The sequence below is a fragment of the Zalophus californianus genome, chromosome X (genome assembly GCF_009762305.2).
Source record: "Zalophus californianus isolate mZalCal1 chromosome X, mZalCal1.pri.v2, whole genome shotgun sequence".
Lineage (NCBI taxonomy): Eukaryota > Metazoa > Chordata > Mammalia > Carnivora > Otariidae > Zalophus > Zalophus californianus.
In genome coordinates, this window is record NC_045612.1 from 90072344 (window position 1) to 90216522 (window position 144179).

The 144179-nt window shown below is 42.1% G+C and overlaps 2 protein-coding genes across 13 annotated transcripts in view; one reads left to right on the forward strand and one right to left on the reverse strand.

Annotated features, from left to right (window-relative positions):
* Positions 1-46496: 46496 nt before the first annotated feature.
* On the forward strand, positions 46497-89863 carry DIPK2B (divergent protein kinase domain 2B). 2 transcript variants are annotated; one of them, XM_027609165.2, is made up of 5 exons: positions 46497-46885; positions 54386-54650; positions 80690-80863; positions 83609-83897; positions 85092-89863. In XM_027609165.2, exons 1-5 carry the CDS (start codon positions 46653-46655, stop codon positions 85430-85432), a joined length of 1302 nt encoding a protein of 433 aa, XP_027464966.1. In that variant the 5' UTR covers positions 46497-46652; the 3' UTR covers positions 85433-89863. The 2 variants fall into 2 exon arrangements, with proteins under 2 accessions (XP_027464966.1, XP_027464967.1); XM_027609166.2 differs by lacking the exon at positions 80690-80863.
* Positions 89864-121121: 31258 nt separating this feature from the next.
* Positions 121122-144179, reverse strand: part of KDM6A (lysine demethylase 6A) — a 211935-nt gene continuing 188877 nt past the window's right edge. For 10 of the 11 annotated variants that reach the window (XM_027607525.2, XM_027607533.2, XM_027607529.2 and 7 more), the window contains 3 exons: positions 128486-128612; positions 125924-126094; positions 121122-124771 (listed from right to left, as the gene is read on the reverse strand). In XM_027607525.2, the coding sequence (XP_027463326.1) occupies positions 124742-124771; positions 125924-126094; positions 128486-128612 (328 nt within the window). In that variant the 3' untranslated portion in view covers positions 121122-124741. Of the gene's footprint in view, positions 124772-125450; positions 125495-125923; positions 126095-128485; positions 128613-144179 lie in introns of all 11 variants that reach the window. The other variant, XM_027607526.2, reaches the window with a different exon arrangement.

Genomic DNA, 144179 nt, shown 5'->3' on the forward strand with positions numbered 1-144179 from the left:
ATGGGCTACTTACAACTGGGCACAGTTACCAGAAAAGGGAAAATGTCATTTGTCACCTACCTCATCATCTTCCCCCTTTGAAAACAGCCCCCACCCACTGCCTCATGGCTGACAGTCTCTCCTCTGCTGTCCTGCCCGTCCCTCCCTTGTGGTGTATTCAGTAAATTTCTGTCTCCTTTGTTGTGCCTCAGGTGAATTCTTTCCACCACCCACGCCACTGGCTCTCACCCCTTCATCGCCCCACATTTGGGGACCCTCTTCTGATCGGGATGGACACCTCATTTAGACACCACAAACATGACTCTCGGAGCTCTGACCAAGGCAATAATATGTAAAACAGAAATAAGAGCTATAATTACTGGAAAGGAAGACACCAGTTTATCACCATATGAAGGGTTACCTGGAAACCCTAAGAAAATCAATTAAAAAATACTGGCCAAACTAACCCACAAATTATGCAGGGAAGGTCATCACAAAATATCTAGTTATCAATTTGGTAATAGAACTGGAGCATCCCAACATAATAATTGTTAAAACTTAAAATAAACAGGAATGAGCTTAACATAAATCTAAGAAATTCCGCGAAAAATTCCCAAACATCGTTGAGATAACGATAACATCATTGAGAAGGACATACCATTTTCCTAGATGACGATACCTCTATGGTATATAGATGTCAATTCTTTCCCAATTAATTTAAAGGTCAAACAAAATTCCAATTAAAGTCCCAATGGGATTTGGTTTTGAATTTTTCAAAAAGATTTTTAAAGAACATCTAACATAACAACAGGGAAAAGATGAAAAAACTAGAGGGAAAATTTTTTTAAGCTAATAAAAAACAGAAGAGCAATGATGTATTAACCCTTTCAGCTTTAAAGCATCATAAAAGTATAACAATTAGAACACTGTGATACTGATGCAAGTGTAGACACACTCACCACCAAAAATAAATAACTAACCTGGAAACTTTCTAGTATAAGATCCATAATGAAGGGCCAGTCAATGAGGAAGGAAGCATTTATTGAAGAATCTGACAAATTATCTCATTATTTTGAAATAATAACAAGATTTGTTGCCACTTATTGAATACTTACAGCATGCTAGATACTCTGATGCATATTTCAGATACATTTCTGACTTCACCATCAAAAAACTTCATCAAATAGATATTACTAGTCTCATTTTACAGTCAATGAAACGGGGTACAGGATGGTTATCAGACTAAGTTATACCTTTGATTAACAGTCAAGCAAAATTTCAAATCCAGTTTGGCCTGACTCCAATGCAAAGCCAAATAAATTTCATATGTATGGAAGAGTTTTATTTCTTTTAAAATGATAGAGGCATTTGCATTTCCAGGAAAATGGAGTAGACACATTTTCCCCTATTCCCCTGCTAAGTATAACCATAAACCCTGGACATTATTCATATACATATATATTCACATATATGTAATTTTTTTAGAGACTGGAAGTTACAGAGAAGACAAACCAGCTAGTTACCTTGGGACACAAGGAACAACACAATGGTGAATTCCCTGAGTTTTCTTTTTGCCTTATATATCCCAGCCTTGATACTGGACAGACTTACAACACAGAAATGTCAATAGATGCAGACCAAAAAAAAAAAAGGCCTGCACTCTCTACCCAAAGAACTAGGAAAGGAACAACCGTGCAGGACAGAAAACTTTTAATTAGAGGATTACAGATCTACTCCAGGCAAATACTACAGAAAAAAAACTGCAGCTCCAGCCCCACCCCCACCAGTAAAAAAACCTAGTGGAGAGTCCAGACCTCCACCCCCACTAGACTATAAGGAAGCACCCCAATTCCTATGGCAGGTAGTGTCAGAGGAAGCCCAGTGGAGGGTCAAAGCTTTCACCACCACTTGAGCAGAATGTTGGTAGAAAATCTGGGTGTTAAAGTTGCTGCTGGTGAGGACTAAGAAGGAAATGAGGAAAATGTTACAGGAAACCGGGGAAAAGATGATCTTTGTTACATGGTAGCAGGAAACTTAGCTGAATGGTGTCCAACAGTTGTGTGGCAAGTAGAACTTGTAAGTGATATTACAAGAACTTTTAGGTGATAACAGAACTTCGACATTTAGCTGAGATTTCCAAACAAAATATTGAAGGTGTAGCCTGGTTTCTTCTTTTGTTTACAGTAAAATGTAAGAGGAAAAAACTGCTAAGCCAAAAGGAATCAGCACTTGATGATTTGGGAAATTCTCGGCCTATCCGGATTGCAAAGGATGTTAAAATTAGGAGATTTGCTGTCAGGAAGGCATGTTCTGGAGAGAAGGCCAAAGGTGTGGCCGGACAGCATTTTGCTAGTGCTAGTTACTTAAGAGGTTAGGTGTGTAACTCATGGATCCCCCCAACTATCTCAGCAGAAGCCAGGATAGAGATGGAATGACCCAGGAAATATCTGTGGATAACCTTCTTGTCTAATGGTGCGAATCCCTGTGACGTGCCCAAGAGACTCACAAACTTTTTGAGAATGTGACTGCAGCAGAAACACTACCAGGTTGGACTGAATGCAGTAAAGACAGGACAAAATGAAAGAAGGCCACTGGACTCTCAAAACTCTACCACTTAGCTGCAAAATGTACTATCCTTCAAGAAACAATGAAGAACAACTTCAAAGACAGACCCCTAAGTCCAGAGGGCAGAGCTTTGGGCCCAGACATCAGACCTACAAGTATAGAGAGACAAGAGCCACAGACCCAGGGGACAATGCCTCAAACCACTGAGGATTATTCCCACCCCTTAAAGCTTAATGAAATTTGTGCTGGTTGATTTTGAAATTCCTTGGGACCCGTGACCTCTTTCTTCCTTCCATCTCTCATCTTGGAATGGGACTATCTATAACGGTTGTACTGACCCTCCATTGTATTTGGGGATTAGACAATTTGTTCTGTACTTATACAGGTCCACAAATGGAGAGGAATTTTGCTCCAGGATGAATCATATCCAGATTCTCATCCATACATGATTTAGATTATTTAGATAGTGAGATTTGGGTCTTTTGAGCTGATGATATTTATATGAGATTTTTTTATTTCAAGTTAATGCTATAATAGCTTGAGGCTTTAGGGAATGTTGGTATAGGGTGAATGTATTTTGCACATGGGATGGATATGAACCTTTAAAGGGTAGAGGGCAGACTGTAGTGGGTTGAATGGTGGCTCCCAAAGATCTTATAAATATTAATCCCCAGAACTTATAAATGTTACCTTATATAAAACAAAGACTTTGCAAATGGGATTAAGTTAAGAATCCTGAGATGGGGAGATTATCCTAGATTATCTGGATGGGTCTAAATGCAATCACGTGTATCCTTATAAAAGGGAGGCAAAGAGAGATTTAATAAGACACACAGAAAAGAAGGTGATGTGATGATGGAACAGAGAGAGATCTGAAGATGCTGGCTTTAGAGATTGGACTTATATGGCCACAAGCCAAGGAATACCTACAGCCACCAGAAAAGAGAAGATTCTCGCCTAGGGCATCCAGAGAGAGCACAGCCTTGCCAACATCTTGATTGCAGCTCACTGAAACTGATCTCACACTTCTGGCCTTCCGAACTGTGGGAGAATAGATTTCTGGTGTTCTAAGCAACCAAGTTTGTGACAATTTTTCACAAATTTCCCAAGAAACCAATACACGCAGTGAGAATGTCTGTTCTCAGTACTCTTATTCAACATAGTGCTGGAAATCCAAACCAGCACAATAAGGCAAGAAAATTTAATAAAGCGCATATAGATTGGAAAGGAAGAAATAAAGCTCCCTATTTGCAGATGACATGATAATCTACATATAAAATAATAAGGAATCCACAAAAAATCTCTTAGAATAAGTCAGTTCAACAAGGTCGCAGGATACATGATCAACATACCAAACTCAATTGTATTTCCATATATTAGCAATGAACGCATAGACACAAAATTTAAAACACACCACCATTTACAATTGACAAAAAAAGTAAATAAATAGGTACAGAACTTAGATGCTGAAAACTACAAAATTTATTTAAATCAAAGATCTAAATAAATGGAGACACGCACTGTGTTTGTGAATTGAAAGATTCAGTATAGTAAAGAGGTCAATTCTCTCCAAATTGGTATGCAAGTTTAAAGCAATTTCCATCAAAAATCCAGCAAGAGTTTTTGTAGATATTGACAAGAATGGTCTAAAATTTATATGGAGGGGCGCCTGGGTGGCTCAGTTGGGTTAAGGGTCTGCCTTTGGCTCGGGTCATGATCTCAGGGTCCTGGGATTGAGCCCCATATCTGGCTCCCTGCTCAGTGGGGAGTCTGCTTCTCCCTCTGCTTCTCCCCCTTGCTCTCTCTCTTTTTCTCAAATAAATAAATAAAATCTTAAAAAAAATAAAATTTATATGAAAATACAAAAGATCTAGAATGACTAAAGTGACTTTGAAAAGGAAGAATAAAATGGGAGGAATCGCTCTAGCCAACTGCAAGACATTATAAAGCTACAGTAGTCAAGACTATGTGGTAGTGGCAGAGGGATAGACACATAGATCAATGGAACAAAAGAAAATCTAGCCACATACAAGTAGAGGGATCTCGTGCACCCTTCACTTGGTTTTATCTGGGTGACAAACAACTCATATCTAGAATAGATAAAGAACTCTCAAAACTCAACAGTTTAAAAAAATGTATTTAAAAGGGGACAAAGACATGAAGGGACATTTCATCAAAGAGGATATATAGATGTCAAATAGGCATATGGAATGATGTTCAATCACTAGCCTTTCAGGAAATGCAAATTCAGACCATGATGAGATATCACTGCAAACCTATTAGACACCTAAAATAAAAATAGTGAAATGCCAAATGCTGGCAAAGATGTAGAGAAACTGTATGTCTCACACATTGCTGATAAGAATATAAAATGGCATAGCCACTCTGGAAAACAGTTTGGAAGTTTCTTTAAAAAAAAAAAAAGGAAGATAAAACACAATTACCATGTAGTCCAGCAATTGCACTCCTGGACATTTATCCCAGAGAAATGGAAATTTATAGTCACACAAAAACCTGTGCACAAATGTTTATAAAGTTTTACTAATAATAAACAAAAATTGGAAACAACCCAAATATCCTTCAAAGGTGACTGTTTAAACTGTGGTGCATTCATATCATGGAGTACTACTCAGTAATGAAAAGGAACAAATTATTGATATATACAACAACTTGGATGGACTCCAGAGCATTATGCTAAGTGAAAAAAGCCAATCTCAAGAGGTCTCATACTGTACGGCGCCATTTATATAACATTCTCAAAATGACAAAATTATGGAGAAACAGATTAGTGGTTGCCAGGGGTCAGGGACAGAGATATAACTATAACTGTAGCAGGAGGGAGAGCTTTGTGGTGATGGAATAGTTCTGTATCTTGATTACAGTGGTGGTTACACAAATCTGCACATGTGATAAAATTACAGATCCATACACACATACATTGTACCAATGCCAATTTTCTGGTTTTGTATTGTACTATAGTTATGTAAAATGTAACTACTGGAGGAAACTGGGTGAAGGGGGCACAAGATCTCTCTATGCTATCTTTGCAATTTTTTGTGAATCAAGAATTAATTCAAAATAAAAAGATTCTAAAAAGGGAAAAAGCATAGAAACCAACGAATAAGCAATGTGATATTCCATACAATGGAATACTACTCAGTGATAAAATGAAATGAACCGGTATGCACAACAACATGTATGAATCTCAAAAACATCAGGCTGGATGAAATAAACTTTACGCAAAGAATATTTCTTGCTTGATTCTATGTAAATGAAGTTCTAGAACAAGAAAAACTAATTTATGGTGAAAAAAAATCAGAACAGTGGTATTTGGGGGAGGAGATCCACTGGAAAGGGACATGAAAAAGCTTTCTAGAGTTATAATAATAATATTCTGTATCTTGATAAGGGTTTGGTTTCCACAGGTGTATAAAGCAAGAATTCAATAAATGATACTGAGATAATCTGTGATTCTTATATAAAGATAAAAATAGATCCCAACACAAATATTAATTCTTGATGGATTAAATACCTAAATATTTTAACTTTTAGAAGATAATACAGGAGAATATATTTATAAATTTGGGGCAAGCAAGAAGTTCTAGATAATGATATAAAAAAGAGAAACAAGAAAGAAAAAACTTATGAAGTTTACAAAGTCACCATAAACACGGTGAAATATAAGCCACGGTTTGGTAGAAGTTATTTGCAGCACACATATCTAACAAAGGGTTAGTATCCAGAATACAGTTGACCCTTGAACAACATGGTGGTTGGGGCACCAGCCTCCATACAGTTGAAGAGCTGCGTTTAACTTTGACTCCCCCAAACTTAATGACTCATAGCCTACTGCCTTCCTGATAACATAAGCAGTCAATTAACACATTTTGTGTGTTCTATGTATTATATACTGTACTCTCACAATAAAGTAAGCTAGAGAAAAAACAATGTTTTTTAAGAAAATCATCAAGAAGAGAAAATACATTTACTGTACTGTACTGTATTTATGGGGGAAAAAACCCTGCATATAAATGCACCCACATAGTTCAAACCCATATTGTTCGAGGGATAACTGTATATATAAAGAACTCCTAAATCATCCAACCAGTCAAACAGAAAAATGGGCAGAGGATATAAATAGATCATTCAAAGAGGAAGAATCTGATATGGCTAACAAACATATGAGAAAATTCTTCAAACAATAGTATTGAGGACGATAAAAGTTAAAAAGAGGGAGACAGCATTTCATCATACCCATCAGGTTGGAAAAAAGAAATAATGTCTGATAACATCAAGGGTTGTGAGGATGTAGGGGAAGGAGAACACAATCTTGTGCTGCCAGTTAAAACAAGATGCTCATACCTCATGACCTGACAATTCGCCTTCCAGATGTCTACCCTAGAGAAACGCAGGTACACAAAAAGACAGAAATGAGAATGTTCTTTGCAGCAGTGCTTGAAGCAGCAAGAAATGAAAACCATCTGTTAGCAGCATTTGACGCCATCCATCATTCCCTCTTTCTAGAAATGTCTCTCATTTGACTTCCCAATGGCCCATCTCTTGGCTTTCCTATTTTCTCACTAGCTTCTCCTTTTCATTGCTGGATCCTCCTCTTCCTGACCTCTACAGTTTGGAGTGTCCTAAGGGCTATTCTACACCTGTCCCCTAGTTGATCTTATGGATAAATTTGGCTTCTTAAAAAAGATTTATTTATCTATTTATTTGAGGGGGGGCAGGGGCAAGAGGGAGAGAGAGACTTGAGCGGACTCTGCACTGAGCAGGGAGCCTGACGAGGGGCTCAAACTCACCACCCCAAGATTGGGACCTGAGCCAAAACCAAGAATTGGATGCTTAACCGACTGAGCCACCCAGGCACCCCGAGAACTTTGGCTTTTAAACACAATCCCCAATCACCAGTCTGGACCTCTCCCCTGACTCTGACTTGGATATCTCACTGCCAATACGACCTCACCAATTGGCTATCAGATTGACAGTGCAACACATTAACATATCTAGAACCAAAGTCATAATTTCCCTTCAACCTCCAATCCTCCCCCGGGCTTTCCCATCTTAGTAAATGACACCCCCATTCACCCAGCTGCTCAGGATAAAACCTTGGGGTCCAACTTGAGTCCTCTCTGTTGCACACATCCTTGATATCTTTCTTTCCTTCACATTCCCCATTGAGTCTTGATCCAAACCATAATTGCCTCTTATCTGGACTGCTGTGACTACTTCTTCCTGTCCCCTAATTTCTCCTCTAGCTCTCCTACAGTCTGCCTTCCCCTGGCAAGCAGAGTGAGCTCAGAAACATGTGGGCTCTCTGTGGCCAGAGAGGGCCTATGACTTCCCACATCTGGTACAAAATCCAAACTCCACTGACCACTGTTAACTCTCTGACTTCAGCTCCTATGTAATCCCCCACCCGGGGTCACAGTGTTCCAGCCACACTGGCTTTCTTGCCATTCCTTGAATACACTAAGATTTTTCCTACCTTAGGGACTTTGCATTTGATGTTCCATCTGCCATGGATATGGGTGATTGACTCCATAGTACCCTGCTGGATGACGTGGAAGAATTCCCATAAGCTTCTACAGACTGTGAGATCTCAATAGAGAAAGGGTTTAGAGTGACAAGAGCCCTCTATAATGTTCTGAATCTTGCATCTAGAACCCTCATCTTTGACTTAAAGTGTCCTTCGGGAGTTGCATGTCCTAGAGAACTCATGGTAAGGGCAGGGAATGAATCCAAAGTCAAGATCAAACCACAGGCATGGCCTCTGTACAGGGGATGGAAATTCACACAGCACAGCATTAAAGAAGTTTTTCTTTCTTTTTTTTTTTCAAATTTTTATTTAAATTCCAATTAGTTAACATACAGTGTAATATTAGTTTCAGGCGTAGAATTTAGTGATTCATCACTTATATACAACACCCAGTGCTCATCACAAGTGCCCTCCTTAATACCCATCACCCATCTAGACCTTCCCCCCATCCTCCCTTCCAGTATCCCTCAGTTTGTTCTCTATAGTTAAGAGTCTGTTTTCTGGTTTGCCTCTCATTTTTCCACCCTATGTTCATCTGTTTTGTTTCTTAAATTCCACATATAAGTGAAATCATATGGTATTTGTCTTTACTTTCGCTTAGCATAATATACTGTAACTCTATCCATGTCCTTGCAAATGGCAAGATTCATTCTTTCTCATGGCTGAGTAATATTCCATTGTATGTATATACCAAGTCTTCTTTATCCATTCATCAGCTGATGGACATTTGGGCTCTTTCCATAATTTAACTACTGTTGATAATGCTCCTATAAATATCGGGGTGCGGGGCGGAGCAAGATGGCGGAGGAGTAGGAGACCTAGATTTTGTCTGGTCTCAGGAATACAGCTGAATAGGGATCAAACCATTCTGAACACCTACGAACTCAACAGGAGATCGAACAGGAGAGTAGCAACAACTCTCTGAACAGAGAAGCGACCACTTACTGGAAGGTAGGACGTGCGGGGAAGTGAATCCGAGGCGATATTCGGGAGGATAGACGGCGGGGGAGGGGCCTCCGTCGGCCGCTTCTGGCGAGTGATAGAGCCGCGGAGCACAAAATCGGACCTTTTAAAAGTTGGCTCGGCGGAGGGACGTCGCTGCAGTGGCTAAGCGGGGGGTGGAATCCTCCCGGGACAGTGTGGTCTCAGGACCCTTGGGGTCACAGAGAGACCAGGGGTGCCTGAGTGCGGCAGAGCTCCCAGGTATCAGAGCAGGGAAGCCGGCTGCAGAGACGGAGCAGAGTCGCGGGCTCTCAGCTCGGGGTTGCCACAAACTGTGATCTGCGGCCCAGTCGGGGCACGGCTCCCCCAGCAGGGACCCAACAAGCAGCAGATCCGGGGAGACTCCCCTTCCTTCCCGGGGAGGAGCGGTGCGGGAACACACTGCAGGGATCTGCTGGGTTTGGAGACTCCGAGCGGGGTCGGGTGCCAGAGATAGAAACGCTCGGTCACAGGCCGGGTGAGCACGGAGTGCGGCCAGAGACCGGGGACACGGGAGTGACTGCTTTTCTCTGGGTGCGCACTGAGGAGTGGGGCCCCGAGTTCTCGGCTCCTCCGGGCAGAGACTGGGAGGCCGCCATTTTCGCCCTGGTCCTCCAAAGCTGTACCGAGAGCTTGCAGGGAACAAAAGCTCCTGAGAGCAAACTGGAGCAGCTTCCTTAGCCCGGACCGACAAGGGCGGGGCAATTCCGCCTCCGGCAAAGGCATTTGGAAACCACAGCAACAGGCCCCTCCCCCAGAAGATCAGCACAAACAGCCAGCAAGCCAAGACCAAGTTGATCGATCAAGGAGAATAGGAGAACTCCAGCGCTAGGGGAATACTGCACATAGATTCATGCCTTCTTTTTTTTTTTTTTTTTTTTTTTTTACCATGATTCATTATTTCATCAAAGTTAATTTTTGTTGACTTTTTTTATTTTTCTTTTTCCCTTTTTCAACCAACATCTTATAAATCCCTTTTTTTAAAAAAAAAAACATTTTTTATTTTTTTTTCATTTTTAGAGTCATATTTTATCCCTTCATAGTAGTTATCCTTGTTTTTGGCATATATATATAAGTTGTTCTCTCTTTAAAATTTTGAGGTACAGTTTCTTCTAACAGATCAAAATATACCCTAAACCACTAGTGTATGGCTTTGTTCTAGTCTCCTGCCTGATCACATTCTCTCCCTTTTTCCTTTTTTTTTTTTCCTTAAATCTTCTTTCTTTTTTCAAACAACTTATCTTACCAAGTCCTTTTATAAAATCTTTTATAATTTTCATCTTTACAGTCATCTTCCATCCCTTCATTGTATCAACCCTTATTTTGTACATATATGTCTTTCTTCCTTTAAAATTTTAGGAGGCACTTTTTCTAACAGACCAAAATATGCCCAAAATCTAGTGTGTGGCACTGATCTATGCACTAGCCTGATCATATTTGATCATATTCTGCCTTTTTTGAATTGTTTTGTTTTTGTTTTTATTTTTTTTTCTTTTTTTTTTTCTTTTTCTCTTTCTTTTTTCTTTCTTTCCCTTTCTTTTCCCCTGGTTTCAGGTCTTTTCTGATTTGCATACAGTATATTTGCTGGGGACGTTGTAAACCTGTTAGCCTTTTGTTCTCTCATTCATCTATTCTCCTCTGGACAAAATGACAAGACGAAAGAAATCACCTCAGCAAAAAGAACAAGAGGTAGTACCGTCAGCCAGGGACCTACTCAATACGGACATTAGTACGATGTCGGACCTAGAGTTCAGAATCATGACTTTAAAGATACTAGCTGGGCTTGAAAAAAGCGTGGAAGTTATTAGAGAAACCCTTTCTGGAGAAATAAAAGAACTAAAATCTAACCAAATCGAAATCAAAAAGGCTATTGATGAGGTGCAATCAAAAATGGGGGCACTAAATGCTAGGATAAATGAGGCAGAAGAGAGAATCAGCGATATAGAAGACCAAATGATGGAAAATAAAGAGGCTGAGAAAAAGAGAGAGAAACAACTACAGGATCACGAGGGCAGAATTCGAGAGATAAGTGATACGATAAGACGAAACAACATTAGAATAATTGGGATCCCAGAAGAAGAAGAGAGAGAGAGAGGGGCAGAAGGTATATTGGAGCAAATTATAGCAGAGAACTTCCCTAATGTGAGGAAGGAAACAGGCATTAAAATCCAGGAGGCACAGAGAACCCCTCTCAAAATCAATAAAAATAGGTCAACACCCCGACATCTAATAGTAAAACTTACGAGTCTCAGAGACAAAGAGAAAATCCTGAAAGCAGCTCGGGAGAAGAGATATGTAACCTACAATGGTAGAAACATTAGATTGGCAACAGACCTATCCACAGAGACCTGGCAGGCCAGAAAGGACTGGCAAGATATCTTCAGAGCACTAAACGAGAAAAATATGCAGCCAAGAATACTATATCCAGCTAGGCTATCATTGAAAATAGAAGGAGAGATAAAAAGCTTCCAGAACAAACAAAAACTAAAGGAATTTGCAAACACGAAACCAGCCCTCCAAGAAATATTGAGAGGGGTCCTCTAAGCAAAGAGAGAACCTAAAAGCAGCAAAGAGCAGAAACGAACACAGACAACAGACAGTTAACAGTCACCTTACAGGTAATACAATGGCACTAAATTCATACCTTTCAATAGTTACCCTGAATGTAAATGGGCTAAATGCCCCAATCAAAAGACACAGGCTATCAGATTGGATTAAAAAACAAGACCCATCAATATGCTGTCTACAAGAGACTCATTTTACACCCAAAGACACCCCCAGATTGAAAGTGAGGGGGTGGAAGACCATTTACCATGCTAATGGACACCAAAAGAAAGCTGGGGTGGCAATCCTTATATCAGACAAACTAGATTTTAAAACAAAGACTGTAATAAGAGATGAGGAAGGACACTATATCCTACTTAAAGGGTCTATCCAACAAGAAGATCTAACAATTGTAAATATCTATGCCCCGAACATGGGAGCGGCCAATTATATAAGGCAATTAATAACAAAAGCAAAGAAACACATTGACAACAATACAATAATAGTGGGGGACTTTAACACCCCCCTGACTGAAATGGACAGATCATCTAAGCAAAAGATCAACAAGGAAATAAAGACTTTAAATGACACACTGGACCAAATGGACTTCACAGACATATTCAGAACATTCCATCCCAAAGCAACGGAATACACATTCTTCTCTAGTGCCCATGGAACATTCTCCAGAATTGATCACATCCTAGGTCACAAATCAGGTCTCAATCGGTACCAAAAGATTGGGATCATTCCCTGCATATTTTCAGACCACAATGCTTTGAAACTAGAACTCAACCACAAGAGGAAAGTCGGAAAGAACTCAAATACATGGAGGCTAAAGAGCATCCTACTAAAGAATGAATGGGTCAACCAAGAAATTAAAGAAGAATTAAAAAAATTCATGGAAACCAATGAAAATGAAAACACAACTGTTCAAAATCTTTGGGATACAGCAAAAGCAGTCCTGAGAGGAAAGTATATAGCAATACAAGCCTTTCTCAAGAAACAAGAAAGGTCTCAAATACACAACCTAACCCTACACCTAAAGGAGCTGGAGAAAGAACAGCAAAGAAAGCCTAAACCCAGCAGGAGAAGAGAAATCATAAAGATCAGAGCAGAAATCAATGAACTAGAAAGCAAAAGAACAGTAGAACAGATCAACGAAACTAGGAGCTGGTTCTTTGAAAGAATTAACAAGATTGATAAACCCCTGGCCAGACTGATCAAAAAGAAAAGAGAAATGACCCAAATCAACAAAATCATGAATGAAAGAGGAGAGATCACAAGCAACACCAAAGAAATACAAACAATTATAAGAACATATTATGAGCAACTCTATGCCAGCAAATTAGATAACCTGGAAGAAATGGGTGCATTCCTAGAGATGTATCAACTACCAAAATTGAACCAGGAAGAAATAGAAAACCTGAACAGACCTATAACCACTAAGGAAATTGAAACAGTCATCAAAAATCTCCCAAGAAACAAAAGCCCAGGGCCAGATGGCTTCCCAGGGGAATTCTATCAGACATTTAAAGAAGAATTAATACCTATTCTTCTGAAATTGTTCCAAAAAATAGAAATGGAAGGGAAACTTCCAAACTCATTTTATGAGGCCAGCATTACCTTGATCCCAAAACCAGACAAAGACCCCATCAAAAAAGAGAATTACAGACCAATATCCTTGATGAACATGGATGCAAAAATTCTCACCAAAATACTAGCCAATAGGATCCAACAGTACATTAAAAGGATTATTCACCACGACCAAGTGGGATTTATTCCTGGGCTGCAAGGCTGGTTCAACATCCGCAAATCAATCAACGTGATACAATACATTAACAAAAGAAAGAACAAGAATCATATGATCCTCTCAATAGATGCAGAAAAAGCATTTGACAAAGTACAACATCCTTTCTTGATCAAAACTCTTCAGAGTATAGGGATAGAGGGTACATACCTCAATATCATAAAAGCCATCTATGAAAAACCTACAGCGAATATCATTCTCAATGGGGAAAGGCTGAGAGCTTTTCCCCTAAGGTCAGGAACGCGGCAGGGATGTCCACTATCACCACTGCTATTCAACATAGTGTTAGAAGTCCTAGCCACAGCAATCAGACAACAAAAAGAAATCAAAGGCATCCAAATCGGCAAAGAGGAAGTCAAACTCTCACTCTTTGCAGATGATATGATACTGTATGTGGAAAACCCAAAAGACTCCACCCCAAAACTGCTAGAACTCATACAGGAATTCAGTAAAGTAGCAGGATATAAAATCAATGCACAGAAATCAGTGGCATTCCTATACACCAACAACAAGACAGAAGAGAGACAAATCAAGGAGTCGATCCCATTTACAATTGCACCCAAAACCATTAGATACCTAGGAATAAATCTAACCAAAGAGGCAAAGGATCTGTACACAGAAAACTATAAAATACTCAGGAAAGAAATTGAAGAAGACACAAAGAAATGGAAAAACGTTCCATGCTCATGGATTGGGAGAATCAACATTGTGAAGATGTCAATGCTACCTAGAGCAATCTACACATTCAATGCAATCCCCATCAAAATACCATCCACTTTTTTCAAAGAAATGGAACAAATAATCCTAAAATTTGTATGGAACCAGAAGAGACCCAGAATAGCCAGAGGAATACTGAAAAAGAAAAGCAAAGCTGGCGGCATCACAATTCCGGACTTCCAGCTCTATTACAAAGCTGTCATCATCAAGACAGTATGGTACTGGCACAAAAACAGACACATAGATCAATGGAACAGAATCGAGAGCCCAGAAATGGACCCTCAACTCTATGGTCAACTTATTTTTGACAAAGCAGGAAAGAATGTCCAATGGCAAAAAGACAGTCTCTTCAACAAATGGTGTTGGGAAAATTGGACAGCCACATGCAGAAGAATGAAACTGGACCATTTCCTTACACCACACACAAAAATAGACTCCAAATGGTTGAAAGACCTAAACGTGAGACAGGAGTCCATCCAAATCCTAAAGGAGAACACAGGTAGCAACCTTTTCGACCTTAGCCGCAGCAACTTCTTCCTAGAAACATCGCCAAAGGCACGGGAAGCCAGGGCAAAAATGAACTATTGGGATTTCATCAAGATAAAAAGCTTCTGCACAGCAAAAGAAACAGTCCACAAAACCAAAAGACAACCGACAGAATGGGAGAAAATATTTGCAAATGACATATCAGATAAAGGGCTAGTATCCAAAATTTATAAAGAACTTATCAAACTCAACACCCAAAGAACAAATAATCCAATCAAGAAATGGGCAGAAGACATGAACAGACATTTCTCCAAAGAAGACATCCAAATGGCCAACAGGCACATGAAAAAGTGCTCAACATCGCTTGGCATCAGGGAAATCCAAATCAAAACCTCAATGAGATACCACCTCACACCCGTCAGAATGGCTAAAATTAACAAGTCAGGGAACGACAGATGTTGGCGGGGATGTGGAGAAAGGGGAACCCTCCTACACTGTTGGTGGGAATGCAAGCTGGTGCAACCCCTCTGGAAAACAGTATGGAGGTTCCTCAAACAGTTGAAATTAGAGCTACCGTTCGATCCAGCAATTGCACTACTGGGTATTTACCACAAAGATACAAATGTAGGGACCCGAAGGGGTACGTGTACCCCAATGTTTATAGCAGCAATGTCCACCATAGCCAAACTGTGGAAAGAGCCAAGATGCCCATCGACAGATGAATGGATAAAGAAGAAGTGGTATATATACACAATGGAATATTATGCAGCCATCAAAAGGAATGAGATCTTGCCATTTGCAACGACGTGGATGGAACTGGAGGGTGTTATGCTGAGTGAAATAAGTCAATCAGAGAAAGACATGTATCACATGACCTCACTGATATGAGGAATTCTTAATCTCAGGAAAGAAACTGAGTGTTACTGGAGTGGTTGGGGGTGGGAGGGATGGGGTGGCTGGGTGATAGACATTGGGGAGGGTATGTGCTACGGTGAGCGCTGTGAATTGTGCAAGACTGTTGAATCACAGATCTGTACTTCTGAAACAAATAACGCAACATATTTTAAGAAAAAAGAAAAAGAAGATAACAGGAGAGGAAGAAAAGGGGAGTATGTCAGAGGGGGAAACGAACCATGAGAGATGATGGACTCTGAAAAACAAACTGAGGGGTCTAGAGGGGAGGGGGGTGGGGGGATGGGTTAGCCTGGTGATGGGTATTGAGGAGGGCACGTTCTGCATGGAGCACTGGGTGTTATGAACAAACAATGAATCATGGAACACTGCACCAAAAACTAATGATGTAATATATGGTGATTAACATAACAATAAAAAATTAAAAAAAAAAAAAAAAAAGAAACAAGTACAAAAAAAAAAATAAAAAATAAATAAATAAATATCGGGGTGCATGTACCCATTCAAATCTGTATTTTTGTATCCTTTGTGTAAATACCTAGTAGTACAATAGCTGCATCATAGGGTAGTTCTATTTTTAACTTTTTGAGGAACCTCCATACTGTTTTCCCTAGTGGCTGCACCAGTTTGCATTCCCACCAATAGTGTAAGAGGGTTCCCCTTTCTCTGCATACTCGCCAACACCAGTTGTTTCCTGTGTTGTTAATTTTAGTCATTCTGACAGGTGTGAGGTGATATCTCATTGTAGTTTTGATTTCTATTTCCCTGATGATCAATGATGTTGAGCATCTTTTCATGTGTCTGTTGGCCATCTGGATGTCTTCTTCAGAAAAATGTCTATTCATGTCTTCTGCCCATTTTTAATTGGATTATTCATTTTTTGGGTGTTGAGTTTTATAAGTCCTTTATATATTTTAGATACTAACCCTTTATCAGATATGTCATTTGCAAATATCTTCTCCCATTCTGTAGGTTGCCTTTTAGTTTTGTTGATTGTTTCCTTTCCTGTGCAAAAGGCTTTTATCTTGATGACATCCCAATAGTTCATTTCTGCTTTCGTTTCCCTTGCCTCCAGAGACATGTCTAGTAAGAAGTTGCAGTGGCCGATGTCAAGGAGGTTACTGCCTGTGTTCTCCTCTAGGATTTTGATGGATTCCTGTCTCGCATTTGGGTCTTTCATCCATTTTGAATTTATTTTTGTGTATGGTGTAAGAAAGTTGTCCAATTTCATTCTTTTGCATGTTACTGTCCAGTTTTCCCAACACCATTTGTTGAAGAGACTGTCTTTTTTCCACTGGATGTTCTTTCCTGCTTTGTTGAAGATTACCTGACCATATAGTTGTGGGTTCATTTCTAGGTTCTCTGTTCTGTTCCCATGATCTATGTGTCTGTTTTTGTGCCAGTACCATCCTATCTTGTTCACTACAGCTTTGTAATAGAGCTGGAAGTCTGGAATTGTGACACCTCCAGCTTTGCTTTTCTTTTTCAAGATTGCTTTGGCTATTTGGGGTCTTTTGTGGTTCCATACAAATTTTAGGATTGTTTGTTCTAGCTCTGTGAAAAATGTTGGTGGTATTTTAATAGGGATTGTATTAAATGTGCAGATTGCTTTGGGTAATATAGACATTTTAATAATATTTGTTCTTCTAATCCCTGAGCATGGAGTGTTTTTCCATTTCTTTGTGTCATCTTCAATTTCCTTCATAAGTGTTTTTATGTTTTCAGAGTACAGATCTCTTGGTACTCTGTGGTTAGGCCTATTCCTAGATATCTTATGGTTTTTGGTGCAATTGTAAATGGGGTCAATTCCTTGATTTCTCTTTCTGAAGGAGCTTTTCTTTCAGAAGGGCAGACCTGGCCAGGAATTGGATTATGTCCCTGGGGGTACAAGGCCAAGAATCAGGATGTCTCCTGTTTAAAGGGTGTATCAGTTTGCTGGGGCTACCATAATAAAGTACTACAGACTGGCTAGCTTAAAGAGCAGAAATTTATTTTCACACAGTTCTGGAGGCTGGAAGTCCAAGATCAAGGTGTTGGCAGGATTGTTTCTTTTGTTTTCAGAGGCCTCTCCACTTGACGTGTAGATAACCATTTTCTCCTTGCGTTTTCGCATGTCTTCATTCCTCTGTGTTTGTGTCCTAACCTCCTCTTTATAACAACACCAGGCATATTGGATTAGGGCCCACCCTACTGACTTCATTTAACCTTAATTACCTCTTCAAAGGTCCTGTATATACATATAGTCACATTTTCAGGTACTGAGGGTTAGGACTTGAACATATAAATTTTGGGGAACCCAATTCAGCCAAAGGGCTTAACGTGTTTCCCTTTGGGCCACAGAGAATCTGAAATATTCTAATTCTTATTGTTCCTCTTTACCCCTGGGCCTTCAGGAAAGTCTGATCAACATTGCAACATTGCTTGGTAGTATTGAGAAAGGCAAAAGAAAGTGTGATCTTCCCCGCATTCCTGTTTTTGCTGACACCAGGAGGTAGGGAAATGATAAAGGGGACCATGTCCAGGAGCTCCTGCTAGGGGCCAGCATAACAGGGGATGGGGAAACTTGCTTGGAGGAGCTGGAAGCCATGAGCAAGGGCAGGAGCCTCGGAGCAGCACGGCTGTGTAAACTCAGCCATGTGAACCCCAGCCCCCCTCCCCACTATGTGCCAGAGCAAGGAGACCAGAAAGGAAGGGGGTCACATGATCCAGATTCATTTATTCTTTCAAAATTATTTATTGAACACCTATCAGTGTGTGTTCAATATCCATTCATCTGTCGATGGACATATAGGCTCTTGCCATAGTTTGGCTATTGTGGAAATTGCTGCTATAAACATTGGGGTGCATGACAGTGTAGTAGTTCCAGGATATTTAAAGAACAAAACAGACAAGATCCCTGCCTCGCCTAACTGTGTTGAAGAAGAGGGACGATGATGAAATAAATATCATTGTAGGTAGTGAAAGAACAATGTAGAGAAAACACACTTAAGTAAGGGAATAAAGAGTGAAGAAGGGGTGATATTTAAGACACATTGACAAGAGGAAGTCTCTCTGAGGGGGTCACTTTGGGAGAGATCTGAATGAAGGTGACAGAGCAAGCCACATAGGGCTCATAGGGAAGTATCCTCACGTAGGGAGAGAGAGACGGGAAGACAAAGATTTCCAAAAGATCTATGTTTGTACCTCAATGAGATACCACCTCACACCAGTCAGAATGGTTAAAATTAACAAGTCAGGAAACGACAGATGTTGAGGAGGATGCGGAGAAAGGGGAACCCTCCTACACTGTTGGTGGGAATGCAAGCTGGTGCAACCACTCTGGAAAACAGTATGGACGTTCCTCAGAAAGTTGAAAAGAGAGCTACCCTATGACCCAGCAATTGCACTACTGGGTATTTACCCCAAAGATACAAATGTATTGATCCGAAAGGGTACCCGCACCCCAATGTTTATAGCAGCAATGTCCACAATGGCCAAACTGTGGAAAGAGCCAAGATGTCCATCAACAGATGAATGGATAAAGAAGAGGTGGTACATACATACAATGGAATATTATGCCGCCATCAAAGAAATGAAATCTTGCCATTTGCAACGACGTGGATGGAACTAGAGGGTATTATGCTAAGCGAAATAAGTCAATCAGAGGAAGATAAGTATCATATGATCTCACTGATATGAGGATTTTGAGAAACAAGACAGAGGATCATAGGGGAAGGGAGGGAAAAGCAAAACAAGGTGAAACCAGAGAGGGAGACAAACCATAAGAGACTCTTAATCTCGGGAAACAAACTGAGGTTTGCTGGAGGGGAGGGGGGTGGGAGGGATGGGGTGGCTGGGTGATGGACAGTGGGGAGGCTATTTGCTATGGTGAGTGCTGTGAATTGTGTAGACTGATGAATCACGGACCTGTACCTCTAAAACAAATAATACATTATATGTTAATTCAAAAATTTTAAAAAAAGATCTATATTTGTTCTCAGAGTATATCGACTAGATTTTGTGTCAGACACGGAGATATGCTCCTAGACCCCCTTCAAGGAAGAACTTGCCGTCCACTTCTGAAAAGTGCAGTTAACCTACAGCTTCCACCAGTTTGCTTCATCGGGGTTCATCTCGGCTTTCAAGCTGTGGTCATACATTTCTCAGGGTATGATGGTCATTGCTCCCAGTGGAAGACTGAGTAAGGAGGTGGTAGCTGAAGGCACATTCTTTTTGGCCTGCTCCCAGCAACTGACTGCGCCAGGTGGTGGTAACAAGCCTTGCCATCTCCACCCAATGCAAGCCTCCCGGACCTGCAATCTTTGCTCCCAGAGCTCTCCACTGGGCTGAGAGAGGTCTTGTCACAGTTTGATGGCATCCTGTGCCCAGTTCGGCTTCCTCCTCTCCCTTGCACAGGAGCTACTCCCCAGGGCAACATCTACCCTCCTGACTCTGTCTCAGCATCTGCTTCTCAGGGACAGCAAACTGTGACCACTTTAAAGTAGAAAATGTGTCCCTAAATTCAAAGTAATCTCTGAGAGCAAGATGTTGACTGGAAACTTCATCCAAGACCATAAGGTAAGAGATACCACACTCAAAGCAAGTTGTGAGAACTTGTCAAATCACTATGTTGTACACTTGAAACTAATGTAACATTGTGTATCAACTATACCTCAATTTAAAAAAAAGCAAGTTGTGGGATTTCAAAATAGGTTCTGAAAACCAATTCAATGATTCACCTTCACCGAGGGCATGGGAGAGTTGAGTTGTTGGAGATTAAGAGAAGAAGCATTTTAGACAGAATTTTTCTAGAGATAACTGTGTTCTCGGTATTTCCCCAGAAGAAGTTGGGGGTGACTGTTCTTCACCTCAAGCCTATGAAAGGTTTCAGTGGGACCATGTGAAGTGTTTGAAATGTGTCCCTGGAACTTGGGGGAGACACAATGGCCTGGTGTCCAATTCATGACAAAAAAGCTCTCACAGAAGAGAGATGTGGTAGCTGGGAAAAGTTTGCTGTGTTGGGGGTAGCCCACACTCCCAGAGTTTGTGGACACAGAATGACATTGGAGAGACAGCTGATCTGGAACTATTTAAATCTTGCCCAAGAGAACCCCCAAGAGGGGCAATAAAACCTTCGCAGGGAGAATCTGACATCACTTGGTTGTGGAGTAGAAGGGAAAGCAGAGATAGGAAAATGTGTTACTCACTTATGGAAAGTACCGTTAAATGTCTTCACGGGGGCCTCTGAAGGGCCCACCCCCCACCACAGCCCAGAGAAGGAGTCAGATGTGAAAACCCACCAGCCAAGTTTGGAAGACCTTAGTTAAAAGCTCCAGTGATTTCGAGAGGGGCCAGCCTGGAGAGATTTTTACTTGCTTTTTCCTATTTGCTGCTATTCCCCCACCCCACTCTAGGTGGTATGCTTTTTATTAGGATCTCACCAACACAGGCCATGTGCATTTAATGCACTTATTAAAATAAAACCACATTTTCAAATGATGACTGGAGGTTGCCTAGGACTCATCCTGTCTCATAAACACCTAGAAGGCACATAGAGGAGGTAAAGGGACAGAAAACACAGACCCTCTCCAGACACCATTGACATCACTGCTTTCCATCTTCCCAAACCCAAAGCCTCATTGGTGGAGTCGGCAAATCTCTGGACAAGTGTAACTCTGAAAACTTGTTATGCCTCGATTAAACGTACCTGCATGTTTTATCACAGCTGGGGGTTTGAAGAAGGGTGAAGAGCATCTCATTTCTTCTCAAAGACACATATTCCCCTCTCTCTGACCACAGCTGCTTTGGGAAATGCTTTAAAAGCCTATTCATTCTTGGCTCAGAAAGCAGCACCCTTTCCAGACAACCACTTAGTTCCCCTTCTCCATCCCTCACTGATTTAACAAGCTAAGGATGTCTGAACTTGGCCTTATTACCAACAGGATCCGATGGTTTACATGAAGCTACAGCTGCCTTATGAAATGCCACATCTCCCTCTGTCATGTTGTGGAATATTTTTGCCAAGTTTATGGCCCATGGCTAATGGAAGGGCCACAGGGTGCAAAATTCTTTGCAATGACAAACTGTAGTTGGGCCAAACCTACAGGTGATAATAAGCCATGTTGGGAGCACATACGTGTAACCGTTAGCCAGGGGATCCCCACATAGTTTGTGTATCTGGTAGTTCAGGCCTGTGAAGAGCTGCTGAGGCAGCCTACCTCACTCCAACACTTTCTCTTCCAACATAGAGTCAAGGCACAGAATCCAGCTTTGCTCCTCCACAGCAGAAGCTGCCTCTTTTGACTGTGTCACAAGAAAGGAAAGGAAACAGCAGTTTGGGGAGTGAGAAAATTTCTGGGAAAAAAAAAAGTACCAAGGGCCTATCTGAGCCTGACAGTCTGCTGCTAAGGATCACATTGCCACCAACCTTAGCAACTTTGCAAGGAGTTGGCCTGTTGGCACTCCTCTCTTTGCCAAGCAAAGGGCCTTGCAAATAGATGACACTGATTGATCTAATGCAGACCACTGAAGCCTTTTCCAAGAGAAGATAGTTAGGAAACACAATTTAAAAGAAACCGGAAGGATTGTCCCCATTCCCAGGCTCTCAGGGGCTGTTGACATTTGTTTCACTGGTTGGAACATAACCTCTGTGGCTCATCTGATTTCACATTTTGCCTGGTGCAGGTCATCTGGTTTTGATCACAAGACAAGCAGGGTAAGCAGCTATAGCTGGATTGACACAAACCCTCAACCACTCCTGGAAAACTAAGCAAAATCATACTCTATGACAACATCAGTAATTACCGCATCCCACTGGGAAAGAAAACAGAGCTCAGGCCTCAATTCCCCCATTCAGAGCTTTTCTTATTACAAGGTGAATCAGGCAACCTAAGAGGTTCACAGGAAGACTGGGTAGGCAGAGACCATATTAGCATTTCCAAGGGGAGGGTGGGTGAGGAACACTAGCCTGTGAAAGTTTCTGCTACAAAGTGTCCCTTGTTCAAAAAATTGTAGGGAACAATGGAACAGAAATGAGAGCACCACAAACAAACCCACCCATATATTGTCAATTAATTTACAACAAAGGAGCCAAGAATATACAATAGGGAAAGGACAGTCTCTTCAATAAATGGTGCTGGGACAACTGGACAGGCACATGTAAAAGAATGGAACTGGACCACTCTCTTACATCGGGCACAAAAATAAACTCAAATTGGATTAAAGACTTAAATGTAAGACCTGAAACCATAAAACTCCTAGAAGAAAACATAAATGGTAAGCCCTGTGACATAGGTCTTGGAGATGATTTTTTTTAATCTGACACCAAAAGCAAAAATAAACAAATGGGACTATATCACACTAAACAAATTCTGTGCAGGAAAAAAAAAAAAAAAACAGAATGAAAAGGCAACCTACTGACTGGGAGAAGAGAATTGCAAATCATACATCTGATAAAGGGCCAATATCCAAAATATGTAAAGAACTCATACAACTCAATAGCAAAAAATCAAACAATTCCATTAAAAATGGGCAGAGGATCTGAATAGACATTTTCCCAAAGAAGACATCCTGATGGCCAACACGTACATGAAAGGATGCTCAACATCATTAATCATCAGGGAAATGCAAATCAAAACCCCAACGAGACACCACCTCACACCCATCAGAATGACTCTATCAAAAAGACAAGAAATAACAAGTGTTGGCAAGAATGTGGAGAAAAGGGAACCCTTGTGCACTGTTGGTGGGGACGTAAATTGGTGCAGTCAATAAGAAAAACAGTATGGTGATTCCTCAAAAAATTAAAAATAGAACTACCATATGATTCAGCAATTCCACTTCTGGGCATTTATCTGAAGAAAACAAAAACCCTAATGTGAAATGATATCTGCACCCTCATGTTCATTGCAGCATTATTTACAATAGCCAAGATATGGAAACAACCCAAGTGTCTGTCCACTGATGGATGAACGGATTAAGAAATTGTGATATATATATATATATAATCACAATATCTATATCTATCTATATATATACGAATATTATTCAGCCACAATAAAGAATGAGATCTTGCCAGTGGCAACAACATGCATGGACCTCAAGGACATTATGGTAAGTAAAATAAGTCAGACAAAGAAAGACAAATACTGTATGATTGCTCTTACATATGGAATCTTTAAAAATGAACAAACAAAACAACAAGAAACCAAGCTAATAGGTACAAAGAACAGATTGGTGGTTGCAGGGGGTAGAGGTGGGGAGTGGGAGAAGTGGATAAACTGGGGGTTTTTTTAGTTTAAATAAACTAAAAATTTTTGAAACTTTTTAAATTATAGGAAACACTTCATACTCTTTTCTTCTCTTGGAATTTCATAGAACGGTTTGACATCTCAAGAGCTCTAAAAAGCCTTGCAGTTAAACACAACAGAAACAAAAACCACCCTTATGCAACCATAAAAGCCTTCATTCTGTTTTTAAAATTTTTTTTATTTGAGTAGAGTTGACACACAATGCTACATGCATTTCAGGTGTATGACATAGCGGTTCAACATCTCTATATGTCATGCTATGCTAACCACAAGTGTAGCATCTGTCACCATGCAATACTATATATGTTATGCTTGTAAAATCTATGAGCATTCTTGCCGATTTGTTTTTCCAAAAAACACACTTCAAGAAACACTGAATCACATCCATATGTATCTTCCTACTCAACAGTGCAATTCTTGATGCTCATCGATTCACCTCTTTTGGCCTAGTTAAAATGGCATAAGAGATTAAACTAGTCTAGATAATTGCTAAGATTGCTTCCAGCTCCATAGTTCTGTGATTCCTTCTGCTGTATTGACTAGTCTTGGTCTTCAGTCTGACACTGGAGCCTTAAAACCTTTCCTGCAGCAATTCCTTAGGTGCAGCCCGTCCACCCTTGGCCCATCCTTCATTCCCATATTTGCTATTTAACTGATGGCTTCCAACTTCAAACACTGCAATGCTTTGCCTGTGGCCTTCCTTTGATGATCACAGTTCACTCAACCTGTGTGGGGCAGGCTGGAAGTACCACGGAGCTCATATTCCCCAGAGCCGCCCTTCATCAATTGCTGATAAGAGTATGCCATATGTGCCATGTGTCTGGAAATACCCCCAGCCCCTTGCCCTTCAGGTGGAATAACTTTGAAGTGTGTGCAGTCCACTGTCTTTCAGAATTCCCCAGTGGATTGAACCTCAGTTGTCCACAGTAGTAGCTGGCTTGATAAGGCACTCTTTATTGACTTCTTTCATCTCCCTATTTTTCCTGCTCCTTCCTCCCCTATCAGTATTTCGTGGGATCACCTCCCAAATAATCTACTTGCACTCAAATCCTTGTTTCAGAGTTTGTTTCTGGGGAACCCAAACCAGACTAGTTTCTGGAGAACCCAAACCAGACTAGTTCAAAGACACTAGTCAGCATTTATTGGCACCACGTTCTTCCTCCTCAATCACACCTTCTTTTGTTTACTGTCTACCCCGCAAGAAAATGTATTCCTAGACACAGCTCTAAAAATAGAGCCAAACCAATCATGGTAATCTCGGTCCTCTTCCCAGTGATGAGGTAGGATTTGATCCAATTCTAGCCAATGAGATCTGAAGGGAGAATTCTGGGAAATAGTTCTTTGCTCCAAAAAGAGAGACATTCCCGATTCTTCCACCAGAAGTTGACATGTCAGAATGTGATGCCCAGAATTGCAGCCACCAGTGTAGGACCAGAAAGCCAGCCTGAAGGGAAAACTGACTCACCTAATATGCAAAGCGGGGAGATGGCAAGATCCTGTCTCCTTAATGACATATTTGAGCAGCCGGAGCCCACTGAATCTCTGGACTTCTTACATGAGATAATAGATTTTGTAATATTTAGACCAATTTCAGTAGGAATATTCTGTCACTTGCAGTTAAAGATAATCCTATCTGATATACCTTCCCAGAGCTCTGAGGAACCAAAATAAAATGTTTCATTTTGAAACCTTGCCCCTTGAAAAATTAAATAGTGGATAATTTTTAGCAGATATCTTAATAATAGGGACTGGTTCAATAAATTATGGCACATACTATATATCCATGGAAAATCCTCCTTTAAGAAAATTGTGTAATGACACAGAAAATTATTTCAGTGTATTTTTAAGTGAAAAAGCAAGTATGGTATAAATGCACTGAAAAATATTAATGTTACTGCTCAGAACTGTTAACATTTATTTATTTATTTTTTGCATCTTCCAAGTTTTCTATTAAGAAGATACATTGTGTGTGGCGCCTGGGTTCAGTCGGTTAAGCAGCTGCCTTCGGCTCAGGTCATGATCCCAGGGTCCTGGGATCGAGACCCACGTCTGGCTCCCTGCTCACCCACGTCCGGCTCCCTGCTCAGTGGAGAGCCTGCTTCTCCCTCTCCCTTTGCCTGCCACTCTGCCTATTTGTGCTATCTCTCTGTCAAGTAAATAAATAAAAAAATTCTTTAAAAAAAGAAGAAGAAGACACATTGTGGGGTGCCTGGGTGGCTCGGACTCTTGATTTTGGCTCAGATCATGATCTCAGGGTCGTGAAGTCAAGTTCCGTGTCGAGCTCCACGCTGGGTTTGGAGCCTGCTTGGGATCCTCTCTCCCCCTCTGCACTTCCCAATCCCTCCCCACCCTGCTCTTTTCTAAAACAAACAAATAAATAAAAGAAGGTGAATGGCTTTTATATTTCTTTTTTTAATATTTTTTAAGATTTTATTTATTTATTTGACAGAGAGAGAGAGACAGCAAGAGAGGGAACACAAACAGGGGGAGTGGGAGAGGGAGAAACAGGCTTCCCGCTGAGCCGGGAGCCCGATGCAGGGCTCGATCCCAGGGCCCTGGGATCATGACCTGAGCTGAAGGCAGATGCTTACCCGACTGAGCCACCCAGGCGACCCCCCTTGATTTCTTTTTTTAATAAAGATTTTATTTATTTATTTGAGAGAGAGAGAGAGAGTACGAATGGGGAGAGGGGCAGAGGGAGAGGGAGAGGGAAAAGCAGACTCCCCACTGAGCAAGGAGCTCAATGCGGGGCTCAATCCTAGGACCCTGAGATCATGCCCTGAGCTGAAGGCAGATGCTTACCCGACTGAGCCGCCCAGGTGCCCCCATGTTTGTTTTTTTTTAAAGATGGTATTTGAAAAAAAAAATAACCTATGGTCCTTCCAGTGTTCTTTTTCTCTTTCTTCCTCTCAGGGAAAGGACCACATGTCCAGCATCAATGGACATACATAGGGACAGAAGGCGGCCAGGACTCTGCAGCAACCTATGTTTCAAAGAGGAAGCTTCATGAGCTGTTTGGAGCAGAGTTGTCAAGGAAGCCATGAAAGGTAACCATTTCTCTTGCTACACAAAGGTTATGGGCAATGTGAGAAGGCTTCCCCCAGCCCGATGGGCATATCCAGGTTTGCCTTCCTGCCTAAGTCACTCACCATTGGAAATGAGGCAGGTACAAACTGGTCTCCTGACTTCAGAAGAGCTGGCAGGGTTTGAGGAACATCTTCTAGAAGCTAACTTACTGGAGAGGAAGTAGGGGTTTTTTTGTAGGATGGGGAAAAAAATCCGAAAGGGAAGCCAGAATAAGAAAGCAGAAAGAAACCCAAACCAGCATCATGAGGAGATAAATAACACAAAATTAAGAGGCAAGAGAAATAGTACCAAGAAGCCTGGTTGCTGGGAAGCTCTCCTCGGGTGAGTCCTGGACATCTGAAGTTGCTGACATTTCATGTCAACATACAGGTCTTCAAAGGTATCCATAGGTCACGCAGCACTCCCTGCTGTGTAGAGTGGACAGGACACAGACTAGTCCCACATGGCCGATTCAGAAGTATACCATCCTGCCATGTGTGTGTTGCCAAAACACATGGAAAACCTTCTGAAAACCCAACACCTCTTATGTGCATCTGGGGATACAAGTTAAACTCACTGAAAACACCAGTACAAGTTCAAACCACATCTTGAGAGGTGGTGTGTTAGAGTGGATGCTGCACTGTGTTATGCTTCAGAAGAGCTGAGTCCAAGCCTCAGTTCTGGTAGTACCAGCTGGGTGACTGGCTGCCCATTAAATATCTCTAAACCCCAGTTTCCTCCATCTATAATTATTATTAACAACTTTGCAGCCTACTTCACAAGTTTGTTGTAAGAATCTAGTGGAATAATAAATGTGAACGTGCTTTATAAAAATACAGACATCTCTACAGTGTAAAGTATTATTAGTGATTTTGAAGTCCTGGTTAAGAAAATTAAAAAGTAGAGAACCAGGGAATATAAATATGCTCAGAGGCAATTTTTTAACCATGTTCTTCTAAAGAAGAACCACAAGAGAACAGATCTACCCCTGACAGAAAAAAAGCTGAACCCTATGGGGTTGCCATCTTTTATATCAAGGGGAACTATTTTCAAATATTAGAGAGTAGGGTTAATATTGTTGAGAAAGAACTAAAGCTCAAGCAATCTAAAGGAATTTGGAGATCTTTTCCTTGAGACTTCATGTTAAACAAATTATTTCTGACCCCCTGCCCCCAAAACTTAGATGTTCCATCCCAGCACCAATGTCAGGAGAGCATAGAAAAGTCATGTTTCTATCAGTGGGGTCCTCCAGGAGACAGACTCAGAGGTGCAGTTAGGAGCACAAGAGATTTATTGGTAGAAGATGCTTGGGAAAGATAAGGGGAAAGGAAGCAGTTTGGGGCAGGGAGAGCCTCAAACCATGAAGCAGACCTGACAAAACCTCAGCCAATGCAACAGGGAGCTCTGGAATGAAGATTCCCCATTAAAGGTATCCCTCAGTGGGCAGAGATGCCCAGACCTTACTGCCTCTGCCATTGGCTCCAGCTGTTGGCTGGGGCTGCCCAGGAAGAGCGTGGCCTCAGCTCAAAAGATGGATCCTGAGATGGATCTTGAAATGCACACATTTGGAAAACATTAACTAACTGTGCTCTTCATGGTTGATCCACATATGGAGTAGCCTCTTGGATCATGGAGCTGCCAGGAGACTGAAGATGTTCAGACACTGTGGATTCTTTTTTTTTTTTAAGATTTTATTTATTTATTTGTCAGAGAGAGAGCACAAGCAGGGGGAGTGGTAGGCAGAACAGGCAGAGGGAGAGGGAGAAGCAGGCTCCCCGCCGAGCAAGGAGCCCGAGGTGGGACTCGATTCCAGGACGCTGGGATCATGACCTGAGCCAAAGGCAGACGCTTAACCGACTGAGCCACCCAGGTGTCCCTGGACACTGTGGATTCTTAAGGTGGCCTCTGCAAAGTCTAGACTGGACTATGGATCGAGGCAATGGAGATCATTAGGGGCTAGTAGGGGTTCGCCAAGAAAATGCAATGATAGCTCACCTCACTTCCTATTTTTAGCATTACTAGTCTGGCACACCAGCAGAATGCTGATGATCTAGTATAACTGGATTTCAGTAAGATATTTATCAAAATCGTTCTTATAGCCTTATCTTTGAGATAGAAGTACGAGCAATAGTTTAGTTGGGCAAATTCTGATATTTTAAAGCAATCATATCCACCCAGATCAATTAATAAGACCTATGTTAGCAACTAATATTTTAAATACAAAGGTCCAAAACCAGGATTTTTTGTCTTCTTCCCACAGTAACTCTTCTTGCTCATTCCCAGTTTCTGTCAATAGAAGTCTATTTTCTTAGATATCCAGATTTAAAAGCTCTGAGTGTCCATGGATTCTTGCTGCTCCCTCATTCTTTTCACTGACTCAGTTTCCAAGTCAGGCAGACTATGCTTCTTATTATCTCTTACATTCATCCTTTTGTTTTCATTCCTACTGCCATGTCCCTGGCCCTGGGCACCATTTCTTCAAACCAACCCCATGTCGTGGCCTGCTAAGTGTTCTCCATATATTAATCCATCCCATACCACCTACCTTGACCTTCCCTGACACTCCAAACCATTCATTCACCTGCTAGCCAAGGCTCCTTCATCTATGCCCCTCCTCCTACCATTTGCCCATGTGTCTCACCCCTAAGATCAGACAAATCAAAGTACTGCCCTTACTGTGCCTCTTCCTGGTTGTCTGCTGCCTTGCAGATTTCTTCAGTGCTGAGCTACGCATTTTTTAAAATTGTCCAGTGTTTCTGAAATTAGGAAGCACCTTACATTCAAGATGAGAAGAAATTGTCAGCCTCAGAACTGAAAAAGAAGTTACGAAAGAGCAACTGAGAATTTTGCAACGTGTAGAAGGGATCAATTCATCTAATTGTTATTGCAACTGCACGTTAGCTTTGGATCCCTAATTTTTACTCAAAATGAGGTAGCCTATGCTAGAAACTGCTCTGGATGCTTGAGGCAAAACAGATAAAAATCTCTACCCTGGTGGAGCATACATCATGAAGAGCTGCTGCCAGATTCTGGAAAATCTGTCACTGGGTCTGTTTGAGTTTTAAGAGAAGCTCTTTAACTTCTAGTGACAAATAACTCAATTAGGGGGAAAAAAATGAAACTAAGATTCCAACCAAATAGTACATGGAGACCAAACCTGCTATACTTCACGTGACAGAAAAAAAACATTTGGAGACAGTAACCTGTGCTTTTTTACCCCTGTATTTTCCCCTTTCTGCCCCTTGCCCCTCAATTCAAGCAAAGAGTTAGTCCCTTTATTATTACCTCAGGAGGAGCATATGGCAGGTTAGAAAATAAACAAGGCCTAAGAGGGAAGGGATCTAGGCTCCTCCTCTGGGTAGTACAAGGAATCCAGGAGAAAGGGAGCAGCAAAACCCCAAAAAGGAAATGGCACTCAAGGTACATCTAAAGGTACATGGTGGGTAGCCTTACAGGCTGAAGCATGTGTCCCAAGTGAAGCTTGAAGGCATTGAGAGGCAACTGGAACTGGACACGACAGGCCACATGGAAAGGAAACACTGGCACCAAATATTCCCACCCAGTGGCTGCATGTTAAACAAATCTCCCAGAACGAAATTCCAGAAGAGAAAAGAAGAACTCAAGAAATAATCATGCTAAGGTTTCCCACCAATCCAGGATGGAGGGCTCAAAACAGAAATCAAGTTAAGTCATAAAATGTGAAGTTACATGTCTTACACATCTAAATGTACAGACTGAAAATCTTACCTACTATACTTGCCATGTCATGAAATTAAAGGTGCCAAAGAGACCAAGAATCATGAGAACATTATGAAAAGTAGCAGACCACTTGGAATGTTTGAGGAGAAGAACAATTCAGGAAAATCTTCAGACTCTGAATGTGAAAAACACATTCAGAATTTGGTAATGATTCTAAAAAGGAAAGTAGCATTTATTAAAAATTACAGAGATAATTTAGATCACTTTTTAATGAATACTTGATGTGATGTTTCTTATTTTTTTCCTTTAAAAGCAGCTATTTAAATTGATAGTGGCTCTTAAAATTCACGGCATTTTGGAAATGAGAAAAAAATTGTTTTTCATCATTTTCAGGATTTTCAGCTGTCAAAATCGTATCCATCAGCAACCAAAATGTCAAAAATAAGGGTTTTGTTAAATAAATTATGCTACATCTATATAGTGGAATGTAATACTTATAAATGGTCTCATAGAAGAATATTTAATGACAGGAGAAAATGTTAAAGTTAAGTTTTAAAAAAAAAGAAAACTGTGTGTGGGTGTGTGGGTGTGTGGGTGTGTGTGTGTGTAATCTACAGGTCTGCCTTAAGGTGTCTCTCATGTGCACTAACTCCAAAGGTTGTCCTCTAATCCAATAACCAAATGGCACACCTGAGATCCCATGTCATATACCTCATGTGGTAGGTCTACCAAGTGCTAGTGATCAACCGTCCAAGTTTTCCCAAGATTAAGGGGTTTCCTTGTATGCCAGGGCTAAACCAAATCCTAGGCATACCGAGACAGTTGGTATCCCTAATCAGTGCTCTTCCCAATGTCTCAGGAGCTGAGTCAAGTCCTCTCTGCAACAACCCTCTGCTGTACTGGCCATGAGCAATTTCCCCGGGCTCTTGGCTCCACCACTGCAGAGCCCACTTGCAGGACCTAAAATAAGGCCTTGAGGTAATGGTAAGTACCATAAATATTTTGCTAAATCACATTGAACCGGGAACACCATTCCCAACACTTTGCCCAGGGCTCTGTTGTTAGTTCTGTACCCTCTTCAGCATTTTTATACTTTTTATTAACACAGTGGATAAAGACATGCTTGCAAATATTGCAGATACAGAAACTGGTATTAACAAACTCTCAAATCCAAAATATCTCTAAGACTGAAACTGAAGCCAAGCCCAAGACACAGTGAGTGACATCAGCACCATGCCTGAATAAAAAGTTTCTTGTTCATGTCCCCCTCCTCAACAACAATTTGGTATTCATTCACAGATGAAAGTGCCTTTGTGGGAGCTATGGATTCCAGCACCATACACCAACAGACTCAGGAGAAGTGTCACCCACCCACAGAATGGGCAAGAGGCATACAGACCTCAGTCCTGGTTGTGGACCCTTCAGTGAGCTCTGGACTAGCTCCAGGCCCTCTTAGCCACATTCCAAGATCCCCTAGAAAATACTGTCTTAGACAATCACCCACAGATGACAGAGCTTTTGTGGAACTCCAGGTTTCTAGCTGAGATGTTCCAGCATACTGCTGGAGCAAAAAAAATACAAGTTTGGATGCACTGAAGAGAGTAAGAGGAACAGTTTGACTTAACCTGCATCATCCCTCTTCTGAGGCAAAACAACAAGGGCCAAAAAAGATCTCAGCCCATGATTTTTCCCACAGGGCAAAGTAAGAGCATGAGAGTGAACATCCAGATTGCCCAGTTGTGTGAGACAATGTCAAAGAGGCTCTTTTAACTCTTACCCCATCCAGAGTACTGAATAGTGCGCTGTAATTATTGAGGGGTGGGAAGAGACTGGGAAGGCAACAGATAGGACTCTTGGGGAGTATTAAAAGGATGCAAATCCTACTAACTGCATGATGGACTCCATCAAGAAGCCTGCCCATAAGCCACTAAGGGCACCTCAATCTCAAATATTTCCAACTGGCCACCAGCACTCCTTGAACCTCACCCCCACACACCTTCACCCTGTGGCAGGCTGCCTGTGCATGCTCCTGATAGTGACAAGAGCAAGGTTTGTCAGGTGACTAGAGAGTTGACCCAAATCTGTGGACCAGGAAGAGACCACAAACTTGAGCTTTAGTATTACCTTTGGGGGAAAAAAGTGAGGCTGTTAACACTCTCTTTGGTGCTTTGCAAGATGGAGAGAAGGCATACCAGTTTAAGAATTCTGCCACAAGAGGGAGCAAGGAGTGTGGAGAAGGTGTATCTGTACAAGCTTCAGAATCCCTAGCAAGACTGACAGAAGATATTTCTCTCCCAAAAGCAGTTATTAAAGACTGGAGAAGATGACTGCTACTCCAAATGTGAAGACAGTGATGCAAAACTTCAGGGAACATCAAAAATCAAGGAAGAATTACACCAACAAAGGATCACAAAATCTTCCAGTAATTCATCCCAAGGACATGGAGCTCTGCAATTTACCCAGTAAAGAATTCAAAATAGCTGTATGAAGGAAACTCACTAAGGTACAAGAAAACACAGAATGACAACTCAAACAAATAAGAAAAATAATACACGAACAAAACAAGAAGTTTAACAAAATGATAGAAATCATTAAAAAAAAATTCTAGAGCTGAAGAACGTAATAAATGAAATGGAGGGGGAATGCATTAGAGAGCATCAACAACAGAGTGAATCAAGCAGAAGAAAAAATCTTTAAGTTAGAATACAGGAACATTTAGGGGCACCTGGGTGGCTCAGTCAGTTAAGCACCTGACTCTTGATTTCGGCTCGGGTCATGATCTCAGGGTTGTGGGATCGAGCCCTGCATCAGATTCTGTGCTCAGCGAGGAGTCTGCTTGAGATTCTCTCCCTCTCCTTATGCCCCTCTGCCCATTCTCTCTCTCTCTTTCTCTAAAATAAATAAATAAGTCTTAAAAAAAGGCGGGGGGAGACAGGAACCTTGAAATTATCCAGTCAGAGAAGAACAAAGAAAAAAGAATGAAAAACAAGATCTGTGGGATACCATCAAAAGAAGCAATTTGCAAATGATTGCAGTTCCAGAGAAAAAGAAAGGGAGTGGGGGCCAAAAGCTTATTTAAAGAAATAATGGCCAAGAACTTCCCAAATCTGGGGAAGTAAATGAAGCTCATATGTCACCAAACAAATTCAAAAAAATCCTCTACAAGACATATTATAATAAAATTTTGAAAAATCAAAGAAAAAGAATTTTAAAACCAGAAAGAGAAAATAAGCTTGTAACCTAAAAGGAAACTCCCAAAAGGCTATTAGTGGGTTTTGCAGCTATGAAAATATACAAACACTGGTAAAGGTAAATATGCAGTCAAATTCAGAATACTCCAGTGCTGTAATATGATGGTGTATTAGCCACTTAACTTGAGTATAAAAGTTGAAGGACAGAGTACTAAAAATAACTGTAGCTAAGGCAAAGTGGGCCCCAGGACCTCAGGACTATGTGGGGTCTCATGGTGACCATCATTCAGGCTTTCTGGCCAGTGGCAGCATGCAGAAAGTTGTAGGCCTCAGGATGATGGCCTGGTGGGTGAGGACAGGTTCTGTTTGGCAGGCTGGGAGGGCTTGATGCCTGAGGGTAGGAGTGAGCTGTGCAAGTGAGTGCCGTGTGACTTGACATCCAGACTCCTTTGGATCAGTCCCTGAGTCAGGGCCATGTAGGGATAGACCAGGCTAAAATTTAAAATAAATAAATAAATAAATAAATAAATAAATAAATAAATAAATAAAATAAAGCCATAATAATTGTTAATGGATATATAACATAAAAAGAGATAAGTTATGACATCAAAAACATAAAAGGAGGGGCGCCAGGGTGGTTCAGTTGGTTAAGTGCCACACTCTTGACTTTGGCTCATCTTGTGATCTCAGGGTCTCGAGATCAAGCCCTGCGTAGGTTTCCACACTCAGCAGGGAGTCCGTTTGAGGATTCTCTTTCCCTCTCCTTCTGCCCCTCCCCCACTCTCACCCTCTTTCAAATAAATAAATAAATCTTTTTAAAAAACATAAAAGGAAGGAGTAAAAGTGTAGTTTTTGAATGTGATCAAAGGCAAATTGTTATTGGCATAACATAGACTGTTATATCAATAAGATGTTTTATGCAAGCCTCATGATAACCACAAAGCAAAAACCTACACACAGTAGATTCACAAAAGATAAAGAGAGGAGAATCAAAGCATACCACTATGGAAAATCATAAATTCACAAAGGATGGCAGCAAGAAGGGAAGAAAGGAACAAGGAAACTTCAAAGCATCCAAAAAACCATGAATAAAACAGAATTAGTAACTCCTAACCTATAAATAATTACTCTAAATATAAAGGGATTAAATTCTCTAATCAAAAGAAATAGAATGGCTGGATGGGGGAAAAAAACAACAAGAATCAACTATATGATGCCAACAGGAGACTCTTTAGCTTTAAGGACACACACGGGTACAAAGTGAAGGGATGGAAAAAGAAATTCCATGCATGAGGAAAAGACAGCAAGGTAGCTCTACCTACATCAGACAAAAGACTGTAAGTTGAAAATGGTAACGAAACTAAAGAAAGTTATTATATAATGATAGGGGGATTAATTCATCAAGAAGATATAATGATCATAAATATATATGCACCCAACATCCGAGTACCTAAATATATTAAGCAAATACTAACAGATCTGAAGGGAGAAATAGACAACAATACAATAATTGTAGGGGACTTCAATGCCCCACTTTTAGCAATGCTAGATTATACAGACAGAAAATCAACAAGAAAATGTTGGACTTGAACCATGCATCAGACCAAATGGACCTAACAGACATTTATAGAACATTCCATTCAACAGCAGCAGAATACACATTATTCTCAATTGCACATGGAACATTCTCTAAGATAAATCACATAATAGGACACAAAACAAGTCTTGGCAAATTTAAGAAGGTTGAAATCATACCAAGTATCTTCTTTAAGCACATGGTATAAAACTATAAATCAACAACAAAAGGAAAGCTGGAAAATATACAAGCATGTAGAAACTAAACAACACACTTCTGAAAAACCAATGGGTTCAAGAAGAAATCAAAAGGGAAATCAAAAAAATATTTCAAAATAAATAAAAATGGAAATACAACACCCCAAAACCTATGGGATACTGCAAAAGCAATTATGAGGGGGAATTTTATAGCAATAAATGCATATATTAAGAAAACAAAGATCTCAAATAAGTAACCTAACTTTGCACCTCAAAGAACTAGAAAAAAGAAGAACAAACTAAGTTCCAATTTAGCAAAGGAAGGAAACAACAAATATCAGAGCAGAAATAAATGAAATAGACACTAGACAATAACCAAGATCAGCAAAACTAAGAGCTGAGTTTTTGAAAAGATAAACAAAATTTACAAACCTTTAGCTAGAGTAAGAAAAAAGAGAGAAAACTTAAATAAAATCAGAAACAAAAGAGACATTTCATTGATACCACAGATATACAGAGGATCATGAGACTACCTTGAACAATTACACACCAACCCAGAAGAATTTGGACAACCTAGAAGAAATGGATAAATTCCTAGAAACAAAAAGAAAAAAGAGAGAGAGAGAAAGAGAGGGAAACAAACCATAAGAGATTCCTGGGGAGCATGGGTGGCTCAGTCAGTTAAGCATTTGCCTTCAGCTCAGGCCATAATCCTGGGGTCCTGGGATTGAGCCCCGTGTCAGGCTCCCTGCTCAGTGGGGAGCCTGCTTCTCCATCTCTCTCTGTCCCCACCCCCTGCTCGTGCTCTCTCTCACATGCACGCATGCTCTTATTTGTTTTCTCTCTCAAAAAAAATAAAATCTTAAAAGAAAAACATAAGAGATGGGGGTGCCTGGGTGGCTCAGTTGTTAAATGTTTGCCTTCAGCTCAGGTCATGATCCCGGGGTCCTAGGATCAAGCCCCACATCAGGCTCCCTGCTCAATGGGAAGCTTGCTTCTCCCTCTCCCACTCCCCCTGCTTGTGTTCCTGCTCTCGCTATCTTTCTCTCTGTTGAATAAATAAATAAAACCTTTAAAAAACAAAACAAAACAAAAACATAAGAGACTCTTAAAGAGAGAGAACAAACTAAGGGTTGATGGAGGGAGGTGGGTGGGGGATGGGCCAGATGGCTGATGGGTATTAAAGAGGGCACTTGTGATGAGCACTGGGTGTTGTATGTAAGCGATGAATCACTGAATTCTACTCCTGAAACCAATATTGCACTGTATGTTAACTAACTAAAATTTCAATAAAAATCTGAAAAGAAAAAAATTCCTAGAAATGTACAACCTACCAAAACTGGATCAGGAAGAAATAGAAAATCTGAACAGACCGATAACAAGTAAGGATATTGAATCAGTAATCAATAACCTCCCAACACAGGAAAACTCAGGAGCAGATGGTTTTGCTGGTGAATTCTGCCAGACATTTCAAGAAGAATTAATACCAATCCTTCTCATACTCTTCCAAAAAATCAAAGAGAAAGAAATGTTCCCAAACTAATTTCATGAGGTCCTCATGATTGATCCAAATTCAGATAAGGACACTACAAGAAAAGAAAACTACAGGCCAATATCCCTGATGAATATGGATGCAAAAACTCTCAGCAAAATATTAGCAAACCAAATTTAACAACACATTGAAGGGGTCATATACCATGATAAAGTGGGATTTATCCCTGGGATGCAAGCATGTTTCAACATACACAGATCAATAAATGTCATACACAACATTAAAAGATGAAAGATAAGAATCATGATCATCTCCATAGATGCAGAAAACCAGCATTTGACAAAATACAGCATCTTTTCATGATAAAAATGCTCAACAAATTGGATATAGAAGGAACATACTTCAATATAATAAAGGTCATATATGACAAGCTAACATCGTACTCAATAAGTGCGAAAGTTTGAAAGCTTTTCCTCTAAGATCAAGAAGAGCACAAGGGTACTCACTCTCACGACTCTTATTCAACATAATACTGGAAGTCCTAGCCAGAGCAATCAGGCAAGAAAAAGAAATAAAAGTATCCTAAGTGGAAAAAAAAGTAAAATTATCTTTGTTTGTAGATGATATGATCTTATGTATAGAAAATTCTAAAGACTCCAACAAAAAAACCATTAGAACTAATCAACAAACTCAGTAGTTACAAGATTCAAAATCAACATACATACAAAAACCAGTTGTATTTCTGTACACTAATAATGAAATATCTGAAAAAAATAAAGAAAACAATCCCATTCACAGTGGTATAAAAAATGAAATTAATACAGTATATGTTAATTAAATTGAATCTAAATAAAAAATTTTTTAAAAGAATAAATTTAACCAAGGAAATGAAAGATCTGTATCCTGAAAACTGTAAGACTTTCTCTGAAAAATACCAAAGGATACACAAATAAATGGAAGATATCCCATGTTTCAGGACTGGAAGAATTAATATTGTTCAAATATCCGGGCTACTCAAAGCCATCTATAGATTCAGTGTAATCCCTATCAAAATTCTCATGACAATTTTCATCAAACATTAAAAGAAAATCTTAGTATTAGTATGGAACCAAAAAAAAACAAAAACAAAAACAAAAACAAATAGGCTAAAGCAATCCTGAGGAAGAACAGAGCTGGAGGCATCACACGTCCTGATTTCAAACTATACTGCAAAGCTATGGTCATCAAAACAGTATGGTTCTGGCATAAAGGTAGACATATGGACCAATAGAACAGAATTAAGAGCCCAGAAATAAACCCCATGCATATAAGGTCAATTAATTTACAGCAAAGAGCCAAGAATATGCAATGAGGAAAGGACAGTCTCTTCAATATATGGTGTTGAGAAAACTGGACAGTCACATGCAAAAGCAAGAAGATGGACCACTCTCTTACACCATACACAAAAATCAACTTAAAATGGATTAAAGACGTGAGCATAAGACTGAAACCATAAAACTCCTAGAAGAAAACATAGGTGGTAAGCTCCTTTAGATCAGCTGGCAGTGATTTGTTGGATTGACACCAAAAGCCAAGGCAGCAAAAGCAAAAATAAACAAGTGGAACTACATCAAACTAAAAAGCTTCAGCACGGCATAGGAAACCACTAATAAAATAAAAAGACAGCCTATGGAATGGGAGAAAATATTTGCAAATCCTATATCTGATAAAGGGTCAATATCCAAAATATACAAAGAACTCATACAACTCAGTAGCAAAAAAACAAAATCTGATTAAAAAATGGGCAGAGTATCTGAATAGACACTTTTCCAAAAAGCCATAAAGATGGCAAGCAGCTGCACAAAAAGGTGCTCGACATCACTCATCATCAGGAAAATGCAAATCAAAACCACAATGAGATATCATCACACATCTGTTAGAATGGCCATCACCAAAAAGATAAGAGACAACAAGTGTTGGTGAGGATGTGGAAAAAAGGGAACCCTTGCTGGTGGGGGTGTAAACTGGTACAGCCACTCTGAAAAACAGTGTTGGGAGTTCCTCAAAAAATTAAAAATAAAACTACCCTATGATTCAGAAATTCCACTTTCTGGGCCTGTTTCCAAAGGAAATGAAATCAGTATCTCAAAGAAATAGCTACACTTCCATGGTCATTGCAGGATTATTCACTATAACCAAGATATGGAAACAACCTAAGTGTCTATCAACAGATGAATGGATGAAGAAGATGTGGTGTATACAATGGAATATTACTCATCCAAGAGGAAGAAGGAAGTCTTGTCATTTATGACAACATGGAAGAAACTTGAGTGCATTATGCTAAGTGAAATTAGTTAGAAAGATAAAGACAAACACTACGACATCACCTATACGTGGAATCTAAAAAGCCAAACTCAGAAACAGAGAGTAGAATGGTAGTTACCAGGGACTGGGGGGTGGGGAAAATGGGGAGATGTTGGTTAAAGAGTTCAAACTTTCAGTTATAAGATGGATGAGTTCTTGGGATTTAATGTACAGCATGGTGCTTATAGTTAACAATACTGTATTATATATTTTAAAGTTGCTAAGAAAGTAGATCTTACATGTCCTCACCACAAAAAAAGAAAAGATAATTTTGTGATGTTTTGGAGATGCTAACTAATGCTACTGTGGTGATCTTTTTTCAATGTATGTGTATCAAAATCAACGTGTTGTACACCTTAAATTTATGCAGTGTTATATATCAATTATATCTCAATAAAGCTGGGGAAGAAAAACTCAAGATGCAATTAAACAGGTAAAACTATCAAGAGCCCAAGTTAAAGCTTTTTTTTTTTTAATTCATATGCTAGTATAGACTCAGGGCACCTGACAAAACAGTTCATATGAAAAATAACTTGAGTATTTTAGTGTGCTGAAAGTTTGTATGAGCCAAGAGGATTAAATGCAGCTGCCAAAAAAAGAAAATATAATTTCTGATATATCAATAGATATATCATGCCCAGCATGAATGAAATCCAGATCACATCTACTCCTTAATATGGAGATCAATTAAGTATATCATTGGTTCTCAGCATGCATCAGAATCACCCAGAAGACTTGTTAAAGCACATATTACAGGCCCTACCACAGAGTTTCTGCTCAGTAGGTCTGGGGTGAGGCCCAAGAATTTGCATGTCTAGTAAGTTCCCAGATAAAGCTTGTTTTAGGGCCACACTTTGAGAGCCACTGAGCAAGAACATTGTCAGAGGGTACACCACACAATGGCAAATGGTCTAGGAGAATTATGATAGGAGAAAATGTGCAAAGAACTGGATATATTTAGCTTGATAGGAGTTACATGGTAACTTGCTACCCATTTTTGAAAGCTTATGTGGCAGAACAAGTGGAATTGTCAGTTGAAGTTCGAGAGGCAAAACTGAAGCAAAAACTAATTGGAAATTACAAAGAGGCAAATTTGAGCTCAACGCGAGGACATAATTACTGTTAGAGTCATTCAAAAATAGAATTGGTTAAGTTTCAAAAAATCAGGTTCTAGATTTATGGATGGATGGATGGATGTCTTTTTTTGCGACTATATGTATCTTTTTAAAAAATCTGGAATATTAATATATACCAAGTTTAGCAGTACTTATCTTTTGGTAAGGGTAAGACAGATTTTTTTCCTTTTGGTTATTTCTATTATCTAATTTGAACACAACGAGTATGGATTATTTATGTAATAAAATACTAGGAGCCAAAAAATAAAATGGGTTGTTTTGCAGGATAGATAGGTGGCTCTCTGTTACCTAAAGTGATCAAGCAGAAACCAGTGAAAAATCTTAGTAAATTACTTAGAGAAATGGTTCTCAAACTTTAGAATACATCAGAAGCTCCTGTAGGGCTTGTTAAAATACAGAGTGCTAGGTCCCACTCTCAGAGTTTCTGATTCAGTGGGTCTGGGTTTGAGCCAGAGAATTTGCATTTCTAACAAGTTTTCGGTCATGTTTTGCTGCTGGTCTGGAGGCCATAATTTGAGTAGCTCTGGTGTGGTAGGCATCCTTCTAAAATGGCTCCCAATGATTCCATCTCCTGATATCTATGCCCTCAAATAATCCTCTTATTTGTGGGCTGGACCTAATGACTTGCTTCTAACAAAGACAATGTAAAACAGTGATGGAACATCACTACTGAGATTAGGCTATAAAAGACTGTAAGGGACTTCTGCTTCCAGAAAGATGTACAGAAGTACATTTCCCTATCACTCCTACTAAGTACAACTAAAAACTCTAAGTATCATAAGAAAATCAAACTGAAAAATGGAAAGTAGAAGACCCACGAGCTAGGGAAGTTGAGACCTGAGGAATGACATGGTTGTGAGCTCCCCATGTTTTCTTATTGCCTCATACATTCAAGACTTGGTACTAGAAAAGCCAGCAACTTGGAAAGGCCAACTGACAGAGATTTTTTTTACAGCCCAAACAAAAACCATATCTCTCTAGCCAAAGGGCTAGGAAAGGGCAGCCTAGAAAGACAGAAAAAACTCTGACCTTACCCCCACCAGCAAGGCCAAGAGGAGAACCTACATTTCCACCCTCACCAGTCTATAACAAGGCACCCTAAATTCCCTCCTCCATTGGGGTGATGTAGAGAAGGCCAAGTGGGGAGTCAAGACTTTCATGCCCACCAGGCAGTAACAAGGCATACCCACTCTCTCCCCACCATGAGTGGAGACCATGTGGGGAATCTGGACTTCAATCCCCACCCAGTGGTAATGAAGTGCCCACTTTGTCTCCCTGACAGGGCTGTATCAGAGGGCCTAGTAGAGAGTCAAGACTTTTACCACCGTCCAGTGGTAACAAGGCCATCATCCCTGCAGTATCACCGGAGATCACAGTGGGGAGTAATAATGGGGCACTCATGATGTCCCAGCCAGGGTGAACTCAGCAGAGGCCTAGCGGAGATCAGGAGCTCCTCAGAAGTAAAAAGGAGATCCTCCTTTCCTGGGGGTAACAATAGCTGAGTGGGATCCTGAACTTCCCTCTGGAAGTAATGAGGTGGCTCTCTCCCCACTAGTCCCTTTCCAATGCTATGTCAGAAAGTTAGCTAAAACAGGATATTTAAATAAGATCTTGAATCTCCTAACATAATATCAAAAATGTCCAGATTTCAATTGAAAACCACTCGTCATACCAAAAACTAGGAAAAGCTCAACTTGAATGAAAAAAAAGACAATCAGTAGATGCCAACACCAATATGACAAAGATGTTGAAATTATCTAACAAAGATTTTAAAGCAGCCATCATAAAAATACTTCAGTGATCACTACTAAAACATCTGACACAAATTCAAAAAATAGAAAGACTGAGTAAAGAAATAGAAAGTCCCAGAAAAGAAATAAGATACAAAGAACAAGATGGAAACTTTAGAACTGAAAAATATACTAACGGAAATTAAGACTTAATGGAATGGAGGGAACAAAGAAAATAATTGGTAACCTTGAAGATACATCAATAAAAATGACCCAATCTGACGACAGGGAAAATATGCTGGAAAAAAATAATAAGCATGGCCTCAGTGACTTATGGAAATACAACAAAAGATCTAACATACATGTCATCAGATTGTCAGTAGAAGAATAGAAAGAAGGAGGGGTTGAAAAAGTATTTGAATAAATAATGGCTGAAAAGTTTTGAAATTTCACCAAAGACATAAACCTACACATTCAAGAAGTTGAGTAAATTGCAAACAGAATAAACTCAAAGAAATCCACTCTAGTAGACAAAAGTTCTCAAAACTAAACACAAAGAAAAAACATTGAAAGCAGCCAGAGACTAACCTATAGGCAAAGAACAATGAGTGAAAGTGGATTTCTCTATTAGAAACCATATGAGCCAAAAGGAAATGGAACATGTTTAAAGTGCTAAAAGAAAAGAATCATCAGCTCAGAATTCTATATCCACAGAAAATATCCTTCAAGAACAGAAGGCAAATAAAATATTTTCAGATGAAGGAAAACGAAGAAATTTGTCACTAGCAGACTTACTCTAAAAGAATAACTGAAGGAAATTCTCTAAGCAGAAAGGAAATGACAGAAGAAGAAATCTTGTATCATCAAGAAGGAAGAAAGAGCAATGGAAAGAGTAACAATATGGGTGAATACAGTATACTTTCCTTTTCCTCTTGAGTTGACTAAAATATGCTTGATTTTTTAAACAAAAATTATAACACCATCTAGTGTGGCCCTAAACGTATATAGAGGGAATATTTAAGACAATTATATTATAAGTGGGGGAGTTAAGATTTCTACACTTCACTTAAACTGGTAACCTGTTGACACCACTAGACTGTGATAAGTGGTGTATATATAATGTAATACCTGCAACAACCACTAATAAAGCTATGCAAAGAGATACACTTAAAAACACTATAGATAACTCAAATGGAATTCTAAAATGTTCAAGTGGTAGGACAAAGAAAACAGAGAGAACAAATAAAAGTAACATTAAATGGCATACTTAAGCCCTAACTTTTCAATATTTGCATTAAATGTTAATGATCTAAACATACCAATTAAAAGACAGGGATTGGCAGTGTGGATTAAAAATAAAACAAACAAAACTTGGCCCAACAATACTGTCTACAAGAAACACATTTCCAATATAACAGTACAATTAGGTTGGAAGTAAAAGATGGAAAAAGAGACACCATACAAACATTAATCAAAAGAAAGTTGGAATAGCTGTATTAAAATCATATGAAGTAGACTTGAGGGCAAGGAAAATTATCAAGGACAGAGAGGGACATTCCATAGTGATAAAAAGGTCAATCCATCATAAAGACATAGTAATCTTAAATGTGTACACCAAACAAGACAGCTATAAAATATGTGAAGCAAAAACTGATAAAATCGAAAGAGAAAATTCTTAAAATCCACAATTATAGTCAATCCACAACTGATAAGCAACTAGATAGAAAATCAGCAAAGATATAGAACCAACAACACTGTCAACCAGCCAGACCTAGTCAACATTTATACAACACTCTGCCCAGCAAGAGGAAAATGCACATTCTTTGCCAAGAGCTCACTGAAACATACACCAAGACAGACTATATCCTGGACCATAAACAAACCTGTACAAATTTGAAATAAAAAATTGAAACCAGGGATGCCCTGGTTTCATGCCCACATGATGGGTGGATCAGTTGGTTAAGCATCTGACTTCGGCTCAGGTCATGATCTCAGGGTCCTGGACACGAGCCCCGAGTGGGGCTCCCTGCTTAGCGGAAGTCTGCTTGTCCTTCTCCCATTTACAAATGCTCCTTCAAAAATAAAATACTTAAGTGTAAGTCTAAAAAAATGTACGGAACTTAGATGCTGAAAACTACCAAATGCTGACGAAAGAAGTAAAAGATCCAAATAAATAAAGAGACCTAACATGTTTATGCAATTGAAGACTCAACCTAATAAAGATGTCAATTCTCCCCAAATTGATATACAGATTTAATGCAACCCCTATCAAAATTTCAGCAAGATTTTTTTGTACATATAGACAAGATTATTTTAAAATTTATATAGAAAAGCAAGTGAACTAGAATAGCTAGAATAATTTTGAAAAAGAAGAAGAAAGTTGGAGTTATCAGTCTACCCAATTTCAAGACAGTCTATAGCTACAATAATCAAAATTGTGTGACATTGACAAAGGAACAGACACATAGGTCAATGGAATGGAACTGAGAATCCAGACATAGACGCCTACAATTACAGACAACTGATTTTTTTTTTTTAAGATTGTATTTATTTGACAGAGAGAGACACAGCGAGAGAGGGAACACAAGCAGGGGAAGGGGGAGAGGGAGAAGCAGGCCTCCTGCGGAGCAGGGAACCCGATGCGGGGCTCGATCCCAGGACCCTGGGACCATGACCTGAGCCAAAGGCAGATGCTTAATGACTGAGCCACCCAGGTGCCCCTAGACAACTGATTTTTGACAAAGGTGCAAGAGCAATTCGATGGAAAAAGGGTAGTCTTTTTAATAAATGGTGCTGCAGCAATTGGATATCCATTGGCAAAACTATGAACTTTGCTTGACCTAACCACATCTTACACAAAAATTAATTCAAACTGGGTCATAGATTTAAATGGAAAGTCTAAAACTATAAAACTTTTATAGGAAGTCATAGGAGAAAAGCCTTTGGGGTCTAGGGCTAGGTGAAGAGTTCTTATACTTGACACTAAAAGTATTAACCATAAAAGGAAAAATTGACTGCATGGACTTCATCAAAATTAAAAACGTTGACTCTGCAAAAGACCCTGTTCAGAAGATGAAAGACAAGTTACCACCTGGGAGAAAATATTTGCAAGCCACATATCCAACACAGAACCAGTATCGAGAATATATAAAGAACTCTTACAACTCCAGAATTCCAAACAAACACAACTGAACATTTCCCTGAGGAGGACAGACTGTGAGCTTATAAGCATATGTTTAACCATCGGAAAACTGCCATTAGCCTGCTCTTCCTGACAATCGTTAACAAAACTCCCCGATTCTCCTGAGACCATCCCTGGCCCCCTCTGATCTGCCTTCTCCCCCCTCTCCTATCCCAAGTCCGCCTTCCCTGGTTTGGTCCTCATATACCCTCTCCATCCCTAAATTAGCACTTCCTTCCACTCCACGCTGTGGGCCTTATCTTGCTGTCAGGAGGATTCAGCTGTGGGACAGTAAATGCCACCAAGTCAGGCTGGCCATGGAGAAAGGAGGCAGGGTGCTAAAGGGAAGGGGAACTGGCAGGTGGTGGGAAGGGGATAGAGGAACAGACAGAGTTGGGTACAGGCAGAAGAATCTTTCTGGCGCTCCCTCGTCACATCAGAGGCCACCAGACTCTTTCCCCAGCCTGCTCAGATCTGCGAGAGGAGCTGAAACACGGACTAACTTGAGTTTTTCTATTCCCAAAATGGCCAAAAGTTTTCGCCATTCAAATCAGTGTTAAATGCACCACTTAATGGTCAGCTGACTGACTTCGAGTTATTTCACAGCCAAATAGAATCGAAGTGGGGCTGGGATGGCTAGTCAAGGGGCGGGCCTAAGTATCCACTGCAGAGGGGGGAAATTGGGGCGTGTGTGTGTGTGTGTGTGTGTGTGTGTGTGTGTGTGTGTGGTGTGTGTGTGTGTGTGGGTGCGCGCGCACGATCCATAGGGACAGATGTGCCCAGAGCTCAAACAGTGGAGGGTGGAGGCCTTCAGGATCCTTTGAAACTCCCAGGTGGAATCCAGGTCGGACACACATCCTGAATGGACCTTTCCTGCCCAGCCAGGATATCCTGTGTTTGTCGAAAGGACCGCACAGGGAAGCCCTGACCATTGTCCTTCCCGAAATCTGCCAGTCAGCCCTTCCCCAGCCCGAGGCAGCCGCCCCAGACAGAGGAAGAGTAACTCTGGAAACGGTGTTATCTGCATCCTCCATGGACTTCCTCACCTCCTCCCCTGCCCCGTTAGCCCTAAGCTCCTTAGCATCCTCAAACAGAATTTGGGGAAGCTGAGATGGGGTCAGCGCCCTGAAGCCAGCCCCCTCTCTTTTGCCAAGACCCACCTCTGCGCAGCCCTGAGTGGGCAGCTGAAGCCTGCAGCGGGGAATCCTGAGCAGGAGATGGAGCCCCAGCTGGGGCCTAAGGCTGCCGGCCTCGGCCCAGGCTGGCCCGTGCTGCTGCTGTGGGTCTCAGCCCTGAGCTGTTCTCTTTCTTCGCTGGCTTCTCCCTCTCCTTCTCTGGTGCCCCGAAGCAGAACCAGCTATAATTTTGGAAGGACTTTCCTCGGTCTTGATAAATGCAATGCCTGCATCGGGACATCAATTTGCAAGAAGTTCTTTAAAGAAGAAATAAGGTCAGAATCTCCATTAGATAACTCGGAGGGGCAAACTCCTGTTCCCTTCATGTGATGATGTCCAGGAGTTTGTTGAAAATGAGTCAGGATGCAATTTCTGGGTGGGAGCTGAAGCAAAGTCAAGTCATCATGGCGGTGATGGGATGACGTTGGGCTGGGGAGGGGGATAAGGTATGAAGCTGAATTCTAGCCCTAAATGCTAAAGCCAAAGTTTTCTTTTGAAGCGGGAGCTTAAAGTGTTCTTTTCTATGAATGGAGTAGCCCGGGATTATTGAGTTTGCCAAGTTCATTTCTCATAAAAAGAGGGAAATAAAATTAATAGGAAGCCTACTATGTGACAGACCTTTTAAAGCTTATTTTTATTCGCTCTGCATCACCATCCCAGAACGTTAATGTTTTGCACTCATTACTCAGAGAGTGACCATAGCAAGATTAAGTGACTTGCCCAAGGTCACCCCCTAGTAAGTGGCAGATCTAGGATTTAAACCAGGGCACTTTGCTCCAAAGTTTCAGAACCAATTTTCCAATGCAGAGGAAAAGCCAAGTTAAGTAAATGGTAATGCGTTTGGATCTCACCAAGGACGGTATCACACTCTGGAGTTCAAGCCTGTCAGCACATAGTCAATGAGTCTTGACCACAGCCAAGACCCAGCAGGGGGGCTAATGACATCGCTGTAACTCTTGGTCATTGCCCTCGAGGTGCTCAGGAGGAGGAAGCCATGTTACAGATAACAATAATAAGACGTGGCCTGAAATGTACAGGACCTCCAGGAGCTCCAAGGAGGGGAATACTAATTCCAAATGGGGGCTGGAGAAGGCATTCAGAACAAGGCCTTTAAAGGATGAGCTGAAATTTAGGAGAAGGGCTTAAGGTAGAAGGAACAGTTAAAGCAATGGCCCGGAGTGTGGCTCCGGAGAGGCAAGAAGCACTTAGGGGCTGGAGCATGGGGCCTATGTGGAGGCGTGGCAGAAGGAGGCCATTGGAAGAGGCAGATGGGGCAGGGGCCTTGAATGCCATGCCAAGGAATTGGGACCTTCGCCTGTGGGCCAGCGGTTCCCCACCTCTTTGATACTGAAGACCCTTTGTAATAGGCCTTTCTCAGCAGCCCTCCCCCAGGGACCTATCTGAGGCATGTAAAATTTGGTGACCAAAAAACATTAATTTACAATAATTTGATTTCCAATTTGTATTAACTGAAGACATATTTGATTATTCAACTAAGTTACTAAACAAATATAATGAATAGAAAATATCAGTCAAAAATGTGGAACTTTTGAGAGATGATAGGTATCATATTGATGTGGACTTTCCCCCTTAGGACTTTTTTTAAGGCATTTCAAATGGTGAAAAGTTGAAAGACCTTCCCAACCGGGGAAGCTCTATTGCAGGCAATGGTGAAGGAGTTTAGTGGGGTAGAGACAAGATGAGACTTGTGTTTTGGAAGGATCTCCTGGAAAGCAATGTGCGTCTGCCTTCGGCTCAGGTCATGATCCCAGGGTCCTGGGATCGGGCCCCACGTCGGGCTCCCTGCTCAGCAGGAGCCTTCTTCTCCCTCTGCCCCTTCCCCTGCCACCCTGCTTGTGCTCTCTCTCTCTCTCTCAAATAAATAATTTTTTAAAAAATAATAATTAAAAAAAAAGAAAGCAGTGTACAGGATGACGCTGGCAGGGGCAGCCAGACCAGTTCTCCTAGTCCAGGAGAAAAGTCAGTGGGAAAAAAGCAGGGCAGGAAGGATGCCAGTGGGTAGGTTCAGCTAGAGAAGTCATTTTGTTGACCAACTCAATGTGACAGAAAGTAAAGATGGAAATGTTGAAAGCAAACACAAGATTTCCATCCCATCTAAGAAATGGGGTGGAGAGGACCGAGAACATGAGTGAAGTGGGGCTGATTCCTCGGAGAAAGGAGGAGAGAATACGGACAGATTTTCTGACAGGAGGGAGGGCCTTTATGGGATTCTACTGAAGGAGAGTCCCAGATTCACATCCTTCTCGAGGTAACTAAACAAGAGTATATGAATCGTACAGTTGACTCTTCGCCAAGTGGCAATAAATGAAGTTTTTCTCACCAGGCAGGTATGGGCCAAATTCAGGAAGCATTTCCCCAAATAGGTTTGTGTTCCATTCAAGTTCAGGATATTACCTCAGCTCCCTCAGAATTTATGTTCCATGTGCGCCCGAAAGGGATGTCTGCAGAGACAAGCAGGAAAGCACCAGGTGGGGTGGGTTGGAGTTTAGGGCTCTCCATGTTGAGAATACACATTCTTCAAGTGCAAAACCCCAGAGAGAGGCAATGAGTGGGTCTGGGGACGCAGACTTGTTGATAGTTCTTTACAGCGTAAGCAACTGTTTCCTTATTTTAAAAGTAATATCTGTTTATTTTAGAATTTTCAAAAAATACTGAAGAAAGCACAAAATGAAAATCATGTATAATGCCTCCACGGAGGGATCACCCCTAAGTTAACATATCCTTGCCACCTTTTCTCTAAGTATGGATTTAAAATTTTTTTTTCAGCAAAAATGTGATCAGACTATGTACACTTTTCTGTAAAATTTTATTTAACAGTATGTCAGGAACACCTTTCCACATTATTAACTGTTCTTCAACGTCAGCCATAGAAACATTTTTCTAGATATGTCTCCTTTGGCAAGGAAAACAAAAGTAAAATTAGACTCTTGGGACTGCCAAGAGTCTTTGCACAACAAAGGAAACCATCAACAAAACAAACAAACAAACAAAAAAACCCACCAAATGGGAGAAGATATTTGCAAATGACACATCCACAATTTGATTTTTAATGGCTTTGTGGTATTCAATTGCATCAGTCAACCATAATTTATTTAACTAATCCACTGCTGTGAGACAACTAGTTTTTTTTTTCTCTTTTCAATATTATAAACAGTGTTATGTTGAACATCCCTGCTGCTAGATTTTTGTGCACATCAATCATAAATTCCTATGACAAATTCCCAGAAGTGGAAATTTCTGGGTCACGAAATATAGCGCATTTTTAGGAGACTTTATATATATCTCCAAATGGAGACTTCTACCTATAGAGCTCACTTCTTGCATGATCACAAATATTTAATATTACTACTATTTTTAGTTTGTATGTCTTCTGAGTTGAGCCTTTTTTTCAGGCTTACTGGCCATTCCTTTCTTTCTTTTTTTTGGGGGGGGGTGGGCTTTGTATAATTCTTTTCTTTATTTTTTAATTTATTTCTTTTTTTATTTAAATTCAATTAGCCAACATATAGTACTGACCATTTCTATTCCTTTTTTGTTTGCTAAATTGTCTACAAGTTCATATCCTTTGCCTCTCTTTCTAAGAGTGTTTGTTCGTCTTGTTCATCTCCAAATATTTTCTCACTTTTGCAAATGACTATGATAATACCTTAGGAAAAAGCTCACCTCGAACTCTCAGCTGTTTGGCTGACATGCTATAACCAGGCAAGCGTTAGCATTCCAGGCCAGGGCCTCAGTAAGAACTGGACAAAAACTTTTTTGTTTGGCAACAGAGAGTGAGCCTGGGAAGCTGAAGATACATCATTGGTAGATGACTGTCATCTTTTATCTTCTCTTTGGCAAGAACGCTGATGATAAATCTAATGCTTCGCATACCCAACTGTTAACCTTTGAACATTTCAATGTTTTCAGTACCAGTTTTCCCATGCGTTCCATTTGGACTTTCAAATCCTGAATGAAAAAAAACTTAAGGGAAGCCAAAAAAACAAGAGGAAACCTGATTGACATAGTCTTCCCGCTGAAAACATACCTATCTGTGAAATCCTAAGCAATCACGCCAGCTGGTGAGATCTAGCAGGAACTGGCTGATCAGGATTCATGTATGTGCAGCTCATAAGTTGGGGAGAAAGGTGGAGATGGAGGACTTAGCAGCAGTATTTCTGATCAGAATTGCTCCTAGGGATTCCTGGGCTCTCACCAAGGCAGGTGCTTTCCCTGCTTTCCCTCCCCTTCCTTACTGTACTCACTTGGCCTTGCATCCCTACCTCCCTCTCTCAGAGTCTTAAAGGAAGTTTAAAAACTTCTGAGTAAATAGTGGAGGGCTCGCAGTATTTTTAAAATAGGTAAATCATTAGGCTTGCTTTTGCCTTCTCTTTTCCCTTACCCTCGTCTGTCTCTTTCATCTCGGAAGATGATAGTAATTATTGCTTTAACTCACTTCCTCGAATCAATTCAGAGGTCTCGGGAGCTGCAGGGCCCCAGAGCTTATGGCAAAAGCATCCGTGTACACATTCCGTCATCCACACATGCGCCCATCTGTCCATTTACCCGTTCATTCAGGCGCCCGTCTGTGCATCGTTCCACCCAACCATCCCTCTGCAGCCAGCCAGCCAGCCAGCTCTCCATGTATCCCTCCACTCGTTTATCATCCATCTGTACATCCAAATACCCATCCATCCATCCATCCATCCATCCATCCAACTAAAATGCACTGGGCACTAACTTGGCACCCAGCCATCTGCTAGGCACTGAGCGACCAAGTTGAAGGAAGCCCAGTCCTAGCCCTGCAGGAGTTTACTCTCCATTGAGAAGACAGTGGTGGCACTGGGAAAATGGAAGAAAGTATCTCAGACAAAGGGATGGGCACATGACCAGGTGAGTGGAGGCTCAGGGGCCCAAAACGATGTGGCTTAGCCAAGGATGATCAGTGGTTTGGTGAGAACAAAGCAAGGTTGTAGGGGGAGTAGAAGGAGATGGGCCCAGAAAGAAAGCTGTGAAGTGCTCTAAGTAGTGTGAGCTGTGTCCTAAGAGCTTTTGGGAAGACACTGGATGTTTTAAGGGTTCTGGGCAAAGCTGAGGGATGGAGAAGAGGAAAGGGAGGCAAGAAATATTTAGGAAGGCATGTCTACAGATTTAGTGTTTGACGGGATGTTAGCATGAGGAGCATGCAAGAGGAAAGTGTTTTATTGTTATTGCAACACCGTCGCTCTGTGCCACGCCACCACGCTGTCCTCCATGTTGAGGGGCTCGGGGTGGATTGGACCACATAACCTTGTTGCTTGCTTCCAGCTCTGGAAACCATGATACTGCTAGATACAACCCCTAATAATGTTACCTACCAATCTGTTCCCACAAGCGAGGTCATACAAAGGATGACAGGGGACCAGGCCAAGGCAAAGCGCTTGAGATTGCAAGTTCTGGGGCCTTGAATGCCGCCTCCTCCAATTTCTGGTTGTACGACTTTGGACAAATTACTTAACTTCCCTGTGCCTCAGTTTCCTCATCTGTATGGTTAAGAACAGTACTGACTTCGCAGGTTTGCAGCCAGGTTTAACTGAATTACTACTCACGAAGCATTTAGCACAGTGACTGGCATGCTTACGTGTTTTATACATGCGTGTTGCTACGATCAATGTCTAAGAGAACCACCTATCATAAATCCTCAGTCACAGGCATTTCAGGGGGTTGAACCCCCAGGAGCAAGAGCAGCTGCAGGGAACAAGCAGACAGGCCTGCCTCGGAGCCCTCTGCCCCTCCTTATCCTCTCAGAGGGGAGGACCATTTCCAATGGTTGTCCTGAAAATGCCGGTGAATTTGATTCACTGCTCGTTTATGACGTTTCATTTTTTTATTTTATTTTTTTTTCAAGATTTTCATTTTTTATTTTTTTAGATTTTATTTATTTATTTGACAGAGAGAGACACAGTGAGAGAGGGAACACAAGTGGGGGAGAGGGAGAAGCAGGCTCCCCACTGAGCATGGAGCCCGATGTGGGGCTCGATCCCAGGACCTCGGGATCATGACCTGAGTCAAAGGCAGACGCTCAACCGAGCACCCCAAAATCTTGGTGCCCCAAGATTTTATTTATTTATTTGAGGGAGAGAGCATAAGCTGAGGAGAGGCAGAGGGAGAGGGAGAAGCAGGTTCCCCACTGAGCAGGGAGCCCGACTCGGGACTCAATCCCAGGACCCCGGGATCATGACCTGAGCCGAAGGCAGATGTTTAACCGACTGAACCACACTGGCGCCCCACAATGTTTTACCTTTTTGAATAGATCTGTGGCAATGTTCTTGAACAGAATTCTTTGGGCCTACCTCCACTGCAGTTTGAATGGCACTACTACATTATGGAAGGTGCTAAGTGACAGGTTCTGCTGGAGCACCTTCTTTGAGAAGCTTGCAGTCTCTTAAGATGAAGCTGCGTCATGTGAATGAGAAAACAAAGCAGTGTAGAGTTTGGAGCCAATCAAAATGCTAATTCCCCCAAAAGTCATGATCATGAGGCTGTCCAATAATGCCCAAAAATAAGTTCCAGATTCTTACTTGAATTAAATATAGAACACATCTCAGAAGCTTAATTTTATTAATCATGAAAGTAAACATTACCTTCCTAATTTTTCCTACATAAATCAGAAGATTTCACATTCTCCCCTAATGGGAATGTTGGCATGTGGCCAGAAGAATGACCAGAGAAAAAAAGGTCAAGGTGGGGCCTAGGAAACTAGCAAAGGGGTCCTAGGGGAGGATTAAGGACCAACCAGGCCTTTGTGTGGCATTACACACGTCTTGGATCCCAGAGGGCTTTGAATTTGGTGACCATTTTCCAGCCACTGTTCCCTGTGACTTGCTTGGTATGGATGGCTTAAATCTTTGGACTGAAGGCAAAATTGATGGGGCCACTAAGGGTGGGATATGCAGAGGTAGTGCTCCTCCGAGTGCAGGTCCAGAAGCCTCTTCACCAACTATGGTTCCAAGACCCAGCCATTAGTCAGAGGGTGGGCTGCTTCTAGAACCAGTGTTGGGAAGGGGAAAGATCATGGGCTCTGCTGACAGATGGCCCTGGGTCTGCACGTCTGCTCAGCAATGTACTGTCTGAACTTGGGAGAGGTCCTTAAGCTCTATAAGCCTCAGTTTCCCCATCTGTAAAGTGGGGATGGGGTATCAGGAGAATCTAAGGCACCAGCATGTGTAAAGCTGCCATCTTTATATGGAGAAGTTCAGAAAGCCATGGCTAGTCCTTCTGCGTCAGCTGCCTGAAGAAGATAAAGCATGTGTCTGGAGTGTATCTCCCTCACCTTTTCTGACATCACATATTTACATCCCTGAGTTTGAGGAAACAAAAGTAGTGTTCTCACAGAAAGAGTGGAGCGCCCCAGTCGAAGGAGGAGAAATGGATCAGACAGGATGTTGTCGCCTGTCTCCCTGTCCCCAGGTTCTGCTGGCTCTGACAATATAGCTAGTCCCTCCTTGGCCCCTGCTTCATCCCTCCAGTTCCAGGCAGATCCTAAAAGGGCTCTTCTGGGGGCGCCTGGGTGGCTCAGTCGGTGAAGCATCTGCCTTCGGCTCAGGTCATGATCCCAGGGTCCTGGGATGGAGCCCTGCGTCGGGCTCCCTGCTCAGCGGGGAGTTTGTTTCTCCCTCTCCCACGGTCTGCAGCTCCCCCAGCTTGTGCTCTCTCTCTCTCTAATAAATTTTTAAAATTTTTAGAAAAATATATTAAAAAATAAAATAAATAAAATAAAAGGGCTCTTCTTCCAGGTTTGACAGCTGGCTGGTTTCCCCCCTCGGACTGCCTCCCGACTACTTGCCTTCTTACCCTGCAAATTACTCAGATGATTCCAAAACCTGGCGCCCTGTGGAGGTCTCCAGGCTGGTCAGCAAACAGCAAAGTGACATCTCAGACAGGAGAATCTGCGCCTCTGCAGCAGCCCCAAAGACCTGCAGCATCGAGCGCATCCTGAGGAAAACCAGGAGGTTCCAGAAATGGCTGCAGGCCAAGCGGCTCACACCAGACCTGGTGCAGGTGAGTGTGTTGGTCGTGGGGCAGGAGACAAGGCGGTGAGGTGGGGGGGAGGCATCTACTCTCATCTCACATCTCCATGTGGGGAAAAGGAGTCATGGTCTGTCTGAACTGACCAAACCATGTCACGAAGCAGAGTGGTTTGTGACAAGACGGTAACTAGACAGGGTTAGTTATAGGGACCCTTCCCATTGTCATCCTCCACTCTCGCTGATGTGACCCTCCGCAACTATTTGGGAAACAGTTTCTGGCTGCTACCTCTGGCCTGAAGAACTGATGGGATGAGCTAAACCCTCCCCCCGGCCAGGGTTTAGCTCACCTACAAGCTTCTCAGGGGACCTTTGCCGACTTCCAGACTGTGCCCTCTCTTGAAAGGTCTCCTAGACACCCTGTTTCACCATCCAGAGAGCCCACTTTGGACATCAGCTTCCTCGTCCATTTCCCACCAGAAAGAAGAACAAACCTGAGTCATGACAGAAGTAGGCTCTGATAATACAGCTCCCTCTTCCTATCTGAGAGCTCCCACTCACTCCCCCAAGTAAGCTGCCTCCAAGACTTCAGCACATTGCTGGTGCCCTTGGTCCCCGCTCCTGCACTATCATCCCCGGGATCCTGCTTCCTCGCCCAAACCAGCACAACCTTGTACCTCCCCACACACCCTGCTGGGCCCCTGATGGCAGAAGATGCCCCCACAGAGGACTGAGGAGTGTCTCACCTTCAGCCACGATGGGAAAGAAGAGGCTGACCCCAACCTCCCTGCCATGACAAGCCTGAAGGGCTCGAACTGGCCTCCTTGGGCGGATGCCGAGACCACCTCTTGCACTCCCCAGGCCACAAGCACCCTTCACGTGGACACCTGAGGCTGCCCGAGGGACTTCTGAAGCACTCAGACCTTCCCTTGGCCTCTTCAAGATGAGGGGCACCAAGCAAAGAAGAACCACTGGTCCCTGGATATCTCATCCGTGTCACAAGACCATGTGGCTTTGCTCTTGGGTTGTGTGGACACTGCTTTGCAATCAGGAGCAATCAAGCTGTGGGAAACATGGCTGCCATCTGACATCGCGCTTCCCAATGGGAGCCTTTTGCACTCTACACTTTATGAATCTCACTGCCGTGGGGGTGCGAAGAGAAGGAGCCAGAGGAAGTCAAGCCATTCTCAGGCCAGGGAGGTGGCGGGATCCAACATCTGGGTCTTGGAGTTTGTGCAGGAGACAGCAAGCAGAGGCTCAGGTGGGAAGAACCCGGTGCGGGGCTGCTCAACACTGAGCAGAACCTGACAACAGAGGACAGATAACAAAGCCCCCACCGTGGCCCACACCGTCGGTATAATCCCCCTGCGCCTCTCTTTCTGCACCCGCAGACAGACCCTCCATGCCCTGGCCTGGGTACCTGCCACTTGCCAATTGCAGGCTGGCCACAGCAAGCACTGAACTACAGGAAGGACCAATGTGAGACCTTTCCCGCTTTGCCTCAACTATGTGCTCAGGAACAAGAGGAAGTCCCCCAGGAAAAGCAAAACAAGATACACAGGGAATCATTTCAGAACCCCCTTGAAAATCCCGTCACCTCTTCCGGCCCCCATCATTGACGGGTCCCATGCCGAAGGACACAGTTCTCCTAAGGCACTGGCTCCAGACTTACCTCCACTTGGGACTTGCACAATACACCAAAGGACAGCCAGGTGCTCAGGATACACTTGAGATCCCACGGAAAGTGGCCAGACCGATGAACTAAGGAAAGCTCCCTCTTTCCCTCAGCTTCTAGAGATTTCCATAATAACAATCCAGTGGGGATTATCCCATGCCCCCACCCCGACCCCGGCAAGTCCAAAGCACCCTGCCCAGGACATCTAGTGTCACCTACCATGATGAGTGTAGACACTGTGGTGTAGACAAAAGATCTCTGGAGTCCGGAAACTGTCTGAGCCCTGGCTTTGCCACTCAAACCTGGGGCCAAATGAGAAGGAGCAGAGACCCAGGAAGAGCAAAGAGCTGCCGCTTCCTGTGCCTCTGGTCAACAAGCTTCAACGCTGTGCTTTATCTTGGGGACACGAAAATGAATCTGACACAAGCCCCACCTCCAGGAGTGGGTGGCCCCCCAGCGAGGACAGGTAAGAACACAAACCACCACAAAGCAATATAGTGGATGACATGAGGACACTCGGTAAGGGAACAGAGGACAAACTATTGACTTGGGTCCTTCACTCACCAACCAGGTGACGTGGCATTTAAGCGCAGGACTTCCCCACTCTGCCCCCACATCCCTCCTCCCAAAGAGGGTTGAGGGGAGGCCTGGTGGATGATCTCAAAGAGCCTCCTAGCTCTGACATTCTTTGACTTGAGATGACTCTGCTTCACTTATTATTTAACAATCCTGATGAATGACTATTATCAGCAGGTACTCTGCTGCATGCCTTGACTTCCTACTTCTTTTTTTTTTTATTATTTTATTGATTCATTTGAGAGAGAGAGCACGAACAGAGGGGAGAGGCAGAAGCAGACTCCCCACTGAACGGGGAGCCCGACGATGCGGGACTCCATCTCAGGATCTGGAGATCATGACCTGAGCCGAAAGCAGATGCTTAAACGACTGAGCCACCCAGGCGCCCCTTGATTTCTTCCTTCTCAAAGGGCAGCAAATAGTGCCTTTTCTATCCGATTCATTCATCTTAATGAGCTTTACATATGAAGATGCTTTAGAAAAAGTCCATCACCTTAGAAATACATGGCAACATTATTGTACTGAGAGGATCCCTTTCTTCAGTGTGCTGTGCTAAAATTTACTCGACCAAATTTGTCCTCTCGCTTTAACGTGTGGCCAAACAGGCTTTCCTTCTTTCTGCCAAAAACACATCCATTAACAGCACCCCGTTAAGACACAACCAAAGCCACAACCATTTTCACTTCTCTGCTAACTCATCTTTTCATCCCCACCCACCAGAGATTTTTCCTTTCCTTTTTTTTTTAAATTTAAATTCGATTAACCAATGTATATTACATGATTATTTTCCTTTCCTCATAAAAAAAAAAACAGAAAAATATCAGCAGCCATTTTATAAATGCTGAACAAACCCCATTTTCCCTCCATCCACCAAAGCTCAAGGTGTTCTGCACCCTTTCCCTCCCAGGCCCCATCCAGGCAGCACTCAAACTGCCGCACTTTTCTTCTTAGCAAAACTCACCTCCCAGACAGTTTAAAATGGATCCATCATCACCAAAGGTGGGGGTGAGGGAAACTCACTTATCTGCCCAAGACAGTTGAAAATGAGTGTTCAGACAAAAACTCGTATGTGAATGCTCACAGCAGGACTAATCACAAGAGCCAAAAGGTGGAAGCAACCCACACATCCATCAACTGAGGAATGAATAAACGAAACATGTCATAGCCACACAATGGAATATTATTTGACCATAAAAAAGAATCAAGGACTGATACCTGCTGCAACACGGATGAACCTTCAAAACATTACACTAAGAGAAAGAAGCCAGATGCAAAAGGACAAATATTGGAGGATTCCATGTATAGGAAATTTCCAGAATGGGCAGATCCATAGAGACAGAAAGCAGATTAGCAGTTGCCAGGAGCTGAGGGGGAGAATTAGGAGTGAATGTTTCATGGGCACAGGGTGTCTTTTGAGGGTGATGGGAAAATTCTGGAGTTAGACTGATGATATTTGTACAACCTTGTGAGTACACTAAAAGCCATTGAATTATACACCTTAAAATGGTGAGAATGGCACACTTTATGTTATGCAAATTTCACCTCAACTAAAAACAAAAAGGAAGAATAAGCCCCATAGAAACTTCACCAATCCTGTGACTTCATTCCCTTGGAGTCCCAAGAGGTGATGGGCAGCTAATCCAATAATTTAATTCATGCCAGGATGTTAACAGCTAATAGCATTTCACTGTTAGCTCTCCAAGAAACCATCTGTGTGTAAAACCGATATGGCAATACTCGTACTTGTCCATCCCATGACTATCTCACACCTTCCTAAAACATCCCTGCATCCTTCCCCCTGCGCACAAAATCCAGCTGTGCCCCCAGAATCCTTCCCGATGATCTGAGCAAGCAGCCTGTTTCAGAGTGACCATTCATCCCAGATTTGGCCGAACAGCTCTGCCGGTCCCAGGAATTCTCTCAACCATGACTTGAGTGGGTGTTCCCTGATTTTCTCAAAAGCCACTTTCCAACCGGGATCTAGGCCAGGGCCCTCCAGAGTGTGTATCTGTGTGTGTGTGTGCCAGTGCGTGCTTGGGAAAGGAAAAGGGGCCGCAGGGAGCCCACAGGTTTGCTCAGAGAACTGACAAGGGAGAAAAGAGAAACAGTCAAAGAAATAAAAGAAAATTGAAGGCAGGGGGGATGTGACAGGTGCAGGGCCCTCCAAACCTCGATTGTGAGTTCTGCTTACGAATAAATAAAGTCAACTTGGATGAAAAGCCCCAGTGGTCACCATCAGAGGCTGAGCCAGGGAGTCCGTGGCTCCCCACTCCTGCAGGGCCAAGCACTGCTTTGTATTAAGGACACTCTCTTGAGCCACAGGCGGTATATACTGCAGCGAGGTGCTGCCAAAGAGGCAGCAAGGGACCAGAAAAATCAGCCAGAGGGTGAAACAATGCAGAGTGTGCGTGCGTGCGTGTGTGTGTGTGTGTGTGTGTGTGTGTGTGTGACTTATGCTAATAAAACCGTGACTTTTCTCCTTCTAAAAACTGCATTGTTCTGATGGGACTATCCCACAGCCTAAATTACTAGCCCACAGATAGAACCACAGCCAAGAACACCACCCAGTTTATCATGATGTGCCTGTTCGAAAAACCACAAAGAAGGCTTCCTCTGCTATTATGCCAAGTGCAAAGAGGCAACCACCCTCAGCAGTGCGTGGCTAATCAGAGGAAAACACATATCCCCCGTTGTGTCCCCCTCCCATCCCCTCAACTACCGGCTGCTTCTGACATTGTTCTAAACACAGACCCTGTTTTCCCCTCCGAGTGGGAACGGATTCCGTGGCCGCCGAGCCTTTTCTCCCACTAGATGGCAGTATAGTGTTCAGGCAGCTTCGTTCAACACAAGGATGGCGAGCGATTTTACTTCCTCGGTCTTGGTTATTTGTTTAAAGAGATAGAATTAACGGCAGTAAGCAAATTCAGCAAAATGCATCTTAACCATTTAATCAGAATATGGTTTTAGAGGTAAATACTACAATAAAATTCATCTGTGCTTAATGTTAATTCAAAAACAGTTAAGAGGGCTTTGCTGGACCTATGCAAGGGGCGGGGACCCACTGTGATACGAGACAGGTTATGATAACGTGTTTGAATGAAGATGAAAATCTTATACGAGTTGCAGCTAGTTTTCAGACCATAAAGATTTTAATCTCTCACAGGCTGCCAGGTCAAGGACCCTTCCAAAAAGTTACATTTGCTGTTGTTTTTGTTTTTTTTTTTAAATAACATGGCCAGATTGATGCTAGAAAAAGAAAAACAGCTGATCTGTGGCCATACCATTTTCGTATTGATCTAATATGGGAGTCAAAGATGATGAGTATTGGGGCACCTGGGTGGCTCAGTCGTTAAGCGTCTGCCTTCGGCTCAGGTCATGATCCCAGGGTCCTGGGATCGAGCCCCGCATCGGGCTCTCTGCTCCGCGGGGAGCCTGCTTCTCCCTCTCCCACTCTCCTTGCTTGTGTTCCCTCTCTCGCTGTGTCTCTCTCTGTCAAATAAATAAATAAAATCTTTAAAAAAAAAAAGTTGATGAGTATTAATGGAAAAGGAAATATAAGCTACTAAAAGTGCCTGGCCAGTCCCACCATAGGTCAATATTCCCAGAACATCAGCACACACCCTCTGGCTGACCCGTCTATGGAGAGCGGAGGCCCTTCCGAGGTACACTGTGGTCATGAGACCCTGCTCCCCATGACCCTTGGGAAGTAGTCAATGGTGTTTTTTGTCGTCCACGGGAGTTCCGGGAGCCAACTGGGGAGAGATTACGGTATGGAACTGAGCCCGGCCCAGCCCACTTTCTCCTTCCAATCATGGAACTGTTGACAGTTGAAACAACTAAGGCTTTGGATCATGGGATTTGTCGAGGGTTACAAGCCCCGAGAGTTTATCACCTTGGCATTTGTGGCCACCACGTTATTTGGAATGGGAAAGAGACTAATCTATTCATTTCCAGGCCTCCATTTTACCACAGGCTCATAGAAAAGGGACTAACAGATCACCCAGCCTGTCTGCTCAATTGAGTCCTAAATTACTCCTGATGGACCTCTTGAGTGAAAATAAGATAGTGAAAGGTGTTCCCCACCTTGACACAAACAAGTTGGGAAATTGAAGAGAGGCAAGAGAAGACTCAGGGAAGGTAGACGTGAGATGAGTCACGAGGGGTTCCTTTCCCAAAGAGCTCAAAAGCAGAATAGAGGCAGCCCACAGCCAAGGCATAACTGAAGGCTGGACAAACATCAAGATGTTTGCAGGCTCTGCCTTCACAGGGCTCTCAGCTTTCCTTGAACTTGGGTGTTAGCCAACCAAACCTGTTCTTAAATAAATCAAGCCGTCCTTTGTTCTTGCTACGATTTCTTCCTTTGCTATCTCAATACCCCTATTTTGATATATGCTGGAACAAATTCTTTTGCTTGGCTCAGAGGCCTGAGAATTGGCTGTGCCTCTACATATGTCCACATAATAATGAAGTAAACAGAGGTGAAACTATATCACATACAATAGATATCTATAAAGACATTCACTCGAAAAAATTAATGATGAAACTAATTGATAAGTTGGTTGTGTTCTAAAAATAGTTTATTCGGCCACAAAACCTCTCAATAAATTTTATTTATTTTTTTTATTTTCTATTTTTTTTGAAGATTTTATTTATTTATTTGAGAGACAGAATGAGATAGAGAGCATGAGAGGGGGGAGGGTCAGAGGGAGAAGCAGACTCCCCACTGAGTGGGGAGCCCGATGTGGGACTCGATCCCGGGACTCCAGGATCATGACCTGAGCCGAAGGCAGTCGCTTAACCAACTGAGCCACCCAGTCACCCAATAAATTTTAAAAAAGTAGAAATAACATGGACCACTTTCTCTGATTAAAAGGCAAGAGCAGGGGCACCTGGGTGGCTCAGATGGTTAAGTGTCTGCCTTCAGCTCAGGGCATGATCTCAGGGTCCTGGGATCGAGTCTGCTTCTTCCTCTGCCTCTCCCCGTGCTTGTGCTCTCTCTGTCTCTGTCTCTCAAATGAATAAATAAAATCTTTAAAAAAATAATAAAATAAATAAAAAGCAATAGCATCAGACATTAACAATAATAAAAAGGGGGAGAAAAAAGAACCCTACCAAGTTTGGAATTTTAAAACATTATCTACAAACATTCTTATATACATCAGTTGGTGAACATGAGTATACTTATGGAAGTAAAACTGCTGGATGATGGCATGTACCTAGGGACTCATTTAGTAGATGCTACCAGTTTTCCAAGTGGTTGTACTGATTTTCTCCTATAAGCAATGGAAGAGAGTGTTCCATTGTTCCACATCTCCATCGACACTTGATATTGTTAGTTTTTCGTTTTTGTCATCTTGGTGGGTGTCTAGCAGTATCTCATTCTGTGGTTTGAAGTTGTATTTTTCTCGTAACTAATAATATAGAGACCCTTTTTGCATATTTTTTGATTGCTTTGATTTCGTCTTTTGTAAAACCCTGGGGTTAAGGTGTCCCTTTTTTATTGGGTCATCTGCCTTTCTTACTCATTCCTGAAAGTTACATTTGTTCTAAGATACGAGCGCTTTGTTGGATATACGTATTACAAATATCTTCTCCCAGTCCACAGCTGGCCTTTCCACTCTCTTAATAAGTATCTTTTGATGAATTGAAATTCTTCATTTCAAGGTAGTCCAATTTATTCACTGCTTATTTTAAGGTTAATGCTTTTAGCATCCTGATTATCCCATGGTCATAAAAGTATTCCCCTGTTTACTTCTAGAAGCTTCCATGAGTTATCTCTCATATATAGCTCACTAATCATATGTTCTGCTGTGCCCAGTTTGGTATCAAATCCAGTCAATAAATTCTTAATTTCAGATATTGCATTTTGTATTTCTTATGTCATGTGGGGTTTTTTTAATAAATTCTAATTCTCTGTTGAATTCTCTCCTTTTTATCAATTTTGTCTGTCTTTTCCTCTTTTCTCTTAAAATCTTAATCATAGTTGCTTTGAATTCCATACTTGCTAACTCTGGATTATCTCAGCTTCTCCTTCTGCTTCTGCTGGTTGTTTTCCTTTTTCTTGATTGCCAATTGGTTTTTCTTGCTTCTTCACATTTTTCGGTAATTTTTTTATTGTATGCTGGATTTTAAGGATAATACATTGTAGAGGTTCTGATTTATGTTATCTTCCTTTAAAGATTGTTGACTTTTGTTCTAGCAGCCAATTACATTGCTCCCAGATCACCAAAATCCAGGGTTTCTCAATCCCGGAGCTATGGACATTTGGAGCCGAATTATCCTTTGTTGGGAGGATGAAGGCGACACTGTACTGTGCATCATAAGATGTTTAGCAGCATCCTTGGCCCACACACACTAGATGCCAATAGCATCACAACATCCAATCGGGACAGTCCAAAATGTTTCCAGATGTTGCAAAACAACTCGGAGGGAGCAAAATTGCCCCCCCCCCCCCCAGTTGAGAATCACTGCCTTAATCCTGTTGAGGCTGGGGTTAGACTTTGTTCGTGTAGATCTTCTTCAGTATTGCTCTTGCTTCTGGGACATGGTCCTTGCTGGTAGGACATGATCCTTACTACTGGAGTGTGGACTTCCTGAGGTCCAATTCAAAGCCCAGGGTGCTAAGATGTCTGGCTCAAACTCCAGCCTCCATCTTGTCAGAAGTTATACAGCCTCTGAAATCTCTGTTCAGGGATACAGCCTTCTTCTGTGGTTTTGTGCTACGCCTGGACTCCCACCCGCTCATATGCAGCTTAGGAGTTGGCCAGAGACCTGGCAGGAACTTTTACACGTATTTAGGGGGTTCCTTCTCTATGGCTTTCTCATTGATAGGACCCTGCCCCCAAATCCCAGCGACTCTGGCAGCCCAAACTGTTTCCTTTACCCAGCAAGACTCTGCGCGGCAGCTTGGAAAATGCCCTCAGGGCAAAAGATAGTGTGACTATGGAGCTTGGTTCATGTGTATTCTTTTTCTCAAGAACCATGGACCTGGGGCGCCTGGGTGGCTCAGTCAGTGAAGCGTCTGCCTTCCGCTCGGGTCATGATCCTGGGGTCCTGGGATCGAGTCCCATGCCGGGCTCCCTGCTCAGCGGGGAGTCTGCTTCTCCGTCTGTCCCTCCCCTCTGCTCATGTGCTCACTCTCTCTCTCTCTCTCTCTCTCTCACACACACAAAAATAAATAAAATATTTTTTTAAAAAAAGGAACCAAACTTAGCATGGGAGTAGGAGGAGAATCCGACTTAATAACACACAGCAGACCAGAAAGGCACTTTCTATAGAATACATGGCATTGGTTTTCATTCTTTTGGCTTTTGCCAAAGCAGACAGGGTGCTGCTTGAGGGCAGGGACTGCTTCTTAGTCATCCATGTCTTCCCTCACCCATGTCTGCCATGGAGTAGACACCTCACAAATGTTTGGGAGATGAAGGAGTGATAGAATGAGCGAATGGATGGGACATCATTCACCACTCACTGTTCATGGCTTCCGGGAGACTCTCAATCCCCACCAGGGCTGACTCCCTGGGCTAACTCCAGAGGCCATGGGATTTCAGAGTCTCCGAAAGTCCTGACTTTCCCCAGGAGAACATCTTTACTGGCTTGACCCAGTATCATGGTTCCTACTCCTTGGAATAGGACTCTTGATACCAGAAATGTCTGACGGATTCAAGCGAGGTGGGATGGTGACTTGGTAATCCATTAACATTCTCCAGGGCTTGATCTCAACACAGTTATCTTGGAAAAGAGACAGCTAAGGCATTTTGACCCAGGGCAGCAAGGGAGAAGTTGATGGGGAGCCTCTTGCTCAGGAGAATAAAGAGTGGTTCTTCCAGGGGGTCCCTTGATAAGTTGGGCCAAACACTTTTGAGGACTGTACTTCAAAGGGAACATGAGACACCGAAAGACCAATTGCCCTTCCATCACTGTTTGTCCTAGGGTCCACAGTGCCTCCCTACCAAGAGGTTCCAGGAAGGTCAGTGGTCTGGAGTGACCATGCATCTAGGGCCCCCAAAATGGCACTGGATGTGGTGGAGACCTTCTGCACACCGTCCTTGAGATTCAGCAGGTGCTCGTTTACACGTGGCACTTTCCAGTTCTGGGGACAAGACAGCGGACAACATGTATGCTTTTGGCAGGGAAGGGAGTTCTGAAAACATAAGTGACTTTTTTGCATTAACCAACAGATATAGCTACCTTCTAGTATTTTGAGATTGGTGTCTTCTTTTCAGCCTAAAATGACTGTCCTTTCCTAGGGTTCTGGGTCTAAGGGACTCTGTATGTGAAGCTACCTGATTTTTATATGGCCAGATGGCTACAGTGATGTGTGAACAGTCACGGGGCTCATCCTGTTCTTAACACTCATTGTTCTTGGGTCCATCTCATCTCTCTGTCCTCCCTGAAGTCCTGCCCTTGGCCCAGTGGCCAATCATCTATGGCCTCCCCTTTTAGTATCTGTTTAAACTTAATACCTCACGTGCTCGCAGCCCTGGAGGCCATCAGATTGCCTGAGCATATTTTCCCACAGGAGGTCCCCGTGACAGATCCCCTTCCCTCTGCCTACACCTCCTGCACAGGGAACTCCTCCAACCAAGTCCTTCTACACAGCACCCTCAGCACTTCCCCACCCACTGGAAGGTGGCAAGGCACCACTTCTGGCCTGCTTCAGAGAGCCCTGTCACCTGTATCCCTTGGCCCCACCTCTGCTTTCCCAGACACATCCTCAGCCCAGCCACCTGCCACCACCACCCTCCTCACCCCCCAAAACCAGGTCTTTCCTTTCCCGTTCAATTTTTAAATTTTATTTTTTTAAATTTTTTAAAGATTTTTATTTATTTATTTGAAAGAGAGAGAGAGAGACCGTGCATGAGCGAAGGGAGAGGCAGAGGGAGAAACAGACTCCCCACTGAACAGGGAACCTGATGCGGGACTCGATCCCAGGACCCCGGGATGATGACCTGAGCCGAAGGCAGACACCTCACCGACTGAGCCACCCAGGCACCCCTAAATTTTATTTTTAATCATCAAGGTAACATATATTCATTATAAAAATATTTAAAGTATATATATTTTAAAATCCATAAGGAAGTGTGGGGGGGAATCACTTAGAACCCACCCCCCAGAGGCAACCACTGTGAACACATTGGAGTTCTTCCTTCTCGTCTTTTTTCTAGTCATATTAACTTAATTACAAAGAAGTCGAAGAAGTTGAATAAGTTGAAAAATAATAAGAATAATCTTTAAATATATGGAAAATGCAATATATGGAATATTGCACGTTCCTCTGTAACTTAATATGGTATCATATACTCTCGCCGGTATCATTAATGAAGAGAAAAGTCGCCATGAGACATACAAAGAAAGACCAAGATGTTGGGGTGGCTTTGTAACGTGTCACCTTGGCCTGGCTGACCCGAATTTCTCAGAATTCCCCTCCCTGTTAGTTTCCATTTCCAGTGGGCTACAGAAAGATTTCACTGGGAGTTTTGGAAGGCAGAAGGGAAACCGTGGCCACTTTGTAGCTCACACACAGTGTCCCCTCTACTGGCTCGCCTTGCTGGGGTGAGGTCAGTTGTGTGAGGTCAAATCCCTGTTTTTTAAAAAAGAAGAGAAAACAACCTAGTGTTTCTGCTTCTCTGATTGAACCCTGAGGGATAAGGGTGGTACAACCTCGACAGAAGCAGAAGCCTGGCAGCCCCTCCCCAAGCAAGCACAAGGCTAGTTGGAAGATTTTCCTGACAATCGGGGTTCTGTCTGAGCTTCCTGGACCACAGGACCTTTGCACAGCAGAAGCCACTGAGCTCCTGCAGAAGTTTCTGCAAGCTTGCATGCACAAGTGAGTTGTCAGAAGCACTTGGCATCCTGTCTTCTGATTTAAAAAGAAAGGTGGGGGTGGGGAACCCAGCAGCCCATAAAACGAAATGGCCCAGTGGAGAATTATGACCAGCCTTGGCATACCTGAATCAAAATGACAGACCATGAAATAATGTGTTTTCGTCTGCATCAGCTGCCCCGTCCGTCCCAACTATCGGCTGAATTGCCTGCCACAAAGATTACTTCATCTGCCACAGTAGAAAATCGTTGAGCAGCTCACAAATTCCACAGTGGCAAAGCCTGGGGCCCCAGAGTGGGGGAAGATGGAGGATGAGAAGGAAGAGAGAAGAAGAGACTCCAATGGGAGGACGAAACTAGCCACCACTCCCATAGGCAGGGTCATCCAAGATATGGGCTACCCCATGGAAGAGGGAGCCACGACTGCCACCGAGCGAGCCTCTGGCTGCTGAAGGTTTGACAGCAAGGAGCATAGGGAGGCAAGGAAAGGAGGAGACCCGACCACAGCCTCTGCACCACAGATACCATGAGGGACGCTGTGGGGAATTCAGTGACAGTGGTCACCTACAGCACCACAAATGATGCATGTCTTCTAAAAGGAAACAATTGCTTGTAACTTATTCAGGGATCAGAAGTTGCAGGGATCAGAGACTGCCTCGGAACAATTAAAGTGAAAAGGGGGGTTCATTGTGCCAGAAATACATCCATCGGGGCCTCATGGAAACTAGGACGTTCCAAGGCGCCTACTCAGCCCATCTCTGCCTCCGGGGCCACATTGTTTTTCATCTCTGTTTTCTTTGGGTTGTCTGCTCCATCACCTTCTCGGCAAACTGGATCTCCCTGTGTGGTCATGTTCCCCGCTCCTCCCCAACGTGACAGGACATTACTGTTCCCAGACCCACCACCGGCCGCCTGGCTCAGTCTCCCAGGAGCTGGGGGTTGGAGCAGACGCCCCGAGTAAGTGCGCTCTGGCACATCCATCTGTCCGTGACCAAGGATGTGCTTGCTAAGGACCTCCTGGGTGCCCGCCCCGGACTGGGAGCTGAGGAGGTTACAGAAGTGTTGGTGTTCAACATCCCTGTCCACGAGCACGTGAGAACTGAGGAACGATGGGGCCTGAGGACCAGACTCCAGGAGAAGGAAGAAAATGAAGGCTTGTTAGGTCAGGAAAGCTGCTTAGAGGACGTGTGATCTGACCTGGGAGGGGAAGGATGGGCTGGGGGAAATGTCCCTGGCAGATCTTCCAGAGAATAAAAGAAACGCGTGCCGGGCAAAGATGCGGAATAAGGTGTGAATGTGGAAAGTAGTTAAGTGTCAAGTCCCTGATCACGGTGTGCGTCCACAGCAGTGGGTGGCATTGCAACAGCAGGACTGGGAGGCAGCGAGTGTTGACGTTCATTCTATAGGACAGCGGTTCTCAACCTTGAGTCTGCATCAGAATCTTCTGGAGGGCTCGTTAACACAGGCATCGCTGGGCCCCGACTCCGGAGGTTCTGATGCAGCAGGTCTGGGGCAGGGACCAAGAACTGGCATTTCTAAAAGACAAGTGACTTGAGGACAGGGGATCTTTCCACAAATGGGTCAAAAAGTAGTAGGCAGGGTGCATGGACAAGGGTCCACAGTGGAATCGGGGAGGCTGGGTAGCAAAAGTAAGGCAGGGCCATATACACACAATAGCAACTGGTGAAGAAAGTAGCCAGGAGGGGGGCAGGGTAGGGCACATCCAAGAGGCACAGCAACCACTACCAGCCAGACGATGCCCAGGGTTCCTGGGGAAGCGAGGACGCCTGGCATCCAGGTCCTGCCCTTGAGGCCTGGGACTATGGAGGAGAGAAAACCAACAGAATCCCTGCCCAAGGAGGGGATGTCACCCATGTCGGAGGCCCTGTTTTACATGGAGACCAGAGCTCTGTCAGAGCCGGGGCGTCCTGTGCCAGGGAAACATTCTGCAGCCCGCGCCCTGCCCCGCGCCACCAAACCTATTTCGTTTTTTTAATTGAATGTTGCGTTCACGTCGACACAACCTTCCTGGGGAGGTTATCCACTCGGAGGGGATCCAAAGCAAACTCCAAATTCTGCACCTGCTCTCAGCTCATTTCCGGTCTTTGCTTCTACTCTTCCAAGCCCAACTCGCCATCAGTGACTGACCTGTAAGGAACCAGAATTGATAAGCCCAGGCAAACAGTAGCAGAGAGAAACTTCCTAATGGGGGAAGGGGCCGATGACAAATCCACCGTATCATGGATGATGAGGGCATCAGCTACTGTACCAAGTTCCCTCCCTTCTCCAGTGCCAGTGACAGTGGCTGAGGATGCACCGTGCCTGTAAAGGGACGTGACTGAGAATGATGAGGACATTTTTAGATGTCGAAACTTTTTATTTTTTATTTATTTATTTTTAAAGTAGATTCCATGCCCAGCAAGGAGCCCAGCACGGGGCTTGAACTCCCGCCCCTGAGATCAAGACCTGAGCTGAGATCAAGAGTTGGACGCTTAACTGACTTGAACCACCCAGGCGCCCCTACATGTCTAAACTTTTTGAATCATCCAAACGGTTTCTCTCAAATAGTCGCTGTGGTGGCCAGCACTTTCAGAATGAAAAGTTAACAAACCAAGAACCTTCGCGTGGTGTCTGGGCTCCAGATGAGAAAAACAATCAGAAAGTATCTCAGTAAAAGTTGGGGGAGGGGCGGGGATTCCGCCTACTGGAGTAGGAAAGAACTGTGAGCTCTTTCTCATAATAACGAAAACCAAATAGGTTTTCCTGGCTTTGAATACAATGCAGCTTGAGGAAACATTCTGTAACTTTCGGCTTCATTACCCAGAACAACCGGTACAGTCAGTGAATCATCATTGTTTTAATTACGACACACTGATTAACTCTGATACATAATTAACCTAAACCCTGAGTCGCAAGCATATTTAACAACCAAATCATGTAAAAGGTGTTCGGGTGTGTAACCATAAAGTCAACTTAGAGGTTTATTAGCACTCGAACTTTCTCTTTTTCTCCCTGGGTGCTAGGAGAGCTTGGTAACAGTAAATTCACTAAGAGTAAAAACTCATTTGTTGGAGATTTCCCTCAGCCCTCCAAATTGAGCCGGTCAGGGCAATCTTCTCACTGGAAAAGCTGACTTCCCATCTTTTTTTTTTTTTCCTCGTATCACTACATCCCCACATATAACGATGGTAGCCTCTGGGGGCGGTAACAGGAGCTCTTAGTCACTTTCACGCCGTACAGTTCCATATCGTTTGAATGTCTGACAATGAACGTGCATGGATGGCCAACTTTGGAAGCCTCCTTCCTCCCAGTGCATGGAAAAAAGTGCCCCGGTTAGCCATTCTGTATAGACAGTGCGGGCACTGTCTGTGGCTTAATCCATTGATGGGGAAGATGGTGGTGACCCTGGAAAAGGTTAAAAGGGGAAATAAATGGGGGCACCTGGGTGACTCAGTCGGTGAAGCATGTGCCTTCGGCTCAGGTCGTGATCTCAGGGTCCTGGGATCGAGCCCCACATCGGGCTCCCTGCTCGGCGGGGAGTCTGCTTCTCCCTCTCCCTCTGCCCTCCCACCCCTCCCTTGTGCTCTCTCTCTCACTCACGAATAAATAAAATCTTAAAAGGTGGGGTGAGGAATAAATTAATTAATTAATTTTTAAAAAGGGCATGAAGTGACCTGAGTTAGCACATCTGCTGTCTAGCATGTGTGTCATAACTTGTGAACATGAAATAATATCTGTTTGCCTTATTTTTATGTTGTGTAAAGCCTTAGAAGAACAGATTCTGAGAAGTGAAAACTAATTCTCATTTCAACGTGAAGCTCTCCACTGGTCAGTTGACCATGTCCTTGGAAAGAGAGGTCAGAGTCCTGAATCCAGCTGTGCCTTTAGCCATCTTTATGACCTCCGATTGCTGACTTCCAATCTTTGAAAAGGAAAGCCATCCTTCTTGCCTTAGATTTTCTTCCCGATAGCAGTTAATATTCCTTCTTCTACACATTTATTTCCATCGGAGCAAGTGTTCAGATATGTTCAGTCATGGTAAATCTTTGTCTTCCGAGTCATATTTGCTTTTGGGAAACAGCCCAAAGTCGTCCAGACCCAGGTGGGATGATTAATATGGGAAATGAGCTTGAGGCTAGGGTGGCTATAAGGCACACACCGTCTTCCTGAGTCCTCCTGCCATTCCTGTGAGGTATAAGAGGCGCCATAAGCTCCTCTTACAGAGAAGGGAGCTGAGTCTCAGTCGGGTCACGATTCCAATCCAAACCCATTGTCCTTCCCTCGTGCCTCAATGAGGCCACCTTTCTGTGGGTTGGTGGGCTGCTTGGCTTCCCTGGGGGCAAGGAGCAAAGATTCAGCGAACCCACTCTCTGGAAAAGGAGTTTGTGGTAAGGCCATCCCTGGCCTAAAACTGGGTCTGGAAGCTCATGGGACCTGAGGCAACTCGCATCCAGCAGCCGTGCATCTAACACTTCAGCCAGTGTCTCGTGGGCTCCCAGTCACCCTGGCTCATGGCACCCATGCTTCTTTCCACAGCTCTGCCCCATTCCCCCCTTTCTCAGATGAATCCCAAATTTAAATTCCAAAAGGAAGTCAGAAAAATTGGCTTAACTCTTCACTGATACCCCATTCGCACCAGGCACCCCCAATCCCATCAAAGATGGCCTCACCCTGTTTGCCTAAGCATACGGCCGTGGAAGGGGAGGCTTCAGCTAGACAGGGACATAGGGCCTGGAGAGTACCATGGCTGTTTAGAAGATGCATCTATAACGTGGCAGTGATGACGCTTATACTGAGCACAATGAGGGTGACAATGATTTGTGCCATTTACCGAATGCAAAACACGCACCTCTCGCCATGCCAAGCCTTTTGCATGCGTGTTCTGTGAGGCTTGTAAACTAGCTTGGCGCTCAGTTCTCAGAGACATAGTGGGACAGGCAGTAGTACGGAATCTAAACAACTTCTCTAGTCTTTCTGCTGTGTGAAAATGGACAACTCAGCAGCGTGACTTCTGGCACTGTTTCCTGGCCAAAATAACCAAAGGGGCAATCCTAGTATCTTCACCCATTCCTGACCCATCATCATAAGAAGTATAAAAATAGAGGCATCTAGGGGCACCTGGATGGCTCAGTGGGTTAAGTGTCTGCCTTTGGCTCAGGTCATGATCCCGGTGTCCTGGGATCCAGTCCCACATCGGGTTCCCTGCTAAGTGGGGAATCTGCTTCTCCCTCTCCCTCTGCCTGCTGTTCCTCCCGCTTGTGCTCTGTCTTTCTCTCTCTGTCTCTCTCTCTCTCAAATAAATAAACAAAATCTTTTTTTAAAAAATGGAGGCATCTAGGAGTCCAATTCTCCTTCTGGTCCTGTCACCCTGGGTTACAGCTTGAAGCTAATGGCAAGTCTGAGTCAGGATACAGCCCTTGGACACGCGATGCCTTCCCAGCTGCAGCTTGGCACCCTGGCACTCCCGTTCCTCCTCCAGCTCAGGCTCTCCTGGTTCTCTGGAAGAGGAAAGCAGAGCAGGTCAGAGATGGGACTGTAGGGCTCAGCAACCCATCCCTCCTCCAAACATCTGATTCCCTCCTGAGAGATTGATTCAGTTGGGTTTTGAAAGTTGTTTGAGCTTCCAGAGCACCCTTATTACAGCACGCACAGCCCCCTTTGAAGGGTAGCTCTTTGGGCTTTTATCAGCCAAAACCTTCTGGGCAAAGTTCCCAACTGACTGAGGAGTGACAGGGAAGTGCTTGTCTACCGGATGTCCACATTCTGCCATCAAGAGTGCGAGATCGTTTTTATCTGTATCCCAAATAAAGAAAGAACTCTGCCTTGGAACTTCTTCCAAAGTTCCCAAGATAGGAACACTGAAACACAGTTGGTCCCCTCATCCCACACTCCCACCTACCTGATAAAAGAACGACCCACGACACTTGTCAGAAATGCAGAGCCCTAGGTCCTCACTGGACCTATCTATTCAGAATTTCTAGATGGGTCCTAGGGCTCTGTATTTTTATAGCACTCTGAAGCCTTTGCTTGTTGGTCAAGTTTAGGACATGCTACCCTACTCTGAAATCACCAATGTCATTTTTGATGCCCTACTGAGATTTGGGTATGAAAGCAGGCTTGGGTACCAATAAGCATCATGATCTTTAATGAGTCACTTCCCTTTCCTAGTTCTTACCTTAGTATGGCTTATCTGGAAAATGGGAGCATTTTGCTAGATGGCGTGATGGTACAGTCTACCATTTGCATTAGCCAGCATGGGCTATGAAAATTAATGTCATTGCATTTTCCACAAATTTTTAAAAAGATTTTATTTATTTATTTGAGAAAGAAAGAGCACAAGCAGGGAGGGGCAAGGGCGGAGGGAGAGGGAGAAGCAGACTCCCCACTGAGCAGGGAGCCCAACGTGGGGTTGGATCCCAGGATCCTGAGATCATGACCTGAGCCTGAGCTGAAGGCAGATGCTTAACTGACTGAGCCACCAAGGAGCCCCAATTTTCCACAAATTTTTGAAGCCCTTTTTTAGGCAATCACTAAATTTCTAGGATAGTCACCAGGCCAAGAGAGAAGTAAAGGCTCAGAGTCCCTGTGTATGTCAAGATAATGTCCATGAAAAGGCTTGCCATAGGGCCTGACACTTAAAATTTTTATTTTTTTTAATTTTTGTTTATTTATTTTTTTAGATTTTATTTATTTATTTGAGAGAGAGAGAGCACGAGCGAGGTGAGGTACAGAGGAAGAAGCAGGCTCCCCGCTGAGCAGGGAACCCGATGTGGGGCTCGATCCTGGGACTCCAGGATCACGACCTAAGCGGAAGGCAGACGCCTAACCGACTGAGCCACTCAGTTGCCCCCAGTTAAAACTTCTAGCAAGTGTTACTCTCCTTTCCCCTGTCATGCCAACCATGTTTTCCGATAGCAATCACTACAGAGGCTTCTGCAGCAAGCAGCTCCCCATGCTGTTGTCCTGAATTCAGCGGGAATGGGCAGCAGGTGCACGACATTCTCTCATGGTTGGCGGTCAAACCCCAACTGAGGCATGGTCCCCCTGCTGCCATCTTTCACTTCCGGTGGGCACCCTCAGGCTGGGCAGATCTCACCCATGGGATAGAACTTGAGAAGGAGCTGGGGCACTTCTGGCATGGTGCCTGGAGATCCATATAACTTTCAGTTGTGGTCTGCTGGGGGGGGCGGGGTATCCCCTTTTCGCTCCACCTATGGATGAACTCTCTTATCTCTAGCTTCTAGAAAGGAATAACAAGCATAGCTCTTTTACTTCTTAAGTACCTCCAACAGAGTCACGAAATCGTTTGTCTAGACAATTTACCCCTGATGCTTCTGTTCTGGTAAGAACCCTTTACATGAGGACACTCTTGGTGGTTGATGATGTTTTTTTGAGCCAACACACTCGAAAATGTGGGTAAAAGCCAACCGAAGGTCAAACAACTCATCAGGGAAGTTACATCTTGCATAGTCTGATTTCACTAGACGCTTCAAAAGTGAAAGCAAACCTAGATTTTGATCTCGGTTGCTGTCATTTCCACAATGAACAAGTGCTTTTCCTTTAGCGCCAGTGTATAATCTGTGTGTAACATATCTTATATATTATATTAATATATTAAACACAATATTAATAACTTATTAATATTAATGTGATGTGATTTATTAACTAATATAATATAAATATTTTGTATAATCTATAATTATATATAACATAATATTTTATATGTGTGTGTATATATATACATACATATAAGCAGATTTATGTCAAGGAATTGGCTGATGCCATTATGGGGGCTGGCAAGTCCCAGATCCACAAGGCATGCCAGTAAGTCGAGTCCCCTGGGCAGGAACAGATGCTACAATCCACAGGCAGAATTTCTTCCTCAGGGAAACCTTCGTTTTGCTCTTAAGGCCCTTCAACTGGTTGGATCAGGCCCACCCACTTTATCGAGGACGAGCTCCCTTCCTTTAAGTCAACTGACTGTAGATGTTAACCACGTCTACATAATATTGTCACGGCAACCCCTGGATTGGTGTTTGATGGAATAACTGGGCACCACAGCTTAGCCAAGTTAACTCATGAAACACCATCACAGGGACATACCCAATAAATTTTATTGACTGATGTAGACGTTAGGGATTGTGGGGGAGAAGTGTGACTATCGCTCTCTGTACCCCACTGCACAGAAGGCCCCTGTTAGGTGACCGTAGAGCAGAGCAAAAGCCCAGTCACTAGCCCCACACTGTGAAGACTTTGACGGGCTCGCTGGTTCCCTAAGGGATGGCACCAGACCAGAAAGAGAAGGATGAGGAATCCAGGCATGGGAGGGGAAGGGCAACAGAGGACCAGGGTTTGGTTGTCCTTTTGCCTCTCATTGGAAGGTGCTGATTTAGCCTTGTGGCCCATGTATGTGGAAGGGAGGAGTGATTTGGAAACTCCAGAGCAGTGGGGCATCCCCAAAAAGGCTGTATTTTGCTTTGGAATGAGTCTTGATTTTATTGAAAAATGTTTAATTTCCCAATTCTGTTTGCCATTAGTCAATATAATTGTGGGCTTGCACGTGGCCAGCACACACTAAACAGAACCAGATGGAGCCCCGCTCTCTGAGGGGGACCCTGAGCAGCAGCTGCTGCCCCTGTAAAGGGAGTTGGAGTACAAGACAGTTTTCAAGCTTTTCTGGCTATAGTTCAAGAGGTGGCCCAGAACCTTCTCTGCAAATATATCAGTTACTCATTGCTGTGTAACAAACCACTTCAAAACTTGGTGGCTTAAAACAACAACAATCATCAGTTTTGCTCATAAATATGCAATTTGGGCAGGGCTTAGAGCGGAAGGCTCACCAAGCTCCACGTGGCATCCGCTGACGTGGCTCAATGCAGCACAAGAGGAGACATTTCCAAGATAGCTCAGTCACGTGGCTGGCAAGTTGGGGCTGGCTGTCAGCTAGGCACTCCGCTGGGGTGAAGGCTGGGGATCTTGTTTTCTCTCCGTGTGGCCTGGGCTTCCTTACAGCATGGTGGCTGGACACAGGAGAGAGCCAAGGAGAAGCTGAGTCACCTTTCATGGCCGAGGCTCAGAAGTCATGTAGCATCACTCCTGTAAGTGTGCCAGTCACTAGACTTGAGTCACCAAGGCCAGTCCAGATTCCAGGTAGGGGAATTAGACTTCACCCCTTGATGGGAGGAGTGTCAAAGAGTTTGTGAACATGTTTTAAAACCACCTTATGGGGCGCGTGGGTGGCTCCGTCGGTTAAGCGTCTGCCTTCGGCTCAGGTCATGATCCCGGGGTCCTGGGATCAAACCCTGAGTCGGGCTTCCTGCTCAGCAGGGAGTCTGCTTCTCCCTCTCCCTCTGCCCTTCCACCCCCTCCCCACCTTGCTGGTGCTTGCTCTCTCTCTCAAATAAATAAAATCTTTAAAAAAGTTTTTAAAAAATAAAACCACCTCAGCAAATGATACCTCTGGTGGTACTTCCTCTGACACCTCCCTCTTTCTTGCCCCTCCTCCCCCATCCAGCCAGTCACCAAGGCTTATAAATTCTACCACCAACAAATATCTTCAAATCTTTTCATTCTTTCATCTCACACCTGGAGCCCTGCATCTTCCTGACTTTCCCGCCTCCACTCTTTCTTCCTGTGATATTTAGGATTAGGTTCATTTGCATATGACAAAAAATCCAAATAACAGTGGCTTAAACAAGATCAAAATATTCTTCTCTTTTACATAAAAGAAACTAATACATAGCTATCCAGGGCTGATGTAGTGGCTCTGTGATTCTCAGGGGTCTGGGCTACTTTCATTTTGCTCCTCTACAAAGCCCTGATCCAATATGGCTGCCTAAGCACCAGCCATCACTTCCACATTCCAGCCAGGGGGGGAAAAAAAAAAAAGATGGAGAAGGATACACCCTCTCCCTTAAAAGATCCTTCCCAGAAATTTCTACTTATATTTCATTGACCAGTACCTAGTCACACTACCACACCTAGCTGCAAAAGAAGCTGAGAATGTAATCTTTATTCTGGGCAGCCATATGCCTCACTAACATCCAGGAGTCCATAAATAGCAGTCTTGGACACACTCCTCTGAATCCACACTTCACGCTACACCCAGAATCTTTTCCCTAAAATGCATATCTGAGTATATCCCTCCCCTGCTCAAGGCCTTCAGTGGCTCCCCACCCCTTCTGGATAAAATTAAAATTCCTTAAAATGACTCCAATGTTCCTGCTATCTGGGCTTCTTCTCTGTCAACTGTTACTAGCAATACTTCACCTTCAAGGATACTAACCTACTTGCAGTCCAGCATATTCTTTCTCATCTCAAGGTTAATGCAAGGTGTTCCCTCTGCATAGAATCCTCTCCCACCCTCTCTACAGGTTCACTCTACCCACACTTCAGGCCTCAGCCTGGACATCACTGTCCTCCAAGAAGATTCGGAGGGGCCCATGGACATGTTTTCATTTCTTTTAGAATCAGAAGGAAAAAATGAACTCCTAGGTCCAAGAAAATGTTTGAATTCATCGATATTAATAGTACCTCCCTCACTAGGGTCTTGTAAGGATGAATGAAAGAATACATTACATGTGAGGGACTTAGAACAATTCCTGTCGTATAGTAAGCTCTCAATAATGATCACCTATTATTATTGCTGTCATTATGGCCAATTAGTGTCCTACCTCTCCCAGAGGTTTTTTCACTTGAGAGTTGGCTCTCACAGGAGAGAAGAGATTACTTACCTCCCCCAGTCCCCAGGGATTATCTGGAATGGTGGAATTTCAGGCTGCCTTGGAAAGACTATCAGAAGCAAAGAGATGGGGGTGCCTGGGTGGCTCAGTCGGTTAAGCGTCTGCCTTCAGCTTGGCTCATGAACCCGGGGTCCTCCGATTAAGCCCGCATGGGGCTCCCTGCCAGAGGGGAGTCCCTCTCCCTCTGCTGCTCCCCCTGCTTGTGCTGTCTCTCGCTCTCTCTCTATATCAAATAAATAAATAAAATCTTTAAAAAGAAAAAAGAAAAGCAAAGAGATGTTCTCCTAGCTTCAAATCATCTTCTCTGGTCTCCACCTGGGTAGCTTATGGGGCCAGGGGGCGGGTGCAGGTCCTATTACAGGGGAAACTGCATGGACATTGGAGTTGAACAGACTGGGTCCTATCTTAGCTCGGGCTACTATAACAGAGTACCATAGACTAGGTGGGTTAAAGAACAGAAGACTATTTCTCACACTTCTGGAGGCTGGGAAGTTCAAGATCAAGGTGCCAGCCAGTTGGCTCCCAGGAGAAGCTCTCTCCCGGGTTTGCAGACAACTGCCTTCTCATTGTATCCTCACGTGGTGCTCTCACGGCTCCTCTTAAAAGGGCACTAATCCCATCATGAGGGCTCTGCCCTCCTGGCCTAGTTAATTCCCAAAGGTCCCACCTCTTGATGCCATCACACTGGGGATTAGGGTTTCAATATATGAATTGCGGTCGGGGGCGGGGGGGGAGGTGTGGAAGAGGGGCAGGGGAACAAACATGCAGTCCATACTAGGTTCAAATCCTGAATCAGCCCCTTACCTACACTCGGCAGATTTCCAATTCCTCGGTTGCAAAAGGAGCCTCATAACCGCACCTGCCTCCTGGGTGCCTGGGAGGATTAAATGAGCAATCACATGGGAAATCAGCAGCCCACTGCCTGGCACGTGGTGGGTTTGTACCCTCTCCTCCCATCTATACACGTTCCCGAAGGCTGGAGTGCACATGAATTGGACACTCACAGACTCAGAGGTGCCAACATGGAATGTTCTTTAATTTTCTCTCCCTGAGCTCAACTCCTGTGTTCTCACCGCCCTGGGCATAGGAAGTGGCATCTAAACACTGTCGGGTAACCCCAGTCACATTTCATCATGCCCAGTCACTTCAGGATTTGGACCAGCCCCCTCCGTCCCTGGGGAGCCCAGGGGTTCACTGGGTACCCGGATCATGGTAGTTCAACAAGCATCCACGCTGGCTTCTGCCAGTCCTTGTCTGGGAGCAGAAGCCACAGTCCAGCTGGGACCCTGTGGTAGAGTGAGCGAGCAACTGTCTCAGGTTCCCAGTTTTAGCTCTGAAAGCTCCACGTTCCAGGAAACCCTCAGTCCCAAGCAGACAGGGATGGCTGAGCATCCTACCCTGTGAGCCTGTCCATGCCCTCATCAACGTCCAAGACTCTCAAGACCTCTCCCGGCTCCCAGTGGTGCTTCCAACCCTCCTGGGTTCTGGCTGGGGAGAGGGAGGGCTCCAGGCTGCTGGCCCTGCCCCGTGCCCGGGTGTCCGGGGTTCTGGAGACTGCCTCTTGCCACCTACCCCCACGGCTCACTCGGTCAGCACCTCCGCTAGGCAGGCAGCCTGCAAACACCATCTACAGACACCTGGGGGCACACTTTCTGCCCTCGATCTTTCATCTTGGAAGCCAGGCTCTTAGAACTTGAAAATCCTGTTACCGGCAAAGCCGGACTCTTGCTATCACTGCTTATCATTGGCTATCACCGCTATTCTTTGTGCTGAGAGTTTAAACTTTTTTTTTTTTTAATTCAATTAGCCAAGGTATAGTACATCATTAGTTTTTGATATAATGTTCGATGATTTAAACTTTTTTTAAGATTTATTTATTTATTTGACAGAGAGACACACAGCGAAGAGGGAACACAAGCAGGGGGAGTGGGAGAGGGAGAAGCAGGCTTCCCGCGGAGCAGGGAGCCCGATGTGGGGCTCAATCCCAGGACCCAGCGATCATGACCTGAGCCGAAGGCAGACGCTTAACCGACTGAGCCACCCAGGCGCCCCGAGTTTAAACTTTTTTCATTTAATAAGAGCAGATAGCATTTATTGAGTGCTTCCTGCTGGCCAGGCACTGTTCTAGTATTTTACACCTGTTAGCTTTTTTTTGATCCTCATGATCTCTTAGTGTGCTCTTACTGGCACCCTCTCCTTAAACTGTAACCCATAGTACAGAGAGACGCGTAAGGAACTTGTCCAAGGTCACACAGCTAGCTGGTTGGTGTGGCCCCGGAGCTGAATTCTGGCCAACTGGCCCCCAGGCCCCTATTTTTAACTGTTTCTTTCCTTTTATTCATAGGTTGGGTTTGTTGTGCTTGTTCAATGTGAAAAGAAAGGTACAGGGGTGGGGTGGAAGGTCGTGGAAAATAAACAGAGGTCCATGCCTCCCAATTTTATCCCAAGAAGAACAAAGTAGGGGCACTTGGGTGGCTCAGTCTGTGGAGAGGCTGCCTTCGGCTCAGGTCATGATCTCAGGGTCCTGGGATCGAGCCCCACGTCGGGCTTCCTGCTCAGCGGAGAATCTGCTTCTCCCTCTCCCTCTGCCCTTCTTCCCACTGGTCATGCTCTCTCTCTCGCTCTCTTGCTCTCTCGCTCTCTCTCTCCCTCTCAGGTGGGTAAATAAAATCTTTAAAAAAAAAATCTGGAATGACGCAAATATGACCTCTACCACCACAAAAAAAAAAAAAAAAAAGAACAAAGTCACACATGGGAAGACGCTCAGGTGTGTTAGTGCCACAACTGTGGTGACATTGTCATGAAATGGTCGAAGGAATCTAAAGGTCATTGGCAGAGGGCTGATCTGATTCATCCAGCCTGAGACTGGCTCTCTGTGGAGAGGCGGAGTGGGGGTGCGATGGTGGTGGAGATGCAAGTGCTCCAACGTGTTGAGTGCACGCTGGGGTGCGCCACCTGCCCAGTGCCCACCTGCCCTGCCTCTAGGATGGCTCAGTCCGTTCTCCTTGGCCCTCGGGGTCTCTCCCCAAGCCCCCCAGCCCGCGCCTGCACAGCCCCTTACACTCCACCCTCCAATAGTGCTCAGACGCCCCCTTCCTGACCTGGGGTCTCTCCCCGACGGGGTCCGTCTTGTCCCCCAACCCTGGTGTCTCCCCCACCAGCAGAGCCTGCTTGTGTCCCATCCTGATGGCTCCCCATGAAAGCTCAGCACCTCTTCCCTCCCCTCCTGGGGTCTCTCCCACCCACCCCCTGCAGGGCCTCCCCAGCCCCTTCCTGCGCTGCCCGTCGCAGCGACTCCTGGACCGTGTGGTCCGGCGCTATGCTGAGGTGGCCGATGCCGGCAGCATCTTCATGGACCACTTCACAGACCGAGACAAGCTGCGTCTGCTCTACACCCTGGCTGTCAATGCTCATCCCATCCTCCTGCAGGTATGCAGTGACCTCCGCCCAGGGAGGGGCTTCATGTCGGGCTCCAAGGGGGCCAGCCCTGGGCTGAGCTCTCTTCCCCTTTACCCAGAGCCTTGGGGCCACCCCTGGGAGATGTGCCCTGCAGCCATGCCTGGAAAGGAGAGAAAAATGGAAGTAGGGTAGATGCCCATCACTAGGGGAATGGTCAAGTAAATGAGGGTGCACTAGAACCCGGGGAGACCCTGGTCAACGAGGCAGTCGTGGTGGCCCCGATTTCCCTGCAGCTTCCAGTCCAGAGGTGGAGACAGACACTTAGCAAGTCAGCGAGCATCCGCAGAGCGTGTGGAGCCCGATCACACCGGTCTTCCCCAAATCCCGAGGGTCAGGACGCTCACGGTGTGGGCACAAAGGAAACTGGGAAGCGGGAAGAAGGAACGGAAAAAGGAGGAGGGCTAGAGAGAGGGGGGAGAAAGAGGAGGGAGAGGAGGAGCAGGAGGAGGAGGAGGAATGAGGGAAGGAGGAGAGATAGGAGACAGAGGGGAAAGAAGAGAGAAGGAAAGGTGCAAGTAGAGGAGGAAGACGCCGCAACAAAAACAATGTTTCGTATCACACAATTCTACCTAATCATTAATTTCATCCTTTCAATTTGATTTTAAATATAATTGTATATAATTATTAATGATACATAATCAGTAATCATTGTTATATTGTTATATTACACATTTTAGTCTATAGTAACTGATATAAATATATTTATATATAATTATTTCCCATTTGTTATTTATGATACATCTAATTATATGATGTTTAATTATTAGATATTATTTGTTATATATAATTACATAATATATAACTAATATATAATAATTATATGTAACACAATATGTAATATATTATATGATATATAAAATGATATATAATAATCATATACGTTATAATATATATAATATATGATGCATATTCCATAATGATCATATAGATTATATATGATTAATATAATTATATAATATATAATATTATAATATAGACTATATAATATATAACAATTATGTACTATATTATCATATGTAACATATATGATAATATATTAATAATCTATATGGTTATTAATAATCTATATGATTATTAATATATTATATATAGTTTATATAATTATATATGATTATATATTATAATAATGGACAATATAATATATTAATAATCATAATATAATGTGATATATAATTATTAATATATAACTTCCTGTCTAATGCATATTTATTAATATATGAATAATTAATATATATTGATATATAATCAATGAGGTGCTCTTACTTATTAAGCACCTACTGTGTACCGGGTTTTGTGTCGAATGTTTTACATCATGACTCCACAACCCCACCGAAATATTATTATTGTCCCCTTTTCCAGATGAGGTAGGGGGTGCTCAGAGATGTGAGGTGACTTGACCACAGTCACTTAGCTAATGTCAGCAATGCGACCCAAACCCAGAGCTGTCTGACTGCAAGGTCCATTCGTTAAAGCCTGCCTAGTAACATTGGCATTTTAAATCCTGGAGAAGAAGGAACTGCTGGCTGTCCCTCTCAGGGGTCTGCTTTTCCCAGCATCCTAACCTCAGTGGTGGCAGCGGACTCCTGAGAGGCCTGGGCTAGGTCCCTCCATCCACCCTGGGCCCCACCCGGGAAGAGCCTGGATCTTGTCACCCTTGTCCAACCCCGAGATGACCCCGCGGCTGCGCAGTTAGACCTCGCCGGGCGGGGGGGGGGGGGGGGCCCGGGACCTCCCTCCACAGCACTTAGTGGGAGAGGTCCCGGGTGGGCAGGGGAAGCAAGAAAAGGTTCTTCACAACCGCTGGGTGGGTTAAAATGGACAGAAGACCCCAGAAAATTGTCCGAGAGGGGGATAATTTTTTTTTTTTAAGGAAAGAAAAGAAGAAAAAAAAAGTGGTTATTTATAGTTTCTGTCATTTCTCCCTCGTTCAAAGAAACACCATTCCAGACACAGCTGCTTCAATAAATAGTCAAGAAAAGAGTAGCCAGGATTCCTTCCTTCCTTTTTCATCTCAGAAATCCACGAGTGTGGTGCTCTTACCAGGACACCCAGGAGACCCACCAGGGCTGTGTGCTTCTGGAGACCAGTGTTAGGCAGTCAGAAGGTTCCAGTCAGTCGGGGGGTGGGAGCAGGTGCAGCATCTGTGAGTAGGTAGTTACCCCTGTCAGGCTGATTCACCCAGAGCCAGCGCCGTGGTTCCCAAAACTCAAGCCACCAAGGGCCACTGTCATGATTTTTGCTCTTTCCCAGAACCTGTGCCTGCACTGTTATTTTTGAAAATATTTTCCTTTACATCGGCCTGAATTTGACCCTCTTGTTTCACCCCATGGCCTCTTCCTAGGCAGGGCTGCCCATGAAATCCCAAAAACGAGTCACATTTTTTTCGACTCTTCAGCTCTTTAAAATAAACACAGTCCCCTGAATCTGGAAGCCCACGGAAAATCGGCTCTCGCTTGGGGAACCTGTTGAAATGCAACCGCTGCATGGACATAGGGACTGCCTTTTCTGAATGCCTTCATCCATCGACCATGGAACGAAAGCTGGGGGGGGGGGGTCCCTGGTCCAAGAGGTCAGAATAGGCTGAGGGACACGTGGCCGAGGCGTCCGGAGACGGAGGGGGCCTGGTGAGGCTCATCCCTCTGAGGGCTCCTGGCGAGAGGCAGGGGCGAGTTGTTGTCTCTCATCCTCGAATGCCTCCCCCTTCCTGCTCGGCAGATCTTCCCGGGCGCCGAGGGCTGGCCGCTGCCCAAGTACCTGGGCTCCTGCGGCCGACTGGCGGTCAGCACCAGCACCAGCCCGCTGCGGGACTTCTACGGCGCGGCCCCGGACCAGGCGGCCGACCTGGCCTACCAGCTCCTCAGTGTCCTCGAGTCCCTGAGGAGCAATGACCTGAACTACTTCTTCTACTTCACCCACGTCGACGCGGGCACGTTTGGCATCTTTAACAATGGGCATCTGTTCATCCGGGATGCCAGCGCCTTGGGCGTCATCGACAAGCAGGAAGGTACCCAGCATGGGCCTGGCTGAACAGCTGGTAGAGGGGAAGTCAGGGTGACAGGGGCCAGGGAGGGGGTGACTGGGGTGGAGGGGGGGCGCACCCCGGGCCATTCCGGTCTCCGTGTGTCACCGTAAGAGCAGTCCCAGTTCGTAAAATGTCCCTCTTCCCCTTTTGAGTCTGGGCTCCAACTCCCTCTCGAAGGGGAACCGGACTTGACCTTGTCCATGGCGGCCTTCTGCCACGCGGCCCCGCCTACACCCTCAGGGCGCTGCCGGTGTCCCAGGCCGTCTGTGTGGCACGGGGCGCCTGCCCTGCCCGCCTTCACACACGCCCCACCTCCGGATCCGCCCCCTCGGAGCCTCTCTCTCTGATGTTTCCAGCCTTTATCTGAAACGTCCCTATCTGGCTGATGCCCTGGTCCACGGTGCCATCCGTCTGGGCACCTTTGCTTTTTCTAAACTTTCCAAACAAAAGAGCATGGCATCGAATGTGGTATATGAGAGAATCGGGTTTCTCCCTGCCCGCACAGGCTCAGCCAGCGTTCTAGAACTCTTTGAACATCCCAGTCCCGAGCGGTGACCACATTTTCTGAGCCCAGGCACAGGACGGATTCTTTTCTTCTCTGATCTCTGATTTTGCTGATATGAGAAGGCCTCTGAAGACTACCAGTGAAACCGCACTGACTCATTTCCTGAGTTGCCTTTCTTAAGAAGAATCGAGTCAGAAGAAACGAGGCTGTTGGCAGAATATTGGGGCGACGGAAACCACTGCGCTGGGCAGTCCCACTGGCCCCCCTGCATGCACATTCTGCATCACCTGCTCTTTCTCCCAACGTTGTACTTCACCCGGGCGGATGAGACGGGTCGGTCCTAGGCATTTCCTGCATTCACTCCTTCCACAATAATAACGGGAGAATCACGGTGTGGGGGTGAGCCCTACAATTAGAAGCCCAACCTCTGGCGGGGATCAGCGCATTTTCCGTGCCGTGGCCTCCTCCCGCCATAGCACAGAGAGTCCCTCCCGTGTTGTCCTCAGCAGGGACCACTGTGTCCCCAAGCTCTAAATCTCCTGGTGACAGGAGATGCTAGGACACTGAACATTCATCCAGCAATTCTAATTAGTGGCGCCCCGCCCCCCGCTCCACTCCCCTGCAAGGAGCGCAGGTCGTAGGGTGTGTAATATTGTGCATCTCTCTTCTAGGCAGCCCGGCAGCTGCCGGGGCAGGAGAGAGTAAAGACATCTTCAGCTGCCTGCTTTCGGGCTGCCAGGCCGAGCTGCCCTCCTGCTACACCATCCCGGAGAAGCAGAGCCTGGTGCTCGTGTGTCGGCAGCTGCTACCTCGACTCCTCCAGGGGAAGTTCCCCTCCCCGGTGCAGGAGGAGATAGACACGGCACTTGCCCAGTGTGGGGAGGGCGCCCACCCCGACCCCGAAGTGCTCGGGGCCGCCAGCCGGCTGAAGGACATCTTGAGACCCCTGAGAACCTGTGACCCCAGATTCGCCTACCGCTACCCAGACTGCAAGTATAATGATAAGTTCTGAGCGGCTGGAGCCTTGCCGGCCTCCGGGGACAATGTCCCTGGCCCTCCCTTGCCCAGGCTGGTCGCTGCAAGGTTGAAAGAAGCAGCTCCGTCCTGGGACATTCGGAGAGAGGCACCTTCATTTCCCGGGAACGAAGGAACACTCTGACACCAGAGGGGAGTCGTGCCGCACAGCACGGTTGCCCCTGCTGGCTACAGCATCACAGAGAAGCCCGGGGCTGGGCGGCAGAAGACCGACCGCAGACACTCACTGGATCTCGCTGAGCTTCAGTGTCCTCTGTTCTCCACCAGACTCTTGAGTTACTGAAAGAAGACAGGGATGTGAAGGGCCAGGGACATGGGCAGGTGGTTACAGAGAGTGTTCCGGAAGCGTGCGCAGGCAGGACACATGGGACAGAGCGTGGAGGTGGAGGCTGACATGGAGGGAAGGCAGGGGGAAGGTGAGGCCACTGGCCAGGACCGTGTCAGGCTCAAACATGAGGGGCCCCCTTCTTGCTCCCTGGCCCTCGCACTAGCCCTTCCGCCGTGCTGCCCACACTGCCACGGAGTGAGGAGACCGCAGGCCAAGGAAACGCAAGGACAGGTGCACAGTCTGGGTGCCTGGGGTCCCGGGTGCTCCTGTGAGGCACCTCGTGGCGTGAGAAGGAGCCCCGGCTGAGAACAGATGAGCGGTGGGGGGGAGGGGGGATTGGGCAACGTGTTTGTCCGGGACCTCTGAGAAGCAGGTGTCAGGACGAGGGTGATTCGGGCAAGGATCATATTAAAGAAGATCGCTGTGTAGGAGGGAAGAAGGCGGTGTTGCCAGTCTGAGCCCAAGTGAGGGAGAGAAGGTCAGTGGGGGCATTCTAAGAGTGGCATCGGCGCTATATCTAAAGGAAGGTTCCACAGGGCCCTGCTGCCCTCAGTTGTTGGCAGGGAAGAGCCCGTGGGAAGTGTGACCCTGGCCTCCCCACAGAAACGGCGTTGAGAGTGAGGCGCAGGGCCGGCAGCCAGCTCTGCTCCCTGGAGCAGGAGGCCTGAACAGGACACGCCAGCCACAGCCGGGGCCCCAGGCCAGCTCTGTCCTCACCGTGGCCTCCAGTGTAGCAGTCGAAGGAGTCTGAGAATTTCCCTTGAACTCGGCCTTACGGGTCGTTGCAACAGTGTTTTTTCAAGGTCAGCCAACAGACCGTATTCTATTCAACAATGTGTTAGTTTGCTTTATACCTTTGAAATATTTAGTCACATGGTATGTGGGCCTCCATGTGGATTCTTGCCCTGACCCCTCAAGCCTTAGTGGGGGGCTCTTTGGCCCTTTGTCCAGCCTCCCCGTCAGCCCTCGACCCTTAGGGACCTCCCAGTCGTCCTCTCGTCTCCCTCTGAATCACCACCTTTAGGTCAGAATGCCTGACTTAATAAGTCTCATACTACAGACAGGGAAACTGAGGCCCAGGAGGAAGAGCAACTTGCTGAGATGGTCCATGCTCCTCTTGCCTTCCCCTTCAGCTGCTGATTCACACCCTGTCCTACCCAGTTTGGGCCCCTTCACTCACATTTACAGATGGGCCAAGAAACGTCTTATTTCATTGTCTACCAGATTGCTTGCCTTGGGGGGGGGGGGGGTTGCCTTTTGACGGCTCCAGGCACTAACTCCCGGGGCAACCATGATAGCAAGGATGGCAGGCCAAGCTTCTGGAAGGGCAGGCCTGGGCTGCCTGAGAGTCTTGGAGACGGTGGCCTTCTGGCTTGGTCGGGAGGGGTGAGGATTGACCCAACCTGCAATATTCCCCAAGTCCAGTCTATAGGGGTGGGTTCAAAGGCCAGGCCCAACCATGAGGGAGTGTGTTGTATGCATCTGTACCCAGGGCTGAGGTTCAGACGGTTCCATTTCTCCACTTACCAAGTTCCATGCATCATATAAGATCCTGTCTGAGTCCTACCTTGACCCAGAGCTTTTCCTGACAGCCTGGCCCCCAGGGAGCCCTTTCTGAATCCCCTCTCTGTACCCCTAACCATAGGTCTGTGCCCATGTGAAGCTAATCCGAAGGGTATTCCAGAGAGATCTGTGTCCCACCCTCCCATCCGGCTGAAAGCAGCCTCCAGATGGCGGATGGCGGATGGCGGTGGTGAGGGCACTTTGTGTTCTCCACAGCAACCCGGCCGGGCACAGAGCAGGTGCTCGAAAAACAGTACACTCTTTAGGCCCTTTTGCTTGGTGTTTGTCACATACTATGTGCTCTAGACTCATGTGTCTCCCCAGAATTCCTCTCTAGAAATCCTAAACCCCAGTGTGATGGTATTAGGTGCTGGGGTCTTGGGAGGGTGATCGGCTCATGAGGGTGGAGCCCTCATGGATGGGATCAGTGCCCTTCTGAAACAGATCCCAGGGAGCCCCCTTGCCCCTCCTGCCACATGAGGATGCAGGAAGGAGATGGCCATCTATGCACCAGCAAGAAGTCTCTCTCCAGACACAGAACCTGCCAGTGCCTTGATCTCAGACTTCCCAGCCCCCCAGAACTGTGAGAAATAAATGTCTGTTGCTTGTCAGCGCCCCCGCCCCCGGGTCTATGGTATTTTGTTATAGCCACCCAAACAGACGAAGACACGTTGCCGGCCATATGCAGGACAGAGCGGCTTCCCTGAGAGTTTTGCTAGCTACTGCCTTTTTGTCCTGCAGGACCAGCTCCCTAATTTGCGGGGCCTCATGCAAAAAATGAGAAAGTGGGGCCTCCTGTTATTAAGACTGGCCAGACAACAGAGCATGAAACCAAGCGCAGGCCCTGTGAGACTGCAGAGCTTGCGTGCCCGTGAAGCTGGCCCTGGGTGCCGGAGAATATGAACTGTTCACCTCGGCAGAGAATGTCCCTGGGGTTCGCTGGCATCTCCTTTGACCTCCACCACCAAGGGCACGAGGTGCGGGACCAGAGGCCGTATACAAAATACGGAACAACCACCATGGCAAAGGAACTGAGCTACGAGAACACATTCCACCTGCCGCAGACTGACGTGGGCAGAACCACAGCCTGGCGGGCAAGTCCGACTCTTCGAAGGAGGAAACGGGTTCAAGCAATTCGTTCAAAGTGACCATTTTTCCAGGCCTCTCCTGTAGCATCTGTCTTCTGCCCGCCAGTGATTCCATGAGCCTGAAGGTTTCCTCGAGGGTTAGAAGATAAATCGTTTGCTAAATAAATCAATACTTTGCTGGACTTGTCTTCTTTTGGGAAAGATCTACAGCCAGACCTGGTTTCATGTAATGATTCGGCTGATTCCTGTGTAACCTTGGGCAAGTTGCTTAACCTCTCTGAGCCTGCATAAGATGGGGAGGAAAGGCTCTGCCCTCGCAGGGTTACTGTCCTGTTTCAATAATACAGTGTCTCTCAAGAGCCTGGCACATATAGGCATTCTGTATTTGAAGGCAGATGTAGGGCAAGAACAGAGGGTCTCCCAGCCCAAAAGGGCTCCTCACAGAGCCAAGGAGAGTGTGGCAGGCTCTGGGAGGCCCCCTGATCCCGGCCCCAAGGCTCTGCTCCAGCCCAGAGGACCCGTAAGGAAGCCAGGATGCCGCAGGCTGATAGTCTGACTGGGGCCATTGTTATGGCCTCCTGCTAACCAGACTCTGGCTTGATCATGAATGACAGCTGGGCAGCCACTGTCCACACCTCCTCAGCCCAGCCCTCCCCCAGGCTCAGAAGGGAATCCTCCTCAAGCAGGTAATGTTGGAGGCCTTGGGAAGTCCATCCGCGCTCAGTACTGAAGAGAAACGCGGAAGCCATGTTGGCCCATTGAAAGCCTGTGTGCGGAGACGTGGCTTTTCTGCCCACTCCAGGCCTGTTGCCCACGTATTCTGGCGCAGCTGGGCTCACGTGCGCACAGGTATACTCTTGGTCTGTCTGCAGCTCTTCAGGGCACTGTTTAAGAACAGTTGCAGTTGCAAGACATGAGGGAGGGTCAACGCCCAGGCAGGGGGCGGTGAATTTGCAGATATAATGACCCTCCAAAAGGCAAGTGAGAGGAACAGGCCCTCAAAGGGGAGCTGGGCAACGAGTTCAAGTGGCCCACCCCGTGTAGCTCTTTGTAGGAGCAGACAAGGAGAGGGAGCACCCCCATCCCACTAGGGTGTCAGATCCTGCACCAGCCCCTCTTGCAAAAGTCAGCACGTCAAAGTATTTATTGCGGTGTTGCTTATAATTGAAAATACTGGAAACAACCTAAGTGACCGTACATGGGAGAGTGGTTGAATAAACCATGATACCTCCACACAGTAGAGTGCCATGCAGCTTTGAAAATGAATGCGGATGATCTCTATGAACTGATAAGGAAAGATCTGCAAGATACACAGCTAAACAAGAACAACATAAAAGCAAAACACCAGGAGTATTTAGAGGATGCGACCTTTCATGTAAGAAAAAAAGAGTATAAGTAAATATTTATGTATCTGCTCACTTGTGATACAAATATATATTATATATAAGATATTATATAATACATATACATATATATATATAGAGAGAGAGAGAGAGAATAAACCAGAAGCTAATGAGATTGGTTACCTAAAGGGGGTGGTGGGAATGGGGTGGAAAGAAGGGAGGAATGGGAATGGAGGTAGGGACGAAGAGGGAGTCAACCTTCTCAGGGTATACCTTTTTGTATAAATGTGACTCTTAGAACCACAGGAATGCCTCAACCAACCCACAAATAAATAATTAAGATCCCCCAGGATGTGGGTTGCACTAAGATGTAATACAAACCATAACGAGTGGACCTAACTGTGTTACACATGACTAGGATAACCACACCGAAGAACTAGCCTAAGTAACTTGAAAAGTAAGCATTTCAACTACAACAGTATAAGGCTAAAGACAAAAACAACTGTGCACACAATTTAAAATGGTTCATTTTGTGCTATATGAATTTCACCTCGATTTAGAAAGAGAAAGGAGACAAAGAACCATGCACAAAAAATTGTGCTCTAGTTAGTAAAATTTTTCCCATGGGGATGTGGGTTACCTGTTCCAAAATTATTTTAAGTGTTGAGCAGGTAAGTAAATATATTGTGGGTAATGAGAGATGGGCTTCTTACCATTGGAGAAAGGAGTTACAAGCAAGGAAGGAGGGAAGGCAAACGTCAACCCTCTAAGGTTGGACTGGAATTGGACGTATCACTAAAAGCACAGGATTTTTGCTGTAGATACACGGATGGATAGATACAGAAATACAGATGGGAGTGTTAAAACTCTATTTCCCAGCTCTGTCTCTGAGAAGGCCTATAAGCAGCGACACCCCACTACCTGGTGTCCAGGTCTTGGTTTCTCCAGTAAAAGAAACCAGAGCTCTTTGGAGAAATGGCTAATTCCCAGACTAGGAAAGCAGAAGATGATTCTGGAATAATCTTGTGCTGCCAGAAAGAAAGGAAATGCTCACAAAATTGGGGACATGCCAAAAGGACACAGAAGCCAACTTGAAGGGACTCCCAGTTGCCAAATCTGGGACAATCTGAGCTACAAAATAAATAGTGCTAGTCATAGATTATAATCCATAATTAAAGTCAATTCTTAGGAGACCATACTGATATAAATAAATACTTGAATAAGTAAGTAAGCGGGGGAGGCAAGAGCTCTTGGTTATGGTAGAATTCCAATTCATAAGTGTAGAAGAAACGATGGGAGTGAAAAGTCACCACTTGGCAAACACCACACTAATAATTATTGCAGGCAAGAATCCTCAGTGGGAGCTCAAACCAGATGAAAGTAGGAGACACAGGACATTTACATCAACTCAAAGTTGTCTTGAGTTGAGTCTACTCATTAAGAACGAAGGGAAAAATAGTAACTTGATGGTGAGGGAACCTGGCAGACACAACTTTAGCCAAGCCATCAGGGTCCACCTTAGCAGTGATAAGTGACATAGACATCATGTGCCCCCGAGATGATGCCCTGAGAAGGGCACAGCATCACTTCTGAGGTTTTCTTGCCCCAAATGCAAAACCTCAATCAAATCATGAGATAACACCCAACAAATCGAGGGACATCCTACAATTGGCCATGAAAGGCAAGGAAGGACTAGAGAATTATCACAGAGTGGGGCCGTGAGAATTACATGCAATGTGGGGTCCTCGATGGGATCCTGGCCCAGAAAAGGGACATCAGTGGTGTCAATACCCGCCAGCCAAAACTTACCAGGAACACACCCCCAAGTGGAACAGGTTGGGTTTATTGCTCATGGCAACGGGGGAAATGCACACCACGGAGCGCCATAAGGTGTCTCAGTGACTGGGGGGCAGAAAGGACTTTGTAGAGGATTAGAGCTTGTTAGGTGAGTTTGGAGAGGGTTCAAGGGAGTGGGGCTTTGCTCTGGATTGGATGCTGTCAAGAAGTGGGGGTAACTCCATGACTGTACACCTCCATAAATCTTACCTCTAGGACAGGGGGGATGAAGCAAGCTAACGCTGTCGTTTGGAAAACAGCAGTCACTCGTAGTAGCCAGGATAAGGGGACGTTCGGTTATTTTTGGTTCCACAATGTTCGTGCTGTTGTTTGTGTTCAGACATGAGTACAGCGTGGCCTTGTTTTGTCTTGGTTCTTTGTGGTCACAGAGTGCACTTGTTTGATGTTCGTGATCTGAGCGATTGTTTATGTTCAAGAAGAACACAGAGGCCCCGAGGTGGGGGTCAGGCCAGCCCTGAACTCCACCAAGGGGCTAGTTCCCAGCTATTGTGGGCTGTTTCTCTTTTTCTCCGTGGGATGAGGGGTGAAATCCCAGTTAAGGTTTATTCGATTAGTACATCGGATTTCATCAATCTTAATTTCTTAGTTTTAATAATTTTCCTATGGTTGGTAAGATGTTCACATTAGGGGAAATCGGATGGGAATTCTGTATACTGGTGTGGAACGTTTGGGTCCGTCTAAAATTATTCCAAAATAAAAACTAAAAAAAAAAAAAGCAACTCGGGGAATGAGGCAGAAATTGGGGTTGAGCACCAGGTGAGGAAGCTGGCTTGCATATTGGAGCTGTGCTGTATACAACAAAAGACATCACCCAAAATGTGAAAGCTTTACCCATGTGATAAGATGGTCCTGACTATGAAAAAAAACATGGAAACTGAGTTGGATTAAAAGGACAACTCACGGGGTGCCTGGGTGGCTCAGTAGGTTAAGTGTCTACCCTCCGCTTGGGTCATGATCTCAGGGTCCTGGGTTCAAGCCCCGCATCGGGCTCTCTGCTCACTGGGGCATCTGCTTCTCCCTCTCATTCTCCCTCTGTGCTCTCCCTCTCTGTCTCTCTCTCTGTCTCCCAAATAAATAAATAAAATCTTTAAAAAAAAAAAAAGGAAGGCTCAGGTCTCCCATTTGGGGCTTACTCTAGGGTGAAGCTCATGGACTACAAGCCTTTTCATTGCTACTGCTCTTTCTCTGCTCCTCTCTTACTCAATTGGCTCAAGTGAATGTGCCCATACTCGAGCCAGGGCCGCCCCTACCACACTGGAAAGCAGCAGAGACCTGGGGCTTACATACTCACTTCTGCTTCCTTCCCCCTCTACACACAAACCATGGTACCTTGCGTAGAGAGAGCGTATAGCACAAGTTAAAATCCCCCTTCACACCCTTGCACTCCCCCTATTTAGCCGAATCCACCTTTCTGCCTCAAGCCCCTACCTGGAGCTTCTCTCTCAAAAATCATTCTCGAGGGGGGAATATGTGCCAAAAGTGAGTTCACATTCCCCTGGTTAAAATAACGCATATTTTCGTATTTTATTTTTGTAACAATTCTACCCAAGGCAGGGAAAATAGTCAGGAAAAGAGGCAAGTCATGGAAATTTGGTGAAAATATAATCTTAATGAAAATTAATTTGGCAAAGTTCATCAAGAGCCTCAAAAAGGATTGCTTACTCTACCCAATAATTTCACTTCTGGGATGCTACCCAAAGGAAGTAATCAAGAATGCAGAGAGATTTAGTCACAGACTGACTGTTAAAAATCACGACTGAACACTTGTAACCTCTACAAAAATGAGAGTAAGTGGAATTTTTAATAGGCATTGACTAGCACACAGGAGGAAATGAGAGGAAAAAAATAGAAACAAAACTTTGAACGCTGGAAAGCAAATAACTTAGCAGGACCAAAAGAACGGAATCTGAAGCTGGCAGCAAAGAATATCGAGAACCATCACAATTTACACCACAGAATCTCTCAAAAAGTTGAGGAGTTGGTGGCACCAGATCCTTCAAGAAGTGAGGGGGAAGGCTGAAATAAGGATAAGTCTTAAAAGGCTATTTTAAGAAGCAAATGGTCAGTCGGAGAAAGACAAATACCCTATGATCTCACTCATATGTGGAATTTAAGAAACAAAACAGATAAACATAAGGGGAAGGGAAGGAAAACTAAAATAAGATGAAATCAGAGAGGGAGACAAACCATAAGAGACTCTTAAGTCTAGGGAACAAACTGAGGGTTGTGGGAGGGGCGAGGGGTGCGGGGATGGGGAGACTGGGGGATGGGCATAAGGAATGAGCCCTGGGTGTTCTATGCTACTGATGAATCACTAAATTCTACCTCTAAAACGAATAATACACTATATGTTAATTAATTAAATTGAATTTAAATTTAAAAAAAGAAGTAGCAAATGGAACCCAGATCTCCCACCCCCTGCCCCCCGACCCCCACCCCAAACTTCACAGCTAAGTAATGGCCAAGTGATGGCCCTCCAAGAGCCAACAAAAGATCAGAAACTCCTTCCCTGGGGAGAGTGAGTCCAAGGGTCTTTAGGGACAGCACAGAGATTAGAATAGTAGGTCACACTGAAAACTGGGGGATCGAGGGCATGTGTGCACAGCAGATGCTCCATGCCTTCCCCTGCGCTGGCAGGCTCTCTGTCCTTCCACCTCCCACCCCAGGCAGGAGAACTGGCCAAGGAGCCCCCAGGGAAAAAGCTAAAAACTCCTGCCATCGCAAGCCCCCCAACCACCCCAACTCACGTCTCTACAGGGAAGATCACAGCTGACAATCCCCATAGGCTGGCCAGAGCACCTCGTCGTCTTTTTAGGTCCCCCTTCCTTCTCTTTTTCTGTTTGTTTTTTTTTTTCTAATATTGGTTTGAAATAATTTCAGGCTTTCAGGAAAGTTGAAAGAAAAGTACACATAAATTCCATAGACCCTGTATTGGTATTCTCAGTTGTTTACTTCTTTCCATGTTTGCTTTCTCATTTTCTCCCTCTTCATTTCTCTTTCTTTCCCTCCCTCCCTGTCTCTCCTCCTCCATCTTTCTCTCTCTCTTTCTCTCCCCCTCCCACATCCCCCCCACCTCAGCCATTGTTTTCTGAACCATCTTAGAATAAGTTGCAGATGTGCTCCTAAAAACTTCAGGGTTTATGTCCTAAAAATAAAATAAAGGCTTACATAACCACAGCACAATTCTCAAAATCAGGAGATTAACATTGATGCAACATTGTTATCTGACCACAGCCGTTATTCAAATTTTTCTAATTTCTCCAGTAATATTCTTCATAGAAATTTTTTTCTGGCCCAGGATAAAATTCAGGATCATATACTGCATTTAGTTGGCGTGTCTCCTTTAATCTGGAGCATTTTCTCAGCCTGCGTGTGTGTGTGTGTGTGTGTGTGTGTGTGTTTCATCAGCTTGACATCTTTGAAGAGGAGAGGCTTGTTATTTTGTAGAATTTCCCTCAGTTTGGGTTTGTCTGTTGTTCCCTATCAGAAAACATATGAGGTCAGTTTGTCCCATTATTCATGATGTTCACTTGGCTAACTTGAGGTCTACCAGGTCCCAGCACTGTAAATTTAATCTGTAATTGGAGAAGAAGTCCTTTGAGATGTTGTAAATATCCTCTATTTATCAAAATTCCTCCCATTTGTTTTAGCATCCATTGACGATTTTGCCTGAATAAATTATTACTATGGTGGTTGCCAAATGATGATTTTTTTAAAATTTTATTATTCCTTTTACATGTATTAGTTGGCATTCTACTGTAAAGCAAAAGAACTTTTCTTCCTCCTGACTTACTTATTAATACATTTATGTAAATATGGACTCATGGATTCTTATTTTCTTTTTGCTTTCATATCTCTTTTATGTCCAGAATAATAATGGGAAGATTATTTTATTCAATGGGTTATAATTTATTATTATCACATATTTTGGTGCTCCAAATTTCCCTAGGGTTGAGCAGTAGAAAAATTCCTAGGAAGCAGAGCAAAAGTCAGACTAAAAATGAGAAAAAAAACTTAATTACAGAATTAGTCCAGGAGGTCCCATATCCAATAAGAGGAGTTCCAAAGAGAACACACACACAGTGACATAAACACACAAAGACACACACAGAAACACAGACACACATACCCAAACACAGATACTGACACAGACATGGAGACACACATGTGCACACACAGACACACAAACAGAAACACACACAGACAAATAGACACACACACACAGGGGGAGATCATCAACAAGAAAATTAAATTTCCCAGAATGAAACATCATTAGTGTTGACATTGGAAGGACTTTTGGAGTGCCCATTACAATGCATGAGTGTTGAGAGCCCTGGGGACAAAGGAAGGACCCTACAAGTTTCAGGAGGCTGGGGGTGGGGCAAATGGTCACCGAAAAAGGGTCAGAAGTTAGAATAGCCTCAAACTTCTCACAACACTAGAAGCCAGAAGACAACAACTTCAAAATTCTGAAAAAAAATTGTTTCCCCCCTTCAATTCTCTACCCCAAATAAACCATCAATCAGTCCTATATCTAAACTATCAATTCCAGACATCCAAATTCTAGAAGTTTCCATTCTCAAGCATCCTGTCTTAGGAAGCTATGGGAGGATGTGTTCTACCAAAGAGAGCAGTAGACCAAGATAAAGGAGGCCCGAGGTGTAGGAAACAAGGGCTTGGGCACGGGACAAAGGGGAAAGGAGTCCCTGGTGGCAGAAGACAGCCGTGTGCCAGGTATGGGGCCACCCAGTGCACAGGGAAGCAGGTCAGAAGACTTCAACCATTCTGTCAGGAAGATGCAACTCACGCAAACCTGAAGCATCTGAATGTTTTGAGAGAAGATTTAGACCATTGGTGAAGGCTTTGAATTTGAATTAACAATAAGTATAGAGAGAAACAAGCAAAAGAATTAACACAATTAAGAACTTCTGAGAAAATTAGAAGTTTCCCAGGAAAGGAAAAGTGAGCATTGTATACTACAGGGCATTTACATAGATAGAGTTATCTAAACACTGTTAAAGGCACCAGATTAGACCCAAGATGGAGTCACTCATGCTAAGCCCTGTGGCAGCAAACCAAAACTTAACCAAGTTTCTATGCTCGGCTCTCCTGGAAAAGGAAGTCCTAGATCAACAAATCAGCACTTAGCCTGCTCAGCACAAGCTTCAAGACTTCCCTTTTTTGGGGCTCCTGGGTGGCTCAGTTGGTTAAGCATCTGACTCTTGATTTTGGTTCAGGTCGTGATCTTAGTGTTATGGGATAGAGCCCTGTGATGGGCTGCACACTGGGTGTGGAGTCTGCTTAAGATTCTCTCTCCCCAGGTGCCTGGGTGGCTCAGTTGGTTAAGCGTCTGACTCTTGGTTTCAGGTCATGATCTTGGGGTCCTGGGATCGAGCCCCATGTTGGGCTTTGTGCTCAGCGGGGAGTCTGCTTCTCTCCCTCTCCCTCTGTCCCTCCCCCAGCTTGTACTCTCTCGTTATCTAAAATAAATAAATAAATAAATCCTAAAAAAAAAAAGATTCTCTCTCTCCCTCTATCCCTACCCCACCTTGCGTGCTCTCTCTCTCTCTCTCTCTAAAAAAAAAAAAACAAAAAAAAACAAAAACAAAAAAACAACTTCCCTTTTCACCATATAACCAAGCAGTAAAGGCCCAGTATAACTCCCTTACTCCTGCTCACTTTGGTCTATAAAAATCTCTTGCCTTGCACAACTTTTTGGAGTTCCTTTCTATCTGCTAGATGGATGCAGCCTAATTCATGAATCACTGAATAAAAGCTTATCAGATCAGTAAATTGTCTGTGGAAAATTTTCTTTTAACAACACTAAATATTGATTTAATCAGAATGATGACATATCTACATTGGGAGTATGGGAAGAGCGTGCATGAAGAGGGAGCCAGGGAGAAGAAAAGTAAAGCTAAAAAAAATCTTCATCTTCCACAGTGGTGATTCAATGATGCTAACAACAGAACATTCGAACCCATTATTTAGAGAAGTGATAGCAGGTAAAAGAATTAGCTAAAAGATGTTTTTGCCTGGGGGCAAGGCAAATGGAGGGGGAAGGGTGGGGGCAGCTGGTTTTTGTAACAAACCCTGCAGCACTATATGACTCTCCAAACTATATAAATCTATAACTTCTTCAAAAGTTTTTTTTTAAGATTTTATTTATTTATTTGAGAGAGAGAGAGAGCATGAGTGGGGAGACAGAGGGAGGGGGAGAGAGAGAATCCTAAGCAGACTCTATGCAGACTCTACGCTGAGCGCGGAGCCCAACACGGGGCTCGATCTCAAGACCCTGAGATCACGACCTGAGCTGAAACCAAGAGTCGGACGCTTAACCAACTGAGCTACCCAAGCGCCCTCAAAAAAAATTTTTTTTAATGCAACACCACAAAATGTTAAATAAAAGAAAGAGAAGATTTATGCACTGAAATTATACTCACACCATTATTTTAAATAGCAAAGAGTTGTGTATAATTTAAATTCCCGAGAGCAGAGAAATGACTAAGTAATTTGGGTTGCATTCACATAATTATATATGTAACTAAATTGAAATACTGTTTATGGAGGAGTTACAACACCATGAGAAAATGCTTATGAACCAATGCTCAGTGAAACTAACAGATCACCAAACGTTCTGTATGTGTTGAGCTGTTTCTGGTTTTGTGTGGTTTTTCTTTTTTTTTTTAATAAATAAAGTCTTGCATAGAAATAAGACTGGAAGTAAAGATACCGAAATATTAGCAGTGGTTGGATTTAGATAATGGGGTTTTGAATTCTTAAAAAATCATTTCTACTTTTCTGTATTTAACAAATATTCTTTGGGAACTTAAAAAAAATAGTCTAATGAAAATACCAAATATGTGTTCATTATAGAAAAATTGAAAATATTAATACAGATCAAGAAGAAAATAGAAATCATCTAGATGTATTGCTTTTATTATGAAAAAAAATGCAGACATTTTTAAAGAGCAGGGATTTTTCTCACCTTCCACAGTCTGGCCGGCCGACTGGGACCTGACCAAGCTTCCGAGTCTTGGCCTTAACTTCGAGACAGACTTCATCAGAGGCACCAAGATTTGCTGTTTTCTTGAACCGAGATAAAAACTTATTTTTAAAAAAGTCTGAACCCGTTTTGATGAGTATTTTCAAGTTAAGTCCCAGGAATTAAAAGCAAATCAACACCAAGTTTCAGAAGAATTCCGGAAACTGGGTGACTAACAATGGAAGTTGGAAAAAAACTAATTTCCACATGTATCATTCCTTTTGTTTCATTTGCTACAGTCCTAGCCTACTTTCTCTCAGGTCCCATCTGAGTTGTGTGCTGCCCCTGAGCGTCCTGAGTGATGTGGGAGAACCATAGTTCCTATGGCCTTCGTGGGCTCAGAGAAAAGGAGGGTATTAATACATAGATAATTTTTGTCTAGGTTGCACGTGCATAATTTTTGGCTACAGTTACAGTAAGAGTATTGTCCATCCAAGTGCCCATAATAGAGCTTTCCGTGAACCCGTGCATGAAAGCTATACATTGGAAGTCAGAGGAGCCAGCCCTCTGAGATTAGGAGGAGACTGAGCCCAACACAGAACTCGGCTCTGAGTTTGGGATGCACCCTGGCCCTTCAGTGAAAAGCAGTCTTGGCCTCCAACTATTCTACTATTTCTTTGCCTTTTTTTTTTTTTTTTGTAAGTCGCCATTTCTCTTCCTGTTTGGCAGCAAAACTGTGGGATTAATGCCCACTCTGTTGCACTCTGGAAACTGTCTCAACTGGCTCTGTGACGTTCCTTGAAGCAGCTGCCAAAAGGTTAAGAGGCTGAATGGAGTTGGCAAAAGCCCCTGTAATTTTTACAAAAATTATCCATCTTCCCAGAAAGAGTGTGCGATAACCATTTCTGGAGGCTGAGGAACGCTGGCCTGGTGGAGCCAGATCCTGGCCCCGAGGTCAAATCAAGCCTGGCCCCTTGGGCCAAATTCACAGCAGGCCCCCTTGGGAAGCAGACCAGAACACTGGCTCCATTCACAGGCCACCACACTGCAACTCCCCTCTGCAGAGGATGCGCCGACATGGCACTTCTGGCTAATCCCGTTTTGTGCTTTGCTGGGTGCATTGATGACTTCATTTCCAGATTCTCACCCCTGTTCTTTCTTTTCTTGTTCCCATCTTTTTTTTTTTTAAGTAGGCTCTGCACCCAACACGGGCTCGAACTCAGAACCCTGAGATCAAGAGTCGTATGCTCTATGGACTGAGCCAGCCAGGTGCCCCATTTCTTCCTATTTTAACTGAGATAAAACTTAGACACCAAAAAGGCACACAACTTCAGTGTACAGTGTGATGCGTTTTTCAGATATATATACTCATGTGAGTGGCATCAAGATACAGAATATTTTCATTCCCCATTCATTACTGAACCCCCACCCACCCACAACGAAGGGAACCACGATGCTGGATTCACTCACCATGGAGTTGTTTTGCCTGTTTTTGAACTTCCCATAAATGGAATCACATAGTGTTTACTCCTTTGCCTACAGCTTCTGTCACTCAACATGTTTTTGAGATTTATCCATATTGTGTGTATCTGTACTTTGTTCCTTGTTATTGCTGAGTAGTCTTCCATCATGTGGTGGTGTTGTGTATGGTTTATCCATTCATCCATCCAGGGACATTGGGTTGTTGCTAGTTTGGAGCTATTACAAATAAAGCTGTTATGAGTGTTCTTGTACATGTCTTCATGCGACATATCTACACTCCTATTTTACTGAAGAATCCATTTCTCTGGGGGAAGACCAAGACAATTAAGTATGGGGTCCGAAGCCTTCATCAAAAGCAGCAGGAGTTTGGAGGGATGACCTCATCTCCAGAGGCCTGGCTCACAGATAGATTTAAAGCATCAAAGAAGCTGCCCCATTTTTGCCCAATTGAGGAAGCTGTCCAATCCTTTGAATGGTCCAAAGGGGGCTGTGTCTGATGGTAATGAAATGCAATAGCAATGGGAGCCATGACTGGACTTGAGTTTTTATTTTTCATTAAAATTGTGTGCTTGGCTGAGTTTCTTTAGACTCTGGCCTGACAGATCTAATGTAAATGACTTGGACACCATCTGTGTGGTTTGACCCAACCTTGTCATGAATGACTCTGTCGGATCCATTCATCCCTTAGCTGTCCTCCAACCCCAGGAGAGGTTGTTAGTGATGGGTCTAGAATAAAGACTACTGATTCCACCCCATGGAGACCAAGGAAACTGATCTGGTCTCCTTTGCAGAATCTATGATGCTAAAGAGGATCCCTGCAGTTATGATGTGTTTGCCCTGCCCCTATTTCCATCTCCTAAGGGTAACTCCACCTCGTCTCCCATAGCAGATTTATTGTTTACTGTGTGCCAGGAACCAGTCTGACTTTTGGGATGGGGTTTGCTTGTTTGTTTTTTGCTTGCATTTACTTCTCACAGAAGCCCTGGGATGTAATTCTTTTCATGGGTGAGGAAAGCATGGCTTAAGGAAGACAGGCGTCATAGTCAGCTCAAGCTGCTATAACAAAACATGACAGAGCAGGTGGCTTAAACAACAGAAATTAATTTCTCACCCTTCTGGAGTCTGGAAAGTCAGAGATCAGGGCACCAGCATGGTCGGGTTCTGGTGAGAGTTTCCTTCCTTGCTTGCAGACAACCACCTTCTGGCTGTGTCCTGACGTGGCCAGGAGCAAGCTCTCTGGTGTCTCTTCTTATAAGGGAACTAATTCCATCATGATGCCCCGTCCTCTTGACCTTATCTAAATCTAATTACCCCCCAAAGGCCCCACCTCCAAATAACATCACATTAGAGGTTAGGACTCCAACATTCGAATTTTGCGGGGGACACAGCTCAGTGCACCATGGTAACTTGTTCATGGACACACTGTAGTTAAGCATGAACCTGGGATTTGAGCCTAGGTCTGACTCTAGAGTCCATGCATTTAACCACAATGCTCTACTTCTTTGATGACATCAGGACTTTTGCTCACTCTCATGTCCTGCCAACAACCCTCAGGATAGGATCTGGCCAGGCAGATCCTGTGTGGCACAACATAAGGTCAGATTGCAGGGGCAATAACCACCTACCCGAGTGTCCCACCAGACTCTAAGCTCAAGCCCACCCTTGCATCTGCTTTTCCCACTGGTTGGGATTCCTTAGGCCTAACCATCCTTCAAAATCCAGCTGAGGCCTACCTCTTCCTGGAGGCTTTTTTTTTTGACATTGCCTCTCAGTAGTCCCACTCTTAGTAAGCACTCCTTGTCTTTATTATCCAGATTGTTCAATCAGCCTCATGTTCACTATCTTATTCATCGTCTCTATGACATATATGATGCTATGTCATATATGACTACTAGCAATTTACTGTTTTATCTCTCCAAGGACCAGATCCCACAACTACATGAGATAGGTAAATCATAGTAACTTTACTATGGTAAGACTTACTTTGGTATGTTAGACACCAAAATGAATAATAAGTACAGAGATGGTCACTCATTCATTAAGCCAACGTTTATTTGTAACTTATGATTGTGCCACTGACCAGAACACATACTTTGTGTGGGGTGGATTAAATTGTATTTTAACAGACAATTGTTGAGTACCTACTAAGGGTTAAGCACCAGGAATTCAAAGATGAATAGTAGAGAAGCAAGGTCAAGGTCATTGGATAGAATAGAAAGATCAGAGTTTGTAAAGAGAAAGAGGGGAAGATAGGGCAAGAAATGTGGAAGGAGCACAGCCTGCCAAGATATTTGATGACACACCAGTGTGCTAAAATTCTATTCTTAAAGCCATGGAAAATGTAAGCAGAATTGGAAAGGGGGATACTATAATAGATTCAGAATTTTAGGAAGAGGTAAGTGGTGTTATCCTGTATGAGGGGTCTTAGAGTGAGGCAGGGAAATCTCCATTCCAAGTGAGAGAAAGGGAAGATGTGAACTATGTTGATTTAATGAGAATGCAGGAGAGGAGGAGAAGTGCCAGAGAGTGCTCAGTTGAGGGCCTTGATTAGAATGTGGGGAGATAATAAAAGACCACTGCTCATGCAAGGACATTTGGCAACTTGAAAGAGGCCAATAACCTGGATCCCTACCTCACACCTTAGATATACACTCTGGTGGATTATAAAACTGAATGTGGGCAAAAGTTTGAAGCCTCTAGAATATAATATAGGAGAATATCTTCATGACATGAGACCAAGGAAAGTTTTCTTAAACAAGACACAAAAAGCAGTAACCATAAAGCAAAAAATTGATTCATTTGACTACATTAAAATTAAGAATTTTTATTCACCAGAGGACTCCATAAGGAGACGAGCCACAGAGTGGGAGAAGATATTTGCAACACGTTCATTGACAAAGGACTCACATTCAGAATATGTAAAGAATACTTACATACAAATGAAGGGGAAAAAGACAACTCATTATAAAAATGGGCAAAACTTGGGGCGCCTGGGTGGCTCAGTTGTTGAGTGTCTGCCTTCGGCTCAGGTCATGATCCCAGCGTCCTGGGATCGAGCCCCACATCGGGCTCCCTGCTCGGCGGGAGGCCTGCTTCTCCCTCTCCCACTCCCGCTGCTTGTGTTCCTGCTCTCGCTATCTCTCTCTGTGAAATAAATAAATAAAATCTTTAAAAAAAAAATGGGCAAAACATTGAAATAGCCATTTCAAAAAATGGGAAATCTAAGTAAACAATAAACATAAGAAAAACTGTTAACCTCATTGTTAAAGAGGGAATACAAATGAATATCATGATGATATACCACTATACACATATCATATTGGCAAACATTTAAGTCTGATAGTACCAAATATTGGGGAGGATGTGCAGCAAAGGTAACTTATAACTGATGATGGATATGCAAACTTGTACCAACTTTTTAGAAAATGGTTTAGCATATTCTGATAAAGATGATGATACACCTACCTTATGATCCACTAGTTCTACTCTTGAGTATATCCTAAAGAAACTCATGCATATAGTCACCCCAACTCATGACAAGTTCCTCATGGTTTCCATCATTGTGTTTTGCTCTATGCTTTGAAGTGTTTCTTCTGCTTGAGTTTGCAGGCCACCAAGTTGTATCGCAATAATGACCTTTCTTATCTTCTAATTGGCTTCTGAATCAAGCACTTGGGAACTCACATGGACTCAGAAAATATTTTGCACTACAGGTGACTCTTCCTGTGTTCATACTTTTCGACTCAAGTGGTTACCTTGAACAAGTTTTGTTGGACATGTGTTATCCTTGTTCTGACTGATCTCCTTTCTCTACTTTCTTGGACCCCCTCAGATGTGCTAGTTCTACTTGGAGCTGAGATCTAGTTATTAAAGTACAAGGGAAGTAGGCCCCAAAGTGTTGGAAGACAAAGTGGTCTCACCCTGCAGGAGCTCCCCATAGCAACAGGCAGACTACCAGTACCCTACTGAAGGCTAGGAGAAAACCCTCCTGCTCTCAGGCCTCCTAACACCTCCTCAGACTCAGGCATGGGAGAAGTCATAGTCCACCCTTTTAGCTCCTGTTGGTCTCTTCGAAGCCCAGACAATGAAACTCACCTGAGGGGATCCAACATCAGTCGCCCTTCCCCCAACCTTGAGCTCCATGCCTTGGGGCCTGAATGTTTTCCAGTAACTGCTTCATTCTAATCCCCTCCCTGGGGCTCTCCCACTCTGGTTTCCAAGGTTTAACCAGTTCACCTAGGAGAAAGCTACATCCAAGTTCTTATAGCTGAGACTCCCATGAAGATTACAACCTCACTTACCCCCAACTATCAGCTCTAGAAGCAGACTAAATTTGGGTTGCTACGCACATCAAGTTTGTCATCTTTACAGAATTCTAACTTCATGTATTTCTCAAAAGAAAGAAAATCCTTATACTAAAACCTGCCCAAAGACAGCAAAGAAAAAACAGAAAGACAAAAGAAAGCCATAAACTAATCTCACTAATATCTAGAAATGCACAAATGCCAACTGAAATGTTTTCAGTTGAAGTCAGTGGCTTGTTAAGAAAAACGATATACCTATTTGCCCATTGCAAAGTCTCTATGCAAAAGTACAGATGCCCTCTCTGGTCTCTCACAGGACTGCTTGAAGATTTAAGTCATGAGGTCATGTTCTTTAATAATAATAATAGATCCCCCCCCCACCAGAATGCATGAGTAGACTTCTCATCTTTACGGTTTTTCAGGAAAAAAAAAAAACCAAACATGTAATTCAAGTCATTTGCTACTTAAACAAATGTAATATAGCATATGAAAAAGACAAAGGTCCAACTGAAGGTTACAGACCTTCATTCATTTCTTCTGGGAGTTGTTGCAGGCTTCTCATTCAGCCTCTAGAGGGCAGCCAGAAAGAAGAAATCATATTTTTCTGTTCTCTCGTACCCCAGTTGTCACTCATCTCAGCAGTTTCAGCGTTATGGTTTCTTCAGACTTGGAAACCAGCCCTTCAAAATGGCCCTGGCCTGGGAGGGGAGTGGGGGAGTGGGGAGAAAATAAAGGAAAAATTTTAGGGTGATTGAACTGTCCCAAGGTGACAGATACATGACTCTACCCATACAGAGTGAACTTTATGCAAATTTTTAGAAATCAGTAAAGGTGTCAGGGGAGCTCTGTGGTGATGGATTCAAGTCACAAATGGATGGAATACCAACTGTGACAAGAGCCTCTAACTGTATGACAAATGTATGACAAAACCTCGCAGAGGGGTGGGGGTAAAGGAGCAAGAGTTCTCGTGACGAGGAGAAAAGTTGTTTTCTTCTCCTTTCTTTTTTTTTTATTGCATCTATATGAGAAGAGGAACCTCTCACAGTAATCTTTTCACAACATATGTAAACCAAACCATCATATTATACACCTTAAACTTATACAATGGTGTATGTCAATTATTTCTCAATAAAACCGGAAAAATAAAACAAAGGAGCTGACCAAAGTAACTTCAGAAAACAGTGTTTTACTCAGACTACAGACAAAGAGAACTATATGTAAATATCGTATTCTAGTTTGTAAGGTTTGTTTTTTTTTCCTCACAGTGCTATAGGATAGTAATTCTGAAACTATTTTACATGTATTATAGCAATGAACAAATAAGTAAATAAACTGTGGATAATAGGAGCCTCTGGTACCATGTACCACAGTAAGTAGTTACAAATACACAAAGGGGGAGGGCAGAAAGCTAAATTGAACTCTGCGGTGCTGCACTCAAGTCACAGATATCAGAATGAACTCACATTTATGTTATGTATATGTGTGTATAATGTATGTATGTAATTACATATTTATTTTTGTTATAGATGAAAAAATTGTGGAAGACTGGGATGGCAAGGCATGATTTTAATTTTTTTAAAGTTTTTATTTATTTGAGAGAGAGAGTGAGCACAAGTGGGGGGAGGGGTAAAGACAGAGGGAGAAGCAGGCTCCCTGCTGAGCAGGATGCCCAGCATGGGGCTTAATCCTAGGATTCTGTGATCATGACCTGAGCCAAAGGCAGATGTTTAACCGACCGAGCCATCCAGGCACCCCTTGATTTTAATTTCTTGCATCAATTTCCTCGTATCTTTTTTATGTGAGTGAACTCATGTTTAACATACAATACAGATAGAATTATGCATATATATGTATTCATGTATTAGCACACATACATATATTTTCTAGTTCTGTCTTTTTAGAGGGCCTAGAAACAGTGACATCCCAGTAGCAATAAGCACACCCATCACCCAGATCTTGGTTTCTAACACCATTCTTCAATCAAAGGAATCAGGGCTCTTAGGAGTCTAGGACAGAGTAAATACAAGATGAGCCTGGAGCCTTTTGTGGTGCCAAAAAACTCAGAAGTGCTGAAAAAAATGCAAGGGGATTTTCAAAAGTACACAAGAGCCAACTTGAATAGGATCGCAATGGCCAAAGCTGGAACAATTTGAGGAACAAAATAAATAATAATAGCATTGGATTATAACTCCAAAATTAAGATAAATATTCATGAGTTAATACCAATATAAATGACTGAATCAATAAATAAATAAATGGGGGAGTAGGGACAAATATTCCTTACAGAAGAATTAATCCTTACAGAAGAATTCCAAGTAATATACATATTGAGACTATCTCCTCAGGGAGGTGGAGATTAATTCCCTCCTCTTTAGTGTTGTCTGGCTTTAGTGACTCACCTGGAAAGAATAGAGAATGGGAAGAGAAAATAGTAACTTTACAGTACAAAAAACATGTGGACACCACCTTAACCAAATGATTAAGGTCAAAACCACCAGTGATCACATTATGTGATATCATGGCCCCCCACTATGATATGGTAAAAAGGGCACTTTACCTCTGTATGTTCTTGCCCCAAACCCATAACTGAAATCTAATTATGAGAAAATATCAGATAAATTCTAATTGAGATTCTATAACATACATGAACAGTACTCTTCAAAATTATGTTTTAGTAAATGATTTAAATTTTTAAAAATAAGCAGTGTGATGGTTAATTTTATGTGCCAACTTGGCTGGGCCACACCGTCCAGATATTTGGTCAAATATAATTCTGGATGTTTTCTGTGAGGGTGTTTCTTGGATGAGATTAACATTTAAATTGATGGACTTTGAGTAGATTACCCTCCATGATGTGAGTAGACCTTATCCAATCAGTTGAAGGTCTAAATAGATCATTGACCTCCCCAAGCAAGAAGAAATTCTGTGAGCCAAGTACATGAACTACAACTCTCCCTGGGTCTCCAGCTTGCTGGCCTGCGGATTTAAGACTTGCCAAGCCTCCATAATAGTGTGCACTAATGCTTTAAAATAAATCAATCTCCCCCTTCTCTATCCCCCCCTTCTCTCTCTCTCTCTCTCTCTCTCTCTCCATATATATATATACTTATTCTGTTTTACCTTGTTCTTATCAACAATTCTGGTAATACATCAGCATCTTCATGGTTATTAAAAATACAAAATTCAAAAGGCACACAACTAAAGGGTAGACAGAGAAAAGTCTTCCTCCCACCTCTGGCCCCAAACTGCCTAGTTTGCTATCCCTGGAGGCTTTTTACATAGCCACTTTCTTATCTTTCTAGAGCTTCACAGTAGATTCTAAACTTTTAAGGTCATAAAAGAAAAAGCAAGGAAAGACTGAAAAATTGTCACAGATCAGAAGAGACTAAGGAGACATGATGACTAAATATAATGTAGTATCTTGGATTGGATCCTAGAACAGCAAAAGGATATTAGTGGAAAAACTGGCGAAATCTGAATAGTCTGGGGTTTAGTTAGTAGAACTGTACCAATGTTAATTTCTTAGTTTTAAAAAGATACCATGGTTATGTAAGATGTTAGCATTAGGGAAAACTGGGTGAAGGGTGTAAAAGAACTATACTGTACTACCTTTGCAACTTTTCTTAAAAAATCTAAAATTATTCCAAAATAAAAATTTTAATAAAAGATAAATAGTCCAGACTTTCAGTTACAGACCAAGGTGGAATAGATTCACTTCTTTCTATTCCTCCCACTGAGTGAAGACTGAAACTCTAAATATATTAAAAAAAAACAAATATAAGATGATTTTAAAAGGTAGAGAAAAGGTAGCTGATCAGCCAGAAGCCTAGGGTTTTTTCTTTTCCTTGCCTATGGAAATGACCCGAATCTTTACTACAGTTATGGAATAAAAGTGGTGAGAATGGATGCACTTGTCTTTTCCTTGATCTTGGGAAAGCATTCAGTCTTTCATCATTCAGTGTGATGGTAGCTGTGGGTTTTTCATAGATGCCCTTTAACAGGTTGAAGATTTCCTTCTATCCAAGTTTGTTGAGATTTTTTCTCCCATGAATAGTTGTTTGTCAGATGCTATGTTGGCTACTATATTGAGATGATCCTGTGGTTTTTTACTTCTATTAATAAGGTACATTACATTGGTTGATTTTTGAATGTTAAATTAATTTTGCACTCCTGGGATAAATCCCACTTGGCCATGATGCATAGTCTTTTTTGTATGATTTTGGATTCAGTTTGCTAATATTTTCTTAAACATTTTTGCATCTATGTTCATGGGCTATTGGTCTGTGATCTTTCTTTGTTCTGATATCTTTGTCTGGCTTTGGTGTTAGGGTAATATTGTTCTCATAGAATTGGTTGAGAAGTGTCCCCTCCTCTTTTATTGTATGAAAGAGTTTGTGAAAGAATGACATTATTTCTTTAAATATTTGAGAAAACTTGCCAATGAAGCCATCTGGACTGATGCTTTTCTTTGTGGGAAGTATTTTAATTATGACTTTAATCTCTTTACTTGTTACAGGTCTATTTAGCTTTTCTATTCTTTTTCTTTGGTAAGAACTTTATTGATATGTATTCACAAGCCATAAAATTTACCAATTTGAAGTGTACAATTTAGTATATTCACAGAGGTGTGCAACAATTATCACTATCAATTTTAGAATATTTGCATCACCTCCAAAAGAAACCCTGAACCCTTCAGCCTTTATCCTCTGCCTCAATCCTCCCCCTGCCTTAGGCAACCACTAATCTACTTTCTGTCTCTGTGTATTTGCCTATTTCAGGCATTTTATATAAATGGACTCATACAATATGAGGTCTTTTGTGACTGGCTTCTTACACTTAGTATAATGTTTTCAAGGTTCATCCATGTTGTACAATATATTAGTACCTCATTCCTTTTAATGGTCAAATACTATTCCAGTGTATAGATATACCACTTTGATTTATCCATTCATTCATTGATGGACATTTGGTTGTTCCCACTTTTTGGTTATTATGAATAATGCCACTATAAATAATTGTATACAAGTCTTTGTGTGGACATATAGTTTCATTTCTTTTGAGTACATTCCAAGATTGGATTCTACCTCTACTTGAGTTCGTTCTGTCTGTACCTAAGACACCTAAGTTGTTTAATTCATTAGCATAAAGTTGTTTATAACATTCTCTTATGATCACTTCAATTTTTGTAAGGTCAATGGAATACCTTCTCTTTTATCTCTGATTTTCATCATTTGTATCTTCTTTTTTCTTGATCAGTCTAAGTTTATCAATTTTGTTGATCTTTTAAAGAAACTATTTTTTATTTCACTGGTTTATTCTATTTTTTTTTGTTTTGTTTCAAATGACTCAGAAAGGCAAAAAAGAAAATACACCAATAACACACCTTCCACACACATATATGCAAAGAGAGATAATTTCAAAGCAACTGTGGTAAAGTATAAGCAACTGGTGAATCTGAATAAGACCTTTGTTCTAATCTTTTAACTTTTCTGTAAGTTGAAAATTATATCAAAATAATAGTACACAGTATAACATTAAAATAAAAAAGTTACAAAAATTGAATATTTTTCCTGCCCCAGATCAAACTGCACTATGGCAGCTCTAAGAGAAGGGAAGGAGGTAGACAGGACAGGGCTGAGGTGTGGGGGACTCAAGGAAGACATGCCCAAGGCAGGCTTCCAGAGTCTTCTCACATGCCAACACAGCACAAAGAGTCCCAGAAGTGGTTTTCATGAAGCTGAGAGCAGTGTGGATGGGACCCTGAGGGCTGGCAGTGGTGGAGAGAGAGGCCTGGTATCCAAGGTGAAGAACAAGTCTGTGTGGTCCAAGGATAGGAGCTAAAGGGGAACGAGTCATATCAGCAGGTGTTTGCATTGACAGAGCGATCCCCCCTTGCTCAAGCCTTGGTGCCACATAAGCCCCATGCAGAACTGAGATGCAACTCTGGGGAGGGGTTCAAACCTCGAATTGACTGTAATTTCCTCTCTCAGTCAGTGAATGGAGGCGCTAAATAGAAATTACAGGGAAAAGGTTATATTTCTTATGCACACCTTTCCTGGCCTGAGAAATGCATACTTGCTACACACAACACACACACACACACACACACAGTAACACTAATCAAAAAAATATGTGGAGTAGCTATATTAATATCATGCAGAGTAGATTTCAGAACAAGGAGAATTATCAGCAATTAAGAGGAACATTACATAATGATAAAAGATCAGTTCTCCAGCTAACCATCCTGAACATTTATGTACCTAAATATAGAGCCCCAAAATACATGCAAGAAAACACAACAGAATTTAAAGGAAAAATGGATAAAATTCACTTCTACTTGGAGACATCAACATTCCCCTCTCTGTAATCATAGAGCAAGTAGACAAAATCTCCAAACATACGGAAGATCTGAACAATACTACCAACCAACATAACCTGTCTGGTATTTAAAGACTACTCCATCCAATAACAGCAAAATAGGCATCACAAAGATCTTAATGGTTTGGGTTGGGGAGCACCTGCGTGGCTCAGTTGGTTGAGCATCCAACTTTTGATTTTGGCTCAGGTCATAGTCTCATGGTTGTGAGATCCAGCCCCGCGGAGGGCTCCCTGCTCAGTGGAGAGTCTGCTTAAGATTCTTTCCCCTTCCCTCTCCCTCCCTGTCCCCCTCTGCTCCTCATCCCTGCTACAGCACTGTCTCACTCTCTCTAAAATAAATAAATAAAGTCTTAAAAAGAAAAAGAAAGATCTTAATGGGAAACTAAGAAACTTAGAACAAAGTGGATCAGAACACTCATTTATCCATACATGTTGAACATCACCACTTGAATGTTTAGAATGCATTGTTAGACATTCCAGAGACAATCCATTTTTGGATCCTGGAGTCTCTCAATTTAACCCCACTTTGAAAAGATACTTCATTGGCCACCAGACTGTCCCCTAACTTAACATCATCTGAGGCCTTAAAAATAAACCTAGCTGATGCAAGTTGAGGTTAGTTATCAATATTATGCTTGAAATAGAAGAGTGTGAATATTTAGCACTGTATGGGGGGTATTAACCAGTACAATCAAATAAAACAGAGGCAGGAGTACCTGGGTGGCTCAGTCGGTGAAGCGTCTGCCTTGACTTGGGTCATGATCTCAGGGTCCTGGGATCGAGTCCCGCATTGGGCTCTCTGCTCAGTGGGGAGTCTGCTTCTCCTTCTCCCTCTGCTCTTCTCCACCCCCCTCCCCTCTGGCTCGTTCTCTCTCTCACATAAATAAATAAAATGCTTAAAAAAATTTTTAAAAAAAAGAGGCATAAAATAGGAAGGGAGCAGGTAAAACTATATTTATTGTTGATAAGATATCTGAAAAACTCTAGAGAATCAATGCTAAAACTAATACAAATAATAAGTTTAGGATGGTAACAATATAAAAGTAACATACAAAAATCAATAGCCTTTATATATCAAACAATTATCGCTTCTAAAATACAGTGGAAGAGAAAATTCCATTTGCAACAGCAGTGAAAAAGGAAAGATGTTCAATAATCATAAAATCAAAAGGAAGATAGTTCCATATTAAAAAGCAGAGACTTCTAATAAAGATGGAGTAACAAGACTGCTTATCCTCTGGCCTTAAACAAGTAAATACCTGAACAAAATATTTGAAATAATGGTTTTCAGGACATTAGAAATCAGGCATCAGCACAACACTAACCACTGACGAAAGGGAAATGAAAGAAGTGATCCCTCCAATTGTCCCAGCTTCTTGTTTGGAGTTTCCAGGCTGCAGCCCATAGAGAGGAAACCCAGAGCCCAGTGCTTTCCCTGAGTTGAAGTGACAGAGTTGAGAACTCAAGGAGGCCAAGACAACTAAAGATTCAGAGTCACATAGTAGATAGAAATGCACAGAACAGGGGTACCTGGGTGGCTCAGTTGTTAAGTGTCTGCCTTCGGCTCAGGTCATGATCCCAGGGTCCTGGGATCGAGCCCCACATCGGGCTCCCTGCTCAGCGGGGAGTCTTTTTCTCCCTCTCCCACTCCCCCTGCTTGTGTTCCCTCTCTTGCTGTGTTCTCTCTCTGTCAAATAAATAAATAAAATCTTAAAAAAAAAAAAAAAAAGAAATGCACAGAACAATACCTTTGGAGATTTGCCTAGGATTCCTTTCAAGTCTTCAAGAAGCAGCACAGCTGTGAAGAAATGTACCCAAAAAGATGAGAGGGAAAGAGTCTCTGGAACTAACTTTGCCAATATTCATTCCTGCTCCCACTAACCGGCTGGGAAAACCCTCACAAATCACATGGCATTGGGGAGAGTACTCTGAATGGTCCTGCTTCAGTAGGAGGGCAAAAAGGAGAGCTTACTGGAACACTGCTCTAGTTTCACCTAACAAAGCTTAAAAGACCTGAAAGCTTCAAACTGTTTTCAAGTAACTTAAATGCATCCCAGAACAAGCCCAAGAATATTTATAGAAATAAAATAATATCCAGAACCAGATAAAATTCACCTTGTCTGGCATTAAATAAAGACTTATCAGGCATGCAAACAGGAGAATATGATCCATAATTAAAAGAAAAATCAATCAAAATAAGTCTAGACGTGACACAGATAATAGAATGAGTAGACAAAGACATTCAAAGAGTTATTAAACTATATTACATATGTTCAAGCAGGGAGAAGAAAGCAAGAGACACAGAAGATATCAACAAGATCCATATCAAACTTCTAGTGATAAAAATTACAATTTCTGAGATGTAAAAAAAAAATTAGATGGGATTAAGAGCAAATTAGACACCGTGTAAGTGAAGTTTAGTGAAATCAAAGACAGCAATAAAAACAATTGAATAGGAAATCCAGAAATAAAAAAAAAATTCAAAAAACTGAGCTACGGGACAATTTCAAGCAGCCTAACCTATTCATAATTGGAGGACTCAAAAAACAATATTTGAAGCAATAATGGCCAAAATCTTCCAAATTTGATGAAAACTGTAATTCCATGGATTTAGGATACTCAAGGAACACCAAGCCAAAGATACATGAAGAAAATTACACCAAGACATTCATAATCAAATTACTTAAAAAAAAGTAAAATCTTAAAAGCAGCCAGAAAAAAATTATGGCAATGTATATATGTAGATTGAAAATATGTGATAAAAATAGAAGTATGCTGTTGTGAGGTTATTAAACTATATGTAAAGTGGTAGAATATCATGTGAAGGTAGACTGTGAGAAGTTAAAGATCTGTAACACCAACACTAAAGGAACTATTAAAATAACACAACAAAGAGCTATAACTAATAAGCCAAGAAAGGTGATAAAATAGAATCCCAAAAAATACTCAGTCTAAAAGAAGACAGAAGAAGGAAAAAGAGAACAAAACACAGATGGTACAAATGAAAAACAAAGAGCAAGGTAGTAAATTTAAACCAAACCTTAACAATAAGCATACTAGATAAAGTACAGAAGAATGGTTCCCCCTGCCCAACGTATGCAAACCCCAGACCCTTCAAATATATTATCTTACATGGCAAAAAGGATTTTGCAGATGTGATTAAGGGCATGGATTTGAGATAGGACATTATCCTGGAATATCCAGGTGGGCCCAATCTCAGAGTCCTTAAAAGCAGAGAATAACAACGGAGTCAATTCGTCAAGAGAACATAACAGTGCTAAATGCTTGTGCACTGAATAACTGAGCCTCAAAATACATGAAGTAAAATCTGAGAGAAATATATGGAATAATAGACAAATCCACAATTTTGGTTGTAGATATCAGCACCACTCTCAATAATTGATAGAACAAACAGGAAGTCAGTATACAAATAGACTTGAATAACATGTCCTATCAACCAACTTGTCCTGTCACAGAAAATTCCATTCAACAGCAGAATACACATTCTTTTTAAGTACACATAATTTATTTACCAAGGGCCATAGTCCAGACCCTAAAACAGTCTCAATAAGTTTAAAAGGATCCAAGACATACAAAATATAGTCTCTGATTACAATGGAATCAAATTAGAAACCAACAAGAAAAATATCTTGAAAAGCCCCAAACAGTTGGAAGAGCATACTTTAAAAAAATCCATGTGTGAAAGAAGAAATCAAAGGGGAAATCAGAAAGTATTTCAAAATGAAGATGAAAATACATTCTATCCAAGTTTAGAGAAGGCACCTTGTACAGGAAAAGTTTAAGTCAGTAGGCCTGGGTTGATCAAATCCTGCACATTACCAAGAAAAACTCTTGGCTAGTCCCTAGGAACTGAATACTGAGCTCTTGGAATGTTCTGTCTGTTAAGATTATTTTTGTATGTCTGAGGTATTTGGCCATTCTGTACCAGTTTGGCCAGATAGTTCATGCTGATAATGTGATTTGTAGTTAACACCTGCATTTGCTCTAGAGGTCTGGAGTCTGACTAGCTGAGGTCAGTCATGCAGGTGCTAGCCCCCAATAAAAATCCTGGAGCTGCCCTGTTTGGCAATACTTCACATGTCACACATTGTTGCTGGAAAAATCAAGCATGTCTTGGGAAACTCCACTGGTTGTGGGGGGGACACCCGGAAGCTTGAGCCTAGTTTCCCCCATACTTCCTCCTATGTGCCTCTTCCCTTTGCTGATTTTAATCTGTATCTTTCATTGTAATAAGCTGTAACCATGCATAAAACAGTTTCTGAGCCCTGTGACTCTTGGTAGTGAATCAGCAAGCCTGAGGTTGGTCTTGGGGGACCCCTGACACACAGCTAAAGCATTAATTAGATGGAAATTTATAGGACTAAATGCCTATACTAGAATGTCTCAAATCAATGACCTCAGCTTCCCCCTAAAGAAACTAGAATGAAAACAGCTCAAGAAACCCAGCATAAGCAGAAGGAAGGAAAATAATGAGAGAGAAAATCAATGACAAAAAAACAGAAATACAGTAAGGAAAAATCAATGAAATCAAAGGTTAGTTATTTGAGAAGATCAAGAAAATTTGTAAACCTCTGGCCAGACTGATGGGGGTTGGGGGAGAGACACAATTCACCAATATCAGGAATGACACAGACCTATAGATTTCACAAATGTTAAAAGGATAAATGACTTGAAAGACACAAACTACTAAAGCTCACTCCAGAAGAAATAGATATCTGGGCAGCCTATATACACTAAAGAAATTGATTTTGTAGCTAAAAACTTTTCCACAAAGAAAACTCCAGGCCCAGATGGCTTTATTGGTGAATTCTATTGAACATTTTTAGGAAGAATTAATACCAATTCTACTCAAACTCTTCAAAAAAACTGAAGAGAGAGAATATTTCCCAACTCATTCTCTGAGGCCAATATTACTCTGATAATAAACCCAGACAAAAGTATTACTGGAAAATAAAACCATTGACCACTATCCCTCATGAACACAGAGGCAAGAATTCTCAGCCAACTTTTAGCAACATATAATCCAACGATACATAAAATAATAAAAGATAGCAAGTGGGCTTTATCTCAGAAGTATAAAATTAGTTTAACATTTAAAAATTGATCAATGTAATTCATCATATTAGCAGACTAAAAAAGAAAAAAACATATAATCATCTCAGTCAATGCAGAAAACTCATTTTATAAAAATCAACATACATTCCTGATAAAAAAATCTCAGCAAACTAGCAATAGTAGGGGACATCCTCAACCTGATAGAGGGCATCTATGAAAAACCTTCAGTTAACATCATACCTACTTCCCCCTAACTGGGAACAGGCAAGGATGTCTGTTCTGACCACTTCAATTCAACATTGTACTAGAGGTTCAAGCCAGTGCAAAAAATGGGAAGGAAAAAAAAAAAGAAAAAGGCACCCATATTGGGAAGAAAGCAGTAAGACTCTTCACAGGTAACATAAATTATTTATGTAGAAAACCCCAAGGAATTTACAGAAAGGCTACTAGAACTAATAAATGAGCTTAGCAAGGTTGCAGGACACATGGTCAGTATTCAGTAATTGATTTAGTTCTATAAACTAGCCATACATACAAAAAAGAAATTAAAATTTAAAAAACATGCAATTCACAATAGCATCAAAAATATCAAATTCTTTGGGATATGAAGCCTGTTTACCAAAAACTACAAAGTGGTGAGAAAAATTACAGATCTGAATCAATGGCAAAATATGCCTTTTTCATGGGTCAGAAAACTCAATACTGTTAAGATGTCAATTCTTCACAAATGGATCTGGAGATTCAATATAATCTCAGTCAAAATACCAGCAGGATTTTCTGGTAGAAATTGGCAAGCTAATTCTAAAATTAATCTAGAATACAAAAAACCTAGAATAGCCAAATCAACTTTGAGAAAGAATAACAAAGTTGGAAAACTTACACTACCTGATTGAAAGACTTCATAGAACATCTCAACATAAGTTGAGATGATTTACCGACCTAAATGTAAAACTATAAGGCCCCTAGGAGAAAACACAGGAGAGTATTCTTGAGACCAAGGTTAGGCAAAGATTTCCTAGACAGTACACAACAAACACTAACCATACAAAAATGGACAAACTAGACTTTATCAAAATTAAGACTGTCTACTCATCAAGACACCATTAAGAAAATGAAAAGGCAAATCACAGGCTGGGAAAAATACTTGTAATATGAATATCTGACAAATGGCTTATAAGCAGATCATATAAGGAATCCTCTACAAATCAATAACAAAAAGACAACCCAATTTAAAATGAGCAAAACATCTGCATACTTCATAATCGAAGATATACAAATGGTCAGTATACACATGCAAAGACATTCAACATTAGTCATCACAGAAACGCAAATTTATAACCACAATCATATACCACACACTGACTAGAATGGTTAAGCTTTTGAAAACTAACAACAGTAAATATCTCTGAGGATGCAGGGCAACCAGAGCTCCCAGATATTGCTGCTGGAAGTATAAACTGGTACCACCAGTTTGGAAAAATGTCCAATTGCTTATAAAGTTAAATAGAGAACTACCTTATGATCCAGCCATATCTATTCTTAGTAGCAAAAATTAGAAACCCAAATGTCAATCAGCAAGAGAACGGATAAAACATATTGTTATAGTCATATAATAAAATACTATTCAACAGGGGCGTCTGGGTGGCTCAGTTGTTAAGCATCTGCCTTTGGCTCAGGTCATGGTCCCAGGGTCCTGGGATTGAGCCCTGCATCGGGCTCCCCGCTTGGTGGGGAGCCTGCTTCTCCCTCTCCCACTCCCCCTGCTTGTATTCCCTCTCTCACTGTCTCTCTCTGTCAAATGAATATTTTTTTAAAAAAATACTATTCAACAATAAAAAAGAAAGAACAACTGATAGTTATCAACATAGATGAATTTCAAAAACATTATGCTCAGTGAAAGAAGTCAAATGCAAAAAAAGCATATTGCACACTTCCATTTTTATGAAGTTTAAAAACAGTAAAATTAATCTCTGGGGATAGAAATTTAAAAAGTGGTTGCCTGGGGTTGGGGCAGCAAGAGAGGAAGAGAACAGAATGGAAAAGGACACAAGAGAACTTTCTAGGGAAATGACAATGCATTATTCTTGACTGGGGTATAACTGACACATTTGCCAAAACTCATCCAACTGTACACTTAAGATCTGTTCAGCTTACTGTACTATGTAACCATATCTCAAAAAAGATCAGGTTTAAAAAATGGACAAATAGTCCTTAAATACATGAAAAATCACTCAACCTTAGTCATTAAAGAACTGCAAATTAAAACTACCCTACCTAAGGGGGCGCCTGGGTGGCTCAGTCGTTAAGCAGCTGCCTTCAGCTCTGGTTATGATCCTGGGGTCCTGGGATCAAGCCCCGCATCGGGCTCCCTGCTCAGGCAGGCTTCTCCCTCTCCCTCTGCCCCTCTTCCCTGCTTGTGCTCTCTCTCTTGCTCTATCTCAAATAAATACATAAAATCTTAAAAAAAAATAAAGCTACCTTAAGATTCCATTTTCACCTATTATATTTGCAAAACTCCAAATGCTCCACAATACAGTGTATTGGTAAGGCTGTAGGAGAAATAGTCTTGTTCATACATTCTAGGCTGAGCGCAACACAGTATAGCTAGGAAGAGCAATATTGACAAAAACTGTATACCCACTTGCCTTGTGACTCAGTAATCTACGATTTTACCCTGAAGATACACCTCCACAAATACAAAACAACATGTGCATAAGGACATTGAGACATTATTTGAAATAGCAAAAGACTGGAAACATTCCCAAAATGTCCATCATTGAGAGATGACACATGAAAACGATGGAGCACCATGAATTAATAATGATCTTTAGGATATATTCGGTGGAAAAAAAGCAAGGTGCCAAAATGTGCACAGATCATGCTACATTTTGTGTGTTAAAGAAGGGAAATAAGACTACATTCCAATTTATTTACTTTTGGAAAAAGAAACAGGAGATATGAGCTAATGAATTAAAAATGGTTACATGTAGGGGGTGGGTGGAGACAATTTGAAGGTGCTTAAAGGGATAGGAACAAGACTTCTCTGAAAGTACGTTTTAATATACTTTTGCATTTTTAACCATGTAAATGTTAATGTGTTTTGAAAACAAAGTTAAGTCAAAAGGGAGGGAGGGAGGGGGCTAGATGGAGCCTGAAGCAAGCCTAAAATGCAAATTTCAGTGCTAGCATCACACTTCAGTGTTAACTAGCAGATTACCCACTGTTCATCCGCAGCTCTTCAGTGGGTTTTACTCATGAAGGTTTTGAGGAGACTGGCCTTATCTGGAGGAACAGATAGAGATGGTCTTACAGAGGAATTTTAATTCATGGACTTGCGAGCCCATATGATTTAGAAGGATTTACGGCAGGATGATTTGTAGGCTGATCAAGATTTAAAAACGATCCAGGTTTTGTATACAGATGTATTTTCAAGTTTTTGGCACTTTCTAGTTTTTCCTTTTTACTGAAATTTTTGATGCATCGGTATTGCGTATATTTTTGAACTTCCCCACCTCCCCCCCACCAATTATTTTCAGTACCTTAACCCAGAAAATCTGTTGATCATAGATTTGAGTACCGACTTCCATTTATTAAACATAGCATCCTTTCCATGTGCACACATCTCAAAATTTGCATCCGAGTACATTTAATGAAAGATAATGACATTTAAATCACATATATCAAGTTTTCTAAAGATAACATTCTCATCTACTTTCACTCTGCCAAATGTATTATGTTACACAAAGTGGAGCGCTAAAGAACGCTTGGCTACAATCAAGTATTTAAGCCTACAAAATCAGTGCGTTTGCTCTCTCCTCCTTTCTCCCGTTACACTTAGTAGATGTTCTATCTGAGCATCTGGGGAAGCAGGCGTGGTTCAGAGTTATTACTTTGTGTTAATCATACCCTTAATCTATTTGAGGTCATCATATACTTACACACACATGGTTATAATGTAAATACCTTAAGACAGTCCTTAAGTTCATCAGGAATCTTTCTGTTGTTCAAATCAAGACATGTTTAACCACTTGGGAGTAAACTACCTGGCACTGAATGGCTTTAAAATCCTGACAAAACGGACTGACTCTACATTTTTTTCAGGTTGGCACACTTAGAAATCATATTTTGAATATGTTAAATCAGATTCTTATCTTAAACTAGACTGGTAAATGGTAGACCGAATTTAGAAAAAAATGCCTATTAATCATTGTATCGAAAATATTCTATTTACACACTTTGTCACAGTTTCTTGAAGTGCCATGATTTGACTTTAGGACTGGAACAACTCAGTAGCCATCACTCAGACTTAACAGGACTCTTTCCTCTATCATTTCCACTTCCTAAAACCCATTGCTTTATCTTCTCCCTGATCACTCACCCTCTTTTCCAACCACTATGGACCCTAATGCAGCACATTAGGGTGCTTTCCATTCTAAGAGTGCAAAAATCTAGGAGTATGATGCCGGGAGGAGGTCAATACTACTCCCAAATGCTTCTTCTGAAACCAACTTAAAAACACTATGCCATACATCCCAGCTTGCCTAGAAGAGCCCCCATTTTATGGCTGCTGCCCTTTCCCAGTAAGTACTAATTGTGCCCCGTTTTGATCTCAAAAGTGTTCTGGCTTGGACTATAAAAGATACGGTTGGCCTAATTATAGGTTATCAAATTTAAAGACATCTTTCTCTTGTTAAAGAAATATTCAAAATGAAAAGTTTCTTTCAAGCATGACTACAGAGTAAGCACTCCGCAATTCCTACTTTTCTGCAGTGGGAAGTAGACTAGCGCTTCCCTGGAGTCGGATCTCCCATCACCACAGTTGAAATCTTGGCTCGAACACTTAATGACCACAAACTTGGGGGAAGTTATATGATCTCTTTGCCTCAGTTTACTTATTTGTAAGATGGGGACACAACAGTACCCAACTCAGAGGGTCACTGTGAGGACTAAAAAGAATGTGTATTAGGTACTTAGCACTGTGCTTTGCACAGGTTGTCAGTAAATGGTATCTGTAGGCCACACTAAAAAAATACCATCATTTCCCTGCTCAACTAAAAAAGTACATCTTCCTTTCAAAACCAAAATACCACATGGACTGCTTCACAATATATATACAAAACTATTACTGTGCAAAGCACTCCAGGACAGTGATACAAAACATTTAAAATTGGTGATGTTTGCTACTCATCAAAGACCAACATAATTTCATACCTAGGGATCCTGGAAAGACCGGACAACCCCCCCACCCCCCACCCCTCAAATTCAATACCTTTTCCCATCCATGGCAGTTTGGTTGTTGCTCCACTGAAGGTGCTCTGGTAAATGTCACCATCTTGTGCCAACCCAAAGAAATCCCTGTAATCCTCATCTCTGCAGCATGGTGTGGCTGTTCTTCAAAAGCTCTGGTTTGTCCAACATCACCCTGGCTGGTTTAGCTTTCTTCTCCTTTACAATTTCCACTTCTCTCATATGTGACATTCCTTAGTGGGTATTTGGTCTACCTCTCCTCACCACAGTTCCTGGATCGTATCATCTCTTCTGGTTCTAAGCACCACCTCAGTGAACATCAGATACATGGTTCCAGACCAGGCCTCTCAATTTCAACTACTTAGATGCCCCACAAGCAGTTCATTAGTTTCTGCCTCCAGAACCACACTTCCGTATTTCCTACTCTGGTTAGAAGCACCCCATTCACTTGAAGACATCTAATGGATCCTGTGGAACTTATCTGATGGAATGTGTTAAAGTAGGCAGGAAGACTACTGCAAATTTAGTGCTGTTCTTTCGTTTAAATCCCATGGACAATTCCATATTAACTACAGGGTAAAGTGTAAACACCGCTCATGGCAGAGGCAGCTTTCCCACATCTCGGAGCTTTCATACCCTTTCGTTTAGCATTCCTCCAACCCCTTGGCCAAAGTTCCCAAATCCTCTTGGCTCGGGAAGGTGCAATGTAAACCTCACTGAAATGCAGGCCGCCCCAATATTACCCTTCTTAACTCTTCTAGGTTTCGCCTATGTATTACATCAATCTCCCATATTAGATGTGTGTGGAGAGGAGAGAGGACAGGGATCACATCTTAGATTTAAGGAGATGCTAAATAAATATACTAAATGAAAATACACGTGAGAATAATTTAAAGATTTAATGACTAGGTTCGGAGAAGACACTTCGTTTCAGTTAAATTCATAGTATTATGTGATCTTAAATTTCCGTTGAAATTGTGAAGGCTGTGTCAGTTTACTACTTTTAGAAACTGACTTAGGTTTTATTTCAAAATGAAAAAGCCACTTTTTTTTACTGATTTAACATAGGTTAAAAAGCAAGTTGAATTGCTCTACTGATGGTATATGATTTCCTATTCAACTGGTGACAAAGAGAGAATATGATTCAGTTCCCCCTATCTGGAGCAACATCTGTTTTATACATTTTGTAATTAGCTTTTCTTTAAACAATGTGTGTTATTAAGGCATCCAGATAAAGTGTGGTTTAGTGGGATTTACCTATACATAGAGCAGTAAAAAGAAAAAAAAATTCTATTTCTTCTGAAACCTGAAAAATGTAAATTATAAGGGATATCAAATTGATGAAAAGAAAGTAGTTTGCACAACTTTATCTAGTTATACTTCGGAGTAATGTTGATGTGTTTAATTTCTATCTCCTATTCTCTACCCATTCAAAGATTAAGCTGAGCAAGTATTATTCTTGACATAAAACTTCCAAGTATGTATTGGTGAAACAGCACTAAATTACTCTTAAATGTCAGACAATCTATATTAATCTTAGCAATAAACAATCTGATAAAACCATAGAAAATAAGACACTTTGTCAGTAAGATAAACTAGAACTGGTTAAGCTACATTTAGGCATAGCTTTAGCATTCTTATAATCTTTGCTTCTGGATAGTTGGCTTGCAATTTTTATTTGCAAAAATGTCTGTCTTTAGTTATTTCAAAAATACTAGTGGTTACACATCCTAAGCAGCACTTAGACAAGCACTCTTGCTTCCTAACTAAAATAGATTTGTAAGTATTTCCTTCTGAAGTTATGAGAGATGATTGCTGCTATTGATGATATTCAATATTTACCAAATTAACTAATTAAATAAAATATCTCCATGCTTTCAAGCCTTCAAACTGTTTCTAGGAGGACAACATACTCCAAAACTATCTGAACAAGAATACTTGATTAATGCAATCAGCACGGCATTTCCCCAGATGGGATTATAAATTCTCTTTAGTCATAAATATAACTCCATTTCTAGCATTCTCTATGCTTCTTCACTAAAGCTTCCTGGAAAATCTTATAAAGAACAGTATGATAAAGAGAGAGTATGTGCCAAGTGCAAGGTACCATTGTTATAAAACGAAATGCTACTGTTAATTAGAAGTGACTTGTTAATGCTAATATAGCTTGCTATATTTTTACCAGTGACACGGATTTGTAGACTCTCCCCCCCACCCCAATCACATCATGCAAGCAGGAAAGCATGAAATTTCAAAATTGCCTAACATTAAAAAATAAAGTCTCTTAATTTATTTGCATTCTAAAATAGAGCCCTTCATCTGAATTTTTCCATATAAAATTCTACTTAGTGATGTACAAGATTTATCAAGCCCATGTAACATTCCCTTTAAAATCTTAAGTTCAATCACTATTTGTTTTCTACTATTATACTATGTTTGGCAGCAATTGTTTATTGGTCTGTCATTGCAGTTAATTGCAACTTAACAATAAACCAGTCTGACATTTTAGGTCTTGAAGATACATACCATATATATTTCTTTAAAAATAATCATACTTTTGTAAGCAATACTTTACAGTAGACACCTCAAAAATCTACCATAGATGTGAAACTTAAAACGAGAAAAATTTAAGTTCTAAATCTTTATACATATATAGCCAGATTTCTATATATATTATATATACATACATAAGTATATATAAAATATATATAATCAGATTTGAAAAATGAACAAAAACTGGGCACTGTACATAAAGTCTTTTTAAAACTCAAACAATAGAAAACTCTTTAAACATTAAACAATTTTAATAAAAGTTTCTGTACAATGCTAAGCAGTTTTATTTACACATAGAAAATGTAATAGGAGTAGTGTTTGAAATTACAGAACTCCTTAAAATTTCAATGGCAGGTAAATCTGGAAAAAATAACAGCATTCCATTCACAAATATTTTCAAGCAATAAATATGTATTTATAAATAGTGTAAATTTACATCAAGATTAGAAACAAAAATCACAAATCTGAAGTTTATTCCTTAGTCTATGTGCAATCCATTATCTTTGTGACTTGGCTGTTAATTTTTTAAACATTTTATTTAGGAACCAAAAGTATAATAACCGTCATGGTTTCAAAACAAGACAGAAAAACATAAAAGCAGTAAAAAAGTTCCTTACCTAACTTTTCACATTAAAAAAAAGTTGACCAAAGAAAGACTTAAAATTGCTAACTACCTTACAAAGAAATGACCAGCTAGGCTAGTATTTTTTTTTTTTTTCAAGGAAAATTCTGAAGGGGGAAAAGATAGATGAAAACCAATTCATCAGCCCAGAAATAGAGAAATATAAAAGAGGTTGTTTTCAAGTCAGTAGTCTGTATGATGTTGCCAGTTTTGTCAGATATATACAAAACATGGAATTTATTATTTTGTTTCTGAAGTACAGCTGATCAGCTCTGTGAGAGTCCTGGAGTAGGAGCAGTGCTCTCCCCTGTCCAGTTGGTTGACACTCCACACTTGGAAGGTTGCATAGACACAGTTTTCAGCCAGCAGCCTTAAGAGACAGCTACAAAAACCGGTGGTGCAGAATTGAGTTACTTCCTGAATAGCAGAAAAGGTCGCATTTACTGTCCATGGAACAATATCAAGATGAGGAGGATGGTAATGGAGGAGCCTGAAAATAAAAGGTGTGTTACTTTGGTATACCAACGGTTAATAGCAGTCCCTAGCTCAAGTCTACAAACATAGTCTGCTTATGAATGTAGGGGAAGGAACAATTCTCAAAAGAAAGTTTCAAAGTCTGCTACACAATGTCAACGTAGAACCTTCCTTACTACTGTCTCCTGCATGGCCAATTTTCCTAAGGGTCTGAGACCATTATTCTACTCAGTGTGCCTACATTTTTCTGTACTTCACCAATTAGTCAAAAGCCCTTAGGATGTTATTAGGTTGACCATTTTTTAGATTGCTTAAAAAAAAAAAAAAAAACGGCTTGCAGAAAATGATTTCACAAATCAATTATAATTTCATTAGTGACTGGCTTCAGAAGCTATCTCAACAAGATAATATATTTTCTTTAACATATTCCGGATAATTTTCTTCTTCTTTAAGCAACCTTAAAGACCATTTAAGTGAAACTGGGAGCTAAATTTCAATAATTCGGGTTTTGGTCACATATGCAGAGAAAAGTACTGGAGGAAATCAACAATTCATAAATCATATCTGTGTGTCTATTCATGAAACTACTGATATGCTAGAGTAAAATGCTTCCCCCTAAGCCTCTGCTGTTTAAAATGAAAAACTGTGTAATAATTTATAAGTATACTTGAATTTCATAAGGTTATATAACGTACCAGGAAGTTAAGCTCCATCAGATATTCCCATGAGGTTAATACTTCTGGCAAGGACAAAATTTTAAATACATATAATTAGCTCTAAAAGCAGAAGTCTATTTAAAGACCACACTTACTGATTCATCTTGTGGACGCTAATAACCTACGTACACATTTTATCAACTGAAATCAAATGGCACAGAGGATATGATAGTGTTCTAAAAGCACAGGAAGATTTTAAAATGTAATTACGGTGACATTATTTAGGCTTGGACTCACCCAGGAAGAAAAGTGAAAATGAAACACACCAATTTTATAGGAATAAATACTTGGAAGTGAAGGAGGGGGAAATGATACGAATATTTCCTCATGCGATATCTAACAAGCAAAGGAAAATTTAAATATTTCATTACCTCCTACTCATCAGGTGGCAAAACAAACACTGCTGCTTCCCTATCCAGCTAAGTATGTACTCACATGTTGATTTCACTTACTAATGTAAATTGGTCATAGACTTGCATCAGATCCTCCATTTTATACTGTTCTAGCACCACAAAATTTTCCAGGTTTCCGCTTGTTTTTCGTGCACAATCTTGGCAATGCACTATGTAGGTCTTTCGAGAATTGCTCTCATTTGTGACAAAAAGCAGATCAAAAACCTCCACCTATTTTATGCAAGAGAAAAGGAGTTCAATAGAGAGAGTATTTATTTATTGTACTGTTTTTAGTATAATCATAGAATTCTACTTTACATGGAATTGTGGACAGTGATCTCTGGTTAAGAGTAGCTACTAAGACAAACATGGCCATGTCTGAGAATGTTCAACAGAGCAGGTTTATTTTGCACCAAACCCAAAGACGTGGGTGGTAAGGCATCCTTAGGGGAGGGACTTAAAGGAATGACACACCCTTTACAACCACTGGCAAAAGCCTAATTTAAAAGTTGATCAAGGTCAGCCTATTTTTGTTTTCAATCCAAAACAATTAGAAGACAGTACTCATCAGAGAGCACTGTGTATGGATGCTTGTCTTCTCCCAGAGACTGAGCTCCTCAACAATGAAGACTGTGTTTTACTCACTTTTGCACCTCCAGCGCATAGCACAGTGCTAATAAGACAAACCTCAAAACACAGTTGTTGAATAAATATAATCTGATTATTTTACAGATGAGGAAACTGACAGATAAGTGACAGTGAGTGTTTAGCTATAAGCCTCATGTTAAGGAATAGAAGTATAGACAAAAGGTATATTTATGACTATAGCATGATTTTAGAAATAATACCTCTACCTTTTACAGAAAGATTGATGAGCTGCTAGGGTTCAGGTGGGATAAGAAACAACACTGAGGGATAGAAGTCATTCTGAAATTCTGAAAAGCTGATACATTCATTTCTCTTTTTTTTTGAGGTATAACAAACCTAAACAGAATCTATCTGATCTCCCAAAGATTTAACTTTGGCCAGGTTGCACAACATTAAAACAGCCGATGGACTGGGGTGCCTGGGTGGCTCAGTCATTAAAACGGCTGCCTTCAGCTCAGGTCATGATCCCAGGGTTCTGGGATCGAGCCCTGCATTGGGCTCTCTGGCCAGTGGGAAGCCTGCTTCTCCCTTTCCCACTCCCCCTGCTTGTGTTCCCTCTGTCACTCGCGCTGTCAAATAAATAAATAAATAAACAAATAATAAATAAATAAAAGCCGATGGATTCAATCATTTCAAATAAAAGTCAACGTCAGAATACAGAATTTCAAGGTTTGGAATGGATCATTAATATCCCTGGCTTTGGCATATCCTTGAATTTATTCAATGACAGAAAACTCTCATGACCTCCTGTCTTCTTTGAACAGCGTTTTAACTAAAATCCCAGCATTCACCATTTTACCATTACTATCAATGGGCAACAACATGAACCTGGTGATCTGAGCTGGAAAATTTATGAGCATTCTTCGACCTGTCCCTCACTTCTGCCATGTAATGTGCTCTCCTGTGGATTTTACCTTCTAAATATTTTGAATTCCTCTCCTTCTTTACTATTCCCACTGCAATCTCATGTAGGTCTTAAGATAACAACTCTTTCTTAAAACAACCACTGCAACAGCTCCTATCTCCATTCTTTCCAACCACATTTCTCCTTCAAACACATATCCAAAGTGGCTGCCTGCTCAACATTTTTTGATGGCTTCAATGACCTCAGAATAAATATCAGTTTCCTTAAAATCATTCCAGATGCTCTGCAAAGCTTCCTACCCCCTAGACTTGTAAGTAGAATTTGCATATTCTGTGTTCCAGCACACTGGACTACTTACCCTTTTCTGAAAAGTCATTTCATTTCCCATGTTGTGCCTACAGCTCATAATAACATTCACTCCACTTCCAATTCTCATCATTTTTTTAGTCACTTCAAGGATGGACTCAAATGTTAATATTTTTGTGAATTCTTATGCAAACACTAGAAGGGAAAATTAGGTCATTTCCCCCCTCAGTGTTATCCTAACAGTAAGATCCAACTTGGCATTCACCACAGTCTCATGTACATTACAATTAGTTGTTTATAATCTGTCTTCTCCGAGTAGAATATAAGCTCTTTCAGAACAGGTACTACATTAATATTTGTTTCTGCTTCTCTTGAATGCCTTCGCCACAGAAGATTGACCAATGTATTATGAACTGCGCCACAGAGGGGTGAGCACTGATCTGCTGCACTGTCATCTGTTTACATCTGGATTATTCCCAGTTTAAAATCTCAAGACTAAACTTCTTGATGATAATCATTTGTTAAACATCTACCAGACAAATGACTCTGTCATAATTACTTGTAGAGTTAATTCATTGTTAGAGAAATAGAATGTCATTAAATTTTAATGTAACAGCTAAGTAACAAGAAAATAACAAGACTGAATACAATGTCAATTTCAGTAAGATGCAGGGCATGAGAGTATAAATATTCTTTATAAATTTTATATATTTATAAATTTTAAATAAAGTAACCAAAGAGAAACCAAAAGTAGAGAGGTAAGAGGCTTTATAAAACAACCGTGGATAACAATAGTTACTTACCTCACAAATGCTACAGTAATGTGCCGGTTCTTCTTTTGTCCGCCCATGCCATATAATCTCTTTTCCTGCAGCAATGAGAGCTTCCCTCAACGTCTGACATTGCTTCAGAGTTCTCAGAAGACAATACCTATTATGGGGGGAAAAATTATTTGTGACCAGCAACAGAATACTGTATATCATTATCATAAAAGATATACTCCCAGAGACTTGGTTCTAGTATCTGTGACTTTATAATTTTTTTTTTGTCAATTTCTCAGATATTCTCTTTCTTAAAAAATAAGGCCAATGCTCAGCAAGTCTGATGATGACAATATTAGATCATTTACAGTTGAAAATTAATTGATATCTGAATATCAAAATATAGTGATCTTAATACAAAAAACCCGACTCCTTGCTTAAATAGAAGTTGCTAACTTTGGCTCTTATTTGGGCAAGTCAATTAACCTCTTTGGGAGTCAATGTCCTCATCCTTGACATAACGGGTCTAAATTCCAGATCTCAACTGCTATAATTCTATTAAGACAGGAAGGCACATTATTTCTGTCAGCACTACCTAGACACTTATAAACAGGATCATCTGTACAGCTAATTTTGAAACTTTTGAGTCTGTACACAGAAAACTATAGATTTAGTTACTACATGACACAAAATTGGTTTCATTACAGAGCTAAAGAAGAAAAAAAGACATTACTTGATTTTAACTTGAGGATAATACAGAATCTTTCATTTATATTAACACAAGTGAACTCTTCTTATACCTTTTCTAAATTCATACTTATGATGCTAACAGTATATTGAATTCTCACAATTTGTGCTGATTTTCCTACAGTTTGCTGTCATTATTTGGACTCGTCTGCTAGTCTCTTACTCTCCTGTGAATTAGTGGCTCAGGTTCTCCATTTCAAAGAGAAGTTGGACTAGATGGTCTCTAAGGCACTTTGCAGCTCTAAAATTTTTGCAGACAATGAAAATACCCTAAAGAAAAGTAAATGGGTTTAGCAACTGACTGCTATTTTAGAGCAAAGTTTTTGTCTGTTTTATTCATTGCCTAGGACAGTGCCTGGCATATAGTATAGGTGCTCGATAAACATTCAATTACTTAAGAAGTAAAATTGAGAGCATAACAGCATATTTAATTTCTCTGAATTTGTATTTCCTTGCTATTTCCTAAGTTACAAGGTTAAAGTATTGTATCAGAACCCATGTACATTAAGCCAAGGAAAAAAAGATGACTTAAAATATATGTAAACCTGTTACTTTATGTAACAAACCTTAAACAACAGCAACTTTACAGTTGTAAGGCAGATCCTTTCAGTATCATAGTCAAAGAATTTCACTCTTAACTTGGCTTCAGCAATTCTTGTATTTAACTTATTTAAAAACAAAATAATGCTTTAGATTGTGGTTTGCAAGTCAAACATAGGACAGCTGTGTGGGGGGAGGAGTGGGGAGAGATGTGTCAGGGGAGGTAGCAAGTAAAAAGTTAGATCATGGCAAAAAGAGAGAAGATAGAATTCTAGACTATGCCGCCAGCTCTTGAACAGTACCTGCTCCTCCCTTTTCCCCTTCCCACGTCAAGTACAATTCACCTCTGAAGCCACTGATCTTACTAAACAAGTTTTCCAAGCAGGGCTTCAAAATAAGGTCTCTTTCACAGGAAAATAATGCCTAAAACTTTGCAGATACCTTTGGAAAATTTGCAGACTCCACTATGCTCTTGTGTGAGAAACAAAGAAAAAATAATAAAATAATACAGTAAAGTACATAAATAATTAAAAATAAGAAAACAGGAGGCATAGTATGAGATGCTTCAGACACGTTACGCCATGTAGGCCTCTTAACGGCCCTGTGAGAGGCACTCTTATTTCCATCTTACCAATGAGCCAACTAGGGCTCAGGGAAGCTCAATTTGTCTGATGTCATAAAGCTAATTTTTAAGTGGCTGGGCTAGGGGTTTGTGAAAACAAAATGTTAAGCCTCCCCTCACTACCTCACACTGTACTCTCTTCTTTCTGGTATCTTTTCCTATCTCTTTTTACCTGCCTGCTCCCCCTCGTCTCTTTTGAAGATGAGATTCTTGAAGCTCCATTAGCAGAGTTTGGTTTTGTGTTTCGAACATAGAGCCTTGGTTCTGGGGAGCAGTACCCCACTCTACTCAGCGAATGAACTTTTACCTCCAATGCTATGGACTACTTTGGCAGTTAGATTGTAGTTTACAACTTATGGCTCGTTAGGTAGTTTTAACCAGAAAAAGGCAATTAGTATATATTTTTTTCCTACAAACAATAAAGGGTTAGAGTTAGGGTTATATTAAGAGTAAACACTAAGCCATGAATATGCTGCTTCTGGAATCACAGCTCCAGAACTTTTATTTTGTGAGATACTGGAATCTTAGAAAATCATCAATTCAACTAATATGACCTGACAACAAATAACCAAATTATGGTTTCCCCCTTGCCCTTTGTTTTTTTCCTTAACAGTAAAAGTTTCTGTTTCTTCCCATTTTCAAAAGGTAGCGCAGTTGGAACAGAAGGAGAACTGAGAGAGACAGAGGCTCTTTTGGAGTCCACAGCAATAAGCAGGTCCTAGAGAGAGGATGTGATTCAACTGAAGGGTAGAGAACAATAAATAGAAAATAAAAACATTTGAGGAAAGGATGCCTAGGGAAGGCACAGATATACTATTCAAGACTTGACTTTTAACAGTCATCTGGTTCTGCTTTGGTTAATCTGGTTCTGCTTTGGTTTTATGTGACAACAACATGTGAATGTACCGAAGAGCTAAAAACTAAGAGTCAAACAAAATCACTGTTGCCATTTCCTCTTCATTTTAGTTTTGCTGAATTTTAATAAGTTTATCTTATAGCAATTAAAAATGTAACTTGTTAGAAAAAAATAAATCACTAGCAAGAAGTATAAAAATGTAGAGGATGGGGCGCCTGGGTGGCTCAGTCATTAAACGTCTGCCTTCCACTCAGGTCATGTTCCCAGGGTCCTGGGATGGAGCCCCGCATCGGGCTCCCTGCTCAGCGGGAAGCCTGCTTCTCCCTCTCCCACTCCCCCTGCTGTGTTCCCTCTCTGTGTCTCCCTCTGTCAAATAAAGTCTTTAAAAAAATACATAGAGGATAGAAGATGCTGGTTTTTTTTTTTTAATATTTTATTTATTTATTTGACAGAGAGAGAGAGAGACAGCGAGAGGGGGAACACAGCAGGGGGAGTGGGAGAGGGAAAAGCAGGCTTCCCGCCGAGCAGGGAGCCAGATGCGGGGCTCGATCCCAGGACCCTGAGATCATGACCTGAGCCGAAGGCAGTCGCCCAACCAACTGAGCCACCCAGGTGCCCCAGAAGATGCTGTTTTTAACAAATGCATTTTAGGAGCAGGATCAGAAATGATTTCAGGAGCCAGAAAAGCAGGAAATTCTGTGACTTTTAAGGATCAGTCTGGTTTCAGGACCCTGTGTTTAGCTGTCTGGATGAAAGACTACACAAAAAAGCAGGGAGTATTAAAGACAGTTCTGGCTTGGAAGAAAACCACAAGGAAGAGGCTGATTGAGGGTGTGTTGTATTTGAGGTTACACAGTAGAATCTAATCCACCCAAAAACCCATCTGCAAAGATGGAACCTCAAGAGGGATGGAATTTTAGTGAAATGCTTTACATAGGGGATAGAAATGCAAATATACCTGAAATATCAGAATAAGAAAACTGAAGACAATAAATAGAAGGACAAATGATTATGAACAATATAATCATAAATCAATACATTGGGCAAAAGATAAAGTATGCCATGAATGCAAAAGGAAGGAGCAGCTCATCTTCCATTGAGGGGAGATGGGAAATCACAGAAGTTTTCATAAAGAAGTTGTCAATTTAGAATGTGAGCAAGGAGGAGAGGTGGGAGGAAGGCACCTTCCAGGCAGTGGGAATGCCATGAACAAAGCTAGTATGGGGATTATTCAGGGAACAAACAACTGCTGCTACAAGATTTTAATCTTGGGATGGGGTTTCTGGGGCAGGAGAATAAAGGAATAAAGCCACAGTGACAGTACGTTATATTGAAGTGAAGACAACACTGGGGACTACTCAGACATTCCAAGGGCAACTTAGGACTAAGTTTCCAAAGTCAGTTCCCAAATACCAGTGTGGAGACAGATGAAACATGGGTTAACTTGATACAACAAGTCTTTATGGTAACAACCTTAGCCACTAAGAAGTAAATGGGGTACAAATTAAAAGTACACCAAGAGGTGCCCTGCCTTGACCAGTCTCTTACTGAAAGAGCCATGCAGGAAAAGTGAGCCAACATGTGAGCCCTTGAAACAAACTTGCCACCTGTCACTCCAGGGTTTCATTTCCCTATGACAACAGTGAGTGTCTGAATGTCAGTGAGACATCCAGTAGTTTCATTTAAACCAACCACATGGCTGAAAATCAAGGTCTCAGTCAATGATAAAATGAGTGTCTTAAGAATTTTAAATTCCTGGATGGAAAAATCAAACATGAAAGCAAATGTTAACCACGAGGATGTAGTTTTAGAATTTTTATATTTTGTTTATACGGTATTCTCACAAAGTACTGTATATTTAACCCAATGGTGTTTCAGAAGACCGAGCCTCAGGATAAGAGCATTAGGATCCATACCAACTATGGACTGGTCTTCATGGCTATACCCTCTCAATCAATTATTAGGCCAACTGGGTATTACCAAAGAGCTGGAGTCCATTTGTCCATTAAAAAAATGGGAATCAAAGGGAAAGGGGAGTTAATAGTGAACAATTTGCTTTAATGTATATTCAAAACCTCTGTGCTTGTGATAAAGTTTATATTATGTAGATAAGGTAATAATCTATAGTATGTACCAAAAAAAGGGAAAACAAAAATATTGTTAGTTTTAAGAGATCTAATCTAGTCTAGGATGTCAGGGACTTGCCTGATCAGAGGATTTATCTAGGCCACTGTGAAAGAGATTCCCAGGGTTCCTCCCATAGAGCTTTGAATTTACTTGTTAGGAACAGACACTAGATACCTATTTTAGTAAGAGTCTCTGCTGATTTTTATGATTAGGGAAGTAAGAACCAGTGCAAACCTCTTACTTCATAAGTGATGAAATTGGGAACAATGTCTAAAATTTGTAGCATTATTCTTCAACAGACATTAGTACTATACCAACTTCATGATCACATTTTTATGATAAAAGCCTTTAAGAGACTATAGAAAGAAAGCTTCAGGGGGGAGATAAGAGCAGATTCTAGAGCTAGATTGCCTGGGTTCAAATCCCAGCTCCACACGTACTTCATATTCTCTGTGCCTCAGTTTCCTCACTGCAAAAAAAAAGAGGACAACTAACTAACACTGCTATTATGAAAATTACATGTGTTACATAAAATGCTTAGATTAGTGCCTGGCAATTAGTGATCAGTATTTAAATTCAACATGTCAAATTCTTAAATAATTACATAATTACTAAACTGAAGTTTTTTAAATTTGAAAAAAATTGTGCAATGAGTGCCAACTAAAAGTGCAATAATTACACCAAAAAGAACGTATTTAAAAGGCGTTTAGTCTAGATCCCATTAGGTCAGGATTTCTCAATCAAAGCACTACTGTTATTTTGGGCGGGAAAATTCTTTGTTGTGAGGGGCTGTCCTGTGCACTGTGGGATGCTTAGCAGTATCCCTAGCTTCTACCCACCAAATATCCACAGTACCTGTCCCATTCAAATCATGACACTGCCCCATGTCCCCTGAGGAAGGGGTCAGGGGGAGGCAAAACTACCACAGTTGAGAACCACTGCCCTAGGTCCATGAATATTCTACTTGAAAAACAGAAGGTGACTGAGGTTTCTATAACTAATATTAGTATTAACAATTATAACTATAGCTACCATTTACTGAGTGCTTACTCTAAGACCCACATAATACTTACAAAAGGTGTTTATTCCCATTTTTTAGAAAAGAAAACAGACTAATAAGTTTGGTAATTTACCCATGGTCCCCCCTACCAACAAATGGGGCAGCTGAGATGTGAAGGCAGACTGGACTCCAAACAACTACACAGTGCTGCCCTGCCTGTAATAGTTCACCGAGACATCAAATAGCACAGAACCTAAGACAGGAAAATTATAAAGGCAAATAATGAACATACAATGATCGCATATACACGAAAGGCATAGAGAAAGTACTTTATAAAGCATTAATATTCTGCATGTAAAATGGTACATTTAAAAACATCTACAAAAAGTGTGTAAGTGGTCAAAAGTATGACAAAATGATATGACAAGAACTTAAGTTTGTGGGGAGTGGTTTTCAATGGACTTGATACCACTGAAATTTTAGAAAATTTATTTTCAAGTAATGGCTTATAAGGTATTAGTATTTTTAGAATGTATAATTACTTAGCAGATTACAGGGAGGTTAAGAGAATGTATTCTGAAAATTAACCTTCTACTCCTCAGCATACTATCTGATATGCTCCTCCTAAATCTGAGACTTCCTAATATTGAACTTTTCCAGAGGAAAATGGGATCTTTGGCATTCTATTTTTGACATCTGAAAATGTACTGAACTACTTACCATCACAGCGATTTAAGTGGAACTAACAAAGTAGTAGCAAGGAACCAGAGTTTCCAACGTATTAGAAACATACTATCATTACATTAACTTGCTAAGAGCCCAACATGATTGCAACAATTTATACCGTATTTGTTGGACTTGGCCTTATCTACTGTTGAGATTAAACCATTCAACTGCATCTAAAGGAATCTATGTATTGTGAAAGCCTGTTATCTACAGGGAAATCTAACCAGTACCAACAGTCTCAAGAGCTCACTTGCTACACTAGCATTTGATTCCTTTTTTTTTCTTTCCTTTTCAAGGGTCCTATTAAAAGGAATACTTCAATGCTAAAACATAATGAATATACAAGTCTTATGAAGGTGAAGTTAAAAAAAGCTTTAGCACTATACAGGGAGAAAATGCAGGCCAAGGCAACATACCTCAAATATTTGAAAATGGGAATCATGAATTTTCAAAGAAAGGTTTCTCTTAGCTCTCAACTAGTTTAAAATTAAAACCAAAGAGTAAAAACTACATACTTTGATGAAGATGGATAATCAGCATCAATAAAATCTCCCCACCCTCAATTTTAGGTTTTAAAGATTTTATTTTATTTATTTATGAGAGAGAGAGAGAGAGAGAGAGAGAGAGAGAGAGAGAGAGAGAGAGAGAGAGAAAGAGAGGCAGAGGGAGAAGGAGGCTCCCTGCTCAGCAGGGAGCCTGATGCGGGACTCGATCCCAGGACCCTGGGATCATGACCTGAGCCTAAGGCAGATGCTTAACCATCTGAGCCACCCAGGTGCCCTCAATTTTAGGTTTTAAAGTGCCTATTTAGTAAAACTTCATTAACTCATGACCAACCAATGAACATACCTATGACATAGTTTATACTGGAGTGGGAGAGGGATTTACTTAAAGTAAGTATGTTCAATAGTTGTCAAAAATGTACAACCCAAATAAAATTGTGAGAAAACAAATCCAGAATGTGGAGCTCTGTAGAAGACAAAGGTCTGCTCTCTTTAAAAAGAAGGAGAAGAAGAAAAAGAAGAAAAAAAACCATGCAAAAGGACTCGTAGATTTCAGAGACTAAAGACACAATGACTACATACTGAATTCAAGGTCAGCATCACAGGGCTGGTTGGGCAGGGAGAGGTAAAAGCTACAAAAATACATTTTTGCAAAGTTGGGGAATTTCAAATACAGTCTGTATATTAGCTAATTACTATTGAATTTCACATTTCTTACATGTGTTAAACAGTACTGTGGTTACACAAGAATAACCTTACTTTTTTTTTTTAAACATAAAGCATTCTTTTTTATTTAACATAAAGCATTCTTTTTTTTTTTTTAAGATTTTATTTATTTATTTGACAGAGAGACACAGCAAGAGAGGGAACATAAGCAGGGGGAGTGGGAGAGGGAGAAGCAGGCTTCTTGCCGAGCAGGGAGCCTGATGCGGGGCTCGATCCCAGGACCCTGGGATCATGACCTGACCCAAAGGCAGACGCTTAATGACTAAGCCACCCAGGCACCCCAAGAATATTCTTATTCTTAAGAGATGCAGGTTGAAGCATTTGGGATCGTGTCATAATGTTTGCAAATTATTTTTTCATATGGCTCAGCCAAAAAACTGTGTGCGTATGCACATGTGGAGACTGCTAAGTACATGTGGCAAAAACTTACCTGAGGACTCCAAATGAGGTTATATAGGCATTCACGGTACTATTCTTTCACTTTTGGTAGATATTTAAAATTACAAAATAAAACGTTGGAGGAAAAAGTATAAAGAAGTTTTGGAGGAGGGGCATGCAGTAATGCATTACATGCAAATTTGATGTATTTTAAAGGAGAATAAGGTATTAACATGGAAAAAATGTCACAGTTCAATGAGTTATTAAAGGAAAAGATCAGTAGCCTTACATTTTGATAGAGTCTTTCTTACTTCATTTCTTTGTATAGGCACTGTTCTATTTTAAAAATAGCTAATGGTTGAGAAAACTTAACAGCTAACACCTTAGGAGGGTTACCTGTCAGCCAGGTGAAAGCTACAAATGTGTGTACCAGACTCCTTCTCTCAGCAGTAGAGCCACACAGTCATCTGGCTACTGAACAGAGATCCCCACTAAAACATCACAGGAAGAATTCAAGTTCTGCATGTCTTAAGTCTGCCAAGCTGGTAATCACTCCCCACACCTAATTCAGTTCGTCTCTTCTTCCTTTACCCCCAGCTCCATCAACAAGCACATATGTCCCCCTGCCTACCCAAGGTAAAGCCCCAGCAGTACAGATTCCTCTCTCACCTCCACCACCCAATCACCAAGTGTAGTCTAGTTTACCCTTTAACCTTTGTCCCTCCTCTTGTCTGAACTGCAGCAACTACCTTCTCATTTATTCCTCTAAATCTTCTGCCCTCCATTTACTGCTTCATCTTGCTGCCATGTGACCTAACATGCAAATTTGATCATTATTAGAAAGATTTCAAAAAACAAATTTTTTTTGAGAGAGAGAGAGAGAGAGCATGTGAGCGCAAGGGGGGTGGGGGGAGGGGGGAGGGAGGGAGGGAGCGGGGGAGAGAGAGAGAAAGAAAGAAAGAGAGAGAGAGAGAGAGAGAGAATCCCAAGCAGGCTCCACACCCAGCAGAGAGCCTGATGCGGGGCTCGATCACACAACCCTGAGATCCTGACCTGAGCCAAAATCAAGAGTTGGACGCCTAACCAACTGAGCCACCCAGGCGCCCCTAAAAGATTTAAAATTCTAAAGGCTTCCCACTGGTGGCTGCTCCCAATGTGAAGTTTACCTGAAATTTTTAGCAACATGTTTAAATCTATACTCTTCAACTAATAAGAACAAGTAGGGCTTAAACCTGAAAAGACACTTCAAAGTTTGGTCTAAAGAAGGAGAAACTAAGTTTGCTTATAATATATGGGGTATGTGGAAAAAAATTTATGTTTATTTAGACAGTTAAAGGAAATCAAAAGAGAAAGTTATTCACTGAGCCTTCACTAAAATTCTTCTAAGGAGTTAGGCTGTTAACTTTTCAAGTCAAGGTCACTGCAATGTAAAATGAAAGTAGTAATAAGATAATGAATATTCTTTTGACTCATGCCAATGCAGAAGGTATCTGCAAGAACGTGGAGTATAAAGATTAGTGTATTTTAGTAAAACAACTAGGATGTAGAAATTTAAAGAGATTACTATATGATTTACTCAGATAAAGTACTTTATGGAATTGCAGGACTCTAAAAGACCCAATTTGAACTCGGGAAGTGCAAGGAAAAAAAAACAAGAATAATGTTGACCTGATGAAATAACTACAGGTAATTCATTCTCTAAATGATAACGAGAAATTAGTAGGGGGCAACAGAAGAGAACACCATTCTCCCATTATTAAATCACCCGGTGCCAAGAGAGGTACACAATCTATTACTATACTCCCACAAATTTTTCATAAATTTTGCATAAACTCACTTGGTGTTGAAACGCGACCTGAGGCTTTTTATAGTTTTCGCTTAGCTCATCGGGGTGACTGTATGTTTTACCACAGGAAAATTAATGTGTTTGATTCCAGGATACTGCCACAGAACTTACTAGAAGGACAAAATAGATCATATATGTACTGTATTCTCTTTTCTAAACCCAAAGAATTCTGAATACCAAACCACATTTGGCCTAAGGGTAGGATAAAGGACTATGGAGCTACAGTACTACTATTCTGTGAGGTCTTTCCTTAATGTTCCCCTCTCAGAAGTGCCTTCCTCTGTGCTCCCCCATTTTTTAAACCAGTATCTTCAAGAGCAAAGATCCCATATTTTAATGCATTGACTATTTCCCCATTTATTATAAATGGCCTGAGAAGTGATCAAGTCCCTCTCTCCCCTAGGACAATATCACAGCACCAACTCAATTCACAATAAATATGAAACAAATATGAAAGCATGAAAAGAACTGGGTGGAGATGAATGAGTGAATGTGAAGGCACAATGTACATTTCGCTTGCGCTGTTTCTGATTAACACAACTATGAAGACCCAAAAATTACACGTTGTTGATTCACAGTATTTAGAACTAAAAACAGTAATTCAGGGAGGAGTTAAGGAAGAAGGCTATCTTTGTATATATATCTTCTCCATTCCACTTCTTGCATGGAGCTGATAATTTTTTTTTCTTTTAAAATAGCCTACAATTCGCATGTTCAATGTATCCTGAATTAATACCTTACTAAAAGATAATTCAAACAAGGAGGGAAAAGGGGGGAAGTGTAAAAATTGCAATTCATATTAAAGATGTCTTAAAATACAAAACAGAGTAGCAAAAATAAATGGAAAATTCAAGTACACATGGAAAGGCAGCAGTGGGAGAAATGGCTGACAAGGTAAGTGGGGGTCAGATTTGAAGTACAAATGGGGGGTTTTAAAGAAAGTCTGCACTTATGCCTTTGTATGTTTAGCTTAGTTGGTCACTGGAAACCTCAGCAAGAGAACTGACTGGGGCATATTTAAGGTAGAAAGCCAAACTGCTATGGATGGTGGAGTGGACAGGATATGAAGAAAAAGACTCAGGCCAAGGAAAGAAATGGCAAGAGAGAACCATTACTTAAGAATTGGTATAGCTCACAAGCCAGGACAAACCAATACCACTTCCTTTGTTGGCAGGATACTAGGTTTGAGGACCAAAGCAATGATGCGGGTACAATTTTACAGCAAAGCCGAGCTTGTGGAAAAAGACACCCTCTGTTTCTGAACAATACATTCCCCATGCTGTCTTCTGACCTTTATCTGGTTCACTATTTGCTTTTCTTAAATAGAAGTATTTCTCTAAGCTCTGTCCCCAACTCCTCCCCTTTTCTTTCTCTCAAGGCAATCACAAATGGCTAGACAGAAGACCCCCTAGTCTGTCAGCTCTAACTTTGCTCTCTGGAGTTCTGCATTTCCTACAGCTTCCGCTAAACAGCTCTATCCAAGTATTTTATTGGCTCCTCAAACCTGCCACCGCCCCAAAATGAAGTCCTGTGCCAAAGATACATTCAAGGAGCTTTCATACAAGATGGCTAGGGGCATTTAATCCTGGCTCTAACTACCTGGGTGACGGTGGGATGCTGAGAGGTAGAACTCAGATACAGTCTGGGAAGCACTTTTCTTAGTGCTCAGCTAAGTACCAAACTCAATTTATTATTTTTATTTTTATATAAATTTTGAGAGAGAGAGCATGTGAGCGGTGGGGGGAGGGGTGCAGAGGGAGAGGGAGAGAATCTTAAGCAGATCTGAGTGTAGAGCCCAATATGGGGCTTGATCTCACGACCCTGAGATCCTGACCTGAGCCGAAATCAAGAGTTGGACACTTAACCAACTAAGCCACCCAGGCGTGCCCCCCAAAATCAATTTATTAACTAGCATTATTACTAAAACCACATAGAACCCAAACTTGAAAACCCAAACTATCTTTGATTCACTCCGTTCTCTTACCATCCAAAAGCTTATGCTGTTTGTTTAACTGCTAGAAAGAACTTTATGAAACCCAAATTAGATCGTATTAGTTAAAAACCCATCAAAAGATCTCTAAAAGAATACACTTATGTTTGGCACACAATGCATACCCCTCTGCCACTAAGAACTTTTACAACTGTATCTTATTCTACTACTCATCATACACATTGTCCTCAAGCTAGAATGCACCACCGCATACATAGCAGAGTTGTATCACATATGCGTTTAAGATCATGCAAATACCCAGGAGGGAGGAGCAAAACAGGTAGGTGCTGGGGACAGATGGAGAGCTGGGGGAAGAAAAGATGACCTGGAGTGAGTATGCACCTGCTGGTCCTCTAGGCAGCAGGAGTTCCTCTGAGCCTCTTACCGAGTCAGCAGCCTTACCATGCTGAGTATGATTGTAATAGTACAAGAGGGCCTCTCCACAGAAGCCCAATGACTTCACCTAGTGCTCAAGTGAAGAAAAGGGATTTATTCCCTCGCTGGAGGCAAATGTGACTGTGCTGGACTGAAGGAGACATGGTATGCATTACTTTGTAGATGAATTGAAGCGTCTTCCTGGTGGCACAAGAGTTTGGTCTTAAACTGGCTTTAGGTGTTATTCCTCTGTCCTCTCTCCTCTCCCTGCCTCCACATCTTTACCCTTCACACAAATTACCTGCTTCCCAGAACACACAGACTTTTCTGATTCCATGGAGCTGGAAAGAATCCAGTGGGGATCTGTTGTATTTCTTTCAATCTATCCATTTATATGCACTTTTACTTCAAGATAAGACCTATACCAGATACAGATAGATGACAGACACATATATACCCTCTCAGTGCCTAGCCTAGAGCCTTGTATACAGTCAGCAAACATTCATTAAATTATAGAAAGTACAAATGGAAGAAAAGGAACAATGTTGGCTGGTGAAAAGTACATTTTTAGTAATAGCTGAATGACTATGCTTTAAGAGGTAAGTTTATAAAGCAAGGCTTAGAGGTCTGAATTTATAGTGAACACTTTCAATCAGTGTGATGACAAAAGAAGCTTGCTAATCACATCTCATGACAACTCAAGCTGGGAGCAGAATTCTTAATATAATGAGGAACACAATAAATAAAGATTTAAATGACTGAATATTTTGTAGCACAGAGTAAAAATGGGAGTAAAATGAGTATGTAAGTGCATTTAGGTTAAAAAAATAAGGTAGGGATGAGGAACAACAGTACCACAGGTAATTTGAAGTTGAAAAACATCCAAATGGTTTGTATCCAATTTCAACACAACACAACTTTATAACAAAGATGAATACGAAGGTCAATGCTCAACATTTCAAATGTTAAGAGGGATGATGATAAACTGGAAGGAGTCTAGAAGGATGACAAGGATGATGGCGACGGAGGGATGGAAAAGATGACAGCGCTGAGAGATGTTTAAATTAATGAAGACCAGGTAGGAAGAAGAACAGAATAGGACAATGATCTTCCCTTGATTCCTTTTTCCTTCTTGCCACTTCCTCCCCCCACTCTGCAACATATGTGCAAATTCTGTGAGCTTTAGCTCCACCACAGACCCTAGTTTGATCCCTCTCTCTACCCCCATGGGTAAATGTCTGTCTAGGATGGTCTGTCCTGTTGCAATTGCCTTCTAACTGTCCACCCACTCCCCCTTTCCATCACTGCCTCTTGGAATCCATTCTCTACAAAGCAACCAGATTCATTTTCTTAAAAGTTTAAATCAGAACCCATCGATCTCCTGCTTATACTCCTCTAATGCTAACCTATAACACCCAGAACAAACATATAAACTGCTTACCATGTCCTAAAAGTCCATGTCCAATCTGGTTCCTGCTCACTTCATTGAGCTTACTGCAATCCCCCTTTCTCTCATTCTGCTATATACTGGCCTTTCTGTTCTACAAACATGCCAAAGCTGTTCCCAATTCAGCCATTCAGGCCTGAAATGTTCTACCCCTAGGTCTTTGGTTGACTCCATCTCAGTATTTGGGTCTAAGCACAAAACTCAACTTCTCAGACACCTTCCTCGACTGCTGTAGAAAAAAGCAGCACTCCCACCCCCACCCCCCAAACATTACACATTTCGTCTTATTCATACTACTTGTTAGTAGTTTATTCATCTGTCTGGTGGTCTGCCTTGCTCCACTAGAATTTAAGTCCCCTGAGGGGAGGGGTTTTAATTTAAACACTGCACAGAGTTGGTTCTTAAACACTTGTTGAATGGGATACATTCTACATAAATCCGAAACATATTTAGGGATTTAGGACCAAATGACAGGTAGATTTTAGGCCAATTTGTAAAGAACTTTCAAGAATTATAGTGAGGTAATGAGATTTTAGGCCAATCTGTAAAGAACTTTCAAAAATTATAGTGAGGTAATGAGAATTATAGTGAGGTAACGTTCTCATCTACCTCAATAGATGACCACAAATTATGGAGGCTACAGAATGGATTACTGCACTTAGTGGTAGTTTTGACTAAATGACCTTAAAAATCCTTCCCAATTATAAAATTCTAATCTATCTAAAATGTAATGAGTCACTTTCAATCTATATAGCTATTAGAGAAATGGTTTCTTTTTTTTTAAGTATTGACAATTTAATGCTGTCCTATTGATTTTTATTTATTTATTTATTTATTAAAGATTTTATTTATTTATTTATTAAAGATTTTATTTATTTATTTGACAGAGAGAGACACAGCAAGAGAGGGAACACAAGCAGGGGGAATGGGAGAGGGAGAAGCAGGCTTCCCGCCGAGCAGGGAGCCCGATGCGGGGCTCGATCCCAGGACCCTGGGATCATGACCTGAGCTGAAGGCAGACGCTTAATGCCCGAGCCACCCAGGCGCCCCTTAGAGAAATGGTTTCTATGCTGTACCATCCCTCTACCTTCTTTTGGAGATCTGAATTAGCCTCTAGTTTATGCATATCTCAAATTGACTAAACATCTTCAGTAACTTTAAATCATTTTTTTGCCCCAAAAGTAACCCTGACCTTGCCCTTCAGAGCAAGGTACCACCGTCAGATATAATAAGATAAATGGACAGATAACCCCACACAACCCACTACCAATTACATTTATAGAATACAGTACCCAAGAGCCAACTTTTTTAAAGGATTTGTATATCACGTGATGTAATGAGCACTGGGTATAAGACTGAGGAATCACTGAACTCTACCTCTGAACCTAATAATACGTTACATGTTAATTAACGGAATTTAAAAAAAAAGGATTTGTACATTATTTGCTATGATTTGGGTTTTGTTACCTCTTGTCTCCCCTACTATTTCTGCCCAAGACTAGCTAAAAACTGCAACTGATAAAAGGACTATATCATAAGATAATCCAGAGGTGTGTTACCTTCACCACTATAATTTCTGTTTGAATGAAATTTTGGACTTAGGTTTGAAATCATTTTATTAAGACAGGATTATTTTCAAAAGACAGTATTTTGAAAACGACATATACTGACCAAATTAATATAGCTGCAGGAGAAATACTTAATATAAGCACTACTTTAACAAATATGAAAACTATAAATATTTTATCAGTGAGTATAAAGCAGTGTATTCCAAAATGAGTTTTTGAGGAGATCAATTCTTTAAGAGATACTGGTCAAACAAATACGTTTGGGAAATACATTATATAACCCTC

Bases quoted from the DNA above. Each gene is read 5' to 3' on its own strand.
- DIPK2B (XM_027609165.2), top strand. From the start codon at position 46,653: ATGGAGCCCCAGCTGGGGCCTAAGGCTGCCGGCCTCGGCCCAGGCTGG. The intron at 54,651-80,689 runs GTGAGTGTGTTG...CACCCCCTGCAG, and splicing joins TCACACCAGACCTGGTGCAG to GGCCTCCCCAGCCCCTTCCT. The intron at 80,864-83,608 runs GTATGCAGTGAC...CCTGCTCGGCAG, and splicing joins CTCATCCCATCCTCCTGCAG to ATCTTCCCGGGCGCCGAGGG.